This window comes from Ascaphus truei, chromosome 4 (genome assembly GCF_040206685.1).
Source record: "Ascaphus truei isolate aAscTru1 chromosome 4, aAscTru1.hap1, whole genome shotgun sequence".
In the NCBI taxonomy this organism is placed as follows: Eukaryota; Metazoa; Chordata; class Amphibia; order Anura; family Ascaphidae; genus Ascaphus; species Ascaphus truei.
The window spans coordinates 246,281,910-246,426,088 of NC_134486.1; the positions used below are offsets into that span (position 1 = coordinate 246,281,910).

General features: G+C 42.6%; 1 protein-coding gene across 2 annotated transcripts; it reads left to right on the forward strand.

The window, feature by feature from the left end:
* Positions 1-17,799: 17,799 nt before the first annotated feature.
* On the forward strand, positions 17,800-119,280 carry CLVS2 (clavesin 2). Of its 2 annotated transcripts, XM_075597175.1 has the most exons (5): positions 17,813-19,505; positions 57,028-57,202; positions 105,372-105,482; positions 112,421-112,638; positions 113,643-119,280. In XM_075597175.1, the coding sequence occupies exons 1-5, from the start codon at positions 19,117-19,119 to the stop codon at positions 113,728-113,730; spliced, it is 981 nt and encodes a 326-aa protein (XP_075453290.1). In that variant the 5' UTR covers positions 17,813-19,116; the 3' UTR covers positions 113,731-119,280. The 2 variants fall into 2 exon arrangements, with proteins under 2 accessions (XP_075453292.1, XP_075453290.1); XM_075597177.1 differs by lacking the exon at positions 105,372-105,482 and having other exon boundaries at positions 17,800-19,505.
* Positions 119,281-144,179: the final 24,899 nt, after the last annotated feature.

The window sequence follows — 144,179 nt, forward strand, 5'->3', positions numbered from 1 at the left end:
TGAGATGGGTAGGCAGATTATTGGAGATAAGGAAAAAGCAGAGGTATTAAACAAATTCTTTGCCTCTGTGTTTACCAGGGAAGAATCAAGTTCAATAGTAGTGCACAGGAGGAAGCCACAACCTCCATATTAATGAACAATTGGTTGATTGAGGAAGAAGCTCATAAGCGATTTGAAAAAATTTAAGTAAATAAGGCACCTGGCCCTGATGGCATACTGTACATCCAAGAGTTCTCAAGGAGTTAAGCTCAGTAATAGCCAAACCATTATATTTAATATTCAAGGGCTCCATTTCCACAGGCTCAGTACCACAAGATTGGCGTAAAGCAGATGTGGTGCCTATATTTAAAAAGGGAGCTAGATCACAACCGGGGAATTACAGATCTGTAAGCCTGACTTCAATAGTGGAGAAACTACTTGAAGGTTTAATACGGGATAATATTCAGGAATACCTAATGTAAAACAAAATTATTAGTAATAGTCAGCATGGATTTATGAAGGATAGATCATGCCAAACTAACCTTATTTGTTTTTTTGAGGAGGTAAGTAGGAATTTAGACCAGGGTAATGCAGTTGATGTGGTCTACTTAGATTTTGCAAAGGCTTTTGATACGGTTTCACACAAGAGGTTGGTGTACAAAATAAAGAAAATTGGACTCAGTAATAATATATGCACCTGGATTGAAAACTGGATAAAGGACAGAACACAGAGGGTTGTCATAAATGGAACTTTTTCAGGTTGGGCTAAAGTCGTGAGTGGAGTACCTCAGGGATCGGTACTGGGACCCCTGCTTTTTAACTTGTTTATTAATGACCTTGAGGTTGGCATCGAGTCAAAATCTCCATCTTTGCTGATGATACTAAATTGTGTAAGGTACTGTAATAGAATCAGAGCAGGATGTAAATTCTCTTCAGAAGGACTTGGAGAGACTGGAAACGTGGGCAGGATGGCAGATGAGGTTTGATACAAATAAATGTAAGGTTATGCATTTGGAATGCAAGAATAAATAGGTGAATTACAAATTAAATGGGGATACATTGGGGGAATCCTTGATTGAGAAGGATTTAGGAGTGCTTGTAGACAGCAGGCTTAGCAATAGTGCCCAAAGTCATGCAGTAGCTGCAAAGGCAAACAAGATCTTATCTTGCATCAAACGGGCAATGGATGGAAGGGAAGTAAACATAATTATGCCCCTTTACAAAGCATTAGTAAGACCTCACCTTGAATATGGAGTACAATTTTGGGCACCAATCCTAAGAAAAGACATTATGGAACTAGAGAGAGTGCAGAGAAGAGCCACCAAATTAATAAAGGAGATGGACAATCTAACTTATGAGGAGAGACTAGATAAATTAGATTTATTTACATTAGAAAAGAGGTGTCTAAGAGGGGATATGATAACTATATACAAATATATTCTGGGGCAATACAAGGAGCTTTCAAAAGAACTATTCATCCCAAGGGCAGTACAAAGGACTCGGGGGGGCATCCCTTAAGGTTGGAGGAAAGGAGATTTCACCAGCAACAAAGGAAAGGGTTCTTTACAGTAAGGGCAGTTAAAATGTGGAATTCATTACCCATGGAGACAGTGATGGCAGATACAATAGATTTGTTCAAAAAAAGGTTGGTCATCTTTTTAGAAAGGAAAGGTATACAGGGATATACCAAATAAGTATACATGGGAAGGATGTTGATCCAGGGATTAATCTGATAGCCAATTCTTGGAGTCAGGAAGGAATTTATTTTTCCTCTTATGAGATATCATTGGATGATGTGACTCTGGGCTTTTGTTTCCTGCCTCTGGATCAATATGTATAGATATATGATAACATATCTGTTGTCAAAATTTAGCATAGGTTGAACTTGATGAACGGAAGTTATTTTTCAACCTCTTCTACTATGTAACTATGTAACTATGTAATACTCTCACTCCATCCCTGACACCAGAATAGGCTCTGTGGAGCCTGGGCAGTGGGTGGGCTCACTATGCAAAGAGGCAGAGGTGCCAGGTTTGCGCATGCCCCTTTACAGACTGAATAAAGGTGCCCTCCTGGCTTTACAATACCGGCAAATCAGTGATTGGCTGGCAGGAGAATTCCTACACTCTGATAGGCTGTAGAGGTTTGTGAATGGGATGCTGAAACCCATAAGATATTTTGCGGCCAATGAGAAGGACAGATTCCAAGCGCCAAACCATCAGAGGGAAATTCAAAGATGCTCTGTACTGAATAGACGCGTGCCAGCTTCAAAGATTTTGACTCAAGAATTCTTCTAAGTCCCACATAGTGGTCGCGTCTGGCATTGCATGCCGAAATCAGTTCCAGGACTTACGTGAGTACCTACCAGTAAAGGAAAAGGGCACCTACAGAGGTAATTTTTGCGAATTTCGTTAGAAGGATAGATTTATTCGTTAGCCCCATTCCCAGTAAGTGTGTTAACCCTGTAAATTGTGTTACATTGTGTGAATGTCTTTTCTTGAAATAAATTACCATTTATTTTACCCCCTTGCTTTGCTCAATCAATGATCCTGGTATAAAAAGGTGTTGATAAACCTTGTCTACCGTGACAGCCCCTTCATCCCGGATTCCCTTCTCCGCCCAAACTGTAGGCCCTGGCAGACAAAGTATCCCATTATTAAAATACCACTGGGCTGCAGAGAGAGAGCACTCAAATATATGCTCTCTTTATAGAGGCAGGTGCAGCTTCATCTGTCTCAGGGCGCAGATACCATCGAGGGATCCTTTGGGGTTCACTTTGATTGGGTGCTGTATAGAATATTCTACAGCACTGAAGAAGTGAAGTCCTTCTTATGCAAGGAACTGGGGCATGCTCGCAAGAGCTGCCCCCAGGGGCTATCAAAATCATCACCCCAGCTTCAGCAACTAGCACCTCACATGCTCAAACACCAAGCACCTCATGTGTTACAGCACCCCACCCTGCTGAGCCCATCACAGTGGGGCCCTCAAAGAAAAGGTCCCCCCTGGAACTCAAAGGAGGCTGCTGCTCCTACCACCAAGGCAGCCTCCAAACCTCCTTCTTCCCAGTCACTACCATCAGTGGCTATGGCAAAACACACTGCTACAGCTACAGGGAAGAAGGGGAAGAATGTCACCTTGGCCCCTGAGGTCACTGCTGTCCTTAAAACACACCCAACCCCCATTATAAGCACCGTTAGTGGTGCGGGGTTGACAGCAAGTTGCCCTTCCTCTTCTGGGGGTGACATCCCCAGAAAGAGGACTAGAAAAACTAATTGGGGGATGACTGAGGAATGGGAGGTGCTTTAATATGAGACACCTCCCTACAAAAGAAAAAAAACCAGGAGCAATTACCAGGTGGCATTGTCTGGCCCGTATACATCACCCAGCCACCTTAAACAGCTGGTGGCTGAACAGGTGCCAGACCACACACCTCTCCCTCCAGACCCTGCAGGGGTTATAGTGGAAGAGGGTTTGGAGGTAGAGCAGGGGAATGAGGGAGCCTCCCAAGGTTCATGGAATGAACTGCAGGCTAGAGCCGCAATGCATGGCCTGCACCTGGACTATATGAGCGTCCCCAACAATACCCCTGCTGGATGGGTGTTTGCTGTTCCTGATGAGGTGACATTTGGGACAGCCCTGTGGTTATCCTTCCACTGCCACTTATTAGTGGCTCTCCTGGGGCAACTATATCTCCTGTGGAGGGAGATGCCATGGGATTAACCCCATTCAGGATACTGGGGGCGCTGCTGAAGCAGGTTATGAGGTGGATATGGAGGAAGGGGATCAAGTGGGCCCTTCTATTAATACCTTGGAGGGCCCCAATGTAGAGATCCCTCCCCAAGAAACCACCAAACTCTGTGACATTCAGGTTGCACAGCCAGCAGTGGAAAATGCCATTAAGGCACTTCGTGCCTCAGTGGCTACCAATAGTACCGGGGATGCCTCACCCTCTACTGCTGTTCCTGCAGCCACTCCCCAACGTGCCCCCAATACGGCAAAATCAGTACCACCCTCAGGTCCCACCACAGAGGGTGAAATGGACTCTCCTGCTCAGACGCCTAGTGGAAAGTCCATTAAGATCAAGCTGAGGAGGCTAGTCCCTGCAGACGAGGGCAGGGATAACAATCTCCTCAGCCAGGAGGAGCCTGGGGATGAATCAGTCATCCCGGCTAGGGAACTAACACATTTCCTAGAGAACACCCTCTGTGGACAGAAAAAAAGGAAGATGCAGTTGGCCCTCGGGAAGTGGGGAGATGTCAATTTCATCATTCACGCTCTCCAGGTGTACATGAGGGCCAACCACATTGTCAAGATTTCTGGGAGCTCGGAACATCTCAGAGCCTGGAAATTTGTCAACCAGCTGTGAGAGTACCAGGCTTCACGAGGAATTGCCTCTGTGGCTGGTACAAGCAGTACTCCTTACACACAAAAATAATGGCTTTGCACATCAGCACGCTCAATGTTAATGGCTGTAAGGACGATCTCTGTAGGTTTGATGTACTCTCCTATGGGCAAAAGGGAGGGTAATCTGTGACTTTCCGGCAGGAAACCCATACCACTCCAGAGGCTGAAGCAAACTGGCACCTGGAGTGGTGAGGCAGGGTCTTCTTCAGCCACTTCACTTCATCAACATGTGGGGTGGTGACCCTCTTCTCCGAGTCCTTCCAGCCAGAGCTTCTGTTTGTCAAGACTGTTATCCCAGGCCGTCTACTCCACCTCCAGATTCGGTACCTAGAATACACGTTTAACTTACTGAACATGTATGCTCCATCGGACGGGCCCGAGAGAGTAAGGTTCTTTGCCAGGCTGTCGACATACCTAGAGACGGTCGATGCAGATGAGTGTGTGGTTCTTGGGGGTGACTTCAATTGCACCCTCGAGACTCTGGACCAAGTTGAGACAGAGTCATACCCCCTCTCTGCATCGGTCTTGGGGGAGCTCATCGCCCACATCTCTTTAGTCGACATCTGGTGGAAACAACATAAAGGGGCACCAGATATTTACTCGTATGTTAGGTAACAGCTTTATATATCTAGCCACCTCATGTCGCAAGCCCGGTCCAGTGCCCTTTAGGTTGGTGCCATTCACAGACCACAACTGTGCGTCTGTGATGTTGGCACTAATGCCATCAGGGCCCTCAGCCACCTATTAGCACTACAAAAATGCCTTATTGGAGGAACAGGGCTTTTCGACTTCGGTCTGGGAGTTCTGGACGGCCTTGAGAAGTTCAAGGTAGACTTTGCCACGTTGAATTAGTGGTAGGATGTGGGCAAGGTGCACTTGCGCCTTTTGTGTCAGGAGTATGCCACGGGTGCGAGCAGGAAGCGTGATGCTGGGATCGAGGCGCTCCAAGGGGAGGAGCTCGATCTTGAGAAGTGGCTGCCTGCATCTGGGAACCAAGCCCTGCAGTGCGAATACGTAGAGAGGAAGTGCTTCCTCTATGAGATGGAACAGTGCCAGGCTCAGGGGGCATACGTGCGATCCTGCCTCCTTTTACTTCGGGAGATGGCTTGCAGGTTACGCCTCTTCTATGCTCTGGAGAAAAAGAGGTGTAACCGAAGGCACATCACCTGCCTTCTAGCCGATGAAGGTTCCCTTTTGATGGATCTGGAGAGCATCTGGGATAGGGCCCGGATGTTTTATTCCAACTTATTCTCTCTGGATCCTATCGATCAGACGCCTGCAGGGTGATATGGGAGGGGCTTCCAACGGTCAGTGAGGGTGACAGAGAGAGGCTGGATAAGCCTCTTACTCTAGATGAGCTCTATGACGCCCTCCAGCTCATGCTCAAGGGTTAATCTCCGAGGCTGGTCGGGCTGACCGAAGAGTTCTTCCGATCCTTCTGGGAGACTCTGGGACCTGATTTCCAACCGGTCCTCAAGGAAGCCCTCGAGGCCAGTGAGATGCCCCTTTCTTGTAGACGAGTCGTGCTCATATTGCTGCCCAAGAAGGAGGATCTCTGCCGAATCAAAAACTGGCAACCGGTCTCGGTGCTATGCATGGACTATAAGATCGTGTACAAAGCCATATCGTTGAAGCTCAAGTCCGTGCTGGTAGAGGTGATTCACCCCGACCAGTCCTCTACGATCCCAGACCGGAACATCTTTCAGGTCCGGGGTTTGCTGCACTACTCTCACAGGACTGGTCTGTCTCTCACCTTTCTCTCACTAGATCAAGAAGTGTTTGACAGGGTGGTTTACCGATACCTTATAGCCACTCTCCATGCGTATAGTTTTGGCCCTCCTTTTGTGGGCTATCTGAAAATGCTGAACGCCTCTGCAGAGTGTTTGATAAAGATCAATTGGTCCCTGATCGTACCCTTGGCATTTGGTAGAGGAGTACATCAAGGTTGCCCCTTGTCAGGTCAATTTTAAGCACTAGCCATCGAGGCTTTACTTTGTCTATTGAGGAGAAGGATAGGGTTAGAGGAATGTGTCCTTGTTTGTCTGGAATCATGGAAGGGTCTCGCAAAAATGCTTTCCCTTAGGGGAAGGACTCTGGTGATCAACCAGCTGGTGGCCTCTCAGCTGTGGCACCGGCTGATCGCCCGGAGTCCGACCCCAGAATTTATCACCAAGATCCAGAGAAAGTTCCTCTGGATGGGAAAGCATTGGGTCTCTGCTGTTGTTACGCACCTCCCTCTGGGAGAGGGCGGACAGGGAGTTGTGTGTGTGTGCGCTCCCAGGTGCACACCTTCTGCCTCCAATACCTGCATTGATACCTGTATGCGGACCCTTCTCCGCAGGGTGCCAGCTGTCATCCAGCTTCCTTCGCCAGCTGCGCAATATGTGGTATGACCGGTAATTGTTTCTCATCAAGCCTGAGGTGTTTGGGAGAGACCTACCAGGAAACTACAAGGAAACCCTCAAAGCTTGGAGCATGGTCCCATGTCTAGACAAGGTGTGGCTTTTGAGGAGGACCTCCTAACCGAACCCCTGCTGTATAATCTAGCAGGTGGTGCACGGATGTTGGAGTCCCACAGCATCATTCGCCTCTTTTGCCAGCACAGATGACCCAAGTCGGGGATCTCCTGGACTACTAATGATCGGAATGGGTGGAGCCCATGGTGGTTATGCACCTCATGGGTTACACCACCCCATGAATTCCACGCCTTTTGCTCCAGGAGATCAAGGACACCATGTCCCCGGACTCATGCACCTTCCTAGAGGGGTTATTGCAGACTGGAACGCCATGCCCACCTTCCGACCCCCCGCCTCTGGCTGTATGTGTGGGCCCAAAACCCAGCCAACCCCCTCAGGCTCCTCCTGTCCCCAGCCTAAGCAGGATGGGACCATACAATTGGCCTGCTTCCACGGCATGTCGAGGAGGTGGCCGTACTCTCTCAGGCTCTATACAGTGCACTTCCTCGCCCTCGCCCACATCGCCTGACCCGATACCATCTACAAGTAGATACTACCAACAAACGAGGACAGAGACCCACCGGGGACCTGAAGAACAGTTCATGTTAAAATGCTTGCCGGAGGTTTGAGAGTGGGTCACAGACAACAAACCGACCAGTGATAGGCAATTGGCTGCCCTGGCAGATGATTTTGTGGCTGCACGTCGCCAGTTCTGTAAGCAGACCCCAGTGTCCCTTTACCCTGCAGTGCCTTTCCAGTCATGACAGCCTGATCCTGACCTAACCAGCCTAGCTCTTGGCCGCCAGCCACAGCACCTTCCAGCACCTGGTCGGCGCCTACCGAGTTCATCAATGAATAGCGATGTTTCAGGTGCAACCAGGCGGGGCACCTGAAATGTGACTGTCCCAAGCTTCACCAGCCCCAGGGTGCAGAGGATGGGCAACATACCACACCAGCCCGTGCCATCATCTGGATAGGCAGCCCAGATGATCAAGCACCCTCACCTACATTCCCGATGCCAGTCACAACGACAAAAGCGACCAACCCCCTTGTTTCAGCCAAACCAGCCTCGCAGGTTTCCATGGTCAGGCTTGGTCCCAATGACATCTGTATCAAGCACCATCAACCGGTGACAATTGGGGCCCAGATGATTGCCAGTATTCTGGATTATGGCGCTGCAGAAAATCCCTCCAAGTAGCCCACCTGTTCCTGGATTGGTGTGCGGGCCAAGGCATCCATGATGTTGGTATTTTCCTGGCTTAGATGCTGCTGTACTGTTGAGCAATAACCTGGGTCGGCTCCGATGCCGCTACGAAAAGGACTATGCTGCAGCTGTGGCCGTGGTGACTCGGAGCCAGAGTCACTGGGATCCCGAACCAGCATCAGCTGTTGTTCAGGGTCCCAATCCTGAACCCATCGCTCCCCTGTCCTTTGAGCCTCCAGTAGTGGACGTTCCAGACGAGGTTGACCAGGTAAGACGAGCGGAGCCTGCCCCGACTGTGACTGATATCCCTGACTGTGTGACTAGGGCCAGTGGGCCAGAGCAGAGTCAGATGTTCCGGGATGACGTACGGTCGGACCCGAGTTTGGAGGGCATGAGGCAGCGTGCTGCTGAACCATCCTCCGAGTCCGGATCTGAGCGGATCCGGTGGCGACGTTAACTCTTATACCTGGAAAAAGCCGCGGCAACATAACCCAGTTGTGTGTGTGTGTTGATTTACTATAAATAGTTGTGAATATTTCTTTTTCCAATAAATTAATTTTATAAACTCTGGTGAATTGATCCCTGTTGTGTTAGTCCTGGTCTTCCGTGACAGTCACGCATTAGAAGCATGTGCTGTATTGGTATACATCTATTTTCCCATAAGTCACTTGTTTTCATAAGATTGTTATTTTTGCTATTTTGATTAAATGCTTTCCTTCATTATCTTCTTTGGTGTACTGTAGTTACAGAGAAATTATGCTCTATCAATACTACTGAAATAGGCTCTGAATTACACAGTTTTTGTATTAGCCCTGGGGGAGATGGAAAAACTTTCATTTAAAGAAGAGTAGTGAGATTTAATCTGAAGTTTGACTGGATACGAAAACTCTAAATTGAATTTTAATTTATCAGAGCTGTTAGTGTAGACCAAATAGTATTGTCAAATTGTACACCTAAAACAATTGTAGTGATTTGTGATCAATTAGGACATATTTCAGTTGATGCATTAAGCTTTTCCAGAGCGCCTTTCTTCTAAATTATAAAATAAAATGTATGTGTACAGTATATACATACACCAAGATTTTTGCTATCTTATATGGAGGCTATATAAAATAATTTAAACGCACAATACAAAAAAACAATCCATTTCTCTTTTATAGCTATAAAATACACGCAGCAGTAAACCATTTTCTCTTGTTTCTCTTTTTTTCCCCTTCTGGCTACAAATTCATGGTCTAAATATATGAAGTGCTGACTAAAGAAACTATAAAACCATCAAGAAAAAAAAAGAATAGATGATCAGAACAATAGGGAAAGATGTTGAATTAAAATAATAGCTTCCGGAGGCCTCTCAGGAGGAATGCACATTCAATATATGGACTACATTTTATAGTGTACAACTCTTACCTCTTAAGTACATCTAGGGATAATCTATGATTTGATACTAACGGATTATATAGACTTTGAAATGTATTCAGGAGCTGTAAAATATATAATCTACGATTATCTAAAAAAGCACACTTTTGTTTATGAAGCCTTTCTAAGCTTCCCACCGCGATGCTTTCTCCTTTTTGGCTCTAACACTCCATACTCATACTCATACAGTATAGACTTAGTTTTTTGTTTTTTTCCTGTGTACACAACAAAATGGCTTGCGCTTCCTTTAAACCCTATAGCAGGAGTGGCAAATTTTAATCTGCAAGGGCCACTGCCAGGCCAGGTGTTAAGGATATCCCTGCTTCAGCACAGGTCGCTCAATCACTTGCTCAATCATTGACTGAGCCACTGATTGAGTTGCCTGTGCTGAAGTAGGAATATCCTTAAATATGACCTGTTGATAGCCCTTGAGGACTGGAGTTGGCTACTCCTGACATAGTGTCAGAGGCCACACTGGAAATGCATGGGTTAATACAAGTTATGATTTTGCTATATGTCAATTTAGTTCTGATTTCATTCAGCGGTACAATCTGTGACACTTTAAAAAAAAAAAAAATGCCTGTTTTATTTTTTGCCTTTCCAGAAATATTTAGTTGTTATCTTTAGGTGGTTTTTGATGATGGGGAGAAATAAAGAACAATATACTGTAGCAGCTAAAGAGAGTTATTTGAAATGACATTGTCTATGATACTTTGAATTTACTTAAGTAATAATTCCCTCAGAACAGGGCATTACTGGCCAATAATGGCTTGGCCTGAAGAGTTGAAGGCCCGAGGCAAAGCCGAGGGACTTTAACCCAACCAGGGCATTATTGGCCGGTAATGCCCTGTTCTGAGGGGATTATTACTATTATAGGCTAAATGTAGGCTTATTTCATAAATAATAGAGACTTTTGTATAGTTAGATTTTTTAATTAAAATAAAATGGTAAATACATGAAACCACCTCTATATACGCTTACACTGCAGCTATCTATATCCACACACTGCCACCCCCTCTGTGTGTACACACACACACACACACACACACACAGCCCCTCTACAGACAAACACAGCAGCTCAACACACACAAACTGCTGCTACACACACAAACTGCTGCTACACACACACACACACACACACACACACACACACAGCCCCTCTACAGACAAACACAGCACCTCAACACACACAAACTGCTGCTACACACACACACACACGCACACACACACACACACACAGACACACACACACACAAACAGCACACCAAACACAACACAGCACCTCTTCACACACAGCAGCTCTACACACACAAGCACACCACACACAGACACACACACACACACACACACACACACACACACACACACACACACACACACACACACACACACACACACACACACACACACACACACACACACTGGAGCTCTAGACACACAACACAGCACCTCCTCTACACTCACAACACAACACCTCTACACACACAACACAGCACCTCTACACACACAACACAGCACCTCTACACACACACACACACACACACACACACACACACACACACACACACACACACACACACACACACACACACACACACACACACACACACACCACAGCAGCTCTACACACACAAACTCTGCTGCTACACACACATGCTACACCCATAAACACTGCTGCTGACACACACACACACACACACACACACATACACAAACACACACACTGGAGCTCTATACACACACACATCAGCTCTACACACACACAAACTGATGCTACACAAATGTAGCCATGTTTAAAAATGGTATACATTTCTTTCTCATGCTGGCAGTAAGCCTGGTAAATACACAGGATTGCCAGCATCAATCATGGAGGTTTGCCCTCACACCCTGGTGAGGTGTCATATGTATTCAAGGGGAGTGGTAACATACTCTGAGTCCACTGTTAATGACATAAGAGATGTGGCTATTCCCTAAGTTACTGTCTAAAGTTAGTGTGGTAACTAGGAGTTCAAGAGAGTGGTTCTATAGAAAGTAGTTAAAGTAATCAAGATCTGCAGCAGTAAGGCTGGCAGGGCCTACACTGTGTCCAGGGACCTGGCACAGGTGGTGATCTCCCTGAGGGGAGAGGTGATCCAACTCCATTGGGAGGGCAGATTCTTCTGAAAGACGGTGCTGTGACAAGACGAGCGGCTGAGCTGACCGCTGTCAGGGGCAGTCTGCCTGAACCATCAATAAAGATGCCCTTATTTACAAGAACCCTCGTGTGTGAGTGTGAAGTTACTCCGCCGAGGAAGGCACCACAGAGGAGGTCCTCATCAGAACCATCTCCTTGCGGACGCAGAGATCCTGATGAGGTGGAGGCGCTGCACTGTATGTAGGTAGGACTCACGCACACTACCTCAGCTGCCTGTCTGGTTGACATTCCCCATTCCAACATCATGCAGGAGACTCAGGAGTCCTGTAGCCAACAGGTGCACCACCAGACACAACCATGTAATGGGGACCGGTTAGACCACAGGGGCCAATCTGAGATTGGGTGGGTCAGGAGGGTCCAGAAACACAGTTACATTTGGAGGCACTGCTGAGATCTGTGTCAACAGGACAGGCTTTTGCTAGGCACACTGAGAAACATGGAGAGTGTATGCTGCCATTCAGTGCTGTGTTGGGACGGAACCTAGGGGTAGTCAGGGGCCCTGATGGATTTGTCAGCCTGCAGGGATGACCTAGGATCCTGGAAGGCGTAAGGGGGCTGGGGACAGGGCTATAGCTGTTCTAGTCACCTTGAGGCAGCTAGTTGGTAGGATGCCTAAAGGGATAGCCTGGTAACGTGGTCAGGAATCCTGGAGAGGGTCTGCGCTAGGCTGACCAAGAGTAGGTAGACGCCCAGTACTGCATGGAGAAGCCAGAGTACTCTAGCCCATTCCAGACCACTTACCATAGAGCACAGACTGGAGGGAGGAGGACACTGCATACACAGAGAGAGTGAGCCTAGCCTGAGGTAGTGCAACACGAGTCAGACCTACATTAGGTACACACGGTGGTGCATCGGGCATTCTTTATTGCATCGGTATGGCAGCTGCCCCGCAGAGAGGAGCTCCATGTGCGATAAAAGAAACGGAATGGAGGATCCGAGTGGCGCGGAAGGTCCAAGATGGCGGACGGAGGCAGATGGAGGGAGCACACGTGGCATGCATTCCACGGAAGAGCAAGCGGCAGAAGGGATATTTGCAAGCATGCTGTGGAGTGATGCCAAGGCTGTGGCCGCGCCGTTTTTGTCCTGCCTAGGACCGCGGGGTGATACCCTGGAGGACAGTATTGAGGACATTGTGATTATGGGCGGTGGAATTGAAGAATCTGATTGCCAGACGGCGATTTCTACACAAAAATATACCTCAGTTGCTTATGTGAGTGGCCGGGCAAACCAAGATGGCGGCTCCCGCTTCCCTGGGATACCACGTGGGCCGAGTGCAGAAAATTCTGCAAATGCAAAGATTGCAGACAGTTGGCCAGGATTAGCACCAAAAAGAGAACCCCACCCTGCTGGGGGGTATGGTGGGAAAGCTGTGGCCGCGCCCTCATGGACAGTGACAGGCTCAGCCCCAGTGCTGGGTCACCCCGTGAACTTGTGGGACACTCCCCTAATATCAACCAGGGGGAGTGGTTTCCAGCTGTGCCAAATGAGGATGGAGCTAGAGGGGGGAGGAGTTACTAAACCAGCCCCTGCTTTTCAGTTGCGAGGAGCTGGCAAGCAGGAAAAACCTATGCAAAAAGTGTCCCCTGTCATCAACATGGCCAGCCAAGGCGAGAAGGAGATGGACATCTCTGCGCACCCCTACTGGTGCTCACGGCGGGTGGCAAAGAGACAATTAAATGCCTATGTATGCAGTGTCGGCTGCCGGGTGGTGCGGTCAGCACAACGGCCAGGTCCCCCAATGTGGCATCCACTACTTATGGGCCGTGCAGTCGTTCATACCTGTACAGACCGTGGAGGCAGGAGCGGACACAGCCTTGCTGACGGCTGAAGCCCCGCGTGCGGCCTGGAAAGAACCTGTGGATCCCGGAGCATGGGGATCGCTCCTAATGATTAAAACCGAGCCGGAGGAGAAAGGAGCCTGCAAGCGAGGTGAGGGCCGAGAACCTAACCATCGGTCCCCAACAGGAGTGCCACTACCCAGATCGGAGTTCACTCAATTAATGAGGGTGTGGAGCATTGGGCTCAATGTTTACATGCACAGGGTAGAGTACCAGCCAGAGAGTGGGCCACCCAGGGAATATAGTATCACAGTCAAGGACATTGCGGGCAGGGAGGTAAAGAAGCCAGATCCCAGGCACTATTATTAAGAAGATACTGGGGGTTCTCCTTAGGAGCAGTGCGGTCTGCTGGTCAGCAGGCACTGTATATGTTATGGTTTATCATGAAGAACTGTGTTATTATGTAAAGTAATTTATATAATGTGTGCCACATACCTCCTACACACGCGGGAAGCTCTTAATTTGAATGTAGCATTGCATGGATGTTGTTTCAAGCTACTACACTATCAGCGACCTTCGTGTGATTGTTACTTTGATCTTGCATGTCATAATCCTCATTGCAGGATCTCTTTGCCCTTAGGGGCCGTTCATTAGCCCACTATCTAGTTAGGCATGCCCTCGAGCATATCAGTGCTGATATACTAATGATCAGCGCTGATATAGGGGACCATGCGGTGCTAAGTTAGCATAGATGTGTTCTACCTGTTATTCTGTGTTATTCCACACTTTGTTCTGCCGAGTGGGGGTGCGGGTGGGTACGGGTCCACACAGACCTCACCTCACAAAACAGACCTCCTACTGACTATTCATGTCAATCAGCTGCAAGTATCGGCATTTTTCAGAAGCACTAAAGGCGCTATTCTGTTGTTTCTCGAGCGGTACCTTACTATTTGAGCCGAGAGTAGGTATACCTCAGACCTATGTTTGTCCTAATTGGACAATTATATTATACTGCATACTCAGGCCATTAGTACTTCTAGGGGCTACATATCCCCTGATACGCTGTGGCTGTTATGTTATACCAACCTGCCTACCCTCTCATCCTGTCACTTAAAGGGTGAGGGACTTATGTGGGCTAGGGGTCTATATTAACCCCACTACACGGCACCTACCTCTGGTTTGCGGAAGCGCTCGCATCAGCTGCTATATACCGGCAACTGAGATACATTCTCCGGCAGGAGTCAGTGCTCGTTCAATACCACCAGGTTAACCGGAGCCTGCATTGTATACCTACGAGTTACATGCCGATCTCAGAATCACTCCAATACGTTTATATCCTGCGCATGGTGCTTACGTATTACCTATTATGCACCACATGCAGCCTAAGTATTGCGGGGGTTCTCTCTAGTGCTTCATCCATGCCAAATACTTTTTAGATTTAACCTCTTAGTGTCAACACTGGACCTGTCTGCCCTACTATTCCCTTGTGAGGACTGTGAAGGTTGTTATCATAGACCTATTACCTTCCCTTTTGGAGATATAGAACTTGATTATACTATCCCCTGCATCTGTCCCACAGCCTAGCCACAGTACACATAAACTACGTTAGATGCTGGTACCTTATTGAAGGTCTACATCGCTTACTTATTTACTGAGCATACTTTGTAAACAAATTGTGGCTAAACGGCTCATGGGGCAGTATCCTAGTCAGTGTTTCACTCTGGGGTTATCCTCACAGATTGATACTCTGCTCAGCAGCATGACTGAGGTTTCCCTCTAGCTCAACACTTGATCATTTAATACAGGTAGTCACACATACAAGCCCTATCTCCGCATATCATGCCTGGATGTATCAATGTACATACCACACAGAGTCCACTAACACAGCGTGTCTAAATACACGCCCTGACACATTTATATTGTGATAAAACTTCATCTACTTAGTAGTCCTACTACGGCCCCTTTCCTATATCTATAGGCAGCTATAAGTATAGCATCAGATCCTGAATATCAATCAGGGATCTCCCTATGCACCATCAACCTAACTACCTACAGTTAGGTTATAAATGACACAGTCACGTGCTGTTTGATTATATAATTTTATTTTAACCCCCCTTTTTTTATTCATTGTTCATCAATAAGTATGTTAACAGTATGTTAACAGATATAATTCAGTTGTGATAGAGTGCTTATTTACTAGGTTCCTTTTTCTCTTGTATACATTCATGTCCCTACCTAGTTAACACCTCACCGTGGTTTACTACTCAAGCTGTGCGGGTGTTTTCTTTATGTGTAGCTATGTTATGGTTTAGCATGAAGAACTGTGTTATTATGTAATGTAATTTATATAATGTGTGTTAATTGTGTTTTGCAGTGCTGCCTGGAGGAAGATCTGACAAATTTAGGTCCCAGCCGGGTCGTTGGAATTCAACAGGGGGAGAATGTAGCCAGTTTAAAAATGGTATACAGTTCTCTCTCATGCTGGCAGTAAGCCTGGTAAATACACAAGATTGTCAGCATCAATCATGGAGGTTTGCCCTCACACCCTGGTGAGGTGTCATATGTATTCAAGGGGAGTGGTAACATACTCTGAGTCCACTGTTAGTGACATAAGAGGTGTGGCTATTCCCTAAGTTATATAAGACACAGCACTGTCTAAAGTTAGTGTGGTAACTAGGAGTTCAAGAGAGTGGTTCTATAGCAAGTAGTTAAAGTAATCAAGATCTGCAGCAGTAAGGCTGGCAGGGCCTACACTGTGTCCAGGGACCTGGCACAGGTGGTGATCTCCCTGGGGGGATAGGTGATCCAACTCCATTGGGAGGGCAGATTCTTCTGAAAGACGGTGCTGTGACAAGACGAGCGGCTGAGCTGACCGCTGTCAGGGGCAGTCTGCCTGAACCATCAATAAAGATGCCCTTATTTACAAGAACCCTCGTGTGTGAGTGTGAAGTTACTCCGCCGAGGAAGGCACCACAGAGGAGGTCCTCATCAGAATCATCTCCTTGCGGACGCAGAGATCCTGATGAGGTGGAGGCGCTGCACTGTATGTAGGTAGGACTCACGCACACTACCTCAGCTGCCTGTTTGGGTTGACATTCCCCATTCCAACATCATGCGGGAGACTCAGGAGTCCTGTAGCCAACAGGTGCACCACCAGACACAACCATGTAATGGGGACCGGTTAGACCACAGGGGCCAATCTGAGATTGGGTGGGTCAGGAGGGTCCAGAAACACCGTTACACATACAACAGCACAACACACACACACACACACACACACACACACACACACACACACACACACACACACACACACACACACACACACACACACACACACACACACACACACACACACACACACACACACACACACTACAGCCACAATAAAAAATGCAGCCACTTACTAAACTTTGCACTCTCCCCCCCACCTCTACACACAACACAGCACATCTACAACCCCCCCCCCCACACACACACACAATACTGCACCTCTATACACAACACAGCACCCCTACACACACAACATACACACACACACACAACACTACACCTCTATACACAGCACCTCTACACACAACAAAATGCAAGCAGCAACAATATGCTAAAAATATACAAAATGTATTCAAATATACAGAATGGTATTTACAGAGAACAGAAGCACAATGTTTCTGCAGTAGCTTTCGTCAAGAGCATATTGAACATATGTTTTTAAGTAATGATTGTGTTTAATTATATCTGATGTAATAAAGTTTTATTATTTTGTTCTAATTTTCCGGTCCTCATGGGTCATTTGACCGACTTACAGTAATAATTCTGGTAGACCTCTGTTGTCTTCATTATCAGTCCCAGCATTGAGTGCATTTATATGGAGAGTCTTTTGACCCTTTTGGATCAAATCTGATTAAACCATTTCATAAATAGGTAAGTTTCTTAGTTTTGTACATCTGACAACAGTATAAAAATGCTGAGTCTGTGCACTTTTTATTCTCTATATTTGAATACAATTAAACATTTCTTATATGATTCTTTAATTAGGAGCACTAATTATATTACCAGTAAACGAATGATACAATATGTGTAAAACATTCATTCAATTAGCCTATTCCCATATAAAATGTACACAGAATGATTGTATTAATACATTTTGGGGAAACTGTATATATAACTGTCATGATCCCAAATGCACACAGAATTGATTGCTTTAAAATCTGTATCTACTGACAAAGGGAAGAGCTCCAGGGGGCTTCGGGTGTGCCCTTCTTTCCATACATTTTACATGCTTGCTGATAGCCTTCTGGTGGAACTGGACCACTGTGGGGAGGGACTGTGGTGTGGGACATGCAGAGGGAGGAGAGCAGGTGCAGAATTAAATAGGGATTTAGATTGGTAACAAAGAAGGAGAGTTGGATGTGGGGGGAGATAGGAATAGGAAGAGGATGCTACATGCTGCTGAGAGAGGAAGAGGGCAGCTGGAGTCCCTGCAATCAGCAGTGACTATAAGCAGAGGTACTAGCTGCATAGTACAGGCTCAGCCTAGGCTGACGTCACCCGCCCTTCAGCAGCAGCAGCAGCAGCAGCAGCAGCAGGACCAGAAGAGATTGAATGCACACAACAGACGGGCAGCATCTCATCTCATTGCCATCCAAACCACAGCAACTGCAAGGCAAGAACACAAGCAACACAGGCAGCTCGTCCACTTCAGGTCTGGCTTCACCCCTTTCCAGCTGGATTCAGCCAAAAGGATAGAAGGAGGTGGTGAATGTGAAGAAAAAGAAGAGCAGAGGAATAAGAGGGATTTGCAAGTCCTTCCTTTCTCTACCTTATTGTTTGGAAGGCAGGTTTGGGGGGGTGGGGGAGAGAGGGTGTAGTTATCATCACATTGAAATCAGCAGCAGAAGCCACATGTAGGAAACATCTCTACCTCATGCTTGATCTTTTTATTTGTAGCAGTGATGCTCCTTGTTTCTCCTGTGAGGGTTGATATCACAATAGGAGCAACTGCAGGTTACCCAAATTGATTAGTTTTCTTTTTCTGCCTCAAGATGGGAATGTATTTTATTAGTTGTATTCCTACCTTTTTGCGATCACACAGGGTATAAGAGCCATAAAAGCCTGCGATGGGATCTTTCTGAGCATTATAAACACAAGACTGCAGCAGGTAATAATCAGTGACTGGTAATCTAGTCTGGTGGCACAGATCATTACAGGGAAAAACCAATGCAGCTTTTACTTGCTGCATGTTCATAAGCAAAAGGATTGTGACAGAAAAGGAAGGTACCCATTGTCAAGCAAGGTGCATTTCAAAGGTTTGGTTTGTCAGTGAGCTGGGAGAGATAAGACCATGGGCAGGATGCTGCAGATACTCTATGGCCAAGGAGAAGATTAGTAGCCTGCTGCTGCCTTAGGGCACACTATCCATCTCTTCTTTCGTCATCTTCCAGGTCTACAAGATCAAGCTGAGCCCTAACCCTCACCCCAGACCACCAACACTGTGGTCAAATATCACTTTAACTTTTTAGGTAAGAGCATCAGCTAATTTAACAAAATTTAATGAAACACTTTCTTCTCTTCCGGCACTTATGCTCACCTGTGTTGTCCTAAGTTATCACTGACCACAACGTGGGAGAATCGCCACCACTCAGGTACATAGGACGTAAAATATTTACATACACAACATACAAAATGACCCACTTGCAGGCTGGTCTGTCACCTGAGACATTGGAGAAAGCACGATTGGAACTTAATGAGAATCCAGACACCTTGCACCAAGATATCCAGGAGGTGAGGGACATGGTAATCACAAGGCCAGACATAGGTTTCCTCAGGACAGATGATGCTTTCATCTTGAGGTTTTTGCGGGCCAGGAAGTTTAACCACTTTGAGGCTTTTCGCCTGTTGGCCCAATACTTTGAGTACCGCCAGCAGAACCTGGACATGTTCAAGAACTTCAAGGCCACAGACCCAGGCATCAAGCAAGGGCTCAAGGATGGTTTTCCTGGGGTACTCTCCAACCTTGACCACTTTGGCAGGAAGATCCTGGTGTTGTTTGCAGCCAACTGGGACCAGAGCAGGTAAAGTTGGTTTGGGAGTGGACTAATATATACAAGAGTGACAAAGTACTTATATCTTTACATTATAAGGTATGAAATTGGCATTAAACTATCATAGGGAAGCATAAACAAATGGATAGGTCAGGTAATACCAAAGCCTGGAAGGCCCCAACATAAGCAATTTTATTATAGAATTATAGTATTTTCTGTTTGTACACTTTTACCAAGCAGTCCCCAGAAAGATTACTATTTAGTTAAACTAAAACTCTCAAATAAAATCATCCCTATCTGTTTTGCCAAGTTGATTTTGTATGGAGCTGGCTGTATATCTCTGTTGGCTTTCTGAATGGGATAATACATTATTATTGGAAGCCTGTGGTTGTGTTATATCGTGTTGGGTATGCTGAAAATTAGGATTAGATAATGCACATTATTGCATTAGATAAAATACTGGGAAACTGTCCACTGTCTTACAGTTTTCCTATAAGTGCAACATATCTTTAAATAGCGCAAATCGTGTATGTTGAACTAAACACAGTAGACAGGCACCATTCATATCCCAAATAGATTGCAATTTAATAGAATAATTTAGGGTCATGCCCACCTGTCACAGGTCACAAACTGGAGTCTACAACTTCAGAGATTCATACTTCAGCAGTGTAATCCTGAAAATAAGAATATAAGAAAAGTAACCACTACTTTAGGGCAATATAATCCAGTAATGACTGATGAAATCAGCTATCACTGGAGAGATACCGCAGTCACACAACTCTTAATATAGAAGTTGACAAGTCTAATTGCGAGTTCAAGTTATGGTTTCGTTATAATAATCATCCTTCTCCTACTGTATCTACGCACATAGGATGTGCACAGCAGTGACAGCACGTCAGTATCCTTATGAGCTTTCTGAATCTCCTGGAATAAGACATGTGACCATTTCAATTGGTAGGTGGAGATGAATAACTTTAAACTGAGCATCAAAAACCCAGCAGGCTCAAGAAACCCCCAAAACCCACCACATTTTATATATATATATATATATATATATATATATATATATATATATATATATATATATATATGTATGTATGTATGTATGTATGTATGTATGTATGTATATATATATATATATATATATGTATATATGTGTACATATATATGTATATATATATGTATATATGTGTATATATATGTATATATGTATATAAGTGTCAAAAGGAGGATCTTTTAACTGCTGAAGTACCTGCTTACTTAAATCCATCAGCCTTCAGATAATCTCTTTACAGTTGATTGGCAGGTGATATGAGGCTCCTTGGCTGTGACTGATATGTAAGCAGGTTACTTTAAGACACATTGCTTGAAGTGAGATGCACATCTTTGTTATTGGATGCCATTATGATTCAAACAGTATGAGAGTCTATTGCACTCAAAGCAGTTTTATAAAGAATGCATTTTATTTGATTTCAAACACAAATATAGATCAATAATTGATCTAAGGTTGAAGTAGCTCATCCATCTGCTATATGATGACAATGAAAAGAAAAAAAAACAGCAGCACAATATAGTGTGGGGGCTTAGGACTTCTGCAAGGATCAGTTCTAAAAATAAAATCATGGGCCACCATGTCTACCATTGTAATAATAGTATTACAATTAAATTATGATATTCCCAATAAATTCCAAAATGTAAATGCAAAATCCTATCTGAAAATACCACAAAAGATGCAAATTATAATGTTTAGTTTGAGCTAATAAATCAGAATAACAGAGAGGTGAATGCTGCAGTACTGTAGCTCCACTGCTGCAACAATCAGTGCTGAATGACAATTCACAATAACCTGAAAAATCAATGTATATATTTGAATGACTAACTGGGATTGGTGATTCAAAGTGTTAAGATTTATGACCACTTACAGTACATGTAATTCATAAATTTGAGACAAAGCAGGTACACTACTAACTAAACTAAAGTCATGATGCTATAATTTGGAATCCTTGAGGTAAAGGTATTTTAAACATGAGAAAACACAGATAGCAGCTACAATAATTTCTGCATAGCATTGTATAGCTGGCAGGTTATAAAGTATATAGGTTTGTTCTTTTGTCAAACTTGCAGTTATACTGTACATCCAATGGTTGTCCCTCATTTTCTGAGGTAACATAGTAACAAAAGTATATGATTGTCCCTCATGGGGCAAATATGTCAGACTTTGTAGGTTTTTAGTACCCAGAATTTAACACATTGGTGGGCAACATGATATACAGCAAGGGCCACACATAATCTATTGCAATATAACCGCTCTGTATAACTCCTCTTATTGCCACATACAACCCCTCCCTATAACTCTTCCAATTGTCCTATATAACCCGTCTGTATAATATCTGTCTAACTTGCCTTGTCTCTTTCTATCCCTGTGGTGATCTCTTTCCCCTCTCTGTGCTGATTTCTGTCCCCCTCTATATCTCTCTGTGCTGATCTCTCTTTCCCTGTATTGATTGCTCTTTCTAACTGTGCTGATCTCTCCCATCTCTCCCTCTCTGTGCTAATCTCTCTTCACTCTCTCCCACTGGGCTGATCTCTCTCCCCATCTCTCTGCTCATCTCTCCCTCCCTCTTTCTCTCTGTACTGATCTCTCCCCCATCTCTCTCTCTCTCTGTGCTCATCTCTCCCCCCTCTGTCCGTCACTCTCTCCCCTTCTCTCGCTCTCTTTGTACTGATCAATCTCTCCCCTTCTCTCTTTGTGTGCTAATCTCTCTCTCCCTGTCTCTCTCTCGGCCTCTGTAACTCACCGTGATACAGTCGCCATGGAAATGCAGCATCAAATGACACTGTAGGGTCATTTGACCCCCATCGCCATGGCAATGCAGCATCAAATGATGCCATGGGATCATGTGATGTGGGGTCACATGACCCTGTGGCGTCATTTGATGCCGGCACACAGCTAAGGGGGTGCGCAAGCACTCGGGGAGAGCCGGCAGGCGGGCGCAGCACCAGACGTTTGCGCATCCCTTCTCAACCCCTATATCTCTCTCTCTCTGCTTATCTCGCACTGCCCCCCTTTTCTTTCTCTCCCCACCTTTTTTCCGTCATTCTCTGCTATACCTGTAGCTCCTTCCCTGTTTTTGCCTCTGCCCACGTTTGTACATCCACCCCTGTGTGCTCCACTGACAAACTACGGTTGGTAGCCGTAGGGGAAGCCATGCCTGTTTCCCACCAATAGTTTAACAGTGCTGCTCAACTCCAGTCCTTAAGACTTCCCAACAGGTTAGGTATTCAGGATATCCCTGCTCAAGCACAGGTGGCTCAATCTGAGCCACTGAAGCAGGAATATCCTGAAATCCTGACCTGCTGGGGGCTCTTAAGAACTGGAGGTGAGAACAACGGGTTTAACACATATCTACACTTCACAGCTACATTAGGTGCCTCTCCACAGAACCCAGACTTCCCTGTACTACTGCTCACATTTTCATATTTCCTAGAGTAAATGATTCCCTTCATTCCAGAGTAACACTGAAAACGATCTGACCATATTATCTGCCACAGAAAGTACTATACTACCAAATCTTTCCCTTTGCAAAATTCTTCCAACAAACCCAGCACACACTAGTGTAGATTAATTTTTCTTAGTTTTTCCTTCCCTGTTCTTCCACTACGTATTTCCCACTAGTTCCCCTCACAATGATATTATCCACACCTCTCACTTATTGTATCGATTTTCCCAATACTGCACGTTTGCTTTCTATAAACTGATGCTCTTGTAATCACCATACTACTACAGTACAGTAGATGCTAACAGTTTCCCTAACACGCAGTATAATTTAATGTACAGTATTACATACAGTAAGACAAAAACCAAAAATGAATATTCATGTCTCACAGAGGTTCCTCAATCTCCATTCAGATATTGGGTGTGGACATACCCTTTTACTTTTGGCTTCTCTTGGTTTCATTTCATGCGCTCCTATTTTTTGAGTTTTCATACCCTTTTACATACCTCACAAAACCCTTATTAAGTAGGAACTTTCAACCTTTGGCAGCTTTTGCAAGACAATGTTAAGAAAGTTAATGTAGCACTTTTTAAATACAAGATACTGCACTGCACTGTGAAGAAAACGGGAAAAAATGCGAAAACAATTACCATCATGTATACTAAAAGTATAAGTTTGTAGGGAAGATTTACAAGTGAGCAAAACATTGGTCTTATGGTATCTCTAGTAAAACAAGGCTTGCTGTCAAGTATCTTGTCAATGAGTCATTCGTGCGGTGTGGTGTGTATTAGTCCTGTTTACCATTCAAAGTTCAATTTAAAATCATTAAAACAAGCGCCAATAACACCCAAGAGCATAGCACAACAAAAGTTAATAAATACAAACAGAATTAAAATATATAGTGTTTGCACTCACAATCTATTTCTTTTGTATAAAGCCTTAAGTGAAAAGGTCCATAGCTAGGGGTTCGTGTGTTGTCCATGCCTGGCTACATCCGGAGTCTGTCTTGAGTGTTCACTCCAACGCTTCCATCTCAGGGAATCACTGAATGTAGCTGACAGGCATCCCAATGCTTGGCACCTGATGCCACCACTATCACCTGGATCCAAAATGGCGACCAGCATGTTTTTCCATTCCTATGATGGCTTAATCAAGGGTCTTCGGGACTGTCTATGGATACATTAGGGGGTTTAACATACTGTATCTAATAATAATAATGAAATACGTCTTTTGCACACTTGGGTATGTAAAAGAACCTTTCCTGGATTATTTTATTAATTCAGTAGGCTATGTAGGCCATTTTACTCTTTCATCAGTTTATGTTGTTGTTTAATGCTTAGAATTACATAACCCCTTCACTGCCAAAGGAACAAGTGACACATTGCTCTGAAAATAAAAAGTATACTGTACTTCTCTTTGAGAACAAAGGCAGCATTCAGTGTACTCTCACTGTAGTAAACCTAATTCTGTCTGGTTTTGGTGTGTACTGCATCATTGTAATGGGATGCATTTTTGGGGGATCAAAAAATGTAACTGAAGAACCCTTCTTTATAAGTAAGAAATATGAAAGAGGTAATGATATTGAAATACAGGCTTTATGTAGCAAAAAATAGTTATTTGGAATAGATTTCAGGCTTTCATACCGCATTAAATAATATGGGGATTTGAAGAGATGGGTTTTGCAATGCTTAGTTTTTCAAAAGTTGCTGGAGTTAAAATAAAATGATTCCATTTCAAATTAACCACTCCAAATGTCAGTATGAATTATTATGTAACACAGTTCTCCCCCCTCCCCCCCAATCGCAGATAGGGTGCATGTGAGGGGAAAGCTATAAGTATTACCTAGTGTGGTGCTTTACCTGTTAGGCTCACAGGAGGCCTGAGCCTCCGCCAGTGAGAGCCTGGGGTGTATCCTCTGGAACAACACTAAATGGTGCAGCGCCTCCACCTGCGATGGCTACCAGCAGAGCGGGAGTTGTTCCTCGCAGGACACATTCAAATGAACACATACACTTGATGTAAAATAGCAACAGTCTATACTGTAACAATATGAATACTCTTATCACTCTATAAACTCCATAACTCTATAATACTAATGGCACAACTACCCAAAGCGCCACGCATGGCGCAACCCTCCACCGTGTCCCCACACCCAAACTCCAAGTGTGTGGTGACAGCGCGGCCACTAGAGTGATAATGTTATAGTTGGTGCACTTTGGGTGTAGGGTTACCTGCCGAGCGCTCCTGCACTCGGACCAGCAGACAATCTTCACAAAGGATCCGCAGACGCAATGCCTTCCACGACGTCCCTCCTGGGCGATCCCACCCAGATAGATATGACAGTCTCTGCACTTGCAGAGAGTGATTCCCTGCAATCACTGGCCAGGATATTGCTCTTCCTGGCTGGACCCTCACTTGTCTGGGTTCTACAGTACCCTGTCCCTATCTAAGGGCAGTCCCTGTAACAACCACAAGCTGAGGTGATTGGGGCCTAGCTGGGGCCTAAGGGGGATTTCTGGCATAGTGCATGAGCTACTGGCTCCATACACATACCCACCCTCCCCTGTCTGTGACCCAGCTTCAACTAACTCACTCACTGCAGCACACAACAATGTATCCTTTCCTACAGGGGAAGTTCTAAGCCCTATTGGCTGCTGTTGCATCACATGTGCTCCATCCCCTGGGTCTCCTGGGAGTTGTAGTTCAACATGGGCCTCTTTAGCATTGGGGCTGCATGCGCGATCTGCACTGCGCATGTGCAAACTTCTAATGGCCGCCGCTGCCAACTGCACATGCATGACTGTGGGCCATCCCTGCAGTATGGAGCGCCTCTGCTGCCACTTCTCCAACACCAAAATGGCCGCAGCATCGCATCTGCTCATGCGCAACCCTCCGCACATGCGGGGACACAGCCAAGATGGCGGTGCCCTGCCTCCAATGCCGCCGGGAGCCCCCAGCGACTCGATCGCCCCGCAGCAGCAGCCCCCACCGGAGCGAGGGTCAGGGGGACAAAGGGGGACCCTGCTACAATTAATTAGATGAAAGATATCCATCCATAACCTAAACATAACAAATATTTTAAAACTTCACAAATAAAGGAATGTTTCATATCCATGAAGTGCTTCATAAACTATTACATAGAGCAGTGGTACTTAACCGTTTATAGACATGGGCACCCCTGAATGATTTTTAACATCTCGGAGGAACTCCTGCTCATCAGACCTCACTCGTCCCCTTTTTGCACACACACACACACACACACACACACACACACACACACACACACACACACACACACACACACACACACACACACACACACACACACACACACACACACACACACACACACACACACACCTTTAAACAGAAAATCAAGCTTGACAGAGGCCAAGGGCCTTGAAACATTGCTTGACATTTTCTGTGTATAGCAATGTGTGTCTGCCTTTGTATTCTTCTGGATGTGGAGACTTAACCAAACGATTTTTTTCTTTTGTACCACTGATGAGCACATTTTAAACTGAGGAAATTCATAAGCAACACGTCTGAATGAGTGTCCCTTATTTTATTTATCACTTTTTTCTGTTACTTTTTTCTGTTTTTGAATATATGCTGTTTTTTCATTTATATTCATATACTGATTTACATATGTTTAATTGTGAATGGATGTCCAACACAGGATTTTTTGATGACTGGTAAATAGCTATTTTAATGCTGGGATGAAGAATTACCTTAAGGCAGGGTTTCCCAAACTTTTTTTTCCGTGACCCGGTTATTTTTCAACTTCTCTTTCGTGACCCACTAAAATTTTTATCACCTATAATGGCCTATAGGGCCTGCACAGACACACACACAGCCACTGATACACACACACACACACAGCCACTGATACACACACAGACACACACACACACACACACTGACAGACACGCAGCCACTGACACACACACTGATACACACACAGCAACTGATACACACACACACAGCCACTGACAAACACGCAGAAACTGACACACACGCAGCCACATAGAGACACTGCTACACACACACACACTGATACACACACAGAGACACTGCTACACACACACATACACTGATACACACACACACTGATACACACACACACTGATACACACACACAGACACTGATACACACACACACACACACACACTGATACACACAGACACTGATACACAGACACTGATACACACACACACACTGATACACACACACACACTGATACACACACACACACACTGATACAGATACACACAAACACACAGCCACTGATACACACAAACACACAGCCACTGATACACACACTCTGATACACACACACACAGACATTGAAACAGATACACACACTCACACAGCCACTGATACACACACACACTCGCTCTCCCCTATACGCACACAGACACAAACAGTGAATTACAGGCAATGACGGATGTGAGTGACTGGAGGGGGGGCCGGGGACTTGGTGGGTGGAAGGGGGGGAACTGGGACTTGGTGGGTGGGAGGGGGGGAACTGGGACTGGGTGGGTGGGAGGGAGGGGGGGACTGGGTGGGTGGGAGGGAGGGGGGAACTGGGACTGGGTGGGTGGGAGGGAGGGGGGAACTGGGACTGGGTGGGAGGGAGGGGGGAACTGGGACTGGGTGGGACGGAGGGGGGAACTGGGACTGGGTGGGTGGGAGGGAGGGGGGAACTGGGACTGGGTGGGTGGGAGGGGGGAACTGGGACTGCGTGGGTGGGAGGGAGGGGGGAACTGGGACTTGGTGGGAGGGAGGGGGGAACTGGGACTGGGTGGGTGGGAGGGAGGGGGGGACTGGGACACTTGGGTGGGTGGCAGTGACTGGGTGGGTTTGTGGGAGACGGTGGGTGAGTGACTGGGTAGGTGACAGTGACTGGGTGGGTGGGAGACAGTGACTGGGTGGGTGGGAGACAGTGACTGGGTGACAGTGACTGGGTGGGAGAGAGTCACTGGGTGATAGTGACTGGGTGGGTAGGTGACAGTGACTGGGTGGGTGACAGTGACTGGGTGGGTTGACTTACCTTGCCACAGGACGCTTTCCCCTGCTGCCCCCGATATCCCCTGCTGCCCGGGATGGGAGGTGGGCTTGGGGGCACGGGAGGTGGGCTTTGGAGGGGGTGCCATGGGAGGTGGGCTCGGGAGGGGGTGCCATGGGAGGTGAGCTCGGGAAGCTGGCCGCGGGGGGAAGCGGGCCGCAGTAGGAGCTTGTACTTCCCCCTCCGTCCCAAATAACGTGCGGGCCGCAGAGGAGCTGGTACTTCCTCCTCCATCCCACGTAACATGCAGGCCGCAGAGGAGCTGGTACTTCCTCCTCCGTCCCACGTTGGGAGTGGGGGGGAGGAAGGGAGCGGGCCCTACTTGCCCTGCGCATGCGCGCGGGACCGCGGGGGGAATCGCCACCATTTTTTTTAACTTGCGCGGGGGGGGGGGGGGGGACGGGGTTGACGGGAGGATGGGGTTGACGGGAGACACCGGGCGGCCAGCCTCGCTGTGACCCGGCAATTTTGGTGCCATGGCCCGGTGCCGGGTCGCGACCCACCATTTGGGAAACGCTGCCTTAAGGTCTTTTTAGTTTGTATCAGTATATGTTTAGACGTTTAGAAACATTTTGAGAAATATAATCCCTTTAGTGATTGATGTACCTGTAAGACACTATCAATGGTACATTCCTAACAGTAAAATCATTGGCAGATTTTATATGATGTAAATATAGCGTAATAGGTACGTGGTTTACTTTTTTGTTAGTGCATCAGATGTCATTAAAAGAAATCTGCACTGTGTCACAATAAAACTTGTTTTTTTAATATTTTTTTTGTGTGTGAAATAAAGGGCCTCCTATAGAATATTATTTTCATATTTTCTTTGTTTGTTCAATAGTGTTAGTGCTACAAGTATAATGTGCATGGGCTTATATAGCGTTTGGACACATCTGAAGAAATATGATAATGCAGCCTTGTTAGACAAGGCATACTTTTGTTAAAGAAGCTGTCCAAAACAAGGTATGACTACTTAAAACTACAGCACCATACTAAACATTTCAGTATTTGGCAAATAACAAGCAGATAGAATGTTATGTTCCCAATGTATTACATTTAAAAAAAAATTGCTTACAGTATATATAGTACAGTAAATGCATTTGGATGAGCATATAGACAACAAGTTATTACATAGTTACATTGTAGATGAGGTTGATAAAAGACACAGTATGTCAATCAAGTTCAAACTATGCTAAATGTAGGCGACAGATACTTTATCCTATATTTGTATTTACAGTATGTTGATCCAGAGGAAGGCAACCAAAAAAAACCCAGTGGAAATATCATCCAATGATATCTTATACGGGGAAAAATAAATTCCTTCCTGAGTCCAAGTAATGGTGATCAGATTTCTTCCTGGATCAACATCCCACACGTTTACTTATTTGGTATATCCCTGTATACATTTCCTTTCTAAAAATATGTTCTTCCCTTTTTTGAAGATATCTATTGTATCTGCCATCACTGTCTCCATGGATAATGAATTCCATATTCTAACTGCCCTTACTGTAAATAACCTTTCCTTTAATTCAACCTAAAGGTATGACCCCGTGGCATTTGTACTGCCCTTAGGCTGAATAGTTATTTTGAAAGCTCCTTGCATTGTCCCTGAATATATGTGTACATAGTTATCATATTCCCTCTTAGATGCCTCTTTTCTAATGTACACAAATCTAATTTAGCTAGCTTCTCCTCATAAGTCATATTTTCCAGCCCTTTTATTCATGTGGTGGCTCTTCTTTGCACTTTTTCTATTTCCATAATGTCTTTGTTATGGAATGGTGCCAAAAAAAGGTTAGTTTGGCACAACCTATCCTTTCTAAATCCATGCTGACTATTGCTAATCATTTTATATTCCATTGGGTATTATTTGAATATTATCCAGTACTTAACCTTCAAGTAACTTCCCCACTATTGATGTTAGGCTTACAGGTCTGTAATTTCCTGGTTATGATCAAGCTCCCTTTTTAAATATATGCACCACATCTGTTTTACACCAATATTGTCATACTGAGCCTGTGAAAATGGAGTCCTTGAATATTAAATGTAATCTATTTTGCAATTGATTCTTCCCTGGTAAATACAGAGGCAAAGAATTTGTTTAATACCTCTACTTTTTCCTTATCTCCAATAATTTACAATGAAATAACCCTATTTTTTCTTTCTAATAATTTTGTTATTAAAGTACTTAAAACATTTTTTTAGCTTACTTTCTATTGCAATCCTTTTTTTAATTTTCAGTTTTTGCTAATTTGATTGCCCTTTTGCAACTTTTGTTGCATTCCTTATAATTCTGATATGATGCCTCGTCCCTTCTGACTTTAAGAATCCATAGTAAATGTCTGCCTCTTCTTTTCCATTTCCTACCCTACCTGTTTATTTAGCCACATTTGTTTAGACTTGTTTCTTTTATATTTATTACCTAAAGGGTAAACACGGAGAACTGTGCTTTTCTAACAATTTTTAAAGATTGCCCATTTACAGTAGCTTTCACATTTGTCCCTGCAAAAACATCATCCCAATGTATTCCTTGTAGACTATTCCTTAATTTATTAAAATCTGACTTTCTAAAATGTAAAGTCTATTTTGAAACCCATATAATCTGTTTTTTGATAATGTATTTCAAATGAGACCATGTTATGATCACTGTTACCCAAATGTTCCCAGACATGAATATTTGCTATTACTTCTACGTTGTTTGATATTACCAAATCCAGTATTGTCCCTCTCCTGGTTGGTACTCAATAATTTGGGTCATGTAATTGTCTTTTAGAACCCCCAAAAACCTATTTCCTTTTGTTGTAATGCTAATCTCATTGCCCCAGTCTATGTCTGGATAATTAAAATCACCCATTATGCAAACATGACCGCATTTTGGTGCCTTCTCCATTTGCAAAAGTATTTTGACTTCTTCAATCTCACAGATATTTGGTGTTTTGTAGCATATCCCTACAAACATTTTCTTTGTACTTTTACCTGCGAATTTCTATCCACAAGGTCTCAACATTTTCATCATCCCTTCCTAAACATAATATTTCCCTTATAATGGGGTTTTATATCGTGTTTAACAAATAAACATACTCCACCTCCTCTTCTATTTGCTCTATCCTACCGAAAAAGGGAATAACCCTCTAAATTAACTGCCCAGTAATGAGTTTTATCCCACCATGTTTCAGTAATGCCTATGATATCATACTGCTCACTTGTAGCTATTAATTCAATCTCAGAGAGATAATCCAAGGATTTGATGCGGAGCACAGCTGCAAAGATGGGGCCAGCGCCAATGTAATGAGGTTAAAAAATATATTTATTTGTGGACATAGTAACGGGGAACAAAGATACACACTCTGACGCGTTTCAGGCAAACGCCCTTTTTCAAAGAGTAAATTCGCGTCTGATCATACTCACAGTCTTATAGATGATCCCCCGCCTCCAATCACCGATGACGCAGTATGAAATTGGCGTGAAAAATACACAGACTGACCCTATTGGAAGGAGCCGTCTTCCAATCAGCTATCTGAGATGGAAGGTGCGTCCATCTTCATAGTCTATGTCTTCTAACCATATAGGAAACCAATTCGCTGCTTTATACTGCTGCGATACACTTTATTCGAGCAAATACCCAGTATGTACCTGGCAGATACCTGGAATGCGCCGCTCCTCACCTCTGACAAGCCCCGTTGTGTTTGCCTTCCCAGCCATGGTTCATGCCTGGCTAACGGGCGGCTGATCTGTTAAATGATAATGATTAGGATTTAATAGGCTGCAATGCTTCGCGTGTCTACCAGATGGCATACATTCATGAATTGTAATGCAGTATATATATATATATACTGTGCAGTATTGCAGCCAGCGGGAATAAAATGCTTCAATCCCTGCCTGGAAAATAACGCAATGCACTCGGGCAGAAAACAGTCACAAACCTCAATACACCCGAGTATACCCGAATTCGTGGGACTAGTCGAGCTCGAATAAAGTGTGTCGCCAGTGTAATATGTTTGTTTGTCATTAGATGTTGTTGTATGAATTTTATGTATTTCTTGTTCTATTCTGTCTATGTTAGCAATATAGATCTACTCCCGTTGGGTCTGTATATGATCCCCCGTCCACACGGGACGCAGCTTCCATCTCAGATAGCTGATTGGAAGACGGCTCATTCCAATAGGGTCAATCTGTGTATTTTTCGCGCCAATTTCATACTGCGTCATCGGTGATTGGAGGCGAGGGATCATCTATAAGACTGTGAGTATGATCAGACGCGAATTTACTCTTTGATAAAGGGCGTTTGCCTGAAACGCGTCAGTGTGTATCTTTGTTCCCCGTTACTATGTCCATTAATAAATATATTTTTTAACCTCACTACATTGGCGCTGGCCCCATTTTTGCAGCTGTGCTCCGCATCTAATCCTTGGATTATCTCTCAGCTATGACTGACTGGCGTGATGCACGCAAACATGAGAAGCTGCCCTATGTGAGTATTATCTCTCCCCCATTATATAGGGGGAGAAATTGACCATTATCAGTGCCATTGCTGAGATATTCTGTCCGGTGGAGTACTACACCAGATTGTCATACACTTATACAGGTATTTGTCTCACATCTATGGACAGTCATGGCTAAATGAACTCTCACTCTACATGGTTTGCGCTGGGTCTAATACTTCACTAGACATCATTTGGCTTCTTCAATACACTATAATGTGTTTCTATCAAAAATGTATCTGAACTATATGTTTCCACCACACTGAGCACTGTTACCTGGAACTTGCTTCTAACTATCTATTAATTCAATCTCCCACATTTTATCTCTCAATCTTGCATTGGCAATCATGCATTTAAGTTTTTTTCTCGTTTGTACTTTTATCTTATCTGCTCCTACTTTTAATCTCCTTCAACCATTTTAACATCCTCCCCCCTAGCACAGAAGAACCCTTTTCATTAAGGTGCATTCCATCCCTCTCAGAAAATAAATCCTGGTGCTCTAAAAACCTCAAACCCTCCTTCCTAAACCACTTTCTTAGCCATGCATTAACCTCCCTTTTCTCCAACTGTCTCCATGGGGTAGCGCATGGTACTGGTAGTATTTCAGAAACTACTACCTTGGAGGACCTTGCCTTAAGCTTACGGCCTAGATCCCTGAAATAATTTTTTAGGACCCTCCATTTTTCTCTAACTTTGTCATTGGTGCCAACATGTACCAAGATCACCAGGTCAGTCCTATCCCCTAGCCCCTCCCAACAATCTGTCTACCCAATCTGCAATGTGTCGAACTCGAGCCCTTATACCATAAACAATCTTTCTTGGTCAATGAGTATCCTGAGTCCCCACTGTAATGGAAGACCCCTCCCCCCTCCCCTGCCTTGCCATTCTTGCCCTCATATCCCCAATATCTTCACTCAATCTGGCAAATCTATTGTGATGGATCCACTCAGAACTGGCCTGCCTCTTCCCCCTGCTTCCCCTTCTGTTACCCAGCTACCTACCTGGTCCTGTCCTCACTCACAGCTTCACCCTCTGCACCACTAGTCAAAGACAAGGCCTGCTCAGCTAGCATTAAAGTCCTTTTAAGATTGTCAATGTCCCTCAATGTTGCCAGTTGCTTCCTCAGACAAGCAACCTGAGACTCCAAAGAGACCACAGGCTCACACTTCCCACAGCGGTATGCTCCCAGAAACAGCTGCTCCAAATGCACATACTGCTGCGGCAGCTTTTATTCTAACAAATCGCCGGTTTTTCCCTGGCTTTTTCCTGGAATGCGACACTCTTCACCTAGCGCATGCTGCGTTCATTTTGCGTTCCCAGCCACAAGTCATGCGCGGCTGACGCGCGGTTGATGCGTTTATTGAGAATGGTTCGGATTTAATAGGTTGCAATTCTTCGCATGTCCGCCAGATGGCAGATATTCATGAATTGTAATGCGCATGCTCTTCAGTAATGTGTCGACTTGCAGGTGTTTCGTTTAAAAAAGATACCACAGTGTGCTATTGTAACTTGGCCTTGAGACTGAAGGAAGAGGTTGCAAAAATGTATCAATTTAGGCTTTTCATATTAAAGAAAGACAAAGACCAGTTTCGGTTACAGTATTCTCCAGAGACCCGCCCGCCATGAGTGTTCAAGTGCAGTCCGCTTTCCAAAAACCCGACAGAAGTTACGCGTATTTGATATGGGCCGCGATTAATGCAACAGAGGATAAGATGGCAACAGTTGTTCAAATTTATCAGTATTTTATCGAAAACTATGACTTTTACAAATTTTCGCCAACTCCTCATACGTGGAAGCGTGCAATAAGGAAAAGGTTATGTAGCGATCCCTTTTTTTTATAGTATTGAGCCACAATTTGTTGGAGGGTATTGGTGTGTATCACTGGCTTTTTCCTGTATCTATGATCATGATGACGGCAGAAGGCGAAGGGTCATGTTAAAACCAACTAAGAAACGATAGTCGCTGCCAAGCAATGCACCAGCACCGGCTTCCAATGACGGTCCCGCCGTCAGTGACAACCCTGAGCCTGAGCCGGATTTCGCGTGCAGTTTCGATCAAGCTTGCATGTACCTAAGCAATTTCCAGCCTCATCAGCTGACTACAGGTGGACTAGTCCCGCTGCAAACTATCGACGTGGATGATCAAGAACGCTGGACTGGCAGTGGACCGGCGCTGGCGCCAGCTGAATGGGAAATTCTATGGTGAGTATTGTTGCCGTATTGTTTTCTGTGTTTTTTTTATTTTGACAATACAGTATCAATATCGGTGCGATTCAAAAGTCAAGCGATTCTCCTGTAAGCAATATCATTGGCTGAGTGGCTTTTACAGTACTGTACTGCAGATACTGAACAATTGGTGGAACACTAGGCGCATGCGCATTGGAACCTTCTTGAAACGCATACAGTATGCGTGTCATTACATCGACGGTAGGCGCATGCGCATGTGAACAGGAGACGCCCCCCGAGAAAATTATTGGTGGGACTGGCTGGGAACTTCTTAAGGGGGCTGACCATTACAGTAAAACTTTTCTTTTTGTTTTTCCTCAGAAAAGAAAATGGCTAATGGAGGGATTTCGATGGATAATATCGCTTTGTGTAACAATGCCTGCACATTGCTGAATCGGATTTAAAAACCCACGTACCGGAGTCTACAGTTTAGTTGCCGTTGTTATTGATTAGGATAGAATACTGTACCTGAAACAGTATGCTGAAGTTTTCCGGCCGTACAGTATACTATACAATACTTTTTTATATACAGTACAGTATACTGTGTAATAAACCCGAAAAAATAAAAACTATGCATTTATTCTATATGTATCACATACATTATGTGTCTTCTACAGTATACAGTGCCAGTATATACTGTACAGTACAGTTTGTGTCTTCTATTTTTTTTAATACTCTTATACTGAGCATGCCTACAGTATACAGTGCAGTATGCCTCGACATTCTAGAAACACTGTATTTTGTTACAGTAGCAAAGGAGCAAATGGAACAATGTAAAACAAATCAACATGTTCTTTTATTGGTGGAGTAAGTACAAAAACATTTATTTACAAATACTGTACAATGTAGAAACATTTTAAGTGTACAGCAATTCAAAACATCAACAGGTGTATGGTTTACTGCTACATTTGTGAAAACATTTAAGTCAGTCAGTATGGTTTACAGTCACATGTTTTAAAAACAAATTCTTTATTCATAAAATAAGCAAAACACAACATCACCTTTATTAAAGAACGGCAAGTCAAAACATATACTGTACAGTGGGATGGTGTGCAAAACAGTCTGCACCAGTTCAGTCCTTGAGGGCAGCAAACAGGGCGGGTTTTCAGGGTAACCTTTGAAAACCGTGCCTGTTTGCGGCCCCCAGGGACTGGAATTGTGCATGTCCTGTGTGTGTAGACAGCAAGTTAAAACATTTATGTATAAATACAAGTAAAAAAACACACAACAACATCTCCTTTATTTAAGTACAGCAGGTCAAAACATGTACAGTACAATACAGTTCAGCACAACAGTATGGTCTTACCTGTGATTACAAAAAAAACTTAATTCATAAAATACAGTATACAAACGAAACATCTCCTTTATTAAAGAAACATATACAGTACAGTAGGATGGTGTGCAAAACTGTCAGTCAGACCTGCACCACTACAATCCTCGAGGGCAGCAAACAGGGCAGGTTTTCAGGACAACCTTGAAAACAAGTAAAAAAACACACAACAACATCTCCTTTATTTAAGTACAGCAGGTCAAATCATGTAGAGTACAATACAGTTCAGCACAACAGTATGGTCTTACAGAAAGTCCTCCACATTGTCCGTCCATGGCCGATTCCTTGCATTGTGCAAATCACCATTAATGCAGTCTCGAACGCCTTTCATTACAGGATCTGTAATTGGATAAAAGCGCCGCATTTCATCCCGAATGTTCTTTCTTAAATTGGCAGGAAGCGCCTTTTTTACGCGATTTCCGTCGTAGTTCACTTTGAAGGCCCAGTCGCAGTACAACGAGTAGGGAACATGGTGCTTAAAAAGTAACAAGGCATACTTGTGGGGTGCACCCGCACTCAACACCCTATCCTTCTCCCTGAACGCCGGTGGCAGATCGCACAGGGTGATGTTGGGCACCGTATCGATGCGAGCGACTGTAGGTCTTTTGGGAGCGGGTGTGCTTGAGGCGACGGGCGATGGTAGGTTGTCTGGGAGGAAGCTTTCCTCCGGTCTTGGTCGCCGTGTTGTCTCCTGGCGTGGTCTTGACGGGGTTGTCATGTCCTCCTCAATGGCATACATGTACACTACATCTTCTGGTGGAGGGGGTGCGCTTGGTGATGAAAGGGGGTCGAAGGTCCCATTCATCACATCCATGTCACCCCCCTGCTCCAGCGTCGGGGAAATGGGCATTAACACCGAGCAAATAATGTATGCCCGCTATGTCAGCCCCTATCTTCTCCATCCGTCGATCCATCCGTTGATCCATATCTAGCATCCGTTGATCCATATGTATCATCAGTTGATCCATTTGTAGCATCCGTTGCTCCACATTTAGCATTGTCTCCAGAAGCAGATCTATCTTTGCTAGCACAATAGAATTTTCGGGGAGATCCACAGTTATCCCATTCAGCATCCGGTCTGACGAGCTGCTCCTTGTGCATGGCGTGTGAACATCTGGGTGGATGGGTGCAACGGAGGATGAGATGGGGGTTCCATGGAGAGAAGTGGCAGTGACGTCGAAGAAGAGTGGAGGAGGTGACCTGTGGATATCCGGTAGAGGAGAAGCGGCAACGTCGTCGAAGTGGGATGGAGAAAGTGACCTTTGGGTTTCCGGGCGAGAAGCAGAGTCGTCTAAGAGCAAAGGAGAAAGTGACCCGTGGATTTCAGAGGCAGCGTCGTCGGATAGAACTGGAGAAGATGGCCTGTGGGTTTCCGTGAGGGCGGCGGCAGCGTCAAGCACGAGGGGTGGAGAAGACGGGCTGAAGATTTCCGGGACAGTGGCGGGAGAGTCGTCGAAGCGTATGTGAGGAAGTGGTCTGCGGGTTCGATGGGTTGGCTGCCAATCGTTTTGCGTCGAGAGTACATCACCGTATATCTTCTTGACATAATAAGGCTGACGTCTATGAAAATCCTTAGCCTTTGGGGTCAGCAGAAGGTTATCTTTATTGGCCTTAGCCTGTCGCTTTTGCCTTGGCGTGGAAATGGCAACCGCCTTTCGCTTTTTCTGCTTGACAGGCACGGCAGAGGCGAGTGGGTTCCTACGTACGTAGAATCGGGGTTGCTCCATGGAAGCAGGTGGCACAATGCAGTATCTGGACAAGGGCAAGTTCAGATAAAGATCATCGAGTGGTGGGCTATGCAAAGTGTGTAACCTTTTATGCATGGCGACCAGGTACAGGTGTTAAAGTGGGCGTACTGTAATGTGAGTCATTACCGCACATTGAATACACATCAACTAAACATTGAATATACATTCTTGTGTTTGTATTTCTTTCTACTCGCAGCAATGCCTATTAAAAAGATTTCCAAGGAGCTCAGCATGTGAATTAAGGACATGTACACGAGTGGACACCGAATTGCTGCTATCCAACGCTGGTTAGCCACTTCTGGCACTGTTGTGCCAGCAACCACCGTGAGCTATCATGCATACGGAAAAAACAGAGACCGCAAAAGGGCACCAAGGGTAACTAACGCGTAAGTATATTTATACAACTTTAAAATAAAATTAATTTTAATTTAAATCTAATATTTTTGTTATTTCTGTTGATTTATATTACAACAGTATATATATTTTGTATATTTATATTTATATCAGTACAGTATATATATTTTGTATATTTATATTTATATTACAACAGTATTTATATTTTGTATATTTATATTACAACAGTATATATATTTTGTATATTTATATTTATATATAAATTTTATATTGCTGCATATTAATAAAACAATATATTTTCTTTACATTGTAGGGAGACAACTCTTCTGGTGGACAAAATAAGTGAGGAGAATGAGTGCATTAAGGGTCAAAAATACTCTGCAGGAAAAGCACAATCTGACTGTATCCGAGAGCAGCATAAAGAAGATGAGACGCAGCATTGGATGGAAATATGGACGTGTGAGGTTAGTACTGGACAGTACAGGAGGTAAAAGTGTTGTTTAGGAAACTGTACTGTACCGCTAAAATTATTTATTCCTTGTCATTACAAAGCGTACCCCATGATACGGGATGCAAACAAAATCAAGAGAGTGGTCCAGGCCCAGGCATGGATCGACAGTGGGGAGACTTTCCAGGATTGCATCTTCACTGATGAGTCTACTGTGTCGCTGGAGAGATTTGCAAGCTTTGCATTCCACAAAAAAGACCGCAAATTTTTGAAGCCGCGGCCAAAACACCCCATGAAGCTGCATGTGGGGGTGCCATCTCTAGGCGTGGACCAGGATGCATTGTCATCTTTGAAGGTAAAATATACCTGTACTTTACTAGTGTAACCTTACTGTATGCACTGTACTGTTCTATTGCAGTTTTTTGAGCACTTTTCTTTTCTTGCTATACGAATAACGAATAAAGCTTTCTTCCAAGACAACATTGTCCCTGAGATAGTGCAATATATCACACACGAGTTCCCCAATGGTCACCGCTTCTACCAGGACAACGATCCGAAGCACACCGCGTCAACAGCGCATATCCTTGAGCGCGGTATCAACTGGATGAAGACGCTAGCGGAGTAAGTGCAGTAGACCGAGTCTCATTTTTTTCCCCACTGTTTTTATTGTGTACTGTATCTCTTAAACTAATTGTCCTTTTTTTCCAATGACAGATCGCCAGACTTCAATCCGATCGAAATGGTCTGGCATCAGCTGAAGGACCATATCCGGAAAGTGGCGAAACCCTCCAAAAAGGACGAGTTGTTGAAAGGCATAATGAGTTTTTGGAACGATGTACTCACCGTGGAACGCTGCAATAAATATATAGACCATATTGCGACTGTGTTGCCCATTGTGATCGCGCGTAATGGGCAAGCATCAGGAAAGTAGTGCTGTGCAGTAGTATTGTAAGTACAGTATGATACAGGTAAGTATGGCACAGATTTTTTCTTTCCCAATAGTCAGAGTATACAGTAGTTACAGTTTTTTCTTTACAGAGAGAGCAGCACCAGCCATCAGGTTACAGTACATAGTATTTAATAGTAGTCAGAGTATACAGTAGTTCCAGTATAGACTAGTTTGACAGTAGTACAGTAACTGCCTACTAACTGCTCAATTTTTTTCTTTCCAGAGAAAGCAGCACCAGCCATCTACAGTAGTACTACACATCACACAATGCCATAATACAGTACGCACATAACTGCACTAATTTTTTGTTTTCTTGTCGTTTCAGAAAAAAAGGGTGGCCTGGGGGGAGGTGGGGTGTTGTGTCCGGTCTAATCTGTTTGTACAGTCAAAGGTGCAGTATATAAACAGCAGTATTGATGTACACAAAACCTCTCCTCTCTCAATTAACTACTGTACTGTACACGGAATGATAACGACGGAAAAAATAATATTACTATGTACAGTATACTGTATATATATATATATATACTGTATATATATATACAGTATACATATATTATACATTACAGTGTATATATATTATTACATAATATTCTTATAAATGTGCATAATTCATGTTTCTCCATGTTTTACAAATGTTTTCTAAATGTTTATCCAATTTCAATCAGCCAGAAGAACTTAAAAAAGACTGCATTATGTATTATTCATGATTATTTTTATATTTGTATTTTTTTGTTCCTGATGAAATAAAATAAATATTTATTCACATTCCTGGTAATCATAATCATTGACAACAACCACACCACCCCCCCCCCCCCCCCACCCCTACAGTATAAGAATGAATGACAAAACAACATGAATCAGTTAATGGTTTTTTTTACTCTCAATTCTCACAATGCTGTGCACATCAGATTTACATTTCAAATTCGAGAAGGGATTTTCCAAAGCGTTACCATAAACAAAGCCTCAAAGTGTTGGGGGGGGGGGGGGTTGGGTGAGTCATGTGCAGTAATCAGCTAGCTCCCATCTCAAAGAGGCTTAGAGTACACGTAGGCGCAGTGAGGCGATTGACGCTCGGCTAGGGACGGATTAAAAATACAATGACTAACTTCAGAAAATGAATGACTGTGGAGGTGTCTGTTGAATGACTCTGTGGAGAGGGGGGGTTTGGGTGACTCATGCGCAGTAAGCAGCTAGCTCCCATCTCAAAGAGGCTTAGAGTACACGCAGGCGCAGTGAGGCGATTGACGCTCGGCTAGGGACGGATTAAAAAAACAATGACTAACTTCAGAAAATGAATGACTCTGTGGAGGTGTCTGTCAAAAAGAGTTTGTGTGTGCGTGGGGGAGGGATAAAGGATTAGTTGTGCTACAGTTCAAACAAATTACATACTGTAGAGTAGAGTACAGTAATTTCAAAAGGCAGTTCATCATAATAATTTGATCAATAAACCCCCAAATACAACCCCCAAATACAGTACATAAAAAGCAAATCACTTTATCTCCCTGTGCCTCAGGCACCAAAAACATACAGTAGATTGTGAGCTCCACGGGACAGGGAGGGACCTGTGCCTGCAAAATGTCTCTGCAAAGCACTACGTATACTGTAGCTAACAGCGCTATACAAAAACATGCTATTATTATTATTATTATTATTATTATAATATCAAGGTGATGCTCTGTGCAAATCAAATTCGAGAAGGGATTTTCCAAAACATTGCCGTAAACAAAGCCTCAAAGCTCCCGTTTCAAAGAGAATTACACGCAGGCGCAGTGAGGCTTTGTACTGTAGCTCGGCTATGGACGGATTAAGAACACAATGGCAAGATGTGGAGAGGGGGGATTGGGTGACTCATGCGCAGTAAGCAGCTAGCTCCCATCTCAAAGAGGCTTAGAGTACACGCAGGCGCAGTGAGGCGATTGACGCTCGGCTAGGGACGGATTAAAAACACAATGACTAACTTCAGAAAATGAATGACTCTGTGCAGGTATCTGTCGAATTACTCTGTGGAGAGGGGGTGGTTGGGTGACTCATGTGCAGTAAGCAGCTAAGCAGCTAAATAGCTCCCATCTGAACAAGGATTACACGCAGGCGCAGTGAGGCTTTGAAGCTTTGCTATGGACGGATTAAGAACACAATGGCAAGATTCAGAAAATTAATGACTCTGTGGAGAGGGGGGTTGGGTGACTCATGCACAGTAAGCAGCTAGCTCCCATCTCAAAGAGGCTTAGATTACACGCAGGCGCAGTGAGGCGATTGACGCTCGGCTAGGGACGGATTAAAAACACAATGACTAAGTTCAGAAAATGAATGACTCTGTGCAGGTGTCTGTCGAATGACTCTGTGGAGAGGGGGGGTTGGGTGACTCATGCCCAGTAAGCAGCTAAGCAGCTAAGCAGCTAAATAGCTCCCATCTGAACAAGGATTACACGCAGGCGCAGTGAGGCTTTGAAGCTCGGCTATGGACGGATTCAAAACACAATGGCAAGATTCCAAAAATTAAAGACAGGCAGTTCATCATAATAATACACCCCCAAATACAGTACGTAAAAAGCACACAAATCAACCATGTGCAGTCAAACGCACAGGGTCGCAGACAAAAGTTACTGTACAGCACAGATTGAATATCGTAATATGTAAGATGGTTTTTGCAGGCTTGTTGAGAAAAAAAATTACAATAAAAAATTTTTTTTCACTCACTCAAGCAAGCAGTGGTGGGTGAAGTTACAGGCGCATGTGCAGTAAATTCCTGCTGTCAAGCAGGAATGTGATTGAAACCAGACACACATTCCAATGAATGGTGTGGGAGAGATGTACTGCATTGCACAGAAGATAAGAAGTTGAATTACCCTGCAGTGCAGTTAATTATCCCGAGCGAGGGGAGAGCGCTATATATGCCTAAATGTGACACAGTTACACGCCTATGCGTTTCAACAATTTTCAAATGAGATATCCTGTACTGTACTGCAGAACAACCCTGCAAATGCATGTATACTTTAAATATGCAAATTTACAATTACTGCGATCGCACACACAGACTGTGTACTGACATAGGTTGAACCGCAAAGGTATTAGACTTCCAAGACAACAGCTCGCAAACGCCCCCCTGAGTTTTTACACGGCATTGCAGTATTGCAGACAGCGAGAATAAAATGCTAATATCACGAGCGCGAAAATAACGCAGTTCACTCCGGGCGAAAATGACACAAAACCGCACATAACCGGGATAATCTGAAAATCGCGGATCAAGCCGATTTAGACTAAAGACGGTCGCCACTGTATGTGTGGAAAAATCTGCACTGAGTGGCATTCTCAATACTTCTCTCTACTGAGAATAAAGTGCTAACAATTTACTGTAATTCTATATACTTGTTTCACACCTTCCTTGTTCTAACTCCTTCTGGTTCTAACTCCTACACTTAATACAAACAGCACTTGAAATCAAAAAGTAATTCAGTCACACAGATGGTTGCAAAAACAGGAGTATAAACAATGTTGAGTTCATCTCCTCAATTTTTTTTAAATCTGAGATATTTTTCTGTTACTCCACCAACTTTCTGGGACACACGATCAACATTTACCATCAATTTATGCCCATGCCACATGTATGATATGCAGGATCGGCTGGGAATATTGCGGGACCCGGTTCAGACATGTGGTGCTGGGCCTCTTTCCTTCTCTCCCTGCAGGGTACCACGACATCAAATGGCATTGCGTTGCCATGACAACATGCACGTCATGACACTACAAGCAACATTGCCACAACTACAAGCAACAGCCCACATTGCCATAGCAACGTGACGTCACACAACACCATGTGACGTGCCATTGTCCTGGCAACGTGAGGCCATTTGACGGCGCGGCGCCATGATGAGGGACCCTGAAGGAAGAGATGGCGAAGGATAAGGTAAGAGTCTTACAAAGGCCGTGCACTCTCCCCTGACAGTCAGTTTAATTGTTGTGGGGAAGAGCGCAGGGCCTCTCTAACTGCCGGGCTGGATGCAGTACCACCTCTACTGCGAGACTATTCGCAGGGCCGCCAACATGGGGGACAGCGAAAACTGCTGTCTCTGTGGCTTTAGGAGCCCCCTCCGCCAAATCACTGAGCTGCAGGACACAGGCACAGGGGGAAATCCCTTCCTCACTGCTGCGCACTGAGTTTGCAGAGCCTCAGTCAGTGGGAGGAGCCCCAGGGAGGAGAGCATTGCAGTGCTGGAGCATGCAGCTAGCTGTGAGGTGAGACAGAAGAGCGAGATACAGACAGGAAAGGGGAATAGGAAATATAGAAAAGAAGAGGGGAAAAAAGACAAAAATAAAAATAAAGGAAAAGAGAGAAATACATAAGAGGGAAAAGAAAGTTATGTGGATATGTGTGAAAGAAAGAGTGGCTTTATGAGGGAGAAAAATAGCTGAGGTGAAATTAATAGGATAAATACACCAGGGTAGATCAGATAGAAGTAATTATAAGAAGGGTATAGCAAAATAAAGACATGCTGAGAGAGAAGGAGATGCCGGGATGGAGTGAGAGAGAGAGACATCATTCTGGGGGGGGGGGGAGGGAGAGGGGGGTAGGAGAGAGACATGCTGGGGGAAGATGGTACATAAATACCTGCTGGAGGAGGGAGAGGAGAGGGAGATATTAGGGGGAACAGGGATTAGAGAGACATGCTAGGGGAAGAGGGAGTGGAAAGAGAAAGACGAGAGGGAAGAGGGAGGAGAAATGCATGCTGGAGGAGGGAGAGGAGAGAGGAAGATATTAGGGGGAAGAGGGGATAGAAAGACATGAGGGGGAGGGAGAGGAAAGAGAAAGATATTAGGGTAGAGAGAAATGGGTGGAGAATGACGTTCTAGAAGGAAAAGAGAAACACGTAGGGGAAATTAATAGTCATAGGAGGGGGTGGGGAGAAATACATTGGAGGAAAGAGATAGATAAGGGGGGGAAATAAACTGAGAAACATATTAGGGGAAGGAAGTGCTCACCTCCCCCCCCCACCCCCACCTTGGAGCTGCGTTAAATAATGCTGCGGGGTCATGTGACATCACGTGACTCGCAGCGCCATTTGACATGGGTAATATCACGTCACACGACCCAGTGGTGTCATTTGATGCCGCGTTACCATGGTGATGCGTCACACAGCCATCTGAATCACGGTAAGTGATAGTTGCAGAGGTCTCACGCGATCCCCCGGCATTTAATTTAAATACCTTGGGGAAGAGCGCAGGGCCTCTGCAACCACCGGGCCCTCCAGAAAAATCTCCTCCCCTGCTGTAGATCATTCTCCATTTATACCCTTGTTTTTTTTTTTTTTTTATTGAGACTATATTATTTGGAATCATGTCCATGTTCGCAGATATTCTGCAAGCCAGGGTCATACGCAAGATTATTTAGCCCAGATAGTGTCAACTCGGCCCTCTTTTCCAAGCACAACAAGTCTGTTTCTTTTCTTTATTTGTGGAAAGCAGGGTAAAAGACAGGTACTTGTGTAGAGATGTAGATGTTGGGATAGTATCTCTCTGTGTGTGCTTGGTAGTTATTGGCTTCGGCTTGGGCTATAGAGGCAGCGGCGTCCTCTTCTTTGCTTAGAGCTTCTAGATCCGCGTCTAATTCGGCCTTTCTACGCGCAGCGGCGGCGGCATTGGCAGCGGCGGCGGCGTTATGCTCCTTCTCTTCTATGCGCGCTCTTTCTGCCCTTACGGCTGCTCTCTCCGACCATTTTCGGCCCTGGCACGTGCGGCCTCTTGGTAGGGCTTGCGCTAGCGCTGGATGCGTTGGATCGCACTGATCTTGCTGACCTTGAGGAATGCCTGGATGTGCTTGAGCGCTGCGATGCGGTTTCTAGCAAAAGGTCTTTCCTCTTACTCTCGGCTTCCGTGATAGAGGTTCGCACGCGGCTGTCACGTGTCAATTCAATGTTGCTGTAAGTCCCTTTTCTCACAGGCTTTCGCCGGTATTAGCCCTGGCCAGATAAGTGACGTATGCCTCTAACAGCCCTTGGTAGCATAAGTGGTCTATCTTTAATTGAGTTATTGCCTGCTCGAGCTGTTGTACGGAATTGCCAGCGGTGGCGACATTGCGTATCCCAAGTGTGGTAGTGTTCCAGCCCAACTCTAATTTAGCGCGGTGCACTTCAATGTCAGTCTCATATTTTTCGTGGGCCTTTTGTGTCAGTGTGACTGTCCGTTTGGGCTTTGCCTCTGCCTGCGCCTGTTGCAGTTGCGCTGCGGTCTCTGTGTCTGATTGATTGCTTTCCTGCGTGATGTCTGGTGAGGCTCTGAGTCCCGCCATGCTGTAGGTGTGTGTAGGCCTTTAGCCAGTGCGTGTGGTGTGCGGTCTTTTACCTGTGTCAGCGATGGGCGACTGTCTCAGATGATGCCGAGCGGTGTCCTGCAGCGTTCAGCGTTGGGGTAGCTGTACTCACAGGTGTCCGATGGCTCTGACCCGTGTCCTGGCGGGTGTCCGGTAGCGTAGCCTTTGATGGCGCTAGCCGTGGGAACGTGCGCAGGGGTAGGTGATATGGTGGCTCCTCACTATGGGGCTGTGCAGAGGGTGAACTCAGACAGAGAAAGGCAATTAGGTTTTGTGTAAGAAGTACTGTTTGTTTGCAAAGCTGCTGTGCAGTATGAGCTACTTCTTGTCTGTTAAGGCTGCAGGCTGTGTGCAGTTTGAGCTACTTGGTGCTTCTTTGTCTGCAGAGACTGCTGTGTGTTATCATGGAGTCTGGAGTAGCAGCTCCTGTAAGTGTCTGTAAGGCACACGGTATCTTTTCACTATTTTCACAATTCTGCAAGCCAGGGTCATACGCAAGATGATTTAGCCCAGATAGTGTCAACTCGGCCCTCTTTTCCAAGCACAACAAGTCTGTTTCTTTTCTTTATTTGTGGAAAGCAGGGTAAAAGACAGGTACTTGTGTAGAGATGTAGATGTTGGGATAGTATCTCTCTGTGTGTGCTTGGTAGTTAACGGCAGGTGAAAGATAATCCTACCATACAGGAGTTTACAGCAGTGCTCACTCATCCAGAGGTAATGGTGGAAAAGGAAGTGAGGGGCAAGGGTCACACTAAAATGGAGTGAGACTGCACTACTGTCAGCAAAAAGACAGGGGAGAAAATGGGAAAGTCCAATAACTGGAGGACTGGAGAGGTTGCAAGAGCAACCAGGGGTGTGACAGCTTGGAAGGAAAAAGGCTACTTAATGTATCCATTCCATCTGCACTGGGAGTAAACTGCAAGGAAAGTAAATCCACGTACAGTTAGCAAGCAGAACTGCCAAGGGAAAGGGGGCTGAAACAGAAAAGGGAGACAGGGGTATTTCTGTTCCATGACAGCAGATATGTATAGTTGTGCTATTTCATCTCCCTGGAAAAAAGAACACTTTTGGCCTTCTTCACACAAAGGTGGTGGCTATAACCAGCAATAATGACTATTGCCCATTTAAAAACCAGGTCACTCTGAAATACACCTGTAAGAGCTCATTCATTAAAGCCCCTCGGCCACAAACACAAATTCGACTGGACAATTTCCCAGGTCCTTGTACAATGGCAAGTTAGAGTAGATAAAACAAGATTTATGGTAGCATTAATGACACCTGAACACCACATGAGATAGTTTGTTCGCTCAAATGTATTAGTCTTGACTCAGAAACGTAAAGCCACAAGGAAATTAACCGTTTAAATGCAACCAGAAATAGCATACCATTTATTGTGTGACAATAAAATCTTATAACCTCTGTGAAGAGTAAATGAGGGCTTCGGTATTAGGGAATACCTTCTCTATTTGGGCTAAGAATTGATATTATAAGACAAGCTTTCAAGAGTTCTCCTCTCCTTTTATTTGTTAGTCCAAATAAAAAAGGTATCAGCTAAAACTGAAGTACTCATTTACTCTGCGCTATCACAACTGGACTAACACAACTATTTATATTGAATGTATATAATCCCTGTCACATTTAAGGCTGACATTTCTTTCTGGCGTGTGAGATTGACCTAAGCTGAGTAAGAAATTGAATTTTGGCTAGAACTAGCTGTGTGGTAAAAGTCTATAATAATACAAATTGTTGATAATAGATGAAAAAAATGTAAATGGAATTTCCATACATTGGCATTATCAGCAATAGAAATGACGTGGAGGAATGTACACAAATGGCTTTCTTAGAGTCCAATAGAGTAGGCTCTGACTTCAAGCAGAGCACAGTTAACAGCTGATGCTAGGGTCACTGACAATCAGACATACTGCGCTGTACCAGTTTGAGGTCGCTCTCTAAGATGGTCACACTTTGATTACATGTTCACAGCTTCATTCACTGAAGTTACGCACGATACAGGGGAAGTACCACTGAAATATGGTGAATATGAATATGCATGGGCTTATGTCAGCAGTTAAAGGGGCAGTGTGATTGGCATTAGGATACTGTAGATTTTGCAAACTATCTTTAAGACAATAAATATAAAAGGCAGCAGTATGTGGCTGTTGTGGATTTAAAGTATAAAAATATATATAATATACAAAGGGTATATTTCAAAATATAAAGTTTGATACTGGCTTCAATAAACTTCAGGAATTTATGTTAATATTTTATTCCAATGATTTTGGCCTTAGGCTGAGCCCCCGCAGGCGCTGAGCTCGCTTGGCGCTTGGCGCTTGGTGCTTGGCGCGCTTACCTTCTTCTACGTGAATCAGCACATCCCCTCTCCCGCTGTGCTCGCGCGTTCATGCGCATGCACACACGCTCTCCCAAGCGTTTTGCTTGGGGAGACAAGGGAGAAATACTTTGGTGCTTAGAGTAGGGTCACATGACCCTGCTCTGATAAATGGGAAGAGAGAGGGGGGGTGTTCTACTCTCCTGTCACACACTGACACTGAATTCAGCAGAGAGAAGTGGAAAGGAGGGGGGGGGCAAACGGACTGAGAGGGGGGGGCAAACGGACAGAGGGGGGGCAAACGGACAGAGGGGGGGGCAAATGGACAGAGGGGGGCAAACAGACAGAGGGGGGGCAAACGGATAGAGGGTGGGGCAAACGAACAGAGGGGGGCAAACGGACAGAAGGGGGGGGCAAACGGACAGAGGGAGGGGCAAACGGACAGAGGGGGGGAAACAGAGTGGTGTGGTGGGGGAGAAGGGAGAGAGAAAGGGAGAGAGAAATAGAGGGGGGGAGAGAGAGGGGGAAAAGGTAGAGAGGGTGGGGAGGGAGAGAGAGAGAAAGAGAGGGGGAGGGAGAGAGAGGGAGAGAGAGGGAGGATGGGGGGAGAAGGGAGAGAGAGGAGGGGGGGAGAAGAGAGAGAGAGAGGTGGAGAAGAGAGAGAGAGAGGTGGAGAAGGGAGAGAGGGGTGGAGAAGGAGAGAGAGAGTGGGGTAGGGTGAGAGAGAGGGGAGAGAAAGCAAGGGGGGAGAGAAAGCAAGGGGGGAGATAGGGCGGATGGCCGGGAGAGAGAGGGGGCCGAGAGAGAGGGGGGATGGCCAGGAGAGAGAGGGGGGCTGGGAGAGATAGCGCGGGGGGCAGGGGAGAGACAGCACAGGGGGGGGGGGGGCAGGGGAGAGAGAGCACAGGGGTGGAGAGAGGGGGGATGGCCGGGAGAGAGAGGGAGGCTGGGAGAGATAGCGCCAGGGGGGGGGGGCAGGGGAGAGAGAGCGCAGGAGGGGGCGAGAGAGCACAGGGGGGTGGGAGAGAGAGCGCAGGGGTGGAGAGAGAGAGCAATGGGGGGAGAGAGAGAGAAAGAAAACAATGGGGGGGGGGTGGAGGGAGAGAGCAATGGGGGGGGGAGAGAGAGAGAAAGCAAGGTGGGAAGAGAAAGCAAGGGGGGAGAGAAGGGGGATGGCAGAGAGAGACAGGGGAGCCAGGAGAGATAGCCGGGGGGGAAGGGCAGGGGAGAGAGAGTGCAGGGGGGACAGGGAGAGAGCGCAGGGGTGGCGGGAGAGAGCAATGGGGTGGAGAGAGAGAGAGAAAAAGAGCAATGGGGGAGAGAGAGAGAGAGAGAGCAATGGGGGGGGAGAGAGAGATAAAGCAAGGTGGCGAGAGAAAGCAAGGGGGGAGAGAAGTGGGATGGCCGAGAAAGAGAGAGGGGGCCGGGAGAGATAGCGCGGGGAGGGGGGGAGGCAGGGGAGAGAGAGCAATGGGGGGGGGGGGGGAGAGAGGGAGAGAGAGAGATACACAGACAGGCCCTATTCAGCTAATGACACGCCCCCTCCCCTAATAGCCACGCCCCCCCCACTCCTGCTCTTAAAATGTTTCAGGACAGCGATCGCTCATGCTTGAGAGCTGGTGACATCACCTCTCTCCAAGCAGGAGCGAGCTCAGCGGCAGCGTGGACTCAGCCTTATACGTAATTGGCTTCGGACCTTTGCCCAATATGGAATGTAAGATCCAGTAAAACAAATTTTTATCAAGACAGCTTCTTCTTTCTTATTTTACCCCAACCGACATTACAAAGACTTATGCATTCTGCGCTTTCAAGATGCCGAGGAATAGAACATTAGTGATACCAGCACATGCAGTGAGTACGTCGCAGCAGAGTTTATTTAATGTTCATACAGATATTGCCAATTATACACAAGCATGAACTGCGAGAGTACTTGTTGACATATTTTCAAATTAACATCTTGGAAACATTATTTCAAAACAATTCAATGTTAGTTTAATACAAGTATCACAGTTTGACTGATGCTAACATGACATGAAAGTCACTTAGGAAAGCTACACAAACTGCAGATTTCATTATTATCACCAGGGAGGTTTTTTTTTCTTTCCCTGAATGGATACAAATGGATTTTAGACAACCATTATCTCAAAGCCACCCTGCCCCCCATGCAGAAAAATGAGGAGTGAACTAAAGCACAGTTAACAATGCATTGGCTTCCATCAGTATTCTCATTTTTGTTTGTCTAGAAATTGAAACCAGGTGTGCAATTCAAGCTCAATAAAGTGCTACATTGGTCCGGTTTAGATTCTAATATTGAGAGATACTGACTCCAAGCTTCCTGTTCAGTATGCTGTTTCTCTATCAATGAATCAGAACTTTATTCAAAGGCTTCCCAGGATATTGAATCAATAGAGCATATACAAATGAAGCAGACATTATTACCCCTGTTAACGTGTTTTAACACACAATATTGCATTAAATAACACATTTGTTATCTCCTTAAATATTTTATTCAATAGCACTACTGTTAGATAACATACCAGTGTTAACGCAATGTATTGTGTTGACGGGGGCGATAACCACTGCTATAGTACATCCAGGGCCGGCATCTAATTATGCAGGGTTTGGTGTCGGGGAGAGCACGGGTCTTCTTACCATCTCTTTAGTATCTCCTCGGGCTCCTCCTCTCTGCGACATTGTGGCGCCATGGGACGACGCGCCGTCGCGTTGTCATGGCAACGTGACGTCATATCATTATGGCACTTTGTCATGGCAGCGCGTGGCCATTTGATGCCGCATTGTCAAGCAGGAGGAGAAGCCGTAGAAAAGGTAAGAGATAGTTACAGAGCCTCGTGCTCTCTGCCTGCAATCAGTTTAAATGTGGGGAAGAGCGCGGGGCCTCTGTAAGCGAAGGGCTCATGTGACTGCATCGCCATCAAGCCAGCCCCGAGTATATATGTAAGATGGCACAGCAAACTTACAGTAAGACGTTGCAACTGAAAGCCAGGAAGATTTTTTACATCCAGGTTGAAAAAAGTTCACCTCCATATACAGTACTGTATACAATTATTTTGTTCTTCAGCCGTGTGAGCAATTGCTTTAATTGCAAATGTTAAATGAATACAATGTGTTTGTTAATTGCAAAATCGCTTTTTCATGGTGTGAAATAACATTTTCTTGCTACTTACAATGGAATTGCCTTTTTTTGTATAATAAACCCACATAGCATGCAGTTCTGTAATACTTTACTTGTTTCATCCATGGTGCTTCCAAAATTGTGTTACAATACTGTAATTCATTAAAATTGCAGCAGGACATAGGAACCAATGATATGCTAAGAGGGTTCAATTTTGGTGGGTTTAAATCCTTTTTAAATGTTGACTTGGGTTTTTGAAGACACCAACTTCCAATATTAGACCTGTTAACACTTAGGCTGCCCAGTGGCCTTATGACATTGCCTTAATATCACAAGGTGCCAGCAGGCCTTGTGCACTTACTGTATGATGTTCAGGGAATGTGCTGGGATTTTTGCTTTTTTTTCTAGAGGATATCATTTCATCATTACACCAATGTGGTGAACACGATTGGAACTGAAGTGGCGAGGCCGCCACTTCGGTTTGCATCATCTGGGGCTGGCCTATGACCATGTCATTGCTATTCAAGGCTATACATTGTCACTATCACAGACGTCTGGTGCCTCCAGACTCCCAGCAGGGAAAGGCTTAAATCTATCACAGTCATTAGTGCACCATGTGGCATTGCCTCTTAAAAAAATAAATCTGTGCAGTAACCTGGAAGTCTGTACCACACCATGAGACAACTTACGGCACTGTAAGATACCTTATGGCTCATTCATGTGCACTGTCCATGAGGTGTCTTACGATAGTGTCCTATGGCTTAGCACCACTTATTTTAATATGATCGTTCCTCTCTTCTGCACTGCATGGCAGCAGATAAAGCAAGATAAAGATGTTAGTACCGAATTGTTGAAGAAACTTTACCTCCATAATATACAGTAACACTGTGTACTGGAGGAGACGCAGAACTTGAATGTCCAACCTTCTTAAGTACTAAAAACAATAAATAATTTATTTCCAATTTCTAATCTTTATTTATTTATTTATTTTTAATGGAGAGACAGAATATGAACAAAGGAAAAGGAAAAAAACAGGTTGTATGGTTACTTTTACTGGATCAACAACAGTTTACAGTGTGCAAGCTTTTTAACCTCACATGATTCTTCTTCAGATAGAGACAGAATTACATGCTAGAGAACTCTCCAAGATTAAAAGGCATAACATGGAATCATCAAGACATCAAAGTACAATGCCGGATATTGCGTCTGATCCGACGGTAACTGCATTTCAAGTCAATGTCAGTTACCGCAGATCACGATGTTTGATTACTTTATTTATATCCTTAGATTTGACTGATTTCTGTTCTGGTACAATAATATTAGCTATGAAATAAAAATTAAACAAGGATCATTTGATTTATCCTTTAGAAAGGAGCATTTGTGAAGTCGACATGTGCAGATTCTATAGCAAAGAGCAGGTAGACCCACGTACTGTAATGCAGGAAGCTCCAGCAAAGGCCATTAAGCTGCTTTTCTATGTCAGGTAAAGCTCAGATGTAAATGTATTGCAATGGAACGTAGTGCCTTCCCTGGAAGTTCCACAGCATATTAGATAGGGGCCACTGACTTCGGCCCACTGGCCTGTTCACTATTGTTGGATTTCAGGCACGCATTAATAACATAATAAAACAAAAATAGAAACACTGCTAAATCTAATTTGTATTTACAGAACTACTAATATTTCCTTTTCCACTCTCACTCCCACACCCAAACTCTCCCTCACTGTCAATAATACCACAATCCCATCAACACACTAAGCCCGCTCCATGGGGCCCTCTTTGTCTCTGCCCTCTTCTTCATTCCTCACATTAAATCCCACACCAAGTCCTGCAGTCCCCACATCTGAAATATCACCAGGATATGCCGTTTTCTCACTCTAGACGGAACTAAAATTCTAATTCACTCATTTATCATGTCCCCCTTGGACTACTTAGCAAAGAAAGTACTAAGGTGCTCTCTCTATAGAATGATAAACATAAATAAAATGGGTACGATACTACCGTGATAGAGGACCCCTATATTCACCCATGTATTGGTGCACTACGACGCAGTCCAATGTCTGCTGCTCAACCCCAAGGATCTTTCCAGGATCCCCAAGTGGATAAAAGAAATGAAGAGAAGGTGAGGGGAGCGCAAATGCAAAGATACACAGACAAATAGCCAGTGGTGGATTGGCTAAAATAATAACCAAACCTCCACACACTAAAAAATGCACAAGTGCTAAGATAGCCACAGTCAATGCACTTACTTGGTGATAGAGTACTGGGTTGTGATAGTGAAAATAAAAATGTTGCTTACATGGCCATGTGTAAGTAAATGGCGTTTTAAAGGTTTCTTTACTGTGCCTCTCTATCCATTGGAGTCTCCTTTGAGTCTTTAGATGGACACTTCTAAATGTAAAGGCTGTGGATTCACCCTGGCACAGGAGGCTCACCCGAAGTCAGGAATGTGCATGGAGAATGAGTTAGAGTAAAACCATATACATTTAATGCACAGCACAAATCGACACTTACATGTAAATAAGCGACTATTGCAGAGTCCATGATCACTGTGGCACAGACAGGTCCCTGCTATCGCATCCGGTATACTGCGGGTGCCGCCGGAAAGCAAAAAGTCACACAGATGAGAGCAACGCGTTTCGCTGAATACTCTGCTTCCTCAGGCTCGATGATTCATCGAGTATTTCTAATCTGAACTTTCCTTCCCCATCTGTGGGTAAAACAATGGCCAGGAACTTGCAAAACTTGTGCAAACAACAGTAAGAGTTCAAATATCACATTGTACGATCTCCAGGGCAGCAATTTCCTATCCTTTTGCCTTATTTTGTTTGTTGCACTTATTGCATAATGATTCCCTGTATTGTATTTTATTATTTTGTAAAGTGGTGAATACACTGTGTGCGTTATATAAATAAATAACTAAAGCTACATACATACATAGTGAGATAGTCATTTAAGAGTTTATTCTGCCAACAATTCCCTTTCTAGTCAGTCACAGTTTTCAGAGATTACAAAATAAAATAAGACCTTGAAACATGTTGGGAAGCAAAGGATTTGACTGAAATAAATATTTTAAAAATGGTCCAACACAGGGTTCACTAATCCATACAGATACTTTCATCAGAATTGGATGACTCATAAACCCGCCATTCAAGCAGAATTATGTAAGAAAACGGCCTCGGATGGCCACTTAAACTAATGTACAGGCAGGGCGATGTATTGTGCATAAGATTGGTTCCGCTTTAGCTATACACTGTGTAATAGGTTTTGCTTGAACTGTAATATTGAGTTGACACTTTTCTCAGCCCTGCATTATTTCCACTCACAGAAACAATTAAAGTCAAATATTGTTTACTATGCTATAGACTACATTTGAAGCAGCAGTGTCACATACTCAGCCAGAATAGCTATAACTGTAGTTAATCAGTGTTGAGGTAAGTTTTTGAAACAAAATCATAATTGAGTAAGATCCTATTTTATTGCTTATCTTGCCTTTTGTTCCAAAAATCGTACCACAGATTTCAGAACAAGGAATGGCTACATTTTATGTTCCCTTATCTAATTTGTAAGAAGTATATTATATCTGCAAGTAAAGCAAACCATCCAAAACAATGCTTGTAGTTAGTAGTGAGCTCAGATTAAAGTAAAGCCCAGTATGACTGAAAGAACACAAGAAAAGATGGGGGAGCACAATGTGAGGAAAGGAAAGTTGATGATGTGTCCTCTTTGACTGGTGATCAATGTGGTGAAAAACACCTCTATTAAAGCATCAGTCTATGGAATGGACTCCGTGAATGGGAGGTGAACATACAATAGTGTGTGTATGTAGGTGGAAAGATAAAAGAATAAATAACTTACACGGCCTTGTGTAAGTTCTATCACATCAAGGTTTCTTTGAATCACGGATCTTCTTTGGGATATAGGTTCTCTTTCTGTCGGATCTTCTTTTCTCGTTGTGCCTTCAGATTTCTGCAATGGATAGATTTCCCCTTCTAGGTGTTTTTTTCTCTCGTGGAAATGAAAAGATGATTAGATCAATACATATATACAGCAGCTGCGGTATAGGGGAGGGTAATGAAGCAATATACTATTGCAATATAGTAAGACACTCACACGGGCCAATGTGAGTGTTCTCCTATCGTGGTATCTTGATATCGCCCGTGTAAGAAGTTGATGCAGGGCTTCAGATGGTAGTGTCTGTAGATATCTTGCAAATAATTGCATATAATTGTGTATGTTTAACCTGAGAGTCACCTGATGTTTGAGGTGAAAGGGAGTAATAAGAGATATAACAAAATACTCACACGGGCCAGTGTGAGTACACACTGGTAGAGGTTTCTTTCCACTTCTGGTTTCTGTTGTGGGACCCCTTAATGCTAATGAAGGGGTAAATGCAAACTATGGGACACTGTGGTCTATGGGATTTAAAACTTTATTAAAACAAACAGGAATAAACAAACTATGATGAAACAAAACAGATAAAACAGATAAAAAAAGCAACTACTGGCTTCTAGGGGAAAATAAAAAACATAGGGAGTGACTCGGTGGTAGGGGGTCTCTCTCTCCGCGTCCGGATGGAGAGCTACAATTTCACCTCTGGCTCCTCTGTGTGAACTGCAAACTGTCCCAAGTGAACACAGAGGAGCCAGCGAGGGTCCCTGGCAGTCCCATTCAGTTTGAATGGGACTGCCAGGGACCCCCGCTGTATTAATCCGATGGGCCATTAGTCTGTCTGCAGAAATGTCATAGAAATGTTGCAGCATTACTGGAGTATTGCCCCAGATTTTCCCAGGCAAGAGTTCGGATACTCGTGGCTGCATCAGTATACTCACACCCTCACTTTTACTTTACGGGGACGCTGGTTTCACAGCTATTTACTCAATATGACCCAGCATAACTGGAAAAATAACAGCCTGAAATGCTCAATAAAATGAAACACTGTATCATAGGGTTGTTATTATTATTATCATCGTTTATTTGTAAAGCAGCAACATATTCCACAGTGCAAACATATACACATGTAATGAGTTCCATGCTCCTGAGAGTTAACTTTTTAATATTGTCAGAAGAACTTGTAAATAATGACTATGTAAAACCGAAACTGTTCTGAGGTTTCATTTAAAAAAAAAAAAGAAGAAGAGAAGAAGGTCAATCATACATTTTGTATGAAGAACCTGTCGAATGCGCGGCTTTCAGTTGGGTAACAGAGATTTATTTCCATTGATCCAATTTACATGCGCAATCAAGTATGGAAGTGCTGTGATCCTAAACATTTTGAGGAACTACAGTATGTATAGTTTGTATCTTTTAAAAAACACAGCCCAAATATTAGTCCTAGGCTCAGTGATAAAGGAATGCTTGTACAGTATATACATTTCTTTGAGTAATCCTCTTGGAGAACAAACATGCTTTTTTTTGTTTCACATAAACATATTTCAAGTTGTAAATAAATGCACCACTTTTACCTACGTACTACTCCCTTCTCTAATTCATATTTTACTTTTTAAGGTTGTAAGATGTAATATCCAATAAAGAGATACACATTTCTTGTGATGCCAGCTTTCTAAACCATTGAATAACCACAGTGATTCAAAAGATTTTTTAAATTATATTATTGTGGAGACATTGAACCTTTAGGATGACATTGCAGAATGCTATCTTACAGTACCTCTATTTTCTGCAGGTATACGCTCGTGGATATTTTACGCGCAATACTGCTATCTTTAGAAGCTATGATAGAAGACCCAGAACTTCAAGTGAATGGATTTGTTTTGATCATAGACTGGAGCAACTTCACATTCAAGCAGGCCTCCAAACTTACACCAAGCATGCTGAGACTAGCCATAGAGGGTCTTCAGGTAAAAATATTCTACCCCCATCATAATAAGGGAAACGTCATATCTCACTGTGCTCAGCTGCCTTGAATAATATGCTCAATCTTTTGACAGTCTCTTGAGCACTTAATCATAGTTCCACATTCGTAGAAATGTAGAAATAATAATCGGATACTTACAGGCATAATTTACATTTCCACAAGCTGAAGTGGGTAACTGAGAGCAGACAATTACTGAAATTGAATAAAAGAGTACTTACCTGGCAACTCTTTACTCAAAAGGAACAACTCTTCCTTTGTTTTATAGACTTTTTTTTTAAATTCATACCAGAATGTATCCATCTTATCCTAAAATAACTGGGAAAGAACATAATTGTATAGAAGCATAATTGGTTATTTTTATATAGACTATATGTTTTCTCTATTATATTCAGGACATTAAGAGCCTTAATCTATACATGCCAAATTGGCCTTTCGGGCTATTTTTGGCCAAAAATCCTGTAGACAGCAATTGGGATTTTCATCAGAGAAACAGCCCAAATGGCAGCTTCGGGATTACCCCTAAATCTTTTTTTTTTTTCATCAACATTCCAACAAGCCGAGAAAGTATTAGGATGGTACAAGGTCTTTACTTGCAGATAAGGTAATAGTTACAGATGTGTGCATTTCTTTACATTTTCTTAACAGCATTTTGTGTGTTTTGTAACAATGTAAATGTTCTGAAAAGTGTTCTTGCGAAAGTTCACATTGCACCAAATTTGGCAAAGTTCTCCAGAATTAAGCAACAATAGTTGTAAATGGCAGTACATAAAGGGCCACGAGACCTAGCACATTGCATATAAATACTAGCCATTTTTTTTGCAAAGCTAGCCGTGTTTGCACATTTGTTTTAATGAAAAAAAGGCACATTTCGCCTGATTTCAACTTCAGCGAAAAATGTGCACACCTCTTGTAATAATCGTAAATTGGGACTTCTGTCATATGTCCGTTTTTAAAAATAAAATTCTTTACATTTCCTTTTGCTCTTGGTCCACACTTTCCCATTCATACCTTTTTAGATTAGTGTTTAACATAATGCTTATATATATATTCTGTTGTTTATGGAAGGATTGCCTCTCGTTTTAAACTTGCCAAAACTATATTTATGACGGTGACTTCCTCATAATTTGTTGAAAAACAACATCGTTTTTCTACTTTCTCCCTCCAAAATATTTTCCTCAATATAATGTATGTTAATGAAAGGTAATTTCCTCACCTAGGCCTGGATACATCCAGCTGCATCAGCCTAAAAAAACTAAACATGTGTTATTTTTTATCGTGCAATACATCAACGTTGCACCGTTGCACTTTTTGCTATCAGTGGCTATTTACCACGTTTCAATATATATCAGAACGGGATTAACACCAGAACATATTTTATCACCTACTCCAGGCTGGCGCTAGCCCTATCTTTTCTCTGTCAGTAATGGCCAATATGCTGCCATTATTTACATAGGCAAGATAAGCTAAACCTGAAATAGATGATAAAATAGTAATTAAAATACTTTATAGTAAATATTAACCCCTAGTAGCCCACTGGTCAACTAGTCGTGGGCCTCCATGACTAGCTGAGCACAAAGGACTACAAAGGGGTTAATATATGCATAAAATGATACTAGAGAAGGGAAAACATCCTGGTGCATGAATTAGGATCTGATATGTATAATTTGAAGCAATACTAGTATAACCGAGGCTCCTTAAAGAAAATGATGTGCAGTTTCAGTCATAAAAATGTAATAAAAAAACAATGAAACAATTAAATAATTCCTAACATTGGTATTTTACAAAACAAAATAATTGTAAACCTATACCTTGATTAAGCTTAATCAGTTACCTACAATCTACAATACACAGTTAATAATATAAAAATTGACACCATATAACAGAAAATCCAGAATTGGACAGGGCTATTGGAAAGAATTCAATATTTGTGCATAAGAAGATTAGTCCCCAAATGTCCTATCCTCAGCAAATTTTCTAGTTGGTGGATGTTAGGCACTATGGCACAAATATAAAAACCATAAAATACTGGAATGCCTTTTGTTTTGAAAAAACACTTTGAAGGTGTATTTGGTAAGGTCACAAAGTTGATGTTGTCTTATTGTGCCTTGTGGTAAAACTTAAGGTTTGTGGTTATTAGCCTTTTTAACAATGTTACAGTATATTTGAGTGGTTTGAATAACTCACTCAGAGGTATATTTGAACAACCTTTCTTCAGGTTATACGTTTCCTTGTGTCGTTTCCTGGGAGAAAGTGTCCGTCTAAACTGTTTCCATACATACAGTGTTTGTGTTTTTTTCTACCGGCAACAAAGATTTCACAGTCTTACCCCAGGGCTCCGCTGCATGGACCAGAATTTGCAGTCATCGCGTTTGCCCTGCACTTTGATTTGTTTATTAGTTTGTTGTTGTCTTTTCCACTGTGATTTATTATTTAATTATTGTGGTTTTGTGGTCTTTTGACCAATTATTAAAATAGTCATAGTTTACACTAATCCATGGTGCGCTTGTGTGTGCATTGTTTTCTTAGATAGGGAAATATGTTACTGTGATGGCATGAACTGAACAGTTTTTGTCTTCCGTGTTCTTGGGCTTGGCACATTGCTGATCATGTAGACAGTTATTTGGTGGGACTGGGACTGACCTCAACAAATAGGGATCTTCTGTTCTAGGGGGAGGAGGTTAAAAAGGTTGGAGGAGATTTTGTACTAAGAAGGAGGGTGAGGGACAAGAAAGAGGTACTTCACTAGACACAATAGTACTAGACAGAATAGATAGGAACATGGAGATAGCTATTGAGGTGGAATGTGGGGGGGGGGGAGTAGTACTTTGGCATGCAGGGAGGCACCCATATTAGATATAGATACTACTAGTAAACTTTTAAAGACTAAATCCAATTGGAGGAGAAAGGCAGGAGCAGATAAGATAACAATAGCACACACTGGGAAAAAAAACTTAAATGCATGTTTGCTAATGCAATAAGCTTGATAGATTAAATGAGAGAGCTTGAATTAATAGCTACAAGGGATCAATATGATATCATAGGCATTACTGCAACATGGTTGAAAATCATGACTAGGAAGTGCTTAAAGACAATTACATGAACGAAATTATTGAGGAACATACCATTACTGGATTTGCTAATATCATTCAATGTAGAAGTAATAACAAACATTTAAGTCCGGGAACACTTGGGAAACGGTGATCATAACATGATCTCATTTTAAATAAATGATCAAAAACCATATTACAGGCATACCCCGGTTTAAGGACACTCACTTTAAGGACACTCGCGAGTAAGTACATCTCGCTCAATAGGCAAACGGCAGCTCACGCATGCGCCTGTCAGCACGTCCTGAACAGCAATACCGCCTCCCTACCTGTATCAAAGCTGTGCGCAAGCGGGGAGACTATAGAGCTTGTTACACATGCGTTATTTACATCAGTTATGCACGTATATGACGATTGCAGTACAGTAAATGCATCGATAAGTGGGGACAAGGTAGTGCTTCACTTTAAGTACATTTTCACTTTACATACATTCTCCGGTCCCATTGCGTACGTTAATGCGGGGTATGCCTGTATAGAGGTTCAGCAAAGACTTTACATTTTAGAAAAGCAGATTTGAAAAAACTGAGGAATAATTTCCATAGAAATGGGATGCCATTTTTAGAGAAAAAAAATGCGTTAGATAAATGTGCAGTCTTTAAAACATTGTTAGAAAAGCACACTTATCAGTGGATATCCTTAGATAATAAATATAAAAGAAATAAGTCTAAACCAATGTGGCTAAATAAACAGATAGGGGAAGAAAGGGAAAGAAAGAGGCAGGCGTTTAGATTCTTAGGGGCCTATTTACAAAACTTCGATAAGTGCATTAATGCACATAAAGTGCCCTTTCCAAGCGATATTGCATGTGTAGCTATTCACTTGATAACGCTTTGATAACAGGGCAACATGGCATAAAAAAAACAGCTTTTTAATAAGCTTTAACACTATGGCTATTACAAGCCATACGGTAGCTGAAAAAATGTCCAAACTCACATTGTTTGCTAGTAACTGCTATTCACTACGCTTTGAGATGGAGTTCGCTCATTAAAAACTCGCATTCTTTTCTCGCAATCTAAAGGGTGGTAAGATCGGAATTGCGATCTGCATCTAACCGACTTTATTGTATTTTTACTTAATAGGATTGATGCCGGGGCTCTTAGGCGCTGACCTGCTTTCATTTCTGCTCTGGAGATTCCCTTCTTCAATCCTAGGTAATACAAATAAAATTCCAGCCAGCTTCATTACCTTAGTGGCTAACCGCTAAGGTAATAAAGGGATTAAATAGCAGGAACTGCTTTGTTGTTGGTAGGGGGCAGGTGAAGCTTGTAGTTGCCCCAGGGGGGTTGGAGTTTAGGGCTCCCGGGAGAGTTGCAGTAGCAGTTAACCCCTTCATTACCTTAGCAGTTACAACCGCTAAGGTAATGAAGGAGTTAATCCCTCCCACAAAGCCGAAACACTCACCCCGGGGCAACTACCCCCTTCACCCACCCTCTCTACCACCAACACCACACAGGAATGGGTAAAAATGCTATTAGCCAAAGATGGCTAATAACGATTTTGCCTAATCAAATAACCATTACAGTACAATACAATAAAATACATTACTATAATATATTTATTACTATAAAACAAATCTCTAGCCATTTTATCCATTGATTGGCACTGTGATCATCTATGCCCTCAACGGATCACAGATAGTCACATTGGCAAGCAATGGCCACACAACCCCCCCACCCCCCTCCTCCTCTACATCTGTCCTCTACCCCAACACACATTATAATGGTAAAAATTCCTATTATCCAGATCTGGATAATAGCGCAATTCCCATTAAAAATAAAACATTAGCTAGCCAGCATAAAGTAAATGAAAGTTGTATTTACCCTTGCCAGGATGAAGGCCATCCTCGTCTTCCTCTGTGTCTTCCATGGGCAGCAACATTATAATAAAAAACTAACTACTAGCCACTACCCTTAATCACCATAGTGGGTAGTAACCATAATGGTAACTAAGAGGTTAACTCCCCTCCCCTGCTACACACTCGGATGGCCTAACCACCCTCCCTGGGGTAACTACCCCAATCCCCACTGCCACCCCCATTGATTGTCACAGTGGTAAACCATGCTCACAATATGGACATGGATTGCTACAATGGCAATGAATGGGCAAGCTACAAATAAAGAACAAGCACTAAACACAATACATTACATTTAAATAAAACAAATATTTGCCAATAAACCCAATCGATTATCAATTTAGTAAACCATGCCCACAATGTAGGCGTGGATTGCAACAATGGCAATGAATGGGCAACCTAACAAAAAAATCTAAAAAAAATGAAATACATTACAATTAAATAAAAACAAATATTTGCCAAAAAATGCATTGATTGTGAATGTGTTTATCTATACCCTGAAAGAGGCATAGATAAATATAGTACATTGCCAGTCAATGGGCAACCTAAAAAAACCCACAATTAAATAAAATCCAATCAATGTGTTTCTTAACTTTGCCGGGATGAACATTCACCCTCCTCGTCCAACTGCGGCACCAAATCTTGACCCAACACAATGATCCTCATCAGTATGATGCGAAGAACCACAAGATCCTCAGTTGATTGCAGAGGAGTCTCCGGTAAGTTCTTTATTCTTTTCTTCTTATCTTCCTTCTTTCTTCTCTTCTTTGTAATCCAACAGGTCGGGTCTAGGACAGGAGATGTTGATCTGACGGCTTCTTGGGGTCAAATGAGACATGACATGTCTTATATAAGGCCGGTGATGTCACATTTGACTGATAAAGGTTACACCCACAAATCCTGCTGGTGGATGTACCATGTGACACCTTCCACTTTTTAAAATGAGATGACATCATCAAAAATGGAGGGAAGATAGTCAATTAAGTAGCATGCCTCCTTCCCTTTTTGATGACGTCACATTACTTCAAAAAAGGAAAGGCATCACATCGTATATCCACCGTTGTGATTTTTTTTGTTGCTGAAGTGACGTCATCATAAAGGGAGGGAAGCATCTTAAAGGGAGGGAGGCATATCCTACCTGATTGGCTGGTTTCCCTCCCTTTAAGATTACATCACATTATAAAAAAAAATGGAACGACTCACAGGGTATATCCACCAATCAGATTGGTGGGTGTAACCTTTGTCAGTCAAATGTGACATCACAGGCCTTATATAAGGCCTGTCCCATCTCATTTGAGCACAAGAAGCTATCGGATAAAAATCTCTTGTCCAGGACCTGACCTGTTGGATTAGAAAGAAGAGAATAAAGAAGAAAAAAGGAAGATAAGAATAAAAGAAAGGAAAGAAGAAACAACTTAGAGGAGACTCCTCTGCAATCAACAGAGGATCATGGACTTCTGCGCATCAGGCTGATGAGGATCATTGTGTTGTGGGACAGGAGTTGGTGCTGCATTTGGATGAGGAAAGGTGAATGTTCATCCCGGCAAAGGAAAGGAACACATTGATTGTATTTGATATAATTGTGCTTTTTTAGGATACCCATTGACTGGCAATGTGTTTACCTGTGCCCCTTTCTGGGTATAGATAACACACAGCAATCAATGCCTTTTTTGGCAAATGTATGTTTTTATTTAATTGTAATGTATTTTATTTTTGTTAGATATTTTTTTGAGGTTGACCATTGTGAGCATGGTTTACCAAAGTGACAATCAATGGGTAGGGGCAGTGGGGGTAGTTTCCCTGGGGAGGGTAGTTAGGCCACCCGGATGGGTAGCGGGGAGGGGGTTAACCCCTTAATCACCATAGTGGTTACTAACAACTAAGGTGATTAAGAGGTTAGTGACCAGTAGTTAGTTTTTTTATTTTAATGTTGCTGCCCATGAAAGACACAGAGAAAGATAAGGACGGCCTTCATCCTGGCATGGGTAAGTACGGGGTAGGGGTACAGGGTACCCCTAAGGGTAAGGGTAAGTAGGCTTAAGATAATAGGAATTTTGTCCATTATTGTACTGTATGTGTTGGTGAGGGTGAGGGTGTTGGTGGTAGAGAGGGTGGGTTGAACAGGGTGCCCCAGGGTGGGTGGTTAGGCCTCTTGGGTGGGTAGCAGGATGAGTTAACTCCTTCAGTACCATAGCTGTTACCACCGCTATAGTAGTGAAGGCATTAGCTCCTCCTGCAACCTTCCTGGTTGGCCTAACCACCGACCCTGGGGCAACTACCCCCTTCACCCACCCCCTCTACCACCAACAAACCAGGTACTCTGCCTTAACCCCTTCGTTGCCTTAGTGGCTAACCGCTAAGGTAATGAAGCAGTTTTTATGTTATTTTAATAACACATTGAATTGAATTAATTGAAGCAGGGGTTCTCCGGAGCTGAATCTCATTAATTTCAGCCTTGGTGACTACCTGCTTCCCGAGTTACAGGACTTGGTATGGGTGCTGGTATCTCCCTGCATCATTTAAATGTCCCGGTCATGCGACGCAGGAGATTTAAACATGCCGGAGATTCTGGCAGCCCTTAACAGGGCCTGTGACTCGGGAAGCCTGGGGTCCCTGGGGCTCAAATGAATGTGCTTCAGCTTCAGAGACCCCCTGCTTCAATACTATGGTACTATTTTTTTAATTAAAACTGTGTGATCGCCTGTAAGAGCTACAGTATGCAGGGAGATGCAGCTCTCTCTGTGCAGCTCTTTCTGTACAACTCTTACAGACTGCTGGAGCGACATTTGGCTCATTAAGCAAATACAAAGTAGTGCGATTTAGCATTGTTTTAGCGCACAATAAAAAACTTGAGATTTTTTTTTAGTGAATACGCAAATTTTATACTGTGCGGTAAAACATGCTAATCTGGTCAGTAATGCATTGAACTTATCAACGTTTAGTGAGTAGGCCCATTAAAGTCAGAAGGGGCAGAGGCATCATATTAGAATTATAAAAAAGTAACAAAAGTTGCGAAAGGGCAATCAAATGAAGTAAAATTGTTCTTTATGTACCTTACTAATAAAAAGATTAGAAAATAAAATATAGGATCATTTCAGTGTGAGATGGTCTGGCAAATTATTGGAGATAAGGATAAAACAGGAGAATTAAATACAGTAGATTATCAATTGCAAAAATATTACCACAGAAGGAAGCTGCAACCTCTATATTAAAGAACAATTGGTTAACTGAGGAAGATGTGCACAGACGGCTTGATATTTTAAAGTAAATAAAACACCTGTCCCAATGACATACACCCAAGGGTTCTTAAGGAGCTAAGTTCAGTAATAGCCAAACCATTAAATTTAATGTTCAAGAACTTCACTTCCACAGGCTCAGTAACATATGATTGGCGTAAAGCAAACGTGGTGCCTATATTTAAGAATGGAGCTAGATCTCTACCAGGTAATTACAGACATGTAAGCCTGACATCAATAGTGGGGAAGCTACTTGAAGATTTAGTATGTTATAATATTCAGGAATACCTAATGGCTAAAAAAAATATTAGTAATAGTCAGCATGGATTTATGAAGGCAGGATGGCAAACTAACCTTAAATTCATTTATTTGAGGAAGTCGGTAGCAATTTAGACCAGGGTAATGCAGTTGACATGATCTAATAAGGTACCTTGGGGTTAGTTTATATAATAAAGCTAATTGGACTCAGTAAATATATTTGCACCTGGATTGCATACTGGTTGAAGGTTAGACAACAGAGAGTTGCCATAAATGGAACCTTCTCAGTTTGGGCTAAAGTTCTAAGTGGAGCACCTGAAGGTTCGGTACTTTTACCCCTGCTTTTTAAGTTTTTTATTAATGAACTTGAGGTTGGCATAGAGAGGAAAGTTTCCATCTTTGCTGATGAAACAAAATTGTGGAAGGTAGTTAAATCATAGCAGGATGTAATTTAGCTCCAAAAGGACTTGGCTAGACTAGAAACTTGGGCGGATAAATGGCAGATGAGGTTTAATACAGATATATTGTATGTATGGTTATGCATTTGGAAAACAAGAATAACCTGGAGACTTACAAATTAAATGTGACAAAAATTTGATGGAGAAAAATGTAGGAGTGCTTGTAGACAGTAGGCTTAGCAGTAGTGCCCAATGTCTGGAAGTAGCTGCAAAGGCAAATAAGATTGTATCTTGCATTAAACATGTACTGTATGGATGAAAGGGAAGTAAACATAATTATGCCCCTTTACAAAGCATTAGTAAGACCACACCTTGAATATGGAATACAATTTTGGGCACCACTCCTTAGAAAATACATTATGGAACAAGAGAGAGTGCAGAGAAGAGCCACCAAATTAATAAAGGGGATTGAACATCTGATTTATGAGATACCAGCTAAATTAGATTTGTTTCTATTACGAAACAGGCGTCTAAGGCTGGGATTATTATGCCGGCGCCGTTGCTTGCGCGTGCTTGCGTGCACATGCCCGTCAAGCACTCTGCTGGATTTTGTTATGTGAGCTACCCAAGTACCTGCGCAACTGCCGGCAAAGTAGCGTGTTGAAGCGTCAGCATTCTCAGCATACAAGAGAATCTGTGTTTTCAGGTGGCTGCTCCGTGACGTCAGCGCACGTGAGCTGGTTCAGCTCGCCACACCCCGCAACACGTCTGCAATCTCCTGCCGCCAAATTCACAAATCCCTTGGGCTGCAGGAGTGCGCGTGGCAGCGTGCTCGTTCGCACACAGGACCATAATCCCAGCCTAAGAGGGGATATGATAACTATACACTAATATATTCAGTGTCAATACAAGGAGCTTTAAAAATAACTATTCGTCGGAATGGCAGTACAAAGGACTCGGGTCATCCCTTAATGTTGGAGGAAAGGAGATTTCACCAGCAACAATTGAAAGGGTTCTTTACAGTAAGGGCAGTTAAAATGTGGAATTCATTACCCACTGAGACTGTGATGGCAGATACAATAGATATCTTCAATAAAAAGTTTGGACGTATTTTTAGAAAGCAAAAGTATAGAGGCATATACCAAATAAGTAAACATGGGAAGGATGTTGATTCAGGGAGAAATCTGATTACCATTATTGGTCAGGAAGGAATACCTTTTTTTCCACTTATGGACATTGGATGATGTTTCACTGGGGTTTTTTGTTTGCATTCCTCTGAATCAAAATACAGCTCAACCCCTTTATAACGCTGTGCTTGGGGTCCAAAGAATCACATTGCGCTATAAGCGGATCGCGTTAAAAATAATGTACAATTGTATGCATTGTACAATAAAGTATTTAAGACACCAATAATCGTGTTGTAAAGTATTCATAAATACAAAAATTGGGAGCCACGCTTGCATCGCGTTATAAGCGGATTCGCATTGTAACGGATCGCGTTATAACGGGTTTGAGCTGTACTGTAAATACGTAAGTAAAGATAGATACTTAGCCTGTCGTCTAAATTTAGCATAGTTTGAACTTGATAGACATGTATTCTTTCAACCTCATCTACTACTGTATGTAATTACTTTATGTAACTACAGTATGTAACACATCTGGCAACCCTGTCATTGAGGTGTAACTTAACAAAAGCTATTTTTTCTAAATGTTCAATATGATTTTTCCTAAATCTGTAAATCATCTAGTTTAACCCATTATGTATATCAGTGTTAGTAGTTCAAGATTCTGTAAGGATGAAAAACATACATCTTTTTGAAGCAGTGATATTGTCTAAAGTAATGCCTAATTCATGCATTCCTACTGTATGTGAGAAACGTAATTAATTCAATTTACACATTTTCCAAACCTCAGTTTACCCATAGAGTTACAACACTAAAAACGGTACAATGAAGAACCTATGACAGACAAACAAAAGTCCATGTTTGGCTTCACACAGAGATGTGTTACAGTACAACAGGGGTGTGCATGAACTGGGGGGTGCAACATTTTCAGGGGGGAGGGCGCGACATTTACATAGGCGTGCCCTTCCCCACAATATTTAACTTAAATGCCGGGGGAGCGCGCAAGGCCTCCGTAAGTCCCTTACCTTGTCTCTAGCAGCTTCTGGTGATGCGTCGCCATGGTAACATGTAATGAAATGATGACGCAAGGTCACATGACGTCACATTGGCATGGCAACACAATATCATATGACGTTGTGATGTCAGAACACGCCAGAGAAAAGGTAAGGGGGAGTGGGGGGTGGCGCGAGCAGGAGGGGAGAGCAGGCAGGGAGGTGCAGACAAAAAATGTTGCCCACCCCTGTGTTAGAGCATCTGCATTTTAACTAGAACAGCAAAACGAAACCAACCATTTTTATAGAGAGAGAGTACATCAATTAGAGGAAGCACCAAACATCTAAGAACACTTCCATGCTGGGAAATCAATAGCGGGTCAGATGCAGGGGACTGTGTAGCTTTACTGCAAATAAGCAAAGGAAGACAATTAGGAGAATGTCTAACAGATTATAGTTAATGCCAATGGTCTTGTATGCCTTATTTAGCACAATAAAAAAATAAAAAAAACTATACTACAGTATCTTTATCTAGAACTGAAAAAAAGAGTTATTGGCCTTCTACATTAGTAGTTCTTAGTACTATTATTGAGGTTGGCATCGAGAGCAAAGTCTCCATCTTTGCTGATGATACTAAATTGTGTAAGGTAGTAGAATCAGAGCAGGATGTAATTTCTCTTCAGAAGGACTTGGAGAGACTGGAAACGTGGGCAGGTAAATAGCAAATGAGGATTAATACAGATAAATTTAAGGTTATGCATTTGGGGTGCAAGATTAAAAAGGCAACTTGCAAATTAAATGGGGATAAATTGGGGGATTCCTTGATGGAGAAGGATTTATGAGTGCTTGTAGACAGCAGACTTAGCAATAGTGCCCAATGTCATGCAGTAGCTGCAAAGGCAAACAAGATCTTATCTTGCGTTAAACGGGCAATGGATGGAAGGGAAGTAAACATTATTATGCCCCTTTACATAGCATTAGTAAGACCACACCTTGAATATGGAGTACAATTTTGGGCACAAATCCTAAGAAAAGACATTATGGAACTAGAGAGAGTGCAGAGAAGAGTCACCAAATTAATAAAGGGGATGTACAAACTAACTTATGAGGAGAGGCTAGCTAAATTAGATTTTTTTACACTAGAAAAGAGGCGTCTAAGAGGGGATATGAAACTATATACAAATTTATTCGGGGACAATACAAGGAGCTTTCAAAATAACTATTCATCCCATGAGCAGTACTAAGGACTCTGGGCCATCCCTTAAGGTTGGCAGAAAGGAGATTTCACCAGCAACAAAGGAAAGGTTTCTTTACAGTAAGGGCAGTAAAAATGTGGAATTCATTACCCATGGAGACTGTGATGGCAGATACAATAGATTTGTTCAAAAAAAGGTTGGTCATCATTTTAGAAAGGAAAGGTATACAGGGATATACCAAATAAGTAAAATGGGAAGGATGTTGATCCAGAGATTAATCCGATTGCTAATTCTTGGAGTCAGGAAGGAATTTATTTTTCCCCTCAATGGTTTTTTTTGTTTGTCTTCCTCTGGATCAATAAGTAAGTATATATATAGGATAAAGTATCTGTTGTCTAAATTTAGCATAGGTTGAACTTGATTTACGTACCTCTTTTTTCAACCTTATCTACTATGTACAGTAACTATATTAGTAGAATGAGGGTTCTAATAGAACAGTGAAAGTTGATGCTATACTTCTATAACAGATTAAGCTGTAATGCTTGATCTGTAAAGCTAAATTAATACAATAATACATAATAGTGCATGGAACTGAAGAAAGTAGTGGCACTATGTCTCATTTGAAAGAAAAACTTATCTCGCGGAATCTCTTTGCACCTCATTAAAAATGTTTCTGCAATTATCACAATAATATCATGAGGTAGTAAGTCTTTTAATCAATCTGGCACATCATAGGTTAATTTTGCAAGAGTGGGGCGCTAATGTGACTACACGTGTTACAGGTGTAAATTGGTAAATACAACTTGGTCCATTCCCAGAAAAATAATTATTATATATACAGTTGAACAGTGGATTCCTGCAGCCGGAGTAGGGGGGGGGGGATGTATTCCACACCCCTATAGGAATTTGTGAAAAGAGAATAACTTTGGCGCATGGAATTAATTGTATATAGAATATTGAATGTGATCGGAATCAAGATAAGTTCTCAGATAACAAATGAGAGTTGTTTGCATTTTATAACCCTGTATTGTCATACGGAAAGTGCTGCATACACTGTTGGCACTTTCTATGTATATTGTTATTTATATAGCGCCCACAGTGTTCTCAGCACTTTACACAAGAGACAATAAAACACAGAATGTTCTGGCTCTCTAGCCCCTTGTAACTAAGGGGTAAGTAACTAAGAGGTAAATTAAGAATGCCTTGTATGGGAGAGGCAGTAAGATGTGTGTACTCACAGACTGCAAGATCCAAGAGGAAATATGCTTTCCTGTACAGACAGGAATAGGCAGGGGGGCGTACCAAATACTGAAACATTGCAGAGGAGAATGGGCAAACCATCTCAGGTTTTGAGCGCAGGGAGGTTGCCAAGGCAACTGGCAAAACTATGGGGGAAAGGCAACATTTGTAGCAACAATATTGCAGCTTACACTGAGCAGCAATGGCTGCCTCAGAACAGTGAAATTAAACACGCAGAGAGGTTCAAGGACACAGGAAATGATTACACAATAATTGCATTCCATTCCTTTAGTTTACTTGTACTGAAACTTATTGCACAGTTACTGCATGTTCTCACCTATGCCCCGATTTGTAGCTGCCCAATGTTTTTTTTAAGCACATTAGCATGCCAGAAACAAACCTGTAATTCGAGTGACTTTCTTTTTAGCAAAGACTGTCAACATCATTGAATAAAAACAACAACATATTCTTTTATCTAGTGTATTATGTGTAGGTAGCTTTTCAGGGTGCAAGAAAGTATTTTAAAGTAATTTATGCTGTGTGCATTTATTTGATAGTGAAGATATGAGCAGCAGATATATTGGGCAATCTATCAATAAGATAGATAGGAAAAAGCAGGCACCAACAGTACAGGACCAAAGAAAAAATGAATGAAGGAACGTCCAAAGAGCGTGTGCCCATTAAAAAGAATTATTTAATGGATTCCAGCAAAAAACAGCCACATTATGGGGTATAGAGCCCCCCACCAACGTGTTTCGAGCGTCCAGCAAAAAACCACCACATTATGGGGTATAGAGCCCCCCACCAATGCGTTTTGAGCATCCAGCAAAAAATATCTATCAATAACCCTCCTGCAAAAATGTCATATAGTTGACATTTTTACTTCTGTAAGTAATCCATGAAGACATATTTGCTTATGTTATTGGATTCTGTCCAAGATCGATTAAGCTCCCTACAGTATCTCTATCTTGCTTTAAAACCATCTTAAATAAAGTAAGTCACAAAATATTATTAGAAGGTGTAAAATAAGTGTATACAAGCGCTAGTGCAACAATTGCAAACAAACAGGAGAAACAAAACCTGAGATACAGTCCTAGGGGGTAGGTAGTCCTGGAGCTGCCGTAGAGGGTTAATCTGGGATCTTCCAACCAGATATGCAAGATGTGGATAGAAAAACCTCTTATGGCGCTGAGGGTAGGTGGCTGGAACAAAAGTCTTGTGCTGAGGTTTCTGTTGTATAAGCTCAGAGAGGGAGACAAGAGAAATACAAACAACACAATAGTGTATTATCCTTTAGACAATATAAGACATGTGGATGGAAAATGAAGCAATTTATTAATTAAAACAATTGTGACTACAATTGAAATAAAACATGAACTGTAAAATAAACAGTGGATGATCTTCTGTTAATAAAAGAGATAGGGGCTTCTCAGCATTTAAGCAGAGAGAAGCCTTGCTGCTCCACCAGAGGTAAAACCGAAATCCTACTCACCGTCCTGGAGTAGGACATGTGCATTGGTACGGGGTCTTTAGCCAGGGGTAGCCGTCTGCTGTGGGGTGCCGGACGTCTGCTTAGAGCGTGCGGGGAGATCTCAGGAATACTCGTGCATTCAACAACACCGCGTGGATTTCGCGCGTCTCCTCCGCTGACGTCACCGCCGGATTGACTCAGCTACGGTGTCCCTGGATGACCAGAATACCTTCCTACGCGTTTCGAAACACTCGATCACGTGTTTCTTCGTCATTCCCTAACGAAGAAACACGTGATCGAGTGTTTCGAAACGCGTAGGAAGGTATTCTGGTCATCCAGGGACACCGTAGCTGAGTCAATCCGGCGGTGACGTCAGCGGAGGAGACGCGCGAAATCCACGCGGTGTTGTTGAATGCACGAGTATTCCTGAGATCTCCCCGCACGCTCTAAGCAGACGTCCGGCACCCCACAGCAGACGGCTACCCCTGGCTAAAGACCCCGTACCAATGCACATGTCCTACTCCAGGACGGTGAGTAGGATTTCGGTTTTACCTCTGGTGGAGCAGCAAGGCTTCTCTCTGCTTAAATGCTGAGAAGCCCCTATCTCTTTTATTAACAGAAGATCATCCACTGTTTATTTTACAGTTCATGTTTTATTTCAATTGTAGTCACAATTGTTTTAATTAATAAATTGCTTCATTTTCCATCCACATGTCTTATATTGTCTAAAGGATAATACACTATTGTGTTGTTTGTATTTCTCTTGTCTCCCTCTCTGAGCTTATACAACAGAAACCTCAGCACAAGACTTTTGTTCCAGCCACCTACCCTCAGCGCCATAAGAGGTTTTTCTATCCACAAAATATTATTAACCAACATGTCAAACATGGGGTGAATTTTCTTTGTAATTATTTACAACAATTTTAATATATTCTGTATATCTTAAAAAGATGACTAGCCAGAAATGTATCACAACATCATATATTTTTTTATTAGATTATCTCACAGTATAACTTGCATTATATTATGACAGCATACTGTACCACAACCTAGAATTAGATGCTGACATTGTTATATAAGAGTGACATGTAATGTAATAAAACTAAGCTTGAAGAGAAAAAGTTAAACTCCTTTCATTAGTAAAAAAAAGACTTTCTTAGTAAAAAAAATGTCATAGCGCTAACAAATCATGCACAGTAGTTTATTGGAGAAACAGAGAGTACAAAGTTTCAGGTCCATCCCTGGACCTTGCATTAGGTAAGTGATGTCCATAAAAAGAATGTTTATAGATAAACAATCGAATCAACTAAATGGAACCCGCTGTGTCCATAGTGACTGTGACATCACACGTAGTCAACACAGAGAGACATCGACAACCCCACCCTGGAACGCACCAAGTAAAATGCAAATAAGTGAATGACATACAGATACAACGGCCGTTATTCGAACATATCACGCGTTGTATACCTCGGAATACCCATGTCATGGCGCGTCATTACCGTGTGTTGACTCGTGTTTTATCGAGTGCAGACAATGGCATTTTAGTGTTCTGGTTTTTAAACACCTACAAATTGACACGGTACTGTTCTGTACACATTAGGCTGCGCTTATAGTGCCGGCGACAGTGACGCAACGTCGCGGCAAAACAAATGCCGCAGTCACGTGTGCTTATAGTAAGCGCGACACGACGGAGCAACGGATTTGTCGCGATCGCTGGAAGTCATCTCTATTTGATTTTCCAGCGACCGTCGCCTGACCGTCGCGTCGCCGGCACTATAAGCGTAGCCTTACAATTCATTTCTGCCACGGAAACGCAATGAATTGCACCCAAAGAAATCGGGATCCATGAAATTCAAATAAAGCAACCGAGTGATTGGACGCAGAGAGTACAGCAGCGCACACGAAAACGGCTCCGTGATATGTTCGAGTAACGGCCACTGCATCTGTAGCTTCCTAGACAATGCAAGCCACAATAGTACAAAATAGTTCATATAGCTAAGCAATCTTAGCACAATATACATATAAACAACAAATTAGTACCAACAACTTTTTACAAATGTTCAAAAATAGACATCTAATCATTTAATCAAGTGTATATAAATATACTGTATATAGAGATAAATCAGCTACATATTTCAAAAAGTGCATGTGTATATAAACAAACACATAGAAATACATCAATATCACAATTTGCATTATTAAAAACTAACATATTTAATCAAATATACATTTTATTTAATTTTATTAAAAAAGTTAAACAAATATCCTACCAACTAATCCTAAAGGGAATCACCCATACATATATCTATAAAGACTATTACATACAATTTAAAGATAGGGACTCCTACCGAAGACCAGACCAAAAAAACAAAGGAGTTTATTTTGTGGTCTAAACTTTGGTAGGCGTCCATATCATTAAATTGTATGTAATAGTCTTTATAGATATACTGTTCGTACTGTGGGATCGTTCCCTTTAGTTGTTAGGATATTTGTTTATCTTTTTTTTTAAATAAAATTAAATAAAATGTATATTTGATTAAATGTGTTAGTTTTTAATAATGGAAATTGTGATCTTGATGTACTATATTTCTATGTGTTTGTTTACAGATGCAGCCACGAGTATTAGAACTCTTGCCTTGGAAATTCTGGGGTAGTCTCACAGTATATGTCTCAACATTTTTGTGAGATTCTTAATGGCCCATCGGATTAACACAGCAGGGGTCCCTGCAGTCCCATTAAGTTTGAATGGGACTGCAGGAACCCCCGCTGTGTTAATCCGATGGGCCATTAAGAATCTCACAGAAATGTTGAGGCACTTACTGTGAGACTGCCCCAGAATTTCCCAGGTACAAGTGTTCTAATATTTGTGGCTGCATCTGTATATAAACTTACATTTTTATATGTATGTATGTATGTATGTATGTATGTATGTATGTATGTATGTATGTATGTAGAGGTATCTGTACCGTGTTAGCTGAGCTTAATAATCAAAAATGAATAGACAATACTGTTCTGTGGCTAACTAAATGTTTTTATTTGTGCGAGCTTTCGAGATACACTGATCTCTTCTTCCGGCGGTGTTACAATGAATAAATCAAGGTTTAACTTAAAAACAGTGTATCTTGGATGTTATCTGTGACCGAAACCTATCCCTCCCGCTGTGCAGTATGTGATTTATGACTTGAGCTGTTAAATAGTCCCTGAATGTTAGTGATGTCAGAGTGTGTGTATGTGTGTGTATTTATGTAAATATAAAGTTATATAGTGCCCACAGTGTATACAGCGCTTTACAAAAGGTGTGTGTGGAGTGGGAGTGTATACCAATGGTATGGAAATGTAAGAGGGTGTTGCATTACTAAAAGTGTGTGTAGATACACTGGCGACACACTTTATTCGAGCTTGGCTAGTCCCACGAATTCGGGTATACCCGGGTGTATTGAGGTTTGTGACTGTTTTCTGCCCGAGTACATTGAGTTATTTTCCAAGCAGGGATTGAAGCATTTTATTCCCGCTGGCTGCAATACTGCACAGTATATATATATAAACTGCATTACAATTCATGAATTTATGCCATCTGGTAGACACGCGAAGCATTGCAGCCTATTAAATCCTAATCATTATCATTTAACAGATCAGCCGCCCATCAGCCAGGCATGAACCCAGGCTGGGAAGGCAAATGCAACGGGGCTTGTCAGAGGTTAGGAGTGGCGCATTCCAGTTATCTGCCAGGTACATACCGGGTATTTACTCGAATAAAGTGTGTCGGTGCAGTACTATGTGGTCCCTACTGGTATATATGGATGGAATAACATAGAGTATTTGTATGTGTAAGAGACAGCTGGTGTATCACAAGAAAATGCCTGTAGGTAGTGGAGGGTTAGAAGAGGGGAAAAGGGGTTGGAAGGGTGGGAAGAGAAGAATGAAAAAAGGACAGTGTCCAGATATGAATCGTGAATATATCACAGTGCTACTGTGAAAAACTCCCACCCAACGGAGGGAGAAATCATGTAGTTCACGCCTGGATAAGAGAATTCGGGAGCACTTGTCCCACCCCTGATATGCTGAAAAAAACCCTCTCAAAGTAAACAACTAAACATAACGAGGCCTATGCTATAAGCGTCGATAAGCCACTTAGTGAGCACTTATCGGCCAAAATGCCTACTGCTATTCAGTAAGCCTCGATAAGTAGGCGCTAAAGGGATGAATCAACAAAAATTTCAGCTGTATGAAAAAAATCGCCGGGTGAGCGGCGACAAGCCACTTATCGGCAGTTTCTAAAACTCGTGCAATTCTAGTAGCCGCGATTAGGTTATCGAAGGCCTTTCGCGGCTCGAGAATGGCGAATTTGTCCTCAAATCCTCACGCCAGGAAAAGTTGGCGTGAGGGTAGTGAGAAGCTGCTGAGAGACGGCGATACAGGATTTTTTTTCCGCCTCGGATTGATGCCAGGAGTCTCCGGAACTGATATCCATTATTATCAGCAACGGAGACCCCAGGCATGAATCCCATGCAATAAAAATGCATTTACAGGCAACTTCATTACCTTAGCGGCTAACCGCTAAGGCAATGAAGGGGTTAACCCCTCCTGCTACCCACCAAGGGCCAAATACCCCCTTCACCCACTGCCGCTACCCACAATACACTAATACCACCTCCTCTACCTCAACATGATTGATACCAGAGACCGTATCCTCAGGTGGTCCCTACAGGTGGTCCTTGTGGGTGTCTGGGGGCCCTCAGGTGGTCCCCATTGGTGTCTGGGGGCCCTCAGTGATCCCCATTGGGTGTCCGCGGGTCTTCAGGTAGTCGCCGTGGGTGTCCAGGAGTCCTCAAGTGGTCTCCGCAGGTGTCTGGGGGCCCTTGGGTGGTCACCGCAGGTCCACGCTGGCCTGCGGTACCTATCCTGTTGCAAAAAAAAGTGCAAAACAGTACATTAAAATAAATACACCACTCCCCCCCAACACATATAGTACAGTAATGGGCAAAATAACTATTATCCAGATGTAGATAATAGTGCCTTTGCCCATTATAAAATAAAACATTAGTCAGCCAGCATAAATAAACCTTTCTACTTAGCCCTGCCATCATGATGGGCGTCCTGTTCAGCATACTTTAGGTCCATGTCCTCCGTTGCCAGAAAGAGTACAAGAAAAAATACAATCTAATGGCCCCTAACCCCTTAATCACCTTAGCGACTAATAACCGCTATAGTAATTAAGGGGTTAACCCCGTCACCGACCCGGGAGGCCTAACCACCCACCCCGGGACCAGAATACCAACCCTGTACCCATTGATTGGCATAGTGGTATATCAAACCCATATAATATGGGCATGATATACCACTATTGCAGCGAATGTTCACCATAATCAATAAGCATAAAGGTCAAAAATACACAATAAAAAAATGTATACACAAGCACTTAAACACCCCAACAATAAAATAACTAAAAAGCCTAATAATAGACCACACCAATAACATTTATCTATTTCCAAAACAGCACAATTATTAAAAAATCTGTTATTCCAAAACATATGAATACAATTCAATAGACACCTAGCCAAGCAAACTATTCAAAAAATAAAACCACTAGCTAAACAAGCAATTCAATACATAAAAGCACTAGCCAACAAATAAATTAATTAATTTAAACCACTAGCCAACAAGTCAATTCATTAATAAAACCACTAGCCAAACACATCAATTAAAACCAGTAGCCAACAAAATAAATAATTAATTAAAAATGCTAAACAATTGAAAAATGAAATAAAAACAAGCCATCCAAATTACAAACAATTTAAGCCAAATAATAAAACATAAAAATAAAAAACAACAATCAATAGAAAAAAAGCATTTGCCAAAAAATGCATTGGCTGTCACTGTATTTTTCTGTACCCTAAACATGCACAGATTAATACATTATCAGTCAATGGGCAATGAAAAACATAAAATAAAAAAGTACAATAAAAAAACGCTATGGTAATGAAGGGGTTAACTCCCCCCGCAATCTTCTCGGTAGGCCTAATAACCCACCCTGAGCCAAGTACCCCTTTCACTCATCCCCTCTGCCCCCAATAAAGCTGCTATTGTGCCTTAACCCCTTCATTGCCTTAGTGGATGGATCTCCTGAGCTTAACCGCTTTGATTTTAGTCTTAGGAAACCCGAGTTACAGGCCCTGTAATGGGGCATCGGGTGCCAGTACTGCCGCCATTTTTAAATCGTCCGCATCACGTGACCGGGGGATTTAATTACCAAGTCCTGTAACTCAGGAAGCAGGGGGTCCCTGGGGCTGAATCAATGCGGTTTATCTCAGGAGAACCCCTGCTCCCGTACACTTAGTAAAAATTTAATTAAAGCAGCTTCATTACCATAGCGGATAACCGCTACGGTAACGAATTATGTTGATTTTTAATTGTAATGTTAAGACTTCTGTATTGTAGCAGGGGGTCTCTGGAGCAGAATCTTGTTGATTTGAGGTCCGGGGACACCATGCTTCCCTAGATACAGGCCCCGTTATGGAGTTCCGGTATCTCGTATGGATTTAGGATTTTTTTTGTGAGTTTAATGGTCTTATGGCAGCTAGAAGCATACATTTCACTGGCAGGTGTTTTTCACACCTTTCGTCAATGTTTTACTGATATTGCTGTTAAATTTGTCACATATTTGATTTTCATTTGTAGCAATTACAAAACATTTTTTTATCATAATCCAAATAATTTCTCACTGTCACAGAAAAAAATCATAAAACTCATTCATTGTAATACACCTGGGTTCATTTAGCAGCGTTACAACCTAAGATGAAGACCCACCACAGAATCGTACATTATTTTGTGCTATTCTGTAGAAAAGGAAATGTTGTTTTGAATGGAGGGGAATATAACTATAAAAAAATATGTGAAACGAGTCTGTGAGTCTGAATACATGCATATTCTCTGTCCTCAAATACCAGTAACACGCCAGGTTTTCATGTCAATACAAATGTAATCAAACTGCTTTAATTCTAAATAGAGCTAAATTAATTGGCCAATTACATGTTAATACGAGAAATCTGGACAAACGGGTCTGTTAGTGAACCTTGTGGACTGAGCTTGGACCATCCAAAGTCAATAATCCAAATACATTTGACTACACACTGTAAGAGATCAGCTTTGATGTGCTGAATTGACAAGCATTGTTAGAGGATATGGTGGCTAATATAATATGATCTATTATGTGAATGTGGAAACTAACAGTATTAGGGAACTTTCAAAGTTCCTAATTATGCAGAAATTAATTTATATCAAGAAATGGGAGGCCGTTAAATTATATTCTTTGCATTATAATATGGATTTCTTGTGTGTAGCCAAGGTATATTTCTTGTCTGCTTTAATTGGGGATTTTATGATGAACATGTATTTTAATTGCTGTAATTATTAGAAGAGTTATGTTTTAAATATATATTTTTGGAACCAGTTTATCTCAGAGTACAAAGGGTTTAATGTTTTTTTTATTTTGTTTTCAGTTGCTCTTTTTCCCTATTTATACCTCTCACGCAACAAGAAGTTTGTTTGTGGGCCATATATTCTAAGTAGTGCTATTTAATAAGTTACCTTGGGGGCCAAACATAAATGTTAAAAACTGTCTCAGACTACAAAACTACAGCAAATTGCTTAACATTTTGCTGATACATTTGCAGCCAGATTTACGGAACGTTTTCCCATATCTTTTTAGACCAGATGTTGTGGTCTGCATCAGAAGCTTTTTAAAGAGACAATCCAAGCTGGGGGGGGGGGGTTTTCCTCTCCGTTTTTTTTTTTCTTTTCATTTTTGTAATACAGGCTTGAAACAAGTGATCTCCGGAGCTGAACCCCATTCATTTCAGCTCCGGGGACCCCCTTGCTTCTGGAGGTACTTACCTATGTAGTGGGTGCAGGAAGCCACTCCACGATTCACTATATGGCTGCTTTTCAAAGCACCTGGGCCCTGTGCACCAATAGGAAGCGGTGACATCATCCTATTGGCCCATGTGACGAGGATGCTGAAAACTGCAGGAGATACCGGCACCCTATTCTGAGGTAAGTATCTTCAGAAGCATGTGGCCCCCGAGCTGAGATTATATGGGGTTTAGCTTTGGAGACCCCTTGCTTCAAACCTGTTTTAAAAAATGAAGAAAAAAAAAATGTTTTGGATTGCTGCTTTAAGGACAAAAATATTGTGGTTTATACAAATTTGGTGTCCCTCTCCCAACTATTAAGAGTGGTTTAGACTTTTTGAAGCAGGTTTACTTGTGCTTGTTAAGATAGGAATTTTTACTACTGTTTACTGCCAGGTATTTAGAGGTGTACAAAGCAGGGCAAACTTCTCAAATGGCTTCATTCATACTCTGATACATCTTTTTAAAACCATGGCAACCTTTAAAACGAAAATTGTGAAGTGGTGAAATCCAGTTCAAATTATATACGTCATGGATTAAACATAATTGACATTGTAGATATATTTGATGGTGGAAAAGTGCTGTTCAAAATAGTTCACATGAGCTTTCAAGTGATGGCAGACATAGCCACGGTATGAGGACAGTGTAATTAGTACGGTGTAATCCAGAAAGCTCTATAAAGGGACATTTACTCTACATAGAACCTGAAATCACTGCAGAGAGAGCCTACATTTCCAACAGCGTTATGTTGGTAAGAAGGCCATGATCTGCTGCCATAGCAACCCACTTCAGCTGATTGCCACAGGGAGAAAACAATGCGAACCATGCATATATGTTTCTTCTGGTTTGATGAGATACCTTAGCATTACATTACTCAAATCAGTCTGCTATACAGTACACACTGAACTATCAGTGCTGTTATCCAGGGCTCTTTCAGTAAAAAAATAGCCCTCAGTTAATGCCAGTGTTGCAGTAATATAAATAAATTGCTTTTTGAAACAGCTGATTGAGTAGGCAGCTCTGTAGAACATACTGTAGGTCCTTTTTCATTAAACTGCGATAATGCCAATCAGTCACTATTGCACTCAAAGCCCTATTGACTCGGTGCCCTATTGGTGCTCTCGCAGCTCAAAAGAGCTTACAATTACATTGTTTTTATGTTAAAGGCATACAGAGGTAAAGTAACATTCACAAAGAGCTCTTCCCCTTTTCAAGAAAGTAAGAGGGAATAAGGCATTGTCAATGATGCATTCACTTCCATGTAAGTGAGTAACTGTGCAATAAACTGCTTCACACCATTTTCAATAGGGACATTTGAGTTTCAAACCAAGGCTATTTCACTTCACCAGGTATATATATCAGTGTGTCAATAAGTATTAAAACATGTCTTCAGGAGCATTAAAACATGCTTTTGCTCATAGTTGGACCAAAGTAAGGTGTGTTAATCAAGGTTGTTACATCTGGCATACATTGTTAGTCAGAGATAGGGTTGCCATGGTGTGTGTCGATAGACCTATGTTGTCAATATATTTGGATGCAGCTCATTTTTTTTTTTACTATTTTCTTTTCTTCCAAACGTTTTTATTAGTCATTTTAGTTTACAGACATAGAAATACAATTACAGCCTAATACAATAAAAGTTTTTACGGAGTATAAGAGATAGAAAAGAACTTCGCCAGAAGAGGCGAGACCTCATGACCACTTAGTGGCCTGGAAAACCAGAGGCTGGAAAAAGAGAAGGGGGAGAGTGGGGTGGGGAGAGTGGGGTGGGGGGTGAGGTGTGTGGGGGTGGGGGGCATGGAGGAAGGGGGAAAAGGGAAGGGGGGGGGATCACCCCCTTTTTTTACTAATTTTTAACGCACTCTTTTTTACAATAATCCGGCTTTTTAAATATTAGAAATGGAGACAGAAAAACAGAACTGGATTATAATCTCATGATGATTTGGACCTCTGACCTTGCAGATATTTTTATTTACAGTAATAAAAGTATAATATAGCACACAGAAAAACATGATTGGATACATCTGTACGTATGTAATGTTTCACCCTCTCCCCAAGGTTTCTTCTTTTGTGTGCCATACGAGAAAAACACAAAAATGAAGTGCAGATACTGGTGCCAAATTCGGTTGCTAGGCAGCACCCTAACAACAACCACTGTGAAAATAATGACATTAGAATTCAAGTGTGTATAGAAACGATAATTCCAAATAAAGGTGACTGAAAACTACACAAAAATAATTAATTTCCTAGATCTCCCTCTCTCCCAGTTCCTTTCTCTGTCCATGGGTGTGCTGCTGTTTTCGGTCTGCTCTGGGGTTCCTCTGTCTGTCTCCGCTTGGGGCTTCATTTTAGCTTAATTCTGGGTACATGCATCCCGTTTTTTTGAACATTGTCTTTTTATTATCTGTTATGTTGGTTATAGATTTAGTTTAATTAGATACATCATTCATGTGTTTTTTGTTTATTGTAACTTAAACCCGGATCTATAGCCTTAGTGTACTGAGATGGGGTTGGATCCCCTCAGTTATTTTTTATTTTTTGTTTTAATTAATAAATATTTTACATTATTTTAATCCCTGGTGCGCACTGTGTGCATTTTTCTTCTTTTCGTCTCAAGGTGTCCCCCATCTTGGGGGTCACCTTGCTCTAGGAGCTCATTGGGGAGACGCTCTACACACATGCTGCAAGGGGATTAATGCTTCCAGCAAAATATATACCTGCAGCACGAGCGCTGAATTTCCTACATTCTCTGCTTATACAGATGCCGGCTTTCCACGAGTATATGCTGAAATCATCCCATATTGTAATTCAAAAAGTAAGACTAAATGGAGAAAGATTGTGAGACAAAATAGGTAAACAACGGGGCTTGTAAAGTCATTATTGGAATCTTCATTTATAAGTTTGTATACCCTAGTTAACACCCCTCGCATGTACTCACAAAGTTATCATAAATATTAATGGTGAATACTGGGTCCACACAGGTGTTTTTTTTTTAACTTCTATTTTTATTAAAATGTTTAACAATGAAATGGGAAGGGGTTGGGATACAAAAACCATCTTGTATAGAATTGTTACAAACATCAACAATCACAATTCATCTCATACAGCATTATATAGATGACACATTCTACACTCTACATTCAGAAACCCTGCAATCTCCCCGGAGCCACTCCCCTGAACCACCCTTCTAGGCACTAGGGGTGTTTACCCATCTCAGTCCTCTCTGCCCCATCCAGCGTCCTAAGATTCCCAGACCGTATAATACTTCCTTGTCGTATGGTTCAGAAAGGAGGTGAGTTTCTCCATTAATTGGACCTCGTTAACCTTTCTAAAAACCTCTCTTCTGGAGGGCGGGTGTGTCTTTTTCCACGCCGCTGCCACAGCACACCTAGCTGCCATTAGTATATGTGAAATCATTTTGAGTGTGCAGTGATTCACATTCTCCATGAGTTTGGCAAGGATAATTAGATTTGGATCTAGCGGAATCGTGATATCCAACACATCTTTTATTAATTTCAATACTGTTCCCCAGTACATCTGCATGGATGGGCAATACCACCAGATATGCGCCAGATCTCCTATCAGAGGCCTCCGGGAACATCTGCTTTAGCCTCTTGGGGGTGTAATACCATCTTAACAAGATTTTATATATGCTCTTTTGTTGCCGCACAAATAGAGGTTTAACCCGTATTCTCCCATGTATCCTCCCAGTCCTCCCTCGTTATCTCTGCCTGGAAATCTAGAGCCTACTGCTCCATATATTTATAGGTAGGAGTATCCTTTTTGGGGATTAAACCCTGCTACAGGGATGATATTATCCCTTTTTGATAAGTTCTTGTTTTGCATAAGTCTTCGAATCGTGTGGGTCTAGGGAACCCTACACCTCTGAAACCCTGCCTTATAAAATATCGGACCTGCATATACTGTACTTAAACAGCTCAGTTTGGGGTAGATCGTACTTTTCCTTCAGTTCCTCAAATGACATTATATATTATATTATATATTATATATCAAATAAAATATCTTTTACCAACAATCTCCCACCTCTAAAATCCCTCTATACCGCCAGGTATCATAACCTGTCCCTGAAAGCCAGGGAGAAACCCTGGATTACCAAACAAGGGATAAGCCTGGTTGGGTTCGACATCACCTTATACTTCTTTTTTGCCATCTGCCAGATTTTCAAAGTAAACCTGATTACTGCTGGTTCAGGCTATCTCCCAGCACCGATCCAGAACCCTGACCACAGCAGGGAGCGCAGCCTAATCATTTTTTTTAATTGAGCTCTCCAAGTCCATGATTGACCTGGCTATCCTCGGTTGTTTGTTTTTCCAAATAAATTGCATAATACAGTTTTGGATTTCTTTTATACTTGTGTATGGGACAGATATTGACAACATCTGAATATATTACAGGAGTCCAGGGAGAATATTAACCACTGTTATATGCCCTATCCAGGAAATATAATGGGAATTCCAGGTTTGTTGATCTTTTTTTATTTTTGAAAACAGTTCCGGATAATTATACTTGTATAGTGAATGATAGTCCCTAGTAAGATATATTCCTAAATATTTCAAATGGGTCTGTTTTCATTTTTTGTCAAAGTACTGTTTAAGGACCTCAACCTCACCATCGATTAATGTTAAATTAAGGGCTGCTGACTTCCCCATATTTATTTATTACCCCGATAGCTCACCAAATCTGCTGACAATGGACTGCAAATTTGGATGAGATGTCAGTGGGCTAGATATAGTAAGTATGATGTCATCTGACAATTTGTAGCACTCATCCTTTATTTTAATCCCTTTTATGTTGGGGGAGGCTCTGATGGTGGCCGCCAGAGGTCCAATAGGTAGAGCAAAAAGGAGGGGCGATAGGGGGCACCCTTGTCTGATCCCATTCTTAATTGTTATCAGATTCCTATCCTCACCTGGAAGCTTCAGAGTGGCTGTTGCTGTCAATAGAGGGCCCGAACCCCCTGTAGAAAACCCCCCGAGAACCCAAATGTTCCTAGCGTTTTGTCCAAAAAGTCCCACTGTATGCTGTCAAAGGCCTTCTCCGCATCCAGGCTTAATAACATAGCTTTAGGTTTAAGATTGTAATCTGGTCAATGACATTAATAATTTTTCTAGTATTATCCAACACCTGGCGTTCACTGACAAATCCCACCTGGTCATAATGAATTAATCTTAGAAGTATTGGATTCAACCTGTTAGCCAGGGTTTTCAGATCCGTATTTAGCAATGAAATTTGCCTATAACTGCCACAACACATAGGGTCTTTCCCCTCTTCAGGCATCACCACTATATTGGCCTCGTCACCTGTAGAGGAATTTGTTTACCACTAAAAAAGCCATTGAATAGATCCAACAGACAAGGCCCCAAATTCCTATACATTTTTAATAGTATATGTTTGAAAAAAACATCCGGTCTAGGCGCCTTTGATTGTTTCAATGAGCTGACTGCCCTCCCAAGTTCTATCTGAGTGATTTTTGCGTTTAAAATGTTATGGTCTTCCTCTGTCAATTTTGGGACATTACAATTCTTTAAATATTCCTCAGTCAGCGGTTTAAACTGACAAGGTTGAATTATCTATGACTCTAGATCATAGAGCATATTGTAGAACCTAGCAAATTCCACTGCAATCTTTGGAAGATTATATGTCACTTCCCTCCCTTTTATCTTAATGGCCGAGACTGACGCCCTCGATTAATTCCCCCGAAATTTTTTTGCTAAAATACAGTCTGCTTTATCCCCCTTGTCGTAGTATGTCTGCTTTGTCCACTTAAGCACCTTCTCAACATCCTCCATCTGCAGCTTTTTGAGTTCCCCCTTGCCTGATTCAGGATTTTATAAATTTTCCTCAATGGATTTTATTTATGTTTACTTTCTGCTATAATCTGATCCATACAATTTTTCTGTCTTTCCAGTTTTTTCTCTTTCTATATGATGCTATTGAGATATGCTAGCCTCTAATCGAGGCCTTATGAGCTTCCCATAAAATTGCTGTTGACTCTACAGACCCGTTACTAATCTGGAAATAGTTTTCAGTGGCGCCAGGCGTCGAGCAGGCCAAATTCTTTAATTAGAGCTCTAAATTTCTTAGCTTTATTATATGTCATTGCAGAATGTGATTACCCTGGATACGTGGACTTATCTACGTCTGACCATGTTAAAGTCTCCACTTGGAATCATTGAGTGTTCTCGGCTATCTTCAACAGACTCTAATGTTTCATGTATTTTAGCATAGAAAGTAAAGGACTATAATCCAAATAGTGTTTGGCTACTGGTATATGGCTTTCTTTTCTTTCTAAAGCTTTACATATTGTTGATTTGTGTTCCCTAATCCATTCTCAAAGGGTTTTAGCAGTTTTACCAATGTAATAAAAGCTGCATGGGCAAATTATTAGACATACAGTATAATAGATGTAGAAAGGCACATTTAGTGTTGGTTGATGTAATATCCCAAATTGGGATGCATGAAACTGGTACATTTAATGATGCCAGATTGGCAAGTCGTTCACCCATGGCATCCTTTCTTAATTGGTTTTGGGAGGCTTGGAGGAAGGAACTGTTTATACTTGTTCACTGGATCAGGATGTATCAGCAAATCTTTCAAATTATTATTATGTCTGAGTGTCATAATCAATTATGTTTTTACACTAGGTCCCAAATTCTTGTCCATTGCAATAATGTGCCACTACTTATTAATAGAATGCAGTAAGTTATTCATAACCATAGAACATTTGGTGGAATAGGGTAAACAATCCTGTTTATTCCCAGGTGTTTGTTTGTCAAGTAGATAATCTCTATCTGGATTATAGGCTTTAAGCATACTTTGTTCAACAATTTTTCAGGAATATCCTTGTTCAACAATTTTAAGCACCATTTTGTTACATTTATTATCAACATTAAGGGTTTTTTTTTCTTCAAAGTTTCTAAAAAAATTTTAAAGGAAAATAATGTTAAAAAATTCAGCAAAAATGTTTGGTTGTTGAATCGCTGTACCATTATTTAATTAGACTATCTTCTTCTTTGATGGAAAATGTGGGTATATGGCAGGCAGTCTTGAAATATTACAATGATTGGACCATATGACTTCATGACCCAGTTTCGAATCATGATATAGAATTATTTTGGTCTATTTTCAAAGCACACTGTTGGTCAGAGCAATAGTGTGATAGTTGGGCTATTTCAAGGATTTGTAGAAAAGCAGCCTTGAGCTCCTTTGGCGATAGGGCACATGACCGACGGGACTAGGCTCTCATCCGTGGTCTTATCTGGACTCGAGGTCTAGCCGTGCACTTCCTTCTCCCCACCCTTCTCTTTGGAGCATCAGTTGGTGACGTGAGAAGAGGGGGGAGGGGCTTGGGTAGTGTTTTGAATAATGCATGAGCGGAGAATCAGTTAGAATGCAGTGAGATAGTTCACACCCGCCAATCCCTTTTGTGTTGATTGATACTGTTAATGTGTATGGTTATATTATCAGGTGTGGTTTTTGATTTTTTCTTTTATAAAAAAAAGACTTGAGCTATAACACGTTGAGGTGAGAATTTAAAGGCGTGTTATTTCCTTTGTCACGGCAGCTGTTAGGGATAAGTGCGCTTTAACCTTGACAAGCGGGATCTCTATGGTGCCAAAAAGTTAGGGGTGGTGAGTGGGCAGAGCTCATTTGTGTGTGATTCCCTGGGGCCATTACTCGCTAGATGGCCGGGCTGGTTTTTTTTGCAGGCCATGGTTGGGGTATCATCGGCCTTTACCCAGGAGTTGAGCACGCTGGAAGGGTTGGAACTTACAGGAGTACAATATTTCTGTTAATAAAAGCAGCGGCCTTTGTACCTCCAGATCTTTGTGGTGTGTTTATTTTATTTATATGTAACTTTATTGGGTGCAGTGTGAAGAGGGAGGGGAGGGGGGTAGAGGGGGGAGAGCTTCCTTGCAGGCTCTGAGGTCATACTTAGATCTCTGAGTTGTTTCCTTTGATTGTAATTCTTGAACGTTGGGGTTTGGGTGGGGGGGGGGCTTAATTCAGAATCAGCACATAGTATTTAGATTGAATAATTTGTATAGTATTTGCTGTTAATAACAGTTAATAACAGTTATTATATTCCAGCAATACAATTGTTAAGACACCTTATAATTAAATGTTTGTTACATAAAATTATGTTTATGGTGTCATGTACCATTATCACGCTTCAAGTTCAACTTGTTGTCATGTACATGAATTTCATACTGCAGAGCTTGGCTGGATTGGTCTACATTTGTGTCTGACCATCATGGCGATGAGACACAATGGCTAATAGCATTATTATTGTCAAACCACAGGGAGGTGATTGCGCCTGCAACTTTTCTCCGCTTTGACAAGTTTATCATTTTCATTCAATCTTTTTGTGTATAGGGACCTTACAAAGGTATTTCTAGTAAAGCAGATGATGTAAGATCATGAAGATCAAAGATCATCGGAAATCCACTACCCCAATTTTGAGGTGGTACTTTTTAAAGCTCATTTGTGCAAAGTGCATTTTTAAAAGGTTTAAAGGTTGGGGAACTACAGTAGTAACATATTTCCAGAAGTCGGACAAGGGATTTAAAACATTGAATGTGTTCATACTGTACTGTATCAGGAAATAAATAGAACAAGTCCTGTGGCGGTGCACATATAACCAAATAGGAGTGTCTCCACATGTGTGAATAATCAATATAGCTGTTTATACAGGTACGCTGACGAGTATTCTAAAACTTGCCTTAAACTTCATTCAGGTACATGCTGCAAACATTTCAGTGACATTTCTGCAGAGACTAATGGCCCATCAGATTAACACAGCAGGAATTCCTGGCAGTCCCATTCAGTTTGAATGGGACTGCCAGGGACCCCCGCTGTTAATCCGATGGGCCATTAGTCTGTCTGCAGAAATGTCACTGAAATGTTGCAGCATGTACCAAGCATGTACCAAGCATGTACCCAGCATGTACCCAGGATGTACCCAGCATGTACCCAGGATGTACCCAGGATGTACCTGGGTCTCGTTGGTGATTGCCCCAGATTTGTTTTAGAATACTCGTCGGCACTACAGTAAGTCCCATTGTCCAGGGAAGTATAAATCTTATATGCAAATAAACAGGGTATGGCCAAAGAAGTGTGGCAACACAAGCATCTCCTGTGCTTGGGGGGAGGGTAGTCAGAAACCTACTGGTGAGGCGAGTCACTGGCTCCAACTTCACCCGCAACTGCCCCAGATGTAAACCTGTAACCACACTGGCCCATTTGTAACCCATGTAGCCGAGACCCCCTTTCCCCTACCTTGGTGCGAGTGAGCTGGCGGCTAGATACTGGAGCGAGCGGGGAGCTGCTCTGGTGGTGGCAGCCATCTTGTTTCCTCGCACATGCACCAGACAAAGAATCGCGCATGTGCAGAAGTGATTAATTGCGGAGGCTATCTTGCCCATGGCTCCGCAAGGGACTATGTCCCAGGAGATTTAGGGGCATGAGCAGAGAGAAGGAGATATATACATTTGGTGCACTAGGGACAGCGCGCCAGTCGGAGGAGGAACTCCAACTAATCAGGTAGTGCCCAGGGAGCATGGCTCCCCTGGACTAGGCCAGGTTGCCCCATATGCCCAAGGCCCTTCAGTTTTGTGTTGCAGGGAAGGCCCAAGATAGGGATGCTTCTCACATAGCACACAACAGTGTTAGTACACCGGTGACAGGATGCCACATGGTGATCTGCGGCCTGCGGTCTAAGACCAGACCACAAGTACTTTAATAGACATTAATGGACACCCTCCAGCTGGATCTCCCTCAAGAGGTGGACGCATTTGGGAAGGAGAGGATCAGTCTGATCACGGGCGTGGGATGACGTTGCAGCCTGCAGACCCATCATCATCCATATACCCTTGTCTGGACGGAGACCAGGAAGGTACCCACATGCACCAACATCCATACACAGTGGGTAGCGCTGCTCCACACACTATGGGTGGGTTTGGCTCTGCAGACACCACGTGGTTAGGTGCCCAGGGCACCTCAGTAGTTTGGGGGATCTCACCGGGGTGTATATTGTGGGGCTTTCAAGGAGTAGCCCTCTCATTGAAAAAGGCAGTAGTGTACTGCCGAAACGTTGGATTCTCTGGCACAATAAATGTGGATGTTTAAGACTGTGTGCCTACTTCCCTTCTCCTTACTGGTATACATTGGGACTTCTGGCCCTCCCTGAATCCAGCGCACCGGCAGTTAAGTACCCCCCTCTTGCACCTTGTATATGAGTGTGTGTACTCCTGTCTACTATTAAATGGAATACAGACTCCCGAAAAGCAGAGATGTCACTCCGCACTAAGGCTGTCACTGCATATAGTCCCTCTTGCTGCCATCAGTCTGGGGGACTCCACACATCCCCTATAAAGGTGAGCTCCCACAGGGGAGCTCACAGACAAGGACAAGTGACAGACAGGTGCACTAAGGGACAATGTAACTTTATTAATAAAACTGTACATAAACATGTACAAACCTTAAAATCATGGCAAAGTTAAAAGGGTATTATCAATAATATTTATGGACTGCTAGGCCATATACCAAATAAACCTATTTGTCCTACAAAATAATATGGAAAGATATGACTCACAGTTAATCTGGTCTCAAAGTTTAAAGCAGAAAACATTCTTTTACACTCAAAAGTAACCATATGTTATCTCCTTCAGATTGGAAAAGGTTACCACTGTAAGACCCTTCCTTTCCTGGCTTCTCCAGCTGAAGCATTCGGTCATCGCACAATAAAGATAAGGCAAATGGCAAAAAAACCTTATCAATTTGAACAATTAAAACGAATACTAAAATAGCTGGCTGGGCGCCAGCAAAGGTGGAGGAGTAAGGCAGGACAGTAACACATCCACATTAGTACTATAGAAAGGATCCGGAGCCGATCTCAGTACATACCCAGCTGAACAGGGGGAAGTGGAGTGAAGAGTCCGGCACAACCTCCGACTGCAAATTCCACAGGAACAATCTCACGTGACCTCTACGCGTTTCGCATGTAGTGCTTCGTCAGGAGGACGTGATGACGCTATCCCTGGAGTTTAAGTAAAAAATCGCAGCCAATAGAAGCCTAGTACTTAGCAGATGAAAACATTCTGCTGCAATCATGTAATCATACAATTAGAACTCCCAAATGCTGCACAGATAGCTGAAGCCACAATCTCTAAATGAGATTAGACCCTTTAAGGTAATTGTGTCCTGTATGTTAACATAACAAAGAATCTCAATTTAAACATCTCCAAGGTTAAAATACATGTCATATAACAATCTAAAAACACATACTAAAAACTATCATATACATAAAATAGTAAACAACACATTGGAATAAAACGTATATTTAAAAACCAAGAAGGCAAAGAAACCCAATTACAAGATATGATAGCCAACTGATAATTTATACTTTAAGGAAGGGAACCAATTCTATGTAATATCACCAGTGACAGTTGCACGTGGTGAACTGCCAGAGTCTGGGATCAGACAAAAGCTACAGCAAGAGATCTTCTGCATGCAGGGGCTAGGGTAGAGGTATACCCCAGGGCCCAATTAGTCCCCTGAGACACTAGAGGAATACTGTATGTGATAGGGACTGCCTTAAGACAGGGACTCCTTCACCATACTCAGAGAGGAAGAGACATGCTGCAGGAAAGTGCCTGAATGCCCATGCAGCCTGAGTGCAGAAAGAGTATCCATTCCTGCAGAGAGCAGCGCAGTGCGGCGTGGGATCACTGTGCGGTGTTGCTGAGTCCAAGGATTATCCTGATCAGGAGCAGTGATCAGGGTGGTAGTAGAATAAGTGCACCACCGGGCCCCAACACAGGGAAGCGCTATCCCTCACACTCACACTCTCTTTATGGTTGTGGACACTCACATTATTATCAAAGGAACTGAGGGTGATGTGATGATGGACATGTGGGTGAGGGGATGGTAGGCATTCAGGGTGATGCAATATTATTCATATGATGTAATGATGTATTGATGTTATGCAAAGAGAGTTTCAATGAAGTTATCGTTCATGCTCAGTAAATACTGTTTATTCACATTGTGTGTATTTACTGTATGGTTGTTCTGGTGAGGGCACACTCCTACCACGTTGGGATCCCTCATCAGTAGAGGCGCTGCACCGAGTGTACGTATATACCCCAGGTTCCCCGTGGCGGAAGCTCAGCTCTCCTGGTTGCCAAACAGGTACCGCACCACACTGATACATAGTTAGATACACCTACCCACCCCAATCTCCCTTAGGGTGGGGGTAAGAGGGCTACACATGTGCATATATATATATATATATATATATATATATATATATATATATATATATATATATATGTAAAAAAAAGCAGCAAGCACTGTAATGTAGATATCCAGAAAGGCCTGGTGCTAGTCCCATACATAACGTAAAGAGTACGTTACCATCCAGCAGGGCAGCAGAACAGCAAAGAGAGACAGCACTCAGAGGTAAGTCAGCAAAATAATGTATTGAAACAGACACAGTGTCAGTGGAGGCGCTGCACCAAGTGTAAGTATATACCCCAGGTTCCCCGTGGCGGAAGCTCAGCCCTCCTGGTTGCCAAACAGTTACAGCACCACACTGATAAGTAGTCAGATACACCTACCCACCCCAATCTCACTTAGGGTGGATTAAAGAGGGCTACAGCTATATAATCATTTAATCCCTGAGGGTATCTGGTTTGCATTGTATATATCCAGTATTGTTCCCTTCTACTTAAACATAGCTCCCTATTGCCTAAGCACTTATCTACAGTAATGACTTCCATGCCCATAAATGTAATTTCACCTGGTCACACTGATGGCAATTTTTAAAATGTTTTAAAAGGTGGGTTAAAGGCATATTTTTGTCAATTAATTTTTGCATAGTATTAATATTTCTCATATGTTCCACAACCCGAATTTTCATACATCTTTTGGTTTTGCCAATGTATTGGAACCCACATTTACATTGAAGCAAATAGACCACATGGGTGGTGGAACAATTAATGAAATGGTTAATTGTAAAACTTCGCTTCGTGGCAAAAGAAACAACCTCTTTTTTATTTAACATATTGGGACATATTTTACATTTACTGCACTTGTAATTGCCCTTAATATCTAAATACGATCTCATCGTACCCTCTCGGCTAGCATCAGACCGTAGTTGGCTGGGAGCTATTAATCCTTTTAGATTTTGAGCCTTTTTATAAACAATTTTAGGTTTAGATGAAATTTGTGCACCCAACACTGGGTCCAAGGATAAAACTTCCCAGTGTTTAACAATGGCTTGCTGTATAGCCTTACTGTATGTTGATCTTTAAATTGAGTGATAAACACTGGAAATTTCCCACTCATTGTTTGACTAGCACGTGTGACTTCATCTATTTTAGATGTAGATTCTGTCACAACATGTGTTGTCTGAGTGTCAACTTCCTTTCTAGAGTCATATCTCCTGGGAATTCTACTCTTATTTTTTAATAAATTGTTTCTTTTGGCACGATTGACTTTCTCCATGCACATAAGATTTTTATCATAATCTTTCTGTAAAAATCTTTTTATGAATAACGCCTGAGTTTGAAATTGCCCGTCATTAGTGCAATTCCTTTTTAGTCGGGTGAATTGGTTAAAAGGTATATTCACAATCCATGGTTTGAAATGACAACTTGAAGGATGGATTTATGAATTTACATTAGTTTCCTTAAAATAAGTCTTAGTACAGATTTGTTCAGATTCAATGAAAATTTCAAGGTCTAAATAGTGAACTACTGTATCACTGTTTTCTCCACTGAAATGTAGATTAAATGTATTTATATTCAACTGAGCAATATAGTCATGAAGGGTAATTTCATCACCATCCCAGATGATGAGGATATCATCTATATATCTCCTACACAGAATTAACTGTGGAGGAGATACCTCAGCAACTGTGAGTTTTTCCCACCACCCCATATAAAGGTTCACGAAAGACGGGGCAAACTTGGTACCCATCGCCGTGCCAAGTATCTGCAAATAATAATCAGATTAAAAAAGAAAATAGTTATGAGTTAATATAAACTCTATGGATCGTAACAAAAACTCAATTTGTGTTGGTTCTATCAAATTGCAAGAGTCCAAAAATAATTTGACCGCTGTGCACCCAGCTTGATGGGGGATGCACGTGTACAGTGATTGTACATCTAAAGTGGCCAATCTATAGCCAGTCTTCCACTGGGTTTGTTCTAATAATTTGATAACCGCTGTGGTGTCTTTAAGATAAGACGGCAACTCAGTAACTAAAGGCTGTAAATAAAAATCTAAATACTGGGATAAATTCGATGTTAGGGAATTGATACCCGATATAATGGGGCATCCAGGGGGATTAGTAACAGATTTGTGAATCTTCGGTATATGGTAATATATTGGAATGGTGGGGAATGGAATGTATAGAAACTCATATTTTGTTTTTTTCAATATGCCCTGTTCAAAGGCCTCATCAAGTAACACCTTGAGAGAGAGGAGAAATTCACCCGTGGGATCCTTTTTCAATTTTTTATATGATTTAAGATCCGACAGGAGTCTCTCTGCTTCTAAACAATAGTCTGTTCTATCTTGCAAGACGACCCCCCCCCCTCCCCTTTGTCTGCCTCGCGTACTACAATATTTGTATTTGGCCGCAGATTTTTTATAGACAGAGCTTCACTGGGTGTCACATTGAAGCGACCATGTTTTTTTGTTGAGGCCAAGGTACAAATATGCCTAAATTCCTGTTCAAGCAATTTGCCAAACAGCTCGATATATTGTCCTCTGGAATGGTAGAGATAGAATATCGATTTAGGTTTATAACCTGAATGGAAAATTCTAACATCATCAACAGTTTGACTGTCAGTATGATTGTCTCGAAATAAGCTATCCAAGTCCCTATATGCTTGTTGTTCAATAGGATTGCTATATAAGTTAGTAGCTACCGGTAAGGAATCCACTTCATTGTTTCCCACTTCTTTACAATTGGCAAAATGGAATACAGACTTCAGTGTAGTACGCTCTTAGTCGACTGCCACTGTGATAAACCAGGGGACAATGCCCCACAGTTGCTACAGCTCCCTCAAGCCCCACCCGGCGGATGTCCCCTCATATATCCCAAACTAGTCAAGACAGAGACACCAAGTGGCATCCCTAGCGCGGAAGAGTGTCAGGTGCTCACATCTTCACCTTCCCCAGGTGGTCCCAGCCAGAGTCAGGCTGGCAGTCGACGTTCTGGTCAGAGCCGCTGCAGTTCCCGCAGCTCGGAGAGAGCCCAGCTACTCGCGGGAGTACTACAGCAGCTGACCGAGAAGATAAGTCAACTATCCCCGGCACAACCCTACCGCAAACTCAAAGCCTTCTCTGGGATATCCCCTACTCGTCTCAGAGAAGAAGAGTTTGGAACATGGAAAGAACATACCCTTCAGGTGCTCGACAAATGGCCCTGCTCAGAGGCCGTAAAGAGACAGCGAATAGTTGTGTCTACGTCCCCCAGCTGCTCAACTGGTACAAATGCAACGCGAGACCAAGGGAGAAACCACCACCCATGAGCTAATTGAACTCCTCACCCAGGCCTACTGTACACTTCCGAGGATGAATTCTTGGCTGAATTTCGTGCTCTCCACCAGAAGGAGGGAGAAGAACTATCCGCGTTTACTCGACGCTTGCAAGTGTCCTTATAGGGATTGCTCTCCAAAAACATTATCCCTGCCACTGAAGAAAATGAGTACAGATTAAAACAGCTCATGAAAGAATCTCTACCATCACAACCTATAGCCCTCATGATGCAAGTCACCCCTCAAGCCAAAACACCCCCCAGCTTCATGGAATTGATGGACCACTCCTAAGAAGTCTAAGGAGTCCCGCAAAAAAGAGACCAAAGGGGGCATTGGCCCAGAAGTCTAAAGAGCTAGAAAGTGCAGAGGATAACCCTCCTTCTGTGGCGCTATCTCAGCTTCTAGAGTGCCTCAGAATCTGGCCACTACACCTAGTGACAGTGCAACCCAAGGTACCCGCTGCTATAACTGCCACCGAGATGGTCACTTCACCAAGGACTGTCCTAAGCTAAGGACCCCCACCTCTGGAGCCAGGGCTTTCAAAATCCAAATGATGGAAGAGCCCTCCATGTCCTCGGAGAGTGCCCCTGCGCTCAGCCCCGAAGAGGGACCCAAAGGATGCCTACAGTCGAGAAGGTCCTGCGGCTTCCTAGTGGAAGGAATATACTCCTCTGCATTGCTGGACACCAAGTCGCAAGTGACCATTATCTACCAGCCATTCTACAACCTGCATCTGAAACACCTGCCTATGCAGTCGGTGGAGAAGATGAAGCTATGGGGTCTTAGCAGTGAAGACTACCCCATTGACGGTGTTGTTCAAGTGCGGTTGGACATACCACAGCTGTACACCAACAATACCCACCCTATGGAAGTGGAAGCTCGAATATGTCCCGAGCACCGGGAACATCTGAGCTCCCCCATCATACTGGGTACCAATGCCAATATGGTGTGGTCTCTGATCCGAGCCTATCTGGAAGAGGCCAGCGAATTACCCCTATCTTCAGTGAAGATTCACTCCGTATTCAAGGAAAAATGCCATAGGATCTCTGCCCAATAGGGATGTGGCCAACTCTTCAATCTAGAGAAGGGGTTGAACAAGATCCCACCAGGGGGAGTGAGGCACATGGCCACGGTATGTAGCTACCCGGGCCATGCCGAGGCTGACTGGTACTTCTCCCTAGAGACCACGCCCAAAGAGGACACCGGGAGAGGGTTCAAGGTGGTACCAGAGATAAAAGTGTGGAAGTCCTTATTTCCTGGGAAAATCAAGGTGACCATCCATAACATCTCACCTCATCCTATACAATTTGATGCTGGTCAAAGACTGGGTCGGACATACCCGGTTACAACCGTAGAATCTCTGGCTCATGTGAACGCCACTACCGTGCAAGAAGAACCTGACGGGTTGCAGTTCGCCTTTGGCAAATTGACCTGCCCGCGGACTGGAAGAAACGGCGAAGTGCCAAATTGGTGGAGCGCCAGGAGGTGTTCTCCACCAGCGAGATGGGTGTGGGCTGCAGCAAGAATGCCCAGCACACGATCTGGCTGAATGATTCCACGCCATTCCGGAAGAGTTCCAGACGCATCGCTCCCAGACTTGTGGAGGACATGAGGGACATCCTGAAGGAGATGGATGGCATCGTCCCATAGCCCTATGCCTCCCTGATCATGGTAGTACACTAGAAGAATGGGTCCGTCCACCTATGCGTAGACTACCGTACCCTGAACCATTGGACGGTACCAGATCAGTACACCCTGCCACGGATAGAAGAAATCCTCAGCGCCCTATCAGGAAGTCAGTGGTTCAGCGTGCTGGATCTGAGCTCTGGATTCTACCAGGTATCCATGAGCTCTGATGGCCAGGAGAAGATGGCATTTGTCTGCCCCTTCAGGTTCAATCAGTTCACCCGAATGCCCCAAGGCATTAGCGGTGCCCCGGCAACATTCCAGAAGGATGTGAGGAGCCGGCTGTCCAATGCATACAGTGCACCATTTCTTGAGAAATGGCGTGATATCTATCACATCATTAAACCCCAAGGGGTGCTAGTTCTCAATTTGAATATCCAATACTGTTCTCTGCGTAACAGATGCAAGTCCCTATTGCCACCTCTAATATTGTCACCAAGGCATTCTACAGCCGAAAAGTGCAAGGCACGAGAATCACTATTGTAGGACTTTATGAAAATTATTTAAAAGGAAGGTGAGGGGTTTACTTTTATCTAAGAATTGTTTGGTGATATTTGTAATATTCCTAAGGTGCTCAAATATCCTTATCTTGAGACACCTAATGGTTTTCCCCACCTACTGCAGTCTACAATTGCACTGCAGTATATATATCATAAACTTGCAGTTACAATTAATAAAAGAGTCTCTTTCGAAATTCTCCTTAGTAACAAAAGATTGAAAAGTATTTGTTGGTCTCATAGAGAGACAGGCTTTACATCCGAAACATTTAAAGCCCCCTTTAGTCTCTGAATCATAGTACTTTTAGAGTTGGCACCAGGTAGTAAACTGGGAGTCAGGATTGATTTTAAATCCTTGGCTTTCCTAAATACTACCTGTGGTTGTGAAGGCAACATTACCAAGAACAGGATCCAACTTTAAAATGTTCCAATGTTGGGACAGTATGTTTCTAATCTTGCGATGGGCCCCATTGTATTGGATAACAAACATAGGGACTTGGTTATCATGTTTAACCACCCTTGATGAATCTGTGGGATCACTGATGGCGATACCCACTCCTTCATCCGTCCCCACTGGGATAAATGGCCATTATCCTCAATGAGGATATGCCTGGTTTGTCCGAAGGTTTGCTCTTATGTTTTAAAGGGCAGCCATATCTTGTTTAAATGCTCTACAGCAGCGGTTCTCAACTCCAGCCCTCAAGACCCCCCAACAGGACAGTTTTTAAGGATATCCCTGCTTCAGCACAGGTGGACAATCAGTGGTTCAGTTGAAGACTGATCCACTGGTGCTGAAGCAGGGATATCTTGAAAACCTGACCTGTTGGGGGGTCTTGAGGATTAGAGTTGAGAAATCCTGCTCTACAGTAAGCCTTATCAACCATATCTTTTTTATATTTCTAGGAAAGCAGAAAAAAAACCAGATGAAAATAAGCTAGGATGAGAAAGGGGTGTATGTAGACATTGGAAGGGTAATAAAATGGTGACAAGGAACAGCATGGATGGGGAAGGGGATGCTGTGTGGGGAGAGGGGGGGCAAGAGGTGTGGATAAGAACATTGGCAGAGAGACAGGCAGGATAATTACAAACACTTGGCGACACAAGTCAAAAACGTCAAGGCAGAATGAATATGCACAGATAATGTATACAACACCACGAAGAAGAAAGATACTGCTCACCAGTGGGACCTCATTTCTCACTACCAGATCATTCCATAAATGATTTAAAAATCAAATGATTAAACGCACCCAAGAATGGAAAACATTTGAACTCAGAATGGTAAGACTCTTTGACACCAAAACAAGAGGACTTAATGCAGATATGGTGTTTTTCACACACTATCACGATTATTTGTAATTATCCCACCTGCCTCTCTGCCAATGTTCTTATCCACATCTCTTTCCCCCGCCTGCCCCACCCCACAGCATCCCCTTCCCCCTCCATGCTGATCCTTGTCACCCTTTCTCACCCTAGCTTATCTACATCTGTTTTTTTTTTCCTGCTTTCCTAACCTCTGTTTTAGCCATAGCTTACTCTGTTAATCAGTATTGTTGACCTGAGGAAGAGAGGAAAACTCTCGCAAGCTTGTCCTATGACATAAATTGTTAGTACAAATAACTTTTTTAATCACCTAATACTGAAGTACTCATTTATTCTGCACTATCGCAACCGGACTAACATGGCTATTTCCGTTATATACACAGTCACATACTGTACACAGATTGGGGGTTATTCACCAATCTGCAATATCCCAGGTTGGGGCACCATCACATGGAAACCCCTATGGATCTCAGTAGGAGTTTCCTTGCAATAGTGCCCTGAGACACAGTTTAATGAATAACCCCAATTGTCTTTATCCCATAATATTAATTATTGAGAATCCATTCTTCCCATTCCTTCCTTTTTCAGATTAGATCATGGAACCATCTATCCTTTCCCCCATGCATATTGCATAGTTGTGGTGTTATCCTCCATCTTGGCTAACCTTTTATCCTTATAGTAATTTGACCTTACTATCTCGGAACTTTCTCCCCTGCAATCTATTCAAATGCAGAAGTTTGTCATTACTATGCACAAGAATATTCTCCTATGTTTTTAAATTCATGACATTTCTTATATCAAAAACACTCTAATACTTATATATTTATGCCCCCTGGTCAATTCTTTTTGCTCTGCTCGAAGCTTACTACATTAACCCACTATTGCCGCGATTGTCTCTACTGCTGTCACACCTTAAACCTTTTTATCAATCTCCCATTCTCCCAGTATGACACGGTAGGAAATCCCATGTCCATGAAGCAGTGGTCCAAACAATGGTTGGCTTTAACAATAGCACTTACATTGTAACTGCCCATGACACATTGTTCACTTCTCCTTCATTTCACTTTTATGCCTTTATACAAATCCTCGGTTTCAAAATCCTTATGTCTTTGAGCAATTTAGCTAGTTATTTTTTCATTTCTTGTCATATTAGAGATCATTTTTGAAAATAATGCTTTGTTATTGTCACAACAGCTAAGGCTAGAAATTATTGTAATGTACTGTAGTAAAAGCTGTATTCTTCATTGTGTGCGGGAGGATGAATAACAAAATTGTGCTCAAAAGTGCATTATGCCAATGTTCTATCAGGGGATGAACAGTTTCTTTTTTTTCAAGTGACTGAGTGTATAATACCAGTTAAATCCCACTCACATGGTTAGTCAAAAGCAAGTCAGCTAACAACTACAGTACAGTACTAGTGCAATCTGTTTCAAATTTGCATCAAATGTAATGAGACGTTATACTATATTAACCCCTATTTTAATGCTAGCTGGGAAGTGGTAGTAGTTTCTGTATTGGTTTTCCGTAAGCAAGTTGTGAGGAGAAAAGCTATGAAATATGATAATGTAATATATAGAGATTTCTATTTTTGTTTTATTCTTTTATTTTAAGACTGTCCTGCATTTACTGTAATTGTATGTTCATATAATCCTTTTTCTGTAATCTAAGTACTGTATTTTTTTATATAATAAAACATTTAATAAGTAATGCTTTGGGCTCTGAATGAACTTTTGCCGGCTCTGGAGAGAGTATTTACAGTTTCAGACACATTTTGCTACAACAGAGTTTTGTGTGTTAAGTGGATAGTTTTTTCTATTTTAAACAGGGACCTGAGACCCTAACAAAATTTAATTTTACATCTTATTTTTTTTTTGCATTTCTTGGATGCTGGAAGTGTGTAGATATGATTGCAATTGAGTAAGGGGTTATTATTAACTCATTGAAGGTACCTTTGTGGAGGAGAAAGGTGAGTTGGCTAGAGTAGCTGTGTGTATTAACCTTGATTGCATATCTAAGTTACGTGCCCACTTGTGTGCTATTTGTTACAGGTGGTATATGAGGCTGACTTAGGGGAGATATTGTCAATTTGAGGGACCTTTGCAAAGGTGAAATGTGCCACAGCAGGTCTCTCTCACTGCCCCCTCCCCCCCAGGTTTCTCTCACTGCCCCCACCCCCAGGTCTCTCTCACTGCCCCCCCTCAGGTCTCTCTCACTGCCCCCCCTCAGTTCTCTCTCACTGCCCCCCCTCAGGTCTCTCTCACTGCCCCCTCTTGGGTCTCTCTCACTGCCCCCCTCAGGTCTCTCTCACTGCCCCCCTCCCCTCCAGGTCTCTCTTACTGCCCCACCTTGGTGCTTTGTTTAGGAGTAAAGTCTGCCACTTATCATACCGAGGCTGTCACTGCTCCAGCTCCATGGTCTGTTTGGGGGGAGGACTGAGGCCGGCCCTGCTGTCTTCCCCCCTTCATCCTCCTCACATACACACCTTCCGGGGCTCTGACTCCTAACCGACCTGCGCAAATTTGGCAGCGTATGGTATGCACAATCTTGGGGGACATCCCCCCCCCCATCTGGTGTTATGGGTTTTCACTCAAAGGATTCTGGGAGTTGTGGTCCTCTTGCTTTAGCAAAAAGCAATACTACAACTCACAGAAGCCAATGGGGACAAGGAAAGGGATCACATGGCACACAGCAGCCAATGAATACAGACACCCTGAGCCTCTACTGATTGCCAGCTGGGAAAGTGTAAAATGCTCTCGCCCCAGGCGTGTGGGTGAGTGCATTTGTCGAGCCCTGGTAATGTGTAACTATTTTTGTGCCACTGTGTTTTTGCCGGCTGCAGGTGTGGGATTTAACCTGTTAAACTAAAACAATCCAACCAATAAGTGTCCAGTATAATGCGTCCACAAAAATGTGCCATGTTGTTATCCAGTAAAAGAAGCAGTTAGTCTCCATTTTTACATTACTGTATATAGAAAGAAAAACCTAGGGCATGAGAGATTGCACCTTTATTACATGAGCAAGAAGGCATTGTAACGGTGGGTATTAGTTGGCATGCTAACATGGGACGCAGATTTGCACGATAACAGAAGATACGTTTGTTGAAGCAATTATAAGTATACGATCTGTAAGCAGCTATTTCAGATCTCCAGTATTCAACTCATCCTTGGCCCATTTTTTGAGAGTATACCCACAAGTTGTATACACCACTAACAATCTTTTCCTCTTTAAACCATATTTCTCTGCCTCATCCATGCTGTCTCCACCAATCAAACGATAAACTTACAATGTGCAGACGTGCACTCATTTTGCATGACCTCACTGGATGAAATCACACATTGTTGCTGGATTTATTTATACAAAAATCTACATGGTCTCTTACACTTATTTATTTTCTCTTATATCCAGACTATCTTGTAATATAAATTAGTAAACTACTTTTATTACCAACTGAGATTTGCAAATCTTTGCCAACGTTGGTGAATTTAGCAAATTTTGTAAGTTTGAGGAACATTTTCTAATTTGCAGAAAAGGAATCTGGGCAATATTGCCATATACTTGTGAAATTTGGTACATTTGACCAATATTCACATAAAATAAATTGACAAGTAATAATGTATTGACCGTACATGTATATAGCCTTCACTTAAACATCAGATCAATTCTCAAAAAAATAAAAATAAAAGTGTATTTATTAAGTGAACTGGAGCAGATTTGCAGTTTGGTATTAATGCCTTTCCTGACTAAGTCAGGAGCTATCTTTACACCTTCTTTATAGAAGATGTTAATGCCATATTTGTGACACCTCCTCCAGTCATATTTTTTCGACATGAACAATTTTTCTCTTTGCCATCTCAGTCCTCATCCCTGCAAATTTCTTACCTCTATCCCACCAACAATTTGCCACCTTAATCCTTTGTATTCACAATAAAACACCTTAACATTACATTAACCCACCATTGCAATACCTTGTACAATTATATCCCCCTCCTATTTCAAACGTCATTCTCTCTTGCAATTTCGTTTTGGAAGTGATTAGAGATGTGCAAATATCTTTTAAAATGTGATTCGCCATTTTTACACACACACACACACACACACACACACACACACACACACACACACACACACACACACACACACACACACACACACACACACACACACACACACACACACACACACACACACCACACACACACACACACACACACACACACACACACACACACACACACGCTCTATAATTTGTTTGGATTACTGTATCTGTACAAACTCAGAATATAGTTTGGTTATTATGGTTTATGTACAGAATATAGAAATATTATCTGGAGTTTTCCATGCAGATATTACAAGCTAGAATTTAACCTGTCATCTTCCTGACAGATTGATTTCCAGTGAAGTGCCAAAATTACTTTGTGACATTTTTCCTTTTCCTCTCCTAATAGCTTCATCTGCCATCAGTTAAGCCTTAAGACAAAAAGGAAGCCATATCCTTTTGCATAAAGCCTAAATGGCTGTGATTTGTTTCAGCATTTCCTCTTTCTTCATCCATAGCATTTGAAATGTATGACAATTTGCATATGTATTAATCCTTAGGGATCTATTTTACAATTGAGTAAATTCTGAAGGGAAATTCTTCACAGAGATTCTGAAATAAGACCTCGAAAAACCTTCAACCCTTATTAAAGAAAAACAAATGCCGATATTATTATGGCCATGAATATGTACTGAGCAATATTTGCCAATAGTCAAGTTTTGTTTTACATTGTTGAGATTTAAGAGCCTAGACTGTGAAATTCTGTCCTTGGAGTCGTTCTTCATGTCATATGGGAAACTTCAACTACGGTTCGGTACTCATTAGCCACGATGTGCTTTCAATAACTTATTCTAATTATAAAACTGTTTGGATTATGTGGAGCCAATTGGCTGCCCTAATGAGATGTTATAGGTATTCAGGCATGTTAACCTTTTCAGTACCAGAAGTCCAGTGGCAGCTTCGTTCCACCGGCCCAGGCACTTTCGTATCAAGTTATCACTTCTGGAGTGACATGATCAGACCCCGAATACACAAACAATTCACCAAGCATTAAGACAAAGCGCACTACAATTCTGTTTAATATGCAAATTTGCAAAATTCTATAAAATCGCTACATTACCTTGTGAAATTCTCTAAATGCTGAGACTATGAATGGGGCACAACATGTTCGCTCACTGTCCGGTGATATTTTGCTGAAAGCTTACTTATTAGCCCTTTGAGGCTTGGTGAAATGTTTCGCAGGGAACAAATTTGGAAAAGAGATGCTTAAAATTTGACAAATGTATTTTAGACCGTTTTCCCGTCTCTAGAAACACTCTCCTGCAATAGCTATCATTTTTTTTTTAAATTTTCAACATTTTGTAAAGATTTTAGAGATATGATACCGATCTTCTTCTTACTAAGTTGGCTTCATAGATGTGTGGTCATCAGTGGCAGACATTTTATTCCATCATTGCAATTTTGTTTTTTGAGGCCTGGTATATCAGGATTGTAAAATGGCACATAGATATACAAACAAGGTTCAAGAGAACAAAAACAGTTGTCTCAAATGGTTACAGAGAAAACAAAAACTAGTGTTGGGTTGAACAACAGAGATTGCTTTTGTGATTGTAGAAGTTTCATTATCCTGCTCTTTGTTACTCCTATATTTATCCAGAGTTCTGCTCTCTTTAGTCTGTTTTGAAAAAGTAAATCGTTAAGGGTTCCCTTGGTCTAATACCACGGGGATTTGCTTGTCCTCAGTTCTGATCCAACCTTTACTTTAGAACCTTAGCCATGGGGCAAGTGATAGGGGCAGTCCCACATTTAGCATTATATTAAACACCATTTACTGTTAGCCCCATAGGCCTTATGTTTAAATGTTTGCCTTTTAATTACTGTTTAAAGGAGGAAGATTGACTTTAATTGCTAGTCTCAGTTTGTTTCTCGTGCAATGTCAGTTATTTTGAAACAAAGGGGCAGATGCAGCGAGCAAAATATGACAAAAATTGCAATTTCTTCACAAACTGCACGCTCTGAAGAAACCTCTAGGGGTGAGCATAAAATATTCATAAAACTATATATTTCATTAGCTTTTTTTTTTTTTTTTAAAAGCCTTTCTAGGTTACCATGGAGGCCTACAGTACAGAATGTGCTGCTGACTGGCAAATGCATATGGTAGCACTGAATTCATAACCTGATATTTAAACATTTGCTTGCGATAAAACATACTAATTCTGGATAAGAATCTTTTTACATTAAGGTACCTTTCTATTTAACAGGACAGTTTTCCTGCACGGTTTGGAGGAATCCATTTTGTCAATCAACCCTGGTATATCCATGCCCTATACACCGTTATACGACCCTTCTTGAAGGAAAAGACACGAAAAAGGGTAATTTCCTTATATTTATCAGACAATTATTTTTTTACTTAATCTAAACAGTGTGGATATTGTAAAATAATTTTCTGCAATTCATTCCTGTTCATATTGCAATAGACATTTTGTACCATATTTAGTTTCCAACGGTAAAGAAAAACATGCTCGGCTTCTTTTTGCTTGTTATTATACATACCTGTAATAGGTAGGTGCATGCAGGGATACAGATGCAGCCACGAGTATTAGAACTCTTGCCTTTTAAATTCTGGGGAAGTCTCACAGTTAATGCCTCAACTTGCTGTAACATTGCTGCAACATTGCCACAACATTTCAGTGAGATTCTTAATGGCCCATCGGATTAACACAGCAGGAGTCCCTGCAGTCTCATTCAGTTTCAGTTAGTGATATAAGTTAGTGATGTAAGAGTGTGTACCACACAGGAATCGGGAATACAAAATCAGAGGAAGGTTCAACTGTTCCTCCAGCAATGTCATTTACCTCATCATGTGCATGAAATCTGAGGGTTGCCATACTCAAAGGTAATCTTAAAAAAGAGAGACGGTTGCATGAATACAAATGTATGCAACTCTTCGGGACACTTAGCAGTGGCCTAAACAGAGATCGAAATTTTATGAGTAATTACTGACACAAGTGAACTCTCTTCCCATGAGCGCTAAAGGCCATGTCTGTACATACTGTGCTATATGTATGCACACACAGCTGTCTCTTACACATACTCCTTGTTTTTCCATCCTTATACACCAATAGGGACCACATAGTATCTACTCACACTTTTAGTTATGCTTCAATCTCTCACATTTCCACACCTACCCACACCATTAATAATAACTCCCACTCCACACACACCTTTTGTAAAGCACTGTATACACTGTGGGCTCTCCATTCATTTATATTCACACAGATACACACACACACTCTGACATCACTAACTTTCAGGAGCCATTTAACACCTCTAGCCATAAATCACATCCACACACGGGGGAGGGACAAGCACAGATAACATTCCAAGAGACACTTTTTTAAGTATACCCTTTGCTTGCTTCATTCATTGTAACATCGCCGGAAGAAGAGATCAGTGTATCTCGAAAGCTCGCACAAATAAAAGCATTTTGTTAGCCACAGAACGGTATGTCTATTTATTTTTTGATATATATATATATATGTAGCCCTGGTAAGAAATTGGGCTATATGTCTTTCCTCCTTCTGGTATAAGCCCTGGTAAGGGCCGGCTGCCAGAAGTTATCATGGGTTTCCCCCACTTCAAGCACTGCTCTGAGTGGTGGAGGTAGGTCACCTGACCCTGTGTCTAAGGCCAGAGACACAGGGGACTGGCCTGTCAAAGTCATAAAGAGCAGGGCACAGCCTATTTAGTTCAGTCCTGTGTGAGTCCTGTCAGTTCTGGAAGAGTTCAGTGTGAATAGTTAGAAGTGCATTGAGTGCACAGCTGGAGAAGGAGATTCTGCGGCCTTTGAGTAGAGCTGCTAGAAGTATAGTAGCTAGGTATACCAATTCCTCTCATCCTGTTTAGGGGGTGAGGGAAGAGCTAGCCCCACCCTGGGTGCCCTTGACCTGGGGTGGTGGCAGGGACACAGATACCATCCTGAGGGAGAGCAGTTTGGAGGAGAGAGAATCTGTACCTGACTGTGATCCTGCTGCTATCCCTGCTGCTGTGATAAAAAAAGAGCTGCGGCTGCTTTTAAGAAAGACTGTGTGAGACTGGAATCTTTCGTCCCTGAGTGGGGAACTCTCTGAAAGGATTCCACCCCTCATCCTTGGGGCTTACCAGAGATGGAGGCGTTGCACCATTAAATGAGACGGAGACATTCACTCCAGTAACCTGGTCCTGTTATCCCCCATACCATTGCGGGAGTCTCAGGCCCTCCTGTTGCCAGCAGGTATGCACCACACCTATACACGTAGCCAGACACTAGTACAGAGGGGGGGGGGGGCAATCTGCAATTGGCCCCGGGAAGAGGGGCTACATTGGAGGTGCTGCTATGATCAAACAGGACAGGTTTTCAGCGAAGCAGAGCTGGAAGCATTAAGTACACCTTCCAAGCAAGTGCTGCAGAACGTAGGGCGCAATTGCATATCAGGGGTAGTCAGGAGAGTATGACCTATCGCACAGTACGCCCTGGGTGCCCTAAGATGGTGTTGTAAATGTGGGTGCATGGCTATAGCTGTTCTAGTCCCTGGAGGCAGATGGGGGGTTAGCCTGTTAACTTGTCCAGGGACCATGGCCCAGGGTCCGCACTATGAGTGGCCAACAGTAGGAGACGCCCAGTACTTAGGAGATGCCTAGTACCCTAGCCAGCACCTAGAAAACACACCACAGAGTATTGTAAGGAACCGTCAGCGAGTGCGGTGTACTAAGAAGGAGTTCTGCCTAGCCTGGGGTATGCCATATGTCATATTTGTGGGTTAGAGCACCAGAAAGTATCAGAGAGATGTTTAGGAATGTGTTGCACAGTAGACACTGAGAGTAGCGCTATTGTGGGCTTTGAGGGCTCATTAAAGATGGCGGCCGGAGATACATGTGCTCTGCGGGGCATGGAGGAGGTCAAAATGGCGACAGCAGCGTCAGTCACTGCAACGCGGGTTGCAGCCGATCCAAAATGGCAATTCCCGCTGAGTCTGGAGCGCGCACGTGCTGAGTGCAAAAAGACTGTGCAAAATATGTGGCGAGAGAAGTGCAGGGGTTTGGCGCCAAGCCCAGATCCCCAGCAGAGCGAGCGGAGCGGCGCGAAAGCCGAAAGCACGCCCACCTGTGCAGTGACTAGCCGACAGACAAAGCCACGTCACGCAGAGCGAGAGAGTGCCCCTCTTCTTGTTTCCACCAGAGGGAGGGGGCGCGACAAGAGCCAATCAGAGCTGTCCTCTCCGGAGGAAGGAGGGACAGGAAGTGAGAGCGAGGAACTTCACTTCAGCTTGACTATTGAAGGAGAAGGAGTTAAGAGCGAGCTGAACTACTCAACCCCCGCGCAAAAGATGGCTGATTTGAATGTGACCCTTATCAGTTTCCAGGAGGCTTCCTTGTTGTGGAGGTTGAGGGCCGAGAGTATCTCCGGTGCCTGTGTGTACACTGCAGGACACCCGGACCGGCCCCGAGCACTACGGCGTGATGCCCCCAGTGTGGCACGTTCTACTTATGGCCCGTCAAGCCATGGCCTATGCTGAAGACTCCTCGATGTGCTTCACCAGGCACCCTAACGGAGGTGGCGGAGGAGAAGGCTACCCTGGTTCCCTATGTCACCCCTGCGGTGGGGACCGAGGCCCAGCCAGCACGAGATATCATGGCAGCAGAGAGCGAGACCGCAGTGGTGGTACCGGAGCGGGCCCGATTCGTACCACTACCCACTGGCGGTGCCGCAAGAGTTAAAAGTGACTCCCAAGCGGAGGAACCGTTAAAGTCGTCTTCGGAGGAAGGAAACGGCCTATCATCGGTGGCGATGCGCCTACCGCCGAACCACCCCAGCTGTAATAAAGATGGCACTCCACTTACCTGTGAGAGGGAGCAGACGAGTCCGGAGACCACCCGACGACAAGCGCTGGTGCGGCCTGAGCCACGTAGAAGTCCCCCGGCCGGGTCGACTCCCAGTGCGGCGGAGATGGGATCCGAGACGACTCCAGAGGAACCTACAAGCATCAGCCGGCAGCGGAGCGGTAAAGAAATGCCCCCACCCCCTTACTCCCGCCAGGCAAAGACAGAGAGAGAGAGGATTGCGGCCTACCTGCCCGTCCGTGAGCCGGATGGTCCACCACCGCCCCGTCCGGTCATCGACACACTTCCGGTGCGAGACCACGGAGCGGATGGAGATTCCGCGGCCACCAGCGACGACGTCACTTCCGGGTCCGACGGGCGCAGAGGCCCGGAAGATTTGCTTTCTTCCCTGCGGAGAGCGGGATTAGAGGCAGAATTTGAATAATTCAAGGCCCAGGTAGCCAAGCGAGGAGCACGAAGTGCGGCAGAAAGGGCAAGTAGGAAGATGCCTACCGGTTGTGGCATTGCCCGACTCAGAGACACTTTGAAGGACATTTCTGATCCCCTAGTCACCACCCCTAGCGCCATTGCCCCGGCCCCTGCCCCGTTATGTGTCATGTCACAGGGTCCTAGCGGGGATAAGCTGAACAAGACGCCCAAATATTCCATGGATTGGAGGTATTGGGAACTCAGTGATGAAGGGTCTGATGGGGAGATACCATATTCTAGTGTGATACGTGTGTCTAACCCTGTTGTATTTTCTCCTATACCTAGAGGTAGGGCCTGAGGGTCCCAGACAACTGCTCAAGCGGGTCCCGCGAGTCCGGTAGTGCATAAAATGAACCCCACGCTCTACACCAATGTGATACGAGGTAGACGCAAAGGCTCACACTCTAGTGAGGCCGTGACGTCAGGTGTGTCCTCGCAAGCATAGTCTGATACAGATATGAGGGTAGTCTCAGGATACGAGCACCAAGATAAGTGGTGGGCACCGCTGTTTACCGGGTACCACAAGGGTATGGACCGTACCCAGTTCCTGCTTATCAAAAATAGTATAGTGGATCATTGGTGGGCTGTAGGCACCTTTTCTCCCCAGGAGGTGGCTGATGAACAGAGAGATACCTGGTTCCGAGAAGCTGTCATGGAGTACCTACGGACTAAGTTTGATAGGGCCGCATATTCCAATGAAGATAAAATATGTGATGTTATAAGAGCGTGGAGTACCGGGCAAAGCATTTACATGAACAGTGTGGTGTATAGGCCGGAGTATGGGTCTGTACAACCCTATTACATTAAGGTTGTAGACCACAATGGGCGGGAGGTAAGGAAGCCTGACCCTCGCCATTATTATTAGTTCAGGTTCTCCATGTTGGGAGGTACCTCATTATTGATTCACCATCTGGGTGAGACAGTCTGCTGTGTACACACTGATTAACTTGTGTTTGTAATCCACAGATTGTTCGCCTGCAGGATGGTACATAATTTAGGTCCAAGTGGGGACCATTGGATTCCACCTGAGGGAGAGTGTAGCCCTGGTAAGAAATTGGGCTATATGTCTTTCCTCCTTCTGGTTTAAGCCCTGGTAAGGGCAAGTTGCCAGAAGTTATCATGGGTTTCCTCCTCTTCAAGCACTGCTCTGAGTGGTGGAGGTAGGTCACCTGACCCTGTGTCTAAGGCCAGAGACACAGGGGAGAGGCCTGCTAAAGTCATAAAGAGCAGGGCACAGCCTATTTAGTTCAGTCCTGTGTGAGTCCTGTCAGTTCTGGCAGAGTTCAGTGTGAATAGTTAGAAGTGCATTGAGTGCACAGCTGGAGAAGGAGATTCTGCGGCCTTTGAGTAGAGCTGCTAAAAGTATAGTAGCTAGGTGGACCAATTCCTTTCACCCTGTTTAGGGGGTGAGGGAAGAGCTAGCCCACCCTGGGTGCCCTTGACCTGGGGTGGTGGCAGGGACACAGATACCATCCTGAGGGAGAGCAGTTTGGAGGAGAGAGAATCTGTACCTGACTGTGATCCTGCTGCTATCCCTGCTGCTGTGATAATAAAAAGCGGCTGCTGCTTTTAAGAAAGACTGTGTGAGACTGGAATCTCTCGTCCCTGAGTGGGGGACTCTCTGGAAGGATTCCACCCCTCATCCTTGGGGCTTACCAGAGATGGAGGCGTTGCACCATTAAATGAGACAGAGGCATCCACCCCAGTAACCTGGTCCTGTTATCCCCCCATACCATCGCGGGAGTCTCAGGCCCTCCTGTTGCCAGCAGGTATGCACCACACCTATACACGTAGCCAGACCCTAGTACAGAGGGGGGGCACAATCTGCGATTGGCCCCGGGAAGAGGGGGCTACACACACATATATATATATATAACCTGAGCATCTGGCGTGGGGAATAAAAGCAGCAATATTCAGTCTCCTTATAAATTGGCCTTATTGCCGTGAAATCCTAAATTATGGAAATAGTTTAAATTAATATTACCACATTGCCTGTTTTTGCGGCTGATGGCTTTTTTTACCTGTGGTAATGAGGCTATCATTGAAATGCAAATACCAGTGACAAACAATGCAGTGATTGATTGGCTTCATGGTCAATCGACTTTTGTATAGTGTTAAATAGCTCAAAATACTTATTTTTATTATTATCTCCAGAGCCAGGGTCTCTACAAGTTATCAGGCTAATACTTTGAAATGTTTAAACCCCATAATTGTAATCCTATTAAGGGATTAAACCTTTGTATCATTAATGCATCTTTACGTAATTTTAGCTAATCTCATATGTACTGTATGTATGTATGTATGTATGTCTTTACTTATATGGTGCCATTAATGTGCATAGCGCTTCACAGCAGTAATAGACGTGATAATCATATAAATACTAAATAATACAAATAATATATCATGGGAAGAAATGCTTCAGACATAAGAGTAAGATTTAGGAAGAGGAGTCCCTGCTCCGAAGAGTTTACAATCTAATTGTTAGGTGGGACGAACATACAGAGACAGTAGGAGGGCGTTCTGGTAAGTGCATCTGCTGGGGGGCCTATCTTTATGTGTGAGGTGTATAGTATCAGCCACGGAGCTACTCATATGCTTTGTTAAGCAGGTGTTTTTTAAGATGAGTCTTAAAGGTGGGTAGAGAGGGTGCTAGTCGGATATTGAGGGGAAGGGCATTCAGAGGTGTGGGGCAGTCAGTGAGAAAGGTTTAAGGAGGGAGAGGGCTTTAGATACAAATCTCATTTCAATATGTGCCATACAATACTGTAAGTGAAAATATGTGTTGACCACTACAAAAAAAGTAAATGCTGTTTATATCATATATTTAATAACAATAAAACACATTTGTATTTTCTCTACATTATTCTGTACCTTTTTTGCATCATACTGTAAGTAGTACACTGTAAAAGAATTTCAACTGCTACCTTTCTCTGCGTGATGATTTCATGCTTTGTTTTTGTAGATATTTTTGCATGGGAATAATCTCAACAGCCTGCATCAGCTAATTCACCCAGAGATACTACCCTCTGAGTTTGGAGGAATGTTGCCACCATATGACATGGGAACATGGGCAAGAACACTCTTGGACCATGAGTACGATGATGAGAGTGATTACAATGTAGACTACAGGATGCCAACAAAGGAAGTGGAAAAGGACCCATCTCCCAAATCTATGAAAAGGTATGTATTTATGCTTGGTCTGTTTGACCTATATGATACTGCTGGAAAATCAATAATATATTCTGTTGCAATGCTATATTTAGCCATTCTCCTCTTTCTCTTTTAGCTTGCCGAGGCATGCCCACTATGTCTGTATATCATTATGAATCTTCACAGAGATAGTCTTTAATAAACAATGTTCTTGCAAAGCTGATTGTATTTTAAGTATGGCCCTTTGCACCTCGTAATTTTTATTATTAGTTAATGTTAAACAAACTAATTTTAGATGGTGCCAACTTATGTATTAATCTTGTAAAAATGTGACTTTTGCTTGCTATTACAAGAGCTAAAAGCCATTATCAATTGTCAGTGGAAATCTGAAAAAAAATGGCCATTACCAGTCGATAATGTCTCCCACATGTAAGTAAATGTATTTCACAGTATTAAATAGTTGTTACTGTATAGTTTTTATAGCCCCCCACGCCCCATATTTTTAATGAAATAAAAACTGTATATTTTTGGCATCACATTTCTCCATACCTCTTCATGTGTTGAAGAGTTATGGAGAAATGTAAATACAGTACTGTAGGTTTATGTAAATAAATAAATATATATATATGGAATACCAGCGCTCCAAGATGAATAGTGATATAAAAAAATATATGGGTAATCGGGCTAATGATAAGAACGCAAAATAAATAAATAATTTAAAAAAAAATATGAAATGACTATTAATCCATATACTAATGGAAAAAATGCAGCTCTAATAGGGATAACCTAATCCATAAATGTGAAAAAAAAGAAGAGCGCACAAATTCCAATAGTAATGAAAAAATAAATATATATATATGCACACATACACACACACTGTATGTCTGTGGTGTACTGCTCTTTGTAAAATACAAAATTGAAGCACATATGAAATGTTTGCTATTGCAATTTACAGATATTGAATGTCAAGATATTATCCTGGGGGCTTGTGTTGGAAAACTTTGCTGATAACAGTCTTTTTTGTATATTTACAGATCTCAGTCTGTAGTGGATCCTGGGGTGTTGAAACACAATGACAAAAATGGAGAAGAAAACATGCAGCCCTTGCTTTCACTTGACTAGCAGCTTCTCTGTAGCATTTTATCAAGGGTTGGGGGGGGGGGGAGGGGGGGGAAGAGGAAGGGAATTCATCTTCCAAGAATAACGAAACATTTAACAGGAATGTACCAACTGGAAATGTATTATTTATGTTAATGTTGCATAATGTAAAAAGACAAATGGTGTCAAGCGGCTACCGATTAATTAATACATTTATTCTGTAAATGCCAACTTGTTTGTAAATAGAGTCCAATGTAATCTCTCACTTCAGATTTATAAGTGACGATAGAACAATAGTGTGATAAAAGATTAAACACCAACCCATGCTTTTAATTGTGCACTGTAAAAAAAAAAAAGAAAGCTAAAAGAGAGAATATATTACCATGGTAGATTCCATCACTTTATAGAAAGCCATATAGCAGGTACCCCACTGGTTTTTACTCTGATTATTGCAAAAATACATTTCTGTATATACCGGCTCATTAATAGAAAGAGAGACATTTCCCATCTGTAAAAGGAGGTATCAGTTTGGGATCTGAAATAAACCATGCTGGGTTAAGATAAGTTTAAAGACAACAGCACAGAGTGTATCTGTACTGTACCGTGCCAAATTGGTTTGTTATTGGAATTTGTGATGCTAGTTTTTTTTTACAGTATTCTTACAGCGTTACTATAAAAAATATTATAAAGTGCAAAAACCGTGCCATAAAATACAAAAAAAAAAAAAAATTGGATGTGCTCAAAACTATTTTTGGAACCTCATCTTGTGTTTTACACACCAGTGCTTCATAATTACAGAACTGTCCTATATTAGTAGTAGTGTTTGAAATCTTGTACATTAATTACTACGGGTTGATGTGTTCACCAAAGCGAACTTATCATCTGCAATTAGTAGACAGTTAGGTCAAGCTACACTATTTATGTGTTCTTATTAGTGTTTTGATGATGTTTTTGATCACTTACTAAGCTTTGTTACACGATATACATCAGGTCTTCTGTCCTGACGAGGGTTCAAATACCACTTTAAGATTGGTGATGCAAATGTTAACGTTTCCCAAATTTAATTTGCACATTAAAGATGCATTCATTTTGCTACTTGTGTAATTACATACATGGTGACTTCTAAAAGTATTTATATACAAGTGATGGCTGCACTAAACAGTGATTGGAAACAGACACTGTCGTTCGGCTGAAATACTTGAATACAATAGTATCTCCCAATAAGTATTCCTTACTGATCAGCACAGTGTGGCCCAGATCCAAAAAGCGCCATTATTAACCTAACGAGGCTACCTTCAAAGTTCATTAACGCAATGTCAAGTGCTGTTCTCAGCCGTAGTAAGCCTGTGCGTTACTATAACAGATGTTAGTGCTAATGATATGCAAAATAGGTGTTCCCTCTAACAATGCATATCCCCAGAGCTCCGTTATAGTTACTTAGGTGAGAGAGAAGAGAGACACCGAAATACCTGGGATGTATGCTAATAGGATATGCAAAGTATATTTTAATGACTCTTATTAGCATATTTCCCAGGTATTTCAGATGTGCTCCTTTTGAGCACAGGGTTCTCTCCACATGTTGTAAAGAGGGAGTAGAGGTGTGCTAAAGTTTAGCACCATTTTTAAAAAAAAAAATTTGGATCTGGGCTTTAGTGGTTTATCCCTATTTATTGTAAATGTTGTAAAATACATTTCTAGAAGAATGTTCAGGTTTGGAAGAGGAATTGTTGGGTATATTGTCCTTTAGATGTTGATTGAGGATTTGATGCACATCATTGCATACTGTATACCTATTCGGAGTGCGGTACATGCAGTATATTTTCTAGGGGTGATTGAAGTCACTTGTAAAATCTCCAATTTTTATCAATTTGTTTAAAACTGTTACATAAAGTAATTAACTAATTTAAAACCTTTTATAGTACAAACAGTATAAACCAACAACTAATATTACATTATTGTTCTCATCTATAAAATGGTGATGTAATTTCACTGTAAGGCAGTATCTCAGCCCACAGTACTGTATGTAGTTATTACCATGTGACACTAGACATATTTTTCCATTGCATTATTATCCACTATATAGAGTGGTAAAAGTTAGAATTCTTAGGGCCTTTAAGTCAGCAAGGCCGATTTATTAAGTGTGTTACTGTATATTGTGAATAACGATCCGTTCTACAAAGTAGCCGTTAGGTTCAATCTTTTTTTTCTATAGTAAGAAAAACGCATTTCTGAAGACAACCCTATATTCATATGGATATCCTAAGATAAGGGAGGAAATCGACATTATTGACAATTAATTGATAAAGTGGCACACACACAGGTTCATATTTACTAAGCAATGGTATTCCATAAAACATCTTCCAGTGCTGGAATATGGTAGCAAAGGGCATACAAACAGAAATCAAGAACCATATAAAACCCATAATATCCAGAAAAGCCTAGATTGTCTATACCTCGCTGACATACAGGAGCTTTAAACAGCAATCCCTGGAGCTCTTAATGGTGCGGTTGAGCTCTGGGCCTAGGGACCTTCTGGTTCAAATAATGTAAAACAATAAAAGGAGCAGCATGGAATGCAGCTTTAACATGGGATATTCCCTAACATTACTCCAACAATACCCCAAAAATACATTAATTTAACACCCTTCTACACTTGTAAACTGTGGTTTGGTCATACAGTATACCAAACACATGCAACCTAATTAAACAATAATTGAACACAATACATTGGGGCACATTATGCCCACTAAGAAATCACTATTTATTGAATCGCATTTGAATAAGTACGTTTGTGGACATTTTTAATTTACATGCTTATCTGAATGCCACACTTTAAATCTTTGGTATGAACAGATGAGCAATTAAAACACTGTTACCACTCCACAACTAAAACTATTTAATGAATACAATAAATGCATAGCACAGATGTCAATCAATTCCCTTAGATTTACATGGAAATTGAAGTCAGCCAACATTGTTTAACTGTTTAAATTGGTATCTCCAAAGATAATGTCATGGTAATATCTGGGGTGACTCATTTTTTTAAAAGCTGATTTCTTATGGGTTGTAATATCTTTAAATGGACCAGCATGAGAGTTCTTCATAGATAATATTATGGGACATAGAGATTTTGAAACCTCCATGTGTAATGTGAAAAAGAGAGCAGCGAGGTTTCAAAATACTATGCACTATAGTTTCACCTTTATGAACTCTACAGTCATTCCACTAAAAACAACCAATATACACCTCTCCACGACCAATATTAATGCTATGACTGGTTTAGATTACCCATTTCAGTTTTACACTTTTCTTGGTTTCTAAATAGGTTGTCCATTAGAACCGTGGCTATTTTCATACTGAACTAACAATTAAAATATATCTTAAAAACATACAATTGTATTTTTTACAGGTTGTATGATCTAGATATTTCTGAATGAACTTTTCTCACTGTTAATTGGCCAGAAAAATGTACATACATTTGGAAATTCTTCCAAAATTAGTAGAGTGAAAAATTTCCATTACATTAAGGGAGCTACCTGTTGAACAACAGTAGCATTATTCAATGTAGTAAAAACTGATATTTAGAGGACTTAAAATATATATATACTGTATATATATGATGCTATTTGTTCACTAGTTTTTCACCAGGTTTGCAGCTATGAGACTTGGATAAAAAGAGTTGCACGCTACTGGAAATACTACAAGGTTTTTACTTGCATTACTATACCTGAAAGAGAAAAAAGGCATTCATAACCATTTGAACGTTTCATTGCTTATTATTTAGTGCTTCTTTCACCAATATTTTCTGATTAGGATTTTAAAAAAAGGTTGCGCTGTCATTATGAATGTACATATCCAAACAAAAAGGTATCTACTGGTAATCCCTACAGTGACCGCTTTAATGTATATTCTAGTTTCTGGGTTTTTTTTCCCACACATCCAAGGGCCTTTTCAGAATAGCATAATGATATATTTTTTAACGTATTCCTGCTCTTCCGTTCCTTGTTATCGGACACTCACATTTTATATCTACATTTCATTAGTTTATAGTTGTCACTTGCCATAGCACAGAATAACCTGTTTCAATTACATATAGAAATAGACTGCATAGTGACAGTAAAGCTGTAGCATACATTTATAAGATCATAAAGGCAACATTCTTACAGCTGGGAAGAGTAACATTCGGAGAGACCAATGCAGCATATGCTGTATGTTTGTAGAGTTTATGAGGGATTCTATCTGACCAAAGAAGTGTTGTATGAGCAACGGTGAAAACGTAGGTACAGTATAGATACAGTATATAAAATGTACCCATAACATTTGCTACAAATAGATGGTACTGTATGGTAAATATTATTACATTTCTTGATGCCAAAATAAGCCAAGCAAAAATAAGTTTAATTAAAAAAAAAAAGAAGGATGCACTGAACATTTCATAATTTCAGTGTATCTCCTCGTTAGTTGTTTCCCAGAACACTCCTTAGTTTCCTCTTTATTTATTTCGGATTTGATGCAATGCAGTACCAATAGATGACTTAATGCTGCTTTAAATGAGGTCTCTGATTGAATAATTATCCCTGCTTATTTACAACCAACCCTCCCTAGTTAAATCAGGATCATGTTAAACACATACTAGCTACCTTACATGACGATGAGACACACCCTAGGGAGGCAGTAGATTCACTTTGACTGTTACCATGGTAACAAAGTGATTTCCTCTCTTCCTGACTTCCCCGGTGCATTATAAATATTTTATGTAAGAAAATTTGTCATGGCTGCCATCCTTTCTAAAAGAAAAAAAGAAAACAGAGTAACTATTGTTACTTGTCCTTATGGAGAGTATTTGTCTGGTCTTGTCTATATATTGTAGGGACTGCATCCCATCTGAATACATTTATATATGATACTTTTGCAACGGGATAGTCCAACAAGTATTAGGAAAAAATGATCTTCAGGCCAAGACCTTTTACATCAAATGTTAAAAAGCTTTCTTCTTTTATCCGTTCTCATTAATTATTCTCATTATTCATACAAGAGCCCATATTTGTGTGATGGTTGTGGATTGAACCAACTGAAAAGGATTATTTTTTACAAACTACCAGTAAAGTATTTAAACACAACAGAAAATGTTAGTATACATATTTTATTTTATTTATTTGTATTTATTTAACTTACTTTACCAGGAATAAACTTATGAGCATTCTGCCACTTGTTTACTTGTCTTGAAGTTTGTCTGAGAAGCAATGCATAAACTAGTCATAAAGAATGGTAACAAATTGATCTTGCATACTAAGTCTTCATGTTCCAAAAAGTGATTAGAAATTTGTTTTGTGGTATGAATCTACGTGGTTGGTAACGTATTCCTATAATCAAGTCTCTCACAGACACAGAGGCTTGCTGATGCCATCCATGCATGTTATTATAGATAGGGAAAACGTTTGCATCAAAGAAGGTTTTACCCAAAATTGCTAAAACATGCACATTTGTTTAAAGTATATTTAACAGAATGGGTGTTAAGGGCCACTATAAACATTCAGTTTAGTGCATAATCCACCAAAGAGTCCACTAATTAAATAGAAGGGTCAGTATGTGATTCATTGTATTAAATACAATATAAAATTAAATACACGTAAAGCACAGATTTAATTATTGCCCTTGCTTATTTTTCAAGCGCTCATTTTTTGCACTAAGGGTTAGATAAAGGAATTTTGGCGGTTATAATTTCAGCTATCTAGTAATTGGTTCTAAACTAGTTTAGAATATGTCTTACTTCAGCTAAAACTAGTTTTTTTGTTTCAAAAATCAGATGTTAAATGTCTTCAATTATCAAACCAATTGTAGCTAGCAACATCAGAACTCATTTTTATGTTCACATCTGTTTTTGGGCTTGTTAACAGTTAAACATACTAATTTTGAAGAGTCGAACATGTTGCACTTTAGCAAAAAGCAAATTTCTACAACTTTTGTTAATCTATTTGCCCGCAATTTGTTTTTATATAGCTCCAAGCAGACATATTTTGCCTGTCCTTGTATACGTACAAGAACATCACAAATCCTGAAGGATAACATAAACCTGAGACAAAGGGCTATATTTACTAAGCTGTCTTCCTGAGTTGGTCAAGTTAATAAGCTGTAATGAGTCTTCTAGTGCTGAAATGTGTCTAATGGCTGAAGACTGTTTGGTAAATATGAGCCAAAATGTCTATGATGCTCTGTAAAGGGCAGACACACATACTTCACAGGAAATTATGAGCACTTGTCTAAAACTAAATTTGAAAAATGAATTATGTTTTATTAAATGTCTTACAAAATATGTGTAGCACCTTTAACCCCAGCCTAAGTGAGATTTGGTCTGCTAGTAGTGTTTTGGTGTAGAATGGTGCATACCTGTGTGGTAACAGGAGGGCTGAGCACTTATGCGGTGCTGTGGGGAATCATTAGGACAGGATTAACAGGTACCTTTGTTCATTGGTTGCAGTGGCTCCAGTCAGCATGGATCCTCTGAATAGTAGGATGGTCCAGACTGACTCCTTTCTTTAGCCCAAGACAGTGAATCACACTGGTATATGGTTCCATTGCATTTATTGCAGTGTTTCGGATCTTACACCGCAGGTACATCACATTCCTTGCTTCCCCTAAAAAGGTCACTTCAAGGCTTGAGGTCCTTCCAGCTTCCTGCATGGTGCTCCTCCTGAAGCCCCCTTATGGGACACAGGGAAGTTGTTGATCACTCCACAGAGGGAGGAAAGAGACAGTATTTATACACTGGGTTGGGCTTGTAACCCTGCCCCATAACAGAGCAGGTCTGATACTGACAGGTCATCACAATCCAGCATGACATCCAGCCAGTACCTCCCCCAGGCTGAAACTCTCTTGCTGTTGCTAGGCCGGCCCTTAGATACAGCTACTGCTCTAAGGCTGCAATAGCAAACAAGGCCTTATGGAGGAATTAACCCATCCACTGCCTGTACATGACAGGGCTTACACTGGTAGGGCTTACATTGGTAGGGCTCAGGGAAATAAGTAGCGGCCAGAGGCTAGGCTACATATGTATGAAAACATTAAGGCCCAAGCACCTAAAACATTCTAAAGCATACAAAACAGAAGATTTATATAGGAAAAGGCTCATCTTAAACTATCTTATTTACCATTTCTCATTGTGTCTGTTTTAGTCTACTGTGTTTAGCACTGCATTATGGTAGTGCTGTACCAGAATAAATAATTACTAAACATTGATAAAATCCTGCATGGAGTGGTCAATTTCTGCTGCTATTTCTAATTTATTCCTCCCCACCAGGCAGCAAAGAGTGGTTTTACATACTTTAAAAACTTATCAGAGAAATTGTCTTACCCTGAGCCTCTCAGGCATGGTCCAGTGAGGTCCATAGATATCACGGAGTGGGAGGGCTTTAGGAGCCTTGTTATCTTTGGTTTTGGGCTAATTTCTAATGGTCATCCTTCATTTATTTTAATTGTAAATAAAATATTAATATTGTTGAGTTATGTATGGTTATACATTATAGTACACCCATAGTTTATACAGTCATTATTACATTATATACCATATAATTAAGTCAAAACGTTAATAAGTGTAAAAAATTATACATTTCTAATATTATAACAAGATTAGCATTAGCTTTTGTTAATACATCAAAATCTCTGTCTTAGTAACGCGTTTAAAAGAATGACTAACGCACATGTGCACTGTATTGGAAAACACAGGTAACATACTGTAACAATGGTAGTTTTTCTAACAGACTTTATACATACAGTATGAGAACATTATTAAGTTATTGTACAAGATAAGGACATAAAAAAGTGTTTCACAGAGGAAATATGTCAAAGAAATAGTCCATGTAAGACTTCAGGAACGAGAGACAGGGAAAGGGGATCAAGACGTAGTAACTGAAAAATATATTCAGAGCAACAGACAGAGAAAATATAAAAATTAAGTCTGGCATTTAACACTAAAGAGACTCAGATAAGGTGTGAGTAAGTGAGCAATTTATTCACTACAGTACATACAATTAACATTTTGGGCATTGTAGCACTGCAAATACAGAGAATGTTCAATATGAGAAGATAGTGCCAACACAATGTAAATATTACACGTTTTTGATCTTGTATTGTGTGTAATGTCTTAATTAAATACAAGAACAGTTTTTAGGCATCATGTGGTTAAACTGAGCGGCAGCAAATTGCACATGGTAACATTAGAACATGCTGTTCAATTTTTTTTTGAATAACAGGGTATGTCCCATAGTACCTCTCTTTCCCCTGTTATATCTGTTATGTAAGCCCTGTTAGCAGTAACAGGTTAAAATCTGTGGGCTCTTGACCCCCCGTATGCCTCTCTTGTGAGTGATGGAAGTAAGGTGGTGACTCATGGCCTGTGTAAGCCTATCAGGGATAAGTACAGTCCATGAGCCCGCCCTTTCTTGAGTCTTCAGGAGGGTGTGTAAAGTTATCTTGAGTCTGCTTCCTGCTCTAGTGAAGAGAGAAAGAAAGAGCTGTGACTCTCTCCCATGGCAGGGATGAGCGTGTTCCCCCTCAGTCCCTGGACTGAGGGAACATCAGGCTCAGCCACCAAAGCCTGTAAGACCAGGGCCTGCACCATCTAGAAGTCTGGGACTTCCACGACCTTGCACCACTATAGGGAGAACTGCAGTGGCTGCTACCATGCCTGTCAATAAAGCCCCTTGTTATACTATATACTCCTGTCTTAGTATCAGTCCTTGAGGGGCAGGAGGGAGAAGAATGCAGTAGTGGGGGCTGATTTCCAGAACACCCTGGAGCCCACTACAGCTGGATGCGCTGAGCAACAGAGAAGAACTTCAGTATAAGAACCTAAGACTGTCCTGGTCTCCATCATACCGCCGACAGCTCAAGATCTCCTGCTCCAAACAGGTAGTGCACCACACACACATAGCATAGGCTGTGCAATCTCCAAGAGGGAGGGGGGGAGGGACAGTGCTACAATTGTAAATAGTATAAACTCTTTTATAAATGGTCGATGACAGCATATTAAGTATTCAAGAAGAACAGTTTTCTTAACTACCATCAAACGCAACAAAAGTAAATGGACTTCAGGGAATGTTATTTTAGAAGGAAACCAATGGACCATGATGGCTCATTGAGCAGTATAAATTGCCTGGATTCTTTTGCATGAAGCATAATATATTGCAATGGGTGGATTTATTTCACAGTTCTTGCAGAGTACAATATTTTTCATAAAATCACCTAAACTCCATTGAGTTGGTCCTAAACGTATATAGGCTTCTTGGGAGATTGCTGCTTTAACTCACATAGGGCCTCATGCAGTAAGCATCGATAAAATCACTTCGGCAAGTGTTGCAGATAGGCCTTTTTTTGGCGATTTGCCCTCGCAGTATTCAGTAAGGGCCGAATCCATGCCGATCCCTGCCGAATCACTGCGAAAGCAAAACTGCAGATGAGCCTGTGCCGATACAGCCTGGCTCCCGATAAGCCTTCCCATACGCCTTTTCTGCCGATAGGTGTTTGCAGCAGAGAGAGACAAGCCGCTCTCTCAGCGCAAACATCGGCAAAATATTAATTATTTATAAACAACTTTTACTGATAGTGTACATGTGCAGGGGGTCTCCGGAGCTGAACCGCCTTGGTTTCAGGTCCGGGGACCCCCTGCTTCCCGAGATACAGGCCCCTTTATGATGTGCCGTATCCCTCTGCATTTAAAGGTACCGATCACGTGACCGCGGAATGTAAACAAAGCAGAGGGATACCGGCATCCCCTAAAGGGGCCTGTATCTCGGGAAGCAGGGGGTCCCCGGACCTAAAACCAAAGCGGTTCAACTCCAGAGACCCTCTGCACATCTACACTATCAGTAAAACACACATATCAATAAACACTCGCTCCTTACCTTTGCGGCTATGTGCTACAGTAACGAAGCAGCATGAATGTATTTTTAATAATAGTGTACTGTGAGCAGGGGGTCCCCTGAGCTGAACCGCGTTGCTTTGTGGACCAGGGACCCCCTGATTCCCGAGTTACAGGCCCCGGTATGTGTCATCGGGTGGCAGTGTCGCCGCCATCTTTATAGCACCCCATTCGCGCCGTGTCCGCTATAAATATGGCGGCGACACTGGCACCGGTGCCCCAAACCGGGGCCTTTAACTCGGGAAGCAGGGGGTTTCTGAGCCACAAATCAATGCGGTTCAGCTCAGGGAACCCACTGCTTCCGCACAATATTATTAAAAATACATAAATGCTGCTTCATTACCATAGCGGATAGCCGCTAAGGCAATGAAGGGGTTAAGGCATAATAGTATGTTTATTGGGGACATTTGCCCCCAATAAACATTGCAATAAAGAACATACAACCCCTGTGTATTTACAATACATAAACAACAATAAATACATTAAATACATATAGTACTCACCACCCATTTCTGGCTGCCACGATGAAGGCCATCCTCATCTTCATCCTGCCCATGCCCCCTCCGCTGCTGCAAAACAGACACAAAAATGAAAACATCCAATGTAATGTCCCCTAACCCTTTAATCACCATAGCGGTTAATAATCGCTACAGTCATTAAGGGTTTAACCCACCCTCACCCACCTCTCGGGATGCCTACATACCCTCCCACACTAACCCCCCCGGTGGGCTGGCAGGGCACCTGACAGACCTACAGGTACCAGCAGCCTTTTTCAAACAGGTTCTAGAGGCCTGCTGGTGGGTCCCGCCAAGCGCCATGGCCCCCAGGTGGTCTCCTTGGGACACCGTGGGCCACAATTGGGTCCCCACGGTAGGCCCAAGGATGTCTGGGAGCCCCGGGTCAGACCCACAGGTGTCTGCGAGGCCTTGGGTGGTTCCCATGGGGGTCTGGGGAACTCACGAGTGCTCACTATGGGTCCGCGGTGCCCCCACGGATGTGGGACCACCACTTCATCCCCGCACCTATGGGTCAGCGGTGCCCCCACGGATGTGGGACCACCGCTTCATCCCCGCAGACTACGGGTCCGCGGTGCCCCCACAGATGTGAGGCCACCGCTTCATCCCCGCAGGTGTCACCCGTGGAACCACCAGCCTGATACCCGTGAGATACCCAGAACCACGGAACAAACCCTGAATGTAAAAAAAAATAAACCTGGCCTATACATTCAATACATACACCCCCCCCAAACACCTACAGTACAATAATGTTCAAAATAACTATTATCCAGATAGGGATAATAGATTATTTGACCATTATTAAACACATTAACTAGCATATTCAAATAAATAAAGTACTACTGACCTCATCAATAAGAAGCCTCCGTCGCCAGCAACATCCTGGTCTTTCGTTGCCCACAAAATACATAGCCAATACAAAGCCAATACATTGCAATTACATTCAGATATCAACTAACCCCTTAAATACCTTATCGGATCATTACCGCAAAGGTAATTAAGGGGTTAAGCCACACTGGCCAGATACCCACCTTTCACCCATGAATTTGTACAGTGGCTTCATCATGCAAATATATATATATATATACACACACATGATGAACCAATATACAAATAAATGTAGAAGGGTTATCAAAAACATGCTATACTCCAAATAACACGTCTCCATACAGACACACTACAATAAAATGAATTTCCTTTAATATTCCTAACTGAACTTAGCATTTACATTGTATATATGATGCATACAATCTATGCACCATATACATTCTGCAAATGAATGTTAACAAAACATTGCAAGCAAAATACAAATACCTCCCAACAAGTATTATGCTATGCATAAATGTGTGTATAATGTATTTTAAAATTAGAGAGATGTAATTGTTGATATGTATGGTGTACTTGAGGTCAGGGTTAGCCTTGGTTTTCAATTTTGTATTCTTGTTGGTACTTATATTTTTTCACACGCTAAATTGTTATGTTAAAGGCTTGAATTAGTTAATTGTTTAATTGTTAGTGATGGAATGTAAATTGTTTAGGGATGTCATTAATGAATGCTAATTGATTTATGTTTACTGGATTGGTTAAAATAGTATACTTGTTGGGAGGTATTTGTATTTTGCTTGCAATGTTATTGTTAACATTCATTTGCAGAATGTATATGGTGCATAGATTGTATGCATCATATATACAATGTAAATGCTATGTGTTGATTGGCATTTGCGGTATTTGTTTGGCAGTTGATGATTGTGATTGTAAGTTCAGTTAGGAAAATTAAAGGAAATTCATTTTATTGTAGTGTGTCTGTATGGAGACGTGTTATTTGGAGTACAGCATGTTTTTTATAACCCTTCTACATTTATTTGTATATTGGTTCATCATGTGTGTGTGTATATATACAGGCCCCGTGTGTGTGTGTGTGTATGTATATATATATATATATATATATATATATATATATATATATATATATATATACACACACACATGATAAACCAATATACAAATAAATGTAGAAGGGTTATCAAAAACATGCTGTATATATATATATATATATATTTGCATGATGAAGCCACTGTACAAATTCATGGGTGAAGGGTGGGTATCGGGCCAGTGTGGCTTAACCCCTTAATTACCTTTGCGGTTATGATCCGATAAGGTGTTTAAGGGGTTAATTGATATCTGAATGTAATTGCAATGTATTGGCTTTGTATTGGCTATGTATTTTGTGGGCAACGAAAGACCAGGATGTTGCTGGCGACGGAGGCTTCTTATTGATGAGGTCAGTAGTACTTTATTTATTTGAATATGCTAGTTAATGTGTTTAATAATGGGCAAATAATCTATTATCCCTATCTGGATAATAGTTATTTTGCACATTATTGTACTGTAGGTGTTTGGGGGGGGGGGGTTTATGTATTGAATGTATAGGCCAGGTTTATTTTTTTTACATTCAGGGTTTGTTCCGTGGTTCTGGGTGAGACCTCTGGAGACCACCTGTGGCCTCCTCGGGTATCTCACGGGTATCAGGCTGGTGGTTCCACGGGTGACACCTGCGGGGATTAAGCGGTGGCCTCACATCTGTGGGGGCACCGCGGACCCGTAGTCTGCGGGGATGAAGCGGTGGCCTCACATCCGTGGGGGCACCGCGGACCCGTAGTGAGCACTCGTGAGTTCCCCAGACTCACGTGGGAACCACCCGAGGCCTCGCAGACACCTGTGGGTCTGATCCGGGGCTCCCAGACATCCTTGGGCCTACCGTGGGGACCCAATTGAGACCACCTGGGGCCCATGGCGCTTGGCGGGACCCACCAGCAAGCCTCCAGAACCTGTTTGAAAAGGGCTGCTGGTACCCTGTAGGTCTGTCAGGTGCCCCGCCAGCCCACCGGAGACTCGCGTGGGGCTGTGTTATGAACCCTGTTTGTAAAAGGATAAATCTTGTATTTATGGGGGCACAGGGGGTGGGTAATGTATTTAATAAATATAATGATGTTTATTCTGTGTCACTATATTGTTTTTATTGTGGGTACTGGGGGGGGGGGTACCCCAACGGTATGTGGTAGGCCTCCCTTGTGGGTAGTGGGTGAGGGTGGTTAGGCCTCACGGGGTGGGGGGTTAGTGTGGAAGGGTATGTAGGCATCCCGAGTCGTGGGTGAGGGTGGGTTAACCCCTTAATGACTGTAGCGGTTATTAACCGCTATGGTGATTAAGGGGTTAGGGGACATTACATTGGATGTTTTCATTCTTGTGTGTGTTTTGTAGCAGCGGAGGGGGCATGGTCAGGATGAAGAGGAGGATGGCCTTCATCGTGGCAGCCGGACATGGGTGAGTACTATATGTATTTAATGTCTTGATTGGTGTTAATGTATTTAAAATGGGCACATTCACTATTATCCATTTGTGGATAATAGTAATTGTGCCCGTTACTATACTGTATGTGTTAAGGGGGCGGGGGGTTATTTATTTATAAGTATGTATGTGTTTTTACATTAATTTACTGTATGTGTTAGGGGGGGGGATTATTTCTTTATAAGTATGTATATGTTTTGACATTAATTTGGGGGGGCCACATAATTGGTACTGCAGGCCTGCGGGTAACACTTGATAGTATCACTATAGTATCATTGATGTGCATATATGTGTATGTTAGGGGTTGTTGGGGTTATATATATATATACAGTGTTCGACAAACCTATACATTTGCTCGCCCCGGGCGAGTGGATTTAACCCCCGGGCGAGTAAATATTGGCCCAAGCAGCACACGTTTGGTACTAGGTGGCGAGTAGATTTTTTTGTGTGGCGAGTAGATTTTTTGGTGATTTGTCAACCACTGTATATATATATATATATATATATATATATATATATATATATATATATATATATATATATATACATTTATTTATATTAATTTATTTATTTATAATCATTTATTTATTTATTTATTTAGATATATGTATTTATTTATTTCATGTAGGGCTGGTGTGTGTGTGATTATTTTTTATTGTGGGTAGCGGGGGTGGGTGAAGGGGGTATTAGCTCCAACGGTGGTTGTTTACGGCTTGCGGGTGGGTAGCGGGAGGCCTTAACCCCTTCATGACCATTGCGGTATTAACTGCTACGGTCGTGAAGGGGTTAAGTGCACCCGCAACCCCCCCGCAAGCCCTAAACATACATCAAGGCCCAAATACCCCCTTCACCCACCCCCGCTACCCACAATAAACCTGGCACGGTGGGTTAACCCCTTCATTACCTTAGCGGTTAGCCGCTAAGGTAACGAAGTGGGCTGTACATGCATTTTTCCTGCCTCGGATGCATGCCGGGAGGGTCCGGTGCAGGTATCAGCTCCGGAGATCCCCGGCATCAATCCCAGGCAGGAAAAAGGGCTGATTTTTTCTAAGTGTCGGCCTTGCTGATGCTTCTCCTCCACCAAGTTGCCAACTTTAGTTGGCGGGCTGGATTCCCGATAAACTCTCCAATCTGGAGTGCCGATCAGCACCGAAAAGCTGATCGGGGCTACCTGAATTCCACCGATTTCAAAAAGTAACGATAGGCTGCCGATAAGTTTTTATCGGGAACAAAACTTCTTGATAATTCCCACTTATCGGCACTTACTGAATCGGGAGGGCAAAAAATGCCGAAAAACGCCTTATCGGCGCTTACTGCATAGAGCCCATAATGTTATTATCTTGCCCCCTTGAGCATTTCCTGCTCTTTTTTTGTTTAAAATAAAAAAAAAATTGTAGTATTAAACACGATTTTCTGTATCTCTAGCTTCTGACATTACCATAGTAACCTATAGACTGCAATGGGCTGCATTCTAACCTCCGGCACACTTAATATTTCAAAAGCTTATATCCCCTGAGTCCTGAATGAAGCAACATATTTTAAAATAAAAATAGCTTTAGAAAGTTCAAGACTAGGTCTCTCAACATAACTATAAAAATGAAATGCAAAAAAAAAAAAAGGAAAGGCGATCAGCACAGACTGCTGTTTTAATAAACATACTATATACCAGTGTTTCCCAAAGTGTGCGCCGCGGCGCCCTGGTGCTCCGCGGCTTGGCTAGAGGGGCGCCGTGATTAGGGCCGCCAGCAGCGGGAAACAAGGGCTGCTAGTTAATTTAAAAAAAAAAAAACCTCTGAAGCCGGCGCCGGGTCTCCCTGGCAGCGCCGGACCCTCCGCATGCTTGCTGATGCGTGCGGAGGAGGAGAGACTTCCCCGAAAGCAGCAGGTTTGAAATTTGCCGCTCGGGGAAGCAGAGGAGCGGTCACGTGACCGCTCCCATCCAATGGGGCTGCAGCCTGCCCGGCATTGCAACAACAGAGCCACCAGAGGCAGCACCAAGGGGTGTGTGTGTGTGTGTGTGTGTGTGTGTGTGTGTGTGTGTGTGTGTGTGTGTGTGTGTGTGTGTGTGTGTGTGTGTGTGTGAAAAACGGGCTGCAGGGTGTGTGTGTGTGTGTATGTGAAAAAATGGGCTGCAGGGTGTGTGTGTGTGTGTGAAAAACGGGCTGCAGGGTGAGTGTGTGTGAAAAACGGGCTGCAGGGTGTGTGTGTGTGAAAAACGGGCTGCAGGGTGTGTGTGTGTGAAAAACGGGCTGTAGGGTGTGTGTGTGAAAAACAGGCTGCAGGGGGTGGGTAAGTGTGAAAAATGGGCTGCGGTCGGTGGGTGTGAAAAACGGGCTGCAGGGGGTGGGTGTGAAAAACGGGCTACAGGGGGTGGGTGAATTGTGAGAGAGAGGAATGAGAGAGAGAGAGAGAGAGAGAGGTCTGAGAGAGAATGAGAGAGACAGAGAGGTCTGAGAGAGAGAGAGGTCTGAGAGAGAGAGATCTGAGAGAGAGAGGTCTGAGAGAGAGAGAGAGGTCTGAGAGAGAGAGAGAGAGAGAGAGAGAGAGAGAGAGAGAGAGAGAGAGGTCTGAGAGAGAGAGAGGTCTGAGAGAGAGAGAGAGAGAGAGTGAGGTCTGAGAGAGAGAGAGAGGTCTGAGAGAGAGAGAGAGTGAGTGAGGTCTGAGAGAGAGAGTGAGGTCTGAGAGAGAGAGTGAGGTCTGAGAGAGAGAGTGAGGTCTGAGAGAGAGAGAGAGAGAGAGAGAGAGAGAGAGAGAGAGAGAGAGAGAGAGAGAGAGAGGGGTTTGAGAGAGAGAGGTCAGAGAGAGAGAGAGACAGAGGGAGAGAGAGGTCAGAGAGAGGTCTGAGAGAGAGAGTGAGGTCCGAGAGAGAGAGTGAGGTCCGAGAGAGAGAGTGAGGTCCGAGAGAGAGAGTGAGGTCTGAGAGAGAGAGTGAGGTCTGAGAGAGAGAGAGAGAGAGAGAGAGAGTGAGGTCTGAGAGAGAGAGAGAGTGAGGTCTGAGAGAGAGAGAGAGAGAGAGTGAGGTCTGAGAGAGAAAGAGAGTAAGGTCTGAGAGAGAGAGAGTGAGGTCTGAGAGAGAGAGAGTGAGGTTTGAGAGAGAGAGAGAGTGAGGTCTAAGAGAGAGAGTGAGGTCTGAGAAAGAGAGAGTGAGGTCTGAGAGAGAGAGAGAGAGAGAGAGAGAGTGAGGTCCGAGAGAGAGAGAGATTGAGAGTGTGTTAGTGTCTGAGAGACACCAACTGCACATTGCAACTGTTAGGTATGTATATACACCTTTGTTTTTACTTTGGGCGCTGCGGAAAAATCCTGATCGCCGTGGGGAGACATGAAAAAATTCTGATTGCCTTGGGGAGCCTTGAACCGAAAAAAGTTTGGGAACCACTGCTATATACTATCAAACCATTCATGTGTGTGGATTTCGGTAAATAAAACCTTTACGCCTTTTGCACTATGTTCTCAAAGGTGAAGATAGAAGAAAAAAAGGTAACATTGAGTACAAGCTCTGAACCTACTGCATTCATTATATAGAGAAAGCACGGGGGAAATTATTTAGTACCACATACAGTACTAGGCAGATTCTACTAACAGTAGTAAGTTACTGTACAATATACTGTACATCATACTGACATTTGGTTTCCTACAAACTTTATCAACATTTTAATGATCACTTAGTATGCAGCTGACTGCTCTGTAACAATATTATCTATTTTATAGATATATCTTTATTTGAAGATGAAAAAGTAACACCACTTGGCACAAGAAAATAATGTTTTTGTTATAATTTTATTTTAATTGCACATCTAATTAAATCCTGAAGCAGAATGGCAATCTACATGGGAAATCTCTAAAGCACTGTAACAGAAGAGCGCTCCCTAAGCAGGAAATCCAGTATCTTCTAATGCTAATAATATTGCTTTCTTTCTGCAAACATGGTTATTGGATTTTCAATGATGGAAAATATCGCTGAGTGTCTGCCAAGACGTAGTGCTGAGTAATCAGTCACGAAACAAAAGCATAGAAAGATTATACATATACAATATACTGTATTAATGTGAATGAAACCCTAGATTTCTGTAAAATATATGTATTGAAATTGCACAGATTGCAGGTATTTTTTATTAATTTTCAACTGGTGCAGAAAAAAAAGCTCCAAATTTGGTGAAGGAAAAATAAACATTCAAAACAAAGGGAATTTTACCAACTAAGAAAGTTTGGTAAACTATGCCGTTCAACCTTTAATCAATGAGGTCTGATTGCGCAGAGATCGAACAAAATTTGCCATGTAAGTTAAGCTAATGTAGATTTCAAATGAGGTCATTAAATCAATGATAATATTTTGCGCTCGAAAAAATTATTTTACGCAACATTTTTTCTGTTTTTACATTGTACTCTATACTATATATAATATATATATATATATATATATATATATATATATATATATATATATATATATTGCAAAAAGAACAAAAGAGCCCCAATGAAAGCACTCAAGTATGCCTGACAATACAAAACCACAATGTTTATTGAAAAATGTCACAGAACATAAAGTAAAAATTAAAGCACAGAAAATTAAAACACGGCATGGATCCCCTGAATGGTGCAAACTTGAAAAAACCTCTAATCAGGGAGTTGCCCTGAAAGACAGTGCAAAGGTCTAAATAGACAATTTAGACCTTTGCACTGTCTTTCAGGGCAACTCCCTGATTAGAGGTTTTTTCAAGTTTGCACCATTCAGGGGATCCATGCCGTGTTTTAATTTTCTGTGCTTTAATTTTTACTTTATGTTCTGTGACATTTTTCAATAAACATTGTGGTTTTGTATTGTCAGGCAGACTTGAGTGCTTTCATTGGGGCTCTTTTGTTCTTTTTGCAATATTATATGCCCTTATAGCACCACCGACAGATGATTACATCTTAATTTATTTTGTCGGTTTTGTAGTTGCCATTATTTGTCACATGGAATTGCTGTGTATTACAGATCTAAATTGCATGCCGGGGAGATTGGCCGTACTTACTGTAGAAATGTTCTCCATTAAAATCAAGTATCTGAATCCAAATTGCATACTTTTTTATCATACGATTATTTCATAGAATCGTTACATAACATCGGGAGATGACTTTGCAACTTTCCATTGGCAACCCTATGGCACACACTAACACCAAATTTTCAAATATCTCGGGAACCAGGAATCACCAGAGGTTGGGAGACCATTGATCAGCACCCAAGTACATTAAAAAAAAAAAAAAAGGAGACGATTGCTTTAGACGTTTTGATGCATAAGGCTACCAACAATTGCAAATTAATGCCTTCATGCGCCAAAAAGGTTAACATACAACACAACCACCCATCTGTATTTGCTATGCAATGCATTTCTGCATGTGTTCGGATTATAATCAACCCCACACTGATGAGACCCATTAAGGTCGAAACAGCTGTCTGTGGGTGGTTTTCTGGGTATGCACCTTAACCCTGGCTGTGCTCAAAGCTGTGACCATGCAGCAAGCTTAAGCCTATAGGGAACCATGTTAAAAATGTTTTTTGAGGCAAAAAGTGGCACTGTGTGCTCATTTGCATGTCATTTCCCAGAATCCCTTGCTGCAGTGGAAGTGCTGTATGCTGGGTGATAATGGTGAAAGGTGGGGTTGCAGACCTGCCTAAGACATGCAGATGAGCATACAGTTGTATTTGCATATATATATATATATATATATATATATATATATATATATATATATATATATATATATTGTGACAGAAACCAGGGGATGGTAATAAATTCCATATATAGGGCTCCCAGGATACTGAACAGTTTCTATCCTGTCTGGCCTGGGAGTGCAGCCTTATAATACATGCACTCCATCCCACAGTTTTGGGCAAGCGCTGGAACTGAGGGATTTCTGTCACCTGTCATGCTAATTAGAAATCAGCTATGTAAGACTGATTTCCTGTTTGCTCTTGTCTCTTCTCCAGAGCCTGGAAGGCTGCTGAACACAGTGGGGAGAAGCCCCTTCCCCACACAGGTTCAATTGTTCTATTCATTTGGCTAACTCTGCAAAAGTACCTTGTTTTGTTGTTGGAAAGTGGAAAAGCCACTTCCACCCTGAGTTAGGGAAATCTAAGTTAAGTTATCGCTCAGGTGAGCAGCTTTTGTTTTGATGTGTTTTGTTGTATGCACTGTGGCAGTCTCAGTGCCTGGGACTGAATAAACCAGGCACAGCCTGTTTAAAGGAACAGTACGTGACGCCTCCTCATTTAACCTACCCCAAAAGACCGTGTTCTAACCGTCCCGGACAAGCAGCGGAGCCCCGGAGTAAGCTGTTTGTCACATATGGTGGAGAATGCGGGCAGAACACTAAAAGGTCTGGGGGTTAAAGAACTTTAAAAAAAAAAAAAAAAAAAAAAAGTTTTTTTTCTCTCTCTCCAAACAAGATGGAAGACGTGGTGAGTGCGCTGGTACGCAATGTCGCTGTCCAGAAAGACGCGAATGAAGCCCTGCAACAGGCGAATGCAAACCAGCAAGAGACAAACCGCTTGCTGAGAGAGGAGCAACAGCGGTTCGCTCAGGGCTTACAGCAGGAACTCGAGATCCTGAGGGGGACTATCAGTAACCTTCCACTGGCAGCGGCAGCCCCAGTTCCGAAAATGACCAGGGCAAGCCACTACCTTCAGAAGATGGGACCCTCGGATGATGTGGAAGCCTATCTTCTCACGTTTGAACGCACGGCACAGAGAGAGGGATGGCCAGAAGCTGAGTGGGCTGGTCTAATCGCACCCTTCCTAAGCGGCGAACCCCAAAAGGCTTACTTTGATCTAGAGCCAGCCGAAGCTAACGTCTATGCAAAATTGAAGTTCGAGATCCTCGCCCGCCTCGGCGTAACCACGGCTGTTCGCGCCCAAAGGTTTCACGCATGGTCCTTCACGATGGATAAAGCCACCCGAAGCCAGATGTATGACCTCATCCACCTCGCCCGGAAGTGGCTACAACCCGAGATCAACTCAGCAAGCCACATCGTGGAACGGTTGGTCATGGACCAGTTCTTGAGGAAACTTCCCTCTGCCTTACGCCATTGGGTCAGTCGGAGTGACCCCCACAATGCGGATGAGCTTGTGGCCCTCGTAGAAAGGTACAATGCAGCAGGAGAGCACCCGCAACCCACAGTCGTGGAGCAACCCCACTACCCGAGGTTCCAGGACTCTTCCAGAGACGGTAAAAGGGTACCGGGGTTAAGGGGAGCTGAAGAGCGGCGACCACCTTCACGCAGCACCAGCAACAGTGGTTCGCACACTAAGGGCAATAGCCAACATGGGGAGCCGGGAAAAGGCTCTAAGTGGGACACAGACTATGTACCTAAATGTGTAAATTGTCATGAGAGGGGCCACACAGCAAAAATCTGCCCACTAAATGATGAGCCCATGCAATGCAACAGCGTGGAACCTTATTCGCTGTTGTCCCAATGTATGCGCCCTAGCCCAGAGGACCCCTTGAATAACCATCTGTGGGCATCTGTAAAGGTTAATGGTAGGAGGGTTCGGGCACTTCTGGACTCTGGGAGCATGGTCACACTAGTGTCCGAATACCTCTTGCCCATTAAGAAGAAACAGGGAAACAGTTCACAAAGAATGGCAATTTGTTGTATACATGGGGATAATCATGAATATTCCACTGTTGATGTTTTTTTTGAAACAGAGTTTGGTTCTTTAGATTTCAAGGTGGGTATTGTACCCAAACTGGCACATGATGTGTTAATAGGGACCGACTTTCCCCATTTTCTAAAAATGTGGTCCCCCGCTCAGAATAGCGCCCAGAGTTCAATAGCGGACCATAACGAAGTATTAGAAGAAATAAATCCTTTCCCGTTTTCAGAAATGGAGGTTGACGAGGGCCCAAATAAGAAGGGGGAAAAGGAGGAGTGCTGTAAAATTCCCTTCCCCATCACTACTTTGGTAGGGAATACCCCAAATCAGGATGTTGATCAGACACTTATCACCCCAGAACCGGATAAGACCCTCGCTGACCTAGAGGTCAGTCCTGGGAGTTTTAAGAAGGCCCAGTGGGAGGACCCCACATTAGAGGTAGCAAGGGGAAATATACGGGACCTGAATAGTACTCTTGGCCAACCAGATAGGTCGCTTGCTTACCCCTACTTCGAGGTAGTGAACGACCTAGTATATCGGGTTGATAAAAGAAAATCAGTTACAACTAAACAATTGTTGGTACCACGGACATTCCGTAATGTAGTGTTACACCTCGCACATAGTCATCCATTGGGAGGACACCTAGGGGTGGAAAAGACAAAAGAAAAGGTTCTCCGAAGCTTCTATTGGCCTGGGGTTCTGGCAGAAATTACGAATTATTGTTCCTCATGCCCAGCATGTCAGATCACCGCCCCGTTCAAGGCGTACCGCAGCCCATTGGTACCCCTTCCCATAATAGAGGTACCATTTGACCGGATTGCTATGGATCTAGTAGGACCCCTAATAAAGTCTGCTAGGGGACATCAGCATATATTGGTAATATTAGATTATGCCACCCGATATCCGGAGGCAGTTCCCCTACGTAGCACCTCTGCCAAAAACATAGCAAAAGAGTTAGTAGTTCTGTTTTCCCGGGTTGGAATTCCTAAAGAGATTCTATCTGACCAGGGAACACCGTTTATGTCCCAAGTAACAAAAGAGTTATGTAAACTCCTAAAAATCAAGCACCTCAGAACCTCAGTCTATCATCCACAAACAGATGGTTTAGTGGAAAGGTTCAATAAAACCTTAAAGAGCATGTTACGGCGGGCGGTCGATAAAGATGGGAAAAACTGGGATTGTTTGTTACCGTACCTGTTATTTGCCATTAGGGAAGTTCCCCAATCATCCACAGGCTTCTCCCCGTTTGAACTATTGTATGGCCGACACCCAAGGGGCTTACTGGATATAGCCAAAGAGACTGGGGAACACGAGGTTACCCCTTACAGAAGTGTAATAGAGCATGTTGCCCAGATGCAGGACCGCATTGCTGCAGTCCTACCCATAGTGAGGGAACACATGGAGAAAGCTCAAGAAGCACAGAGGAATACGTATAATAAGGGTGCTAGGGTCAGAATTTTTTTTCCAGGTGATAGGGTACTAGTTCTGGTTCCCACAGTGGAAAGTAAATTCCTTGCTAAATGGCATGGGCCATATGAGGTCTTGGAAAGAGTGGGAGAAGTAAATTATAAGGTAAGACAGCCAGGTAGGAGGAAACCTGAGCAAATTTACCATATAAACCTACTCAAGCCCTGGAAAGATAGAGAAGTCTTGTCAACCCTAGTAACCCCAGGTCCGTCAGAGAGTCAAGAAACTGACCCAGAGGTTAGCATAGCTGAAACCCTGTCCGTTCATCAGAAACAAGAGGTTCAGAATTTAGTGAGCAGAAACAAAGAAATCTTCTCTACACAGCCAGGTAGAACTAGCGTAATTGAACATGACCTAGTCTCTGAACCGGGGGTCCGAGTTAACCTTAAACCGTACCGAATCCCAGAGGCCAAAAGAGAGGCTATAAGTTTAGAGGTTAAAAAAATGCTAAAACTAGGCGTAATTGAGGAATCCCAAAGTGGGTGGAACAGCCCTATAGTCTTAGTCCCAAAGCCAGATGGTACAACAAGGTTTTGTAATGACTACCGGAAACTAAACGCGGTGTCAAAATTTGATACTTACCCTATGCCCAGGGTAGATGAACTTGTAGAGAGACTGGGTAAAGCCCGATATCTCACAACCCTAGACCTAACAAAAGGGTACTGGCAGGTTCCCCTCACAGAAAGGGCAAAAGAAAAGACAGCCTTCTCAACCCCAGACGGCCTCTTTCAGTATAGGGTGCTGCCTTTTGGCTTACATGGAGCTCCCGCCACATTCCAAAGAATGATGGATAAAATTTTAAAACCACATGCTCGGTATGCTGCTGCCTACCTGGATGATGTGGTAATCCATAGTGAAGATTGGCAATCCCACCTTCCAAAGGTCCAAGCTGTGCTCGACGCAGTTCGGTCTGCTGGACTAACTGCTAACCCCGCTAAATGCACCATTGGTCTGGAGGAGGCCAAGTATCTGGGGTATTCTATTGGCAGAGGTTTACTCAAACCCCAAACACTCAAAGTGGAGGCGATACAAGGTTGGCCAAGGCCAGTTACAAAAAAACAAGTAAGGACCTTTTTGGGGTTAATTGGGTACTATAGAAGGTTTATTCCCAATTTTGCGACTAAGGCAACCCCACTAACCGACCTCACAAAAGCAAGAGGACCACTTATGGTAAAGTGGTCCCCCGAAACCGAACAGGCCTTTAGAAGCCTGAAAGAAGCTCTCTGTGCCCAACCAGTGTTGGTCACACCTGACTTCTCCAAAGAGTTCGTAGTCCAAACCGACGCATCTGAGGTAGGGCTGGGGGCGGTACTCTCCCAGGAGTCTCAAGGTGAGGAACACCCCATCCTTTATTTAAGTAGGAAACTAAATCCCCAGGAGAAAAATTACTCCATAGTAGAGAAAGAGTGTCTCGCAATAAAGTGGGCTGTAGAGACGCTCAAATACTACCTGTTGGGGAGAAAATTCCGGTTGGTCACAGATCATGCACCCCTTACCTGGATGTGTCAAAACAGGGAAAAGAATGCTAGAGTGACCAGGTGGTTCCTAAGCCTACAACCCTTTAAATTTTCTGTGGAACACAGGTCAGGGCACAAACATGGCAATGCTGACGGGTTGTCAAGGATGCACTCCCTAATATCCATGGTCGCTCATCCCTCAGGGTCTGAGCTGGGGGGGAGGATATGTGACAGAAACCAGGGGATGGTAATAAATTCCATATATAGGGCTCCCAGGATACTGAACAGTTTCTATCCTGTCTGGCCTGGGAGTGCAGCCTTATAATACATGCACTCCATCCCACAGTTTTGGGCAAGCGCTGGAACTGAGGGATTTCTGTCACCTGTCATGCTAATTAGAAATCAGCTATGTAAGACTGATTTCCTGTTTGCTCTTGTCTCTTCTCCAGAGCCTGGAAGGCTGCTGAACACAGTGGGGAGAAGCCCCTTCCCCACACAGGTTCAATTGTTCTATTCATTTGGCTAACTCTGCAAAAGTACCTTGTTTTGTTGTTGGAAAGTGGAAAAGCCACTTCCACCCTGAGTTAGGGAAATCTAAGTTAAGTTATCGCTCAGGTGAGCAGCTTTTGTTTTGATGTGTTTTGTTGTATGCACTGTGGCAGTCTCAGTGCCTGGGACTGAATAAACCAGGCACAGCCTGTTTAAAGGAACAGTACGTGACGCCTCCTCATTTAACCTACCCCAAAAGACCGTGTTCTAACCGTCCCGGACAAGCAGCGGAGCCCCGGAGTAAGCTGTTTGTCACAATATATATTTGGTTGAAGTATGGAATATCATCCCTTAATTCAAATATATGTATTAACCCACAAAATATGGAGTCAACAAGATAGTACCTTTTACGCAATATGTTTGTAAAAATGTATATTAAACAGAAATATATAGATATCTGGTGTAGGATGCACATACGCATTCTACGCAGCTTGTAGTGTGACAATCCGTATGCAGGAAGAGCCATGTATATAATGGCTATAGATGATACAAACGATCAAGAGTGTGTATAAATATACATAGTAGCTTTTCATTGATAGTACATAAAAAACAGAGGAAGACCATTTGATAGATAGTTGTAGAACATATACTTTGTGTCAGTGTAATTATACAACCATACTCCCGGCGAACTTCAATGTGGAGCCTTCTCACTCATGAACGCCAACGTCATGACATCACCATGGGGTTTTTAAGGGATGATGTCAAATCCTTTTAAAAAAATAAAACGTTACATGGTACAGGAACCAATGGGATTGTCTTGAATCCCATTGGTTCTTGTACCATGTGATGGCAGCCATGTGGTTTTAAGGATATGACGTACCTCCCTTGGAAATGACATTACAACCTTATTTTTTTTAAAAGGCTGTCACATGGTATAGCACCCAATAGGATTGGACCTGTACCATTTGAACCTAAAATGTGACGTCTACTTTTAGCTTAAGAAGCCAATGAGTCAATATCCGTTTTGGATTTAACATTGGGTTACATTGATTACAAAGAAAGAAGATTGAAGATGGAAGTAAAGAAGATGGATGAAAGAAGATTTTTTTGCCTGATCTCGTAGCATCGCTGAGGATGTCGGAGGATGGCGTCTTGGATGGTGAGCTTCCTGATACGCCGAGACTCGGAGGGTAAAAACTTCTAAAGGTAAGCAAAATATTGAATGTACGTAATTTAAATTTTTCAGTTTTTATATTGTAATTTTTTTTAAATGTTTTTGATTGCCCATTGACTGCTAATGTATTTATCAATGCCCCATTAGGGTATAGATAAATACAGTGACAGACAATGCATTTTTGGGCAAATGCTTGTTTTGAATTAATTTTTATGTTTTCTATTTCTGTTTATTGTTTTGAGTTAATTGTTATGTATTTCTAAGCTTTTTTTAATTACATTTTTAGATTGTTTAGGCATTTAATTGTTCTGTTGTTATGGGTTACATTTCCTTTATTATTGTGTATTTTTTGGCCTGCTGATTTTTTTTTAGGTTTGCTATTGACTGCTGTAGTGGCTTATCATGCCCAAATTATATGGGCATGCTGTACCACTGTGCCAATTAATGGGTAGAGGGTCGGGATAGTGGCCCCAGGGATGGGTGGTTAGGCCTACCGGGTGGGTAGCAGGGGAAGGGGGTTAACCACTTAATTACTACAGCAGTTACTAATCGCTAAGGTGATTAAGGGGTTAGGACCCATTCGGTTTGTATTTTTTTCTTGTTGTGTTCCTGCCAATAGAGGACATGGATGCAGAGGATGGTAATTAGTATGCCCTCCATCCTTGCAGGTGTAAGTAGAAGTTTTAATTACTTTATGCTGGCGGATAATGTTTTATTTTGAATGGGCAAATGCACTATTATCCTTATCTGGATAATAGTAAGTTTGCCCATTACTGTGCTGTATGGGGGGGGGGTGTTTTTGGGGGTAGAGGAGGTGGGTATTAAGGTTGTTGTGTTTTTAATATTTATTGGGGGTAGAGGGATTGGGTGAAGTGTGTAATTGCCTAAGGTTGGGTGGTTAGGCCTACTGGGAGGGTAGCGGGGGTAGTTAACCCCTTCATTACCATTGCGTTTTCCACCACTGTGATAGTGAAGGGGGTTAACCAAACCCGGCAGGCCTAACCACCCAGCCTGGGCAACTATCCCCTTCATCCCTCTTCCTCTAACAAACATGCTATTCAGGTTTAAACCCACTATTGCCTTAGCGGTTAGCTGCTAAGGTAATGAAGCTGTTTTAATAAAAAAAGTAATAATAGCGGGGGTCTCCGGAGAAGAACCGCATTGATTTCAGGTCCGGGGTACCCCTGATTCCCGAGATACAGGCCCCATTATGGGGTGCCGGTTTCCCCATGCAATGTTTAAATGTCCTGCATCACGTGATCAAGACATTAAAATGCATAGGACATACTGGCAACCCATAACGGGGCCTGTATCTCGAGAAGCAGAGGTTCCCATGACCTGAAATCAAAATGTTTCTTCTCCGGAGACCCCTTGCTCCCGTACACTACTATTACATTTTGTATTAAAATACTGCGATCGCCTGTGAGAGTTGTACAGGGAGAGGCGTCTCTCTCTGTGCAGCTCTCTATGCAGCTGGGCCAAATCGCACGGGGAGAACTTTGAGAGAGGCTGAGATAAGTTTGCTGCTTCGCCGAACGGTTTAGGCATTTTCTCACTGCATGGTTTGAGATGAGTTCAGATTCTTTCTGAATACGTGATAACTCAACTGACAAACCGTTCAGCGAGAACATGCCAAACCTTGCGATGTAGCAGTGTAGTCATCGAGGTTACTAGAAGAGGACCCAAACTCTGTTTTGCTGACAAAATCTCTTAGGACAGGTCACAGTCAATTGTGTAGGCAAAAAGACAGCAATTATGTACACAAAAATGTAATGTGACAAACTATTCTGAAGCCAGGGTCACGTGGGAAGTGTGAATAGCCCTAGATAGCTTAACTCAGCCCCCTTTCCAAATCACGCCAAGTCCTATAATATTTCCTTCACGTTGTTGGAAAAGCAGCAGTAAATACAGGCTCTTGTGGATGGTGTGTAGTTGTGAGTTTGTAGTTAAGGGCAGGTAGAAAGAGATGGCCTTGCCATGGGAGTGTAACAGAGATGGGTGCTGTACTCACTGTGTCCTGGGTGGAAAAGGAAGTGAGGAGCAAGGGTCACACTAGAAGTGAGATGGGACAAACTACTGTCAGCAAAGACAGGGGGAGGGCAGAATAGCCCATTCTGAGAAGAATCTCAGAGGTTGCTATAGCAATCCACTGATTAAGGCTGTGTAAACAACATGTAACGATAATGTTGCCTTTTCACATGCAGCTAGCTGCTGGGACAGGGGAAATGACAGGCAGCTAAATTTAGGGAGACATGAATCCTATGAGCTGCAAAGGGAGGCAGAGAAATATGAAATCCTGTTCCATGACACAAACGGCCACCTATATACACATACACCCATGTACACATACACAGCCAACATCCATGCGCAAGCAGAAATAAAGATACTCATACACACGTATACAAAGACACCCACGCACACACACAAACTTTCCTGCACACAGATGCGTATTAGCAGATATACAGATGTAGCCGTCCTAACTTTTGTTGGCACAGGAGTCCCATTGAAAGTAATGGACCCACCACAGCACCGTATCAGTGGTCACCTCCCACAGTGTTGTGTTTTCCTGGTGTGTCGGTCATTGCTCAGAAAACTGAATGGATAGCTATCTCTGTATACTGTACATGTATGCATGCACATACAGTTATCAGAGTACACACAAAAACAGACCACCATACACACACGTACAGGGCCATAGACAGCTTTCCCGGGGCCCAGGACTAAAGTTTTCACCGGGACCCACCAATTCACGTGTCGGTGGCTTTGTGAGAACACCTCTCCCATTTTCTCTTACACCTCTCCTTCTCACACACCACCTTGCTCTCACCCCCCTCTTACACTCCCCCGTCACCCTTTAATTCCCCCCCCTTCCTCTCTTACACTCCTACCTTTCCCATTCCCATGTATTTCTCCCCCTGCCTAATAGACACACACACACATACACTTAATAAGTCCCCCTCTCCAAATGCACACACTCAAAATGCACCCCCTCCCCAAATACACACACACAATAATCCCACTCCCAAATACAGACACACACGAACACACAATAGGCCCTCCCTCCCCAAATACAGACACACAATAGGCCTTCTTCCCCAAATACAGACACACACACACAATAGCCCCCCTCGTGTTTCAGAGATTCTGTGGTCAACCAATCAGTCACCACCTCTTCCACATTGGCCTCATTGATATATCAGCCTAGCTAGGTAAAGTGAAGGGCAACATGGCCATTACAGGCAAAAACAATGATGCCATCACTAGAGTTCTTATGCTGGTTCATTTTGATATTTATATAGTTAGTTATAAAGTTTGTTTAAAAAAAAAAAGGAGTGTTTATAGTTTTGGAATCTCATTTTATAACAGGTTTCTTCAGATGTATGCCTTTTACAAAATGAAAATCAATAATTATAACAAGCAGTGACTAAAGTCCCATTAGCACAGCACCATTATCAAATTAAAAATGTCGTTTGTAAGGAGTAGTTACACATCACATCATGACTGTATCTCCACTTCTTAGCCAATATTCCGTAGGTATTCAGAGGGCCACATGCTTTGAATTCTGTGAAGAAACACAAAATTAGTATATAAACATATATGACATTCTAGTTCTTTAGTGAATCATGAACTCAAAACACAAAACGTAGAGAATGTACTATTTCACACAGAAGTAATATTTTCACATATATGAAGAATCACTACAAAAACATACAGTAGTTCAGAGAACCCAATATGTGTTAGGAATATAATGAGGCTGGTTAATGAGTTGTCTCTCAGAGGCTTCCCCTAATTTATTGTGAACTTTAACGATTTCAAATTGACCATACAATTACTGGCCTATATATCACGTCCTTTCTACTTTCATACATGTAATACTTACCTTGGCCAAGAATGAATGAGGAGGCTGAAAGAGGTCCAGAAGGCAAGCAACTCTCACAGATAGCACGCCTGCATCCAAAGATAACATAATTGATTAATTCTCCCACACACATACAGTAACAAACAGTTTGTTTGTCCCCCCTCTCTCTCCCCCTCTCCCTCCTCTTTTATGGGGCATTGTTTTTAGCTCGTGAATGTTATTGGTCTGTGTGACATCTGGTTGATATTTCCATAAATGGAAGCTCGAGGAGTGCCTTAATTGTTATTCCAATAAGGTTCACTAACATTATTAGGACCTATTTCACTGTCTACAAAGCATGCAACATTTGGTTAATTGGAACAATTTAAGGCATTTATATGTATCATCTCATGCAGAGATAACAATTACAGTCAATTGCCAACATTCACTGTCCTACATTTGATTGACCAGAAGTGTCATGTATGGCATAACTGTGAGCATGTGACCAGCATATCAGACAAGGTTTAATACACAGCTATCTAGCTGACCCACTTTTCACCTTCTGCAAAGATCCCTCAAATCAACAATGTCCCCTCAATCTGTCCCAATATACAGTATAATGTGTCATAAATAGCA

Bases quoted from the DNA above. Each gene is read 5' to 3' on its own strand.
- CLVS2 (XM_075597175.1), top strand. From the start codon at position 19,117: ATGACCCACTTGCAGGCTGGTCTGTCACCTGAGACATTGGAGAAAGCA. The intron at 57,203-105,371 runs GTAAAAATATTC...TCTATTTAACAG, and splicing joins TAGCCATAGAGGGTCTTCAG to GACAGTTTTCCTGCACGGTT. The intron at 105,483-112,420 runs GTAATTTCCTTA...TTGTTTTTGTAG, and splicing joins AGGAAAAGACACGAAAAAGG to ATATTTTTGCATGGGAATAA.